The 141,425-nt window shown below is 52.6% G+C and overlaps 2 protein-coding genes and 1 long non-coding RNA gene across 7 annotated transcripts; 1 reads left to right on the forward strand and 2 right to left on the reverse strand.

Annotated features, from left to right (window-relative positions):
• Positions 1 to 21,703: 21,703 nt before the first annotated feature.
• Positions 21,704 to 26,205, reverse strand: LOC308566460. Its single transcript, XR_014000165.1, has 3 exons — positions 26,011 to 26,205; positions 24,257 to 24,910; positions 21,704 to 22,880 (listed from the first exon to the last, which is right to left on the reverse strand). It is a non-coding gene; the product is annotated as an uncharacterized lncRNA (long non-coding RNA).
• An 8,427-nt stretch (positions 26,206 to 34,632) lies between these two features.
• PAX8 (paired box 8) lies at positions 34,633 to 87,390 on the forward strand. Of its 5 annotated transcripts, none has more exons than XM_081156305.1 (12): positions 34,633 to 34,720; positions 35,054 to 35,157; positions 62,438 to 62,603; positions 64,359 to 64,556; positions 65,836 to 65,924; positions 66,221 to 66,346; positions 66,571 to 66,746; positions 71,029 to 71,149; positions 71,618 to 71,745; positions 78,649 to 78,750; positions 84,299 to 84,385; positions 86,030 to 87,390. In XM_081156305.1, the coding sequence occupies exons 2-11, from the start codon at positions 35,133 to 35,135 to the stop codon at positions 84,383 to 84,385; spliced, it is 1,218 nt and encodes a 405-aa protein (XP_081012431.1). In that variant the 5' UTR covers positions 34,633 to 34,720; positions 35,054 to 35,132; the 3' UTR covers positions 86,030 to 87,390. The 5 variants fall into 5 exon arrangements, with proteins under 5 accessions (XP_081012431.1, XP_081012429.1, XP_081012430.1 ...); XM_081156303.1 differs by having other exon boundaries at positions 64,356 to 64,556; positions 71,539 to 71,745; positions 86,030 to 87,388; XM_081156304.1 differs by having other exon boundaries at positions 71,539 to 71,745; positions 86,030 to 87,388.
• Positions 87,391 to 98,134: 10,744 nt separating this feature from the next.
• Positions 98,135 to 112,598, reverse strand: PSD4 (pleckstrin and Sec7 domain containing 4). The gene is made up of 16 exons (XM_081156476.1): positions 111,612 to 112,598; positions 110,413 to 110,529; positions 110,043 to 110,121; positions 109,200 to 109,581; positions 106,609 to 106,785; positions 106,063 to 106,143; positions 105,835 to 105,947; positions 105,589 to 105,647; positions 105,297 to 105,386; positions 104,178 to 104,221; positions 103,689 to 103,849; positions 102,570 to 102,640; positions 102,288 to 102,451; positions 101,654 to 101,798; positions 101,199 to 101,342; positions 98,135 to 99,752 (listed from the first exon to the last, which is right to left on the reverse strand). The coding sequence occupies exons 1-16, from the start codon at positions 112,518 to 112,520 to the stop codon at positions 99,495 to 99,497; spliced, it is 2,994 nt and encodes a 997-aa protein (XP_081012602.1). The 5' UTR covers positions 112,521 to 112,598; the 3' UTR covers positions 98,135 to 99,494.
• Positions 112,599 to 141,425: the final 28,827 nt, after the last annotated feature.

The raw sequence follows: 141,425 nt of genomic DNA on the forward strand, positions 1-141,425 counted from the left end.
TCTGCCGGCCTTTCTAACCCAGAGTTTAATCTCTTCAGGCCTCAGTTCCTTCCTCTGTTAAATGAGAGGGTTGGACTACAAGACTCTGAGACCCTTCCAGCTCTAACATTTTATGATCTGTGATTAAGACTGAGATGACATTGCTCAACCCGCTGTCCAGAGGGTGACCCGCCAACTTTCATAAAAATAATCATCATTAACCTATGATAATTGGTCAATAAAGCCATCACGATTTTATAGCATGAAACTTGGAACCTGCTGAGACCAACACTATTGATGAGCCAAGTGGAAGTTCAGCCATAGAAACAAAATGAGTTCAGTTCACCGCCAGAGTTGTATTAGTTCAAGTGACATAGTCTCAAACTTACTTTGTTGAGGTAAGAACAGCTAATGGAGAAAGAGTGACATAAAAAACTGTCCTGGCTTGGAAGACACGGCCAACTCAAGATTGGGGAAGTGGGGGCTTCCTGGGGTGCGAATTGGTACCAGAGGTGGATTCAGGAACATGCTTGTGCAACCTGAGAAGCATGTTCCTGTCTCCCTTCCCCGGGGTCCTTAAAAGGCCACCGCCCTCACTGTGGGGCCAGGCAGCCTGTGGTTAGTGAGTGGGGGCTGGGTCCACCTTTCAGCCTCATCTGATAGCTGTCTCCCACCCTTCCTCTCAAGTGGCTAAATCTGTTCAGTTTCTGCCCTACTTCTTACATTGGGGACCAGCTCTCATTCCTGACTCTGCACTTGCTCCTTGAACTTGACAGAATTCTGCCGATCTCTTAGGTGCACCTTCAAGATTTTCTTGTTGTGTGCCACCCCCTTCATAATAAAATGAGAGTTATCAAGTGTTACCACCTACTACGTGCCAGGCGATTTTGCATAGTTTATCTCACTAAATCCTCACTATCACCCTATGACATTGGAATTCCCCTCACCATTTTATAGTTAAGAAAACTGAGGCTCAGAGAGTTTAAATAACTTGCCAAGTTATATATAACTTCACCAATTGGTGAAGCCAGGACTCAAACCCAGGTCTGCTTGCTTCCAAAACTCTTTCTCCGTCATCTAGACCTCCACCTCATTGAGCAACCTGGCCAGGTCTACCCTGACTCCCCCTTCAAGAAAGAACGAGATTGTTGGTTACCTTGTAAATTATGAAAGACTCCCCTTTGTCTAAGGGGAGCGATGAAATGTCGAGAAGAGGAAAGTAGAGGTTGAACGCCATGAGATGTGTTTGAGTAGAGAAACCATAAGGACACAGATGCTGAGTTGGAGGCCATGAGGTAAGAAGCCAGGGCAGTGCAGGGAGACAGGCAGCCCAGGAGGCCAGTGCAGGACACTGCAGCCTGCATGAGAGGTGGCTTTAGCACAAGGCACATCCTGCCAGGGAGAGGGCAGTTCATTACGGATGCTGCACATGGCTGGACAGGAGATCTTGAAGGTCAGCCATCCAGCTTCCATCATCTTGTGTCATCTCTCCCAAGAAGCCTTCCTGCCTAGTACAGAGAGCCAGTCAATCTAGTTATATGTGGTATCAGGTAGAGACCATATATAGTAACTACCAGGTTTAAAAACACAAGTGGACTCATGTAGACTTACAATCTATACACCTACCATCTTCTCACCTGAAGACAGCAAAAGTGTTACAATGTTCAAAGTCAGCCCTCAAAAATGACTTAATAAATGACTTGAGGCATTTTACAGGTAGGCCCTGCTTTAAGAAAACTTACTATAGCCCAAGCCAGTTTGGTTCAGTGGACTGAAGCTTTGGCCCATGGACTGAAGGGTCCTGGGTTCAATTCCCACCAAGGGCACCTACCTCAGCTGCAGGCTTGATCCCCGGCCCCCATTGGGGCACATGGGGGGGCATGTGTGAGAGGCAACCAATCAATGTTGATGTTTCTCTCTCTCTCTCTGCCCCCCTCCCACTCTCTGAAAAGCAATGGAAAAAACATTCTCAGGTGAAGATTAATAACAAACAAACAAAAAAACTTGCTGGACAAATGTGTGAATATATTAAACTTGGTTCTGGAAGATTCTTCAGGTTACTGTTTGAGTCATCCAACATTTAGAGATATGTTTATAGAACATGCCTGTTGTGCGGAGAGATGATGCCTGCAAGAATGCTGCTCTGCCCAGCCTTGCAGACAGCCTGGCAGTGACAACCTGCCCATGCTCTGGGGAGTGGGGGTGCGCCTTTCGACTTCACAGAGCGCTACTCTTTCTTGCTAGTGTGGTGTCACTAACCAGAGAGATCCCAGAAACATGTGCTTCGTAGTTAAACAAGGAATGACTGGTTATTATGTACATATTTAATTAATGCTCATATTAGTACGTATAAGGCAAATCGCGGTGTTATGTGTGCCTTCTAGATGCTTCATTGGCAATGCATAATATTGTTAATGTTTTAATGAGCTATAATAAGATGGTCTTCGCCAAGCACTCACACTGAACAAAGTCCCTAATATACAAAAAACACCAACGGCACAGGCTTTTCCAGCAACGAGGACTGACTGCTGGGCCCGTTCTCTTCAGTTGTCTGATATTGCTCAAACCACTTCCCTCTCTAAACCTAAATTTCCTCATCTGTAACTCTCGAATGGGCCACCCTCCTCAGTCTCCCCCTCCCCATGCTTCTCTCTTGTCTCACTCCAGCAGCTCTGATCTTCTTTGGGGGCCCCATTCCTACCAGGCTCTCTCCCACCACGCAGCCTCTGTGCCCCCTGCCCACCTGCCCCACTCGCTTCCTCTCAACTCTCAGCCCACATGGCTCTTGTAATTCAGATCTTGGTTGAAGCCTCTTTTCCTCAGATAAGGGTCCCTGCAGAATCCACTGGGTCAAACCATTAAGACCACGCTGCACCACACCTGTCTCTGCTGCAGGTTTACATGCATTTGAGTGATTGTGTGACTGGTGCAAAGAGAGACTATACTCATCCCTGTCACCCAAGAACAAGAGCACAGTGGGAGCTCAACTAATATGTGCTGGGTGAAGGTATAAAATTAATCAATCAATTGACATACAATGGGTGACACCCACCTAATAATAATAATAATGTTACGAGAACAGCTTACTCCCACCACCACTATGTCCTCCCCCAACATGTGATCCTTACCCTCACATAATCTCAAATTATAAACACCAGACTGTGCAAACATTGCATTTCTCCTGCCAGCTGCCCAGCCGGGGTGTTCTGTGTGGACATCACCTCAGTGTCCACCTCCCGCCTTTCTCCACTGTTCCCTGTCTATCCCTGAGTGTCATGTCGTCTTCTGCTCTTTGCCTCTCTCCTTCAGGATCTAGTGCAGAGATCCTAAACCATTTGTTTATTGAGTCAGCTATTGCTTGGTGTCTTTAAAGAAATCTGCATGCTTCCTTTCCCCTCACCATCCCTCCCTCCCTTACCCTCTTCTCCCAAAGTTAACCTTAATCACGACTGATAAATGTAAGAGCAGTGCTCAAGGGGTCCATCTGAATCATGAGAAGGAGAGTGGGATTCGATGTCACCAAGTCCTTGAACATCAGGGCCCCCACAATAGTCTACCATTTAGCTCCCCCCAGGCGATTCCATTTCTTCAAGGGGTTAGCTTTCAGAGTAAAGGCTAACAGTCCCTTCAACGTCGAGATGTGTTGTGTAATTACTAACATAGCTGCAATGTGATACGAGGGGTCACTTCACTGTCGTTGTGCAGGATCTCAGCTGCACTCTGCCAGGCTGATGTGGGAAATCTAAGGATTTATAACATTGATTCTTTGCAATAGGTCCAGATTCCTGAGATCCTTTGTAACCTTCATCCTTTCTCTGAGAAGTTGGAAGCAATCTTGTGATCATGGAGAAGATCTGTTGGAGGTAAGACCACCCAGATTTTGAAGAGTATCGGTAATGCCAGGCCTCGTTCTGGGATCCACACCGAGCTCTCAAACACTAGACCTGGAGTAAGCTCCCAGCAGCGCAGATCCTGGGGTCCATGACAAATGAGGTCCGTGCAAGCCTGGCAGTGGCAACAGGGATACTTCCCAGAACTCTCCACCCCCTGGGGGTGTCCTTTGGGCTTGGGTCCTCTGTGTGCCTGTCTTTCTGGTAGAGCTGGCATCCCCTCTCTCACTCTCTCTCCTTATCATCCAGCCCTCAAGGGAGCCTATAGTCTTAGTCTCAGAACAGTCACAGTGCTCTGTCCTTTGCAAACACTGCCCAACAACTTAGAAGAAAGAAATGAATGTCCCACTTTACAGATGAGCAGACTCAAGTAAGTGACAGAGGCTGGGCAGGGCAACTGATGATGGATGTTGCTGGCAGTCTTCTTCCTTCTAAGCCCCTACACCTTCTGTCCCTCCCAGTCTGGGGGGCTGACATGTACAGGTCTGGGTCCCTTATCTGAGTACTTTACAAGAAGTCCAGGGTAGGCGGAGCCCAAATGGTGAGTATGGCTCGCATATAGAGGGAACCCAAGGCGAGCCCTAGGAAAGACCATCAAGAGGCCGGTTGAAGGCGCTATAGGCTACAATAGGAAGCAGAGTACTGGACCTGGAGCCAGACATTAGCAAAAGGTGAGCAGTGAAGGGTAGGCATCGCCAGGTAAAAGAATCAGGATGGGGGCTGAGAAGAAGGACGGTACTCTGGAGAGCATACGTGTCAGTCGTGTCGCAGGTTTCAGGCGACTGGGACACACAGGGAGACGGCGGCACAGCCCCTGCTGGACGGTGTACAGGCACCCGGGGGGTGGGGGCTCTGGGATGTTATAAAGTGATGGATGAAGAAGATGTGGGACATATACACAATGGAATATTACTCAGCCTTAAAAAAGAAGTCCTGCCATACGTGACAACATGGATGGACCCTGAGGTATTGCACTGAGTGAAGTAAGTCAGGCAGAGAAAGGCAAGTAGTGTATGATCTCACCCATATGTGGAACCGTAGGAGGCAAAGGAGCTCATAGAAACAGAGAAGAGATTGGTGCTTGCCAGAGGCAGGGGTAGGGGTAGGGGTGGGGGGGTGAAAGGTACAAACTTCCAGTTATAAAATAATAAGTCATGGGGATGTAATGTACAGCACGGAGATTATAGCTAGTAATACTATATTGCTAAGAGAGTAGATCTTAAAATTTCTCATCACAAGAAAGACATTTATGTAACTATGTGTGGGGCCAGATGTTAATTAGACATAATATGGCAATCAATTTACAATATATACGAATATCAAACCTTTCTGCTGTACACCTGAAACTCTTATAATGTTGTGCGTAAATTATACCTTAAAAAGTAAATAAATGGTGTTATGTAAGAGGAATAAAGGAATATAAGAGGCCTAATAACCAGCCAGCCCTCCAGCCTGGGCTGCAAGCTGGCGTTGGCAGAGCAGGCCTTCCTCCCAGAAGTGGGACAGCTGGGCTGCCTGGCTGGTGCTTTACCAACCCGCCCCGGTTACGGTGAGTAACGAGCCACTGATCACCGCTGCTGATGGCTGCTGCGGCCTGTTTGTAGTGGTCTCTGGGGGGAAGAGCCGCAGCCGTCTTCACAAACTCATTTCAGCTCCTAAACTTCCCGTGTGAGGCTTTTCCTGTGCCCCCATCTCACACCCCCACTATAGGAGGGGGCACCATCCCTACAGTCCGTGTGTAGGCTGGCAGGCCATTTTACCTTTCCACAGTCCTGCTTTTTCTTTTCTCACAGGATGCCCACATTCTCCTTTTTTCCCTGAAAAGAGGGAACTGCTGGCAAAACAGCACCGTGACGGCCTGAGACAGACTCCCCGGTGGTGGGCCCTGTTCCACGCTTGTGAGCTGCGTCAGCTGGGTCTTGTGGCTTGACGGCTCTGTGCAGGACGTTCCTGATCTGTGTGAGGTTGGTAGGGACAGTGCTCACCATGTAGGGTTCTCAGGATTAGGGAAAATCCAGAGCATCGTGCCTGGCACGAGGTGGCTGTGACTACTACTGCATCAGCCCTGTGCCCCTCCACACTCGACGATAATGTCATCCACATGGTTCATGCTTCACAGGTGTGCGAGGACTTTCAGGAGCCCCTCTGTGGGGACTTCATTCCGCTGCCCAGCTCACATGGTGCTTACATACATGTGGTAGCACTGAGGTCTTAGAATAACTGTGTGTGGCTGGTTAGTATAGTCCTCGTTGTAGCATTTTTAATCTCTTTATCTTAAATGAAGAAGGACCTGGCATTGACTGGGCACCTTCAGTGTCCTAGTCCCGGTGAGATGCATGCATTCCGATTGTTTCATTTAGTCCCAGGACAACGCTGCAGAGCACTGTGCCAGACACTGTCCTCGTCACCGGATCCCCCTTACAGACTGGAGGACTCGACTCCCAGGTCTCGGACCTCCCTGGAGAGAGCCAACCCCCCAGAGGTCAAACCCCACATCCAACAAGTGGTCAACATAAGGCTTTAAAGCCCTGGACCCCTCACCCCAACTCGGGACAACTCCAGAGCTCTGCGGGCAACTCCGAGCATTCTGCCCAACCCCACTTTCTCTGCTTCCTCCACAGGCGTGGATCCCAGACACTCTCCACTACGCACTTCCCACGTGCTAATTGTTGCATGAGAAAACAGAGGCTCAGGGAGGTGAAGTAACTTTCCCCAGATCACACAGCTTTTAAGGGACAGGGCTGGCCTCAAACCCAGGTTACTGTGGTAATAAGGCTGCTATTGATTTTCAGTGCTTAACATGAATCAGCCCCCCTTCCCCCGCCCCATCAGTCCTTGACCCTAAAACTCCCTGAAGGATGCAGGTGTCTGCTTCAGGCCCTGGATGCAAATGAGGGCAGGGCTTAAGGTTTGCCATAGACTTTAGCCCGCATTCCTCCCCCCTGGGCGAAGCTGCTCCTGACCACCATGTGGGAGAGCTCACGCAACGAGGGCGGGGAGGACCCCGGGCAGCCCAAGGAGACTCGCAGGGACACGCGGGTGCCGCACAGCCACTTACTGTTTGTGTGACTTGGCTTTGGTTTTCCCATCTATAAAGTGGAGATAATAGCTCTGATCCAAAATTGTTTCTAAGATAAATGACATGATAAATATCTCAACACTATTTTGAAAAGCACAAAATGTTCCAGTTCAGTAGAAAGGCAGAGACTAGAAAAGGCGATGATAGAAGGCGCCTACCCCCCAACCCAAGGCCAACTCAATCAGCTTTGCAGTTTGCCTGGCTGGCCTTGAGGGCCCAGGGCTTCACAAGAGACTGTTAGTGGTCTTAGGGAACCTCACACTAGCGTTCACTGTCCATCCTGGAGCAGCGTGGGACACGGGGACGAGCAGGGGATTCGGTGTGAGGGGACCTGGGTTGCAGTCTTGGTTTTCTCAGCAATGAGCTCTGTGAATGTCACATGGCTTCTCCCCTCTCTGGGCTGGTTTGCCCTTTTCTGAAATAAGGACATGGGACTAGATGCTCCTTGGTGCCCCTTCCAGCACTGGCAAGTGGAATTCTTTGATACCCGGTGCCTTCTGAGGCAAGTGTTCTCCCCCCACTTCATGCCCCTCTACCTGGCCTCCCACCCTTCAGCCTGGGTGGATGATGTCCTTGTGGCCCAGGTCAGGGGCAAGGATGGCAGGAAAGAGAGGGAGAAGACTGTCACTCAAGTTTCTGGAACCCATGGGCAACAGTGAGCCAATGCTGGTGACTCTCACCTCAACGCCCACCCCTGGCCAGGTGGGTCCGCCTGTGCCCCATGCAGGTGGCCCCTGTGCTGGCCGCTGCTTCATTTATATTGATCCTCAGAACACACTCCTGTTTCACCCTGCAGAGCATCTCAGGAGCTGCCCCTGATATTACAATAAGTCAAAGCAAACATAATTAGGAAAGAGAAAGTACCGGAAAAGAGTTGAGCGAATGCAAGCCCAAGCTACTCAGACCACAGTTGTTCAGAAAGCCAGTTTACAAAGTTAATGACCAACATGCTCGGCCCTCAGCAGGCTTGTCCATCTCGTTCCTGAGAACCTCAGCACGTGGGAGCAGCTATGGCTCTCCCCTTGTGGAGGTTTGGTGCACCCTTCTTGCAAATCCCCACTCAGAGAGGCGTACTTCCCAGGAAGAGAGGGTGGGTGACTTGGTGCAGGGATGGAAATGTTTCCATGGTAAAATCTCATCATCAACATGTTGCAATCAATAGAGGGATGACTGTCACTTCACAAAGTTTTTCAAAGTAATGCTAAGGCATCAAGAAGAAACAGTGTTGGTGTTGTTGAGAAACACAGGAAGACCTTCAATGTTTTTCATGCATTCATTCAACTCGAAAGTACTGCTGCATGCAATTTTCTTAACTGTCAACCAAAATTCTATGAATCCCCACGTGATTTCATATTGCTCTTTTGGGAAATTAAGTAGAAAAGTTGATCATGAGTAACTTTTTTAACCCGTTTCTTAAGAACCACTTGTGAATTTAGTTTGGTGTGGGTGTTGGTACAGTGTTGGTGCGGCGGGCGTTGTAACAATGGATACCACAGGATATTCTGTATTATCCATACTGTTCCTGTCCTTTCCACCAGCAGAGATGATAGTTACAGGTGATTCTGTGCAGTTGCCAGAGGAAACACATCCCGTAAGTAAACCCACAGTCATTTGCTAGTGTTGGGACTAACCCTCTAGCGCAGAGAAGACCAAGGGTTCAGTGAATGTGGGAACTCCAATGACTAGGGTGCTGGTTAAGGCATATCCTGGGGCCAGTGTGAGTCAGTGGAAAAGTGCCTGGGGACCTGGGGGAGAGGGTGTTTGACATCCTGGATTTCCCATCTTGAAGCTGCATGCACCCAGCATTCTCCAGGTCTCCTGGTCAGCGGTCCTCTAGCTGTTCATTGTCTCCTAAGAAGGCCTCTCCAGGCTCCTTTGGGAGTGAGGACCTGAGCTGCAGGGATGAGCCACGCAGCTAGAGCAATGTACCAAATTCCTGGAGCTAGATTATGAACTGCTGCTTCCCTCCCTGTCCACGGAGCCAGCCGTGGGGACACACTCTGAGCCCCCAACAGAGAACAGGGTGAGATGCAGTGTGGGATGGACAAGCCCTGTGGGCCATTCTGCTGGGACTTGACACCTGTCCCTCATTTGGCCAGGAGCTGATTGCAGATGTGCAGCTCGTTATGAGTTTGCTCCAAAGACAGCTGTGCATCTCACCTCACGTCTGCATGGTGACCCAGCAGTTGTTCCCTTTTCGTGGAACACAGGCCTGGCCGCCCCTGCAAGGTCCCCTGGGACGTTCCTGGTCTGACTGGCAGACAGCTGGCAAGCAGGCAAACTTCCTCAATGCTTGACTGAAGGAACTGAAGATAGTCCAATTTTTTCTTCCCCACCTCAGGTAGTCCTTGCCATCCACCTCTCCGCCTTTGCTCAGGCCTTTGCAGGATGACCATGGCCAGCCCTGCTGGACAATGACCCCACCGCCCCCAAGGTGGTCCAGCTCAGCTGATTCCACTGCTGGACGGGAATTGGGATGGAATCCCCAAAAGCACTAAATTCTAGTGTATCTAAGCAGGAAGGAGCCTTAAATATCTTGGGGACAATCTCACCATTATACGAAAGAGGAAACTTACCCTTAGTGCACCCAAGGACACACAGCTGGCCGGGGCCGGGCTGAGCTGACCTCCAGGGCAGGTCATGGCCAAACTCCACTCACATCTGATCCTCCCCTAAACCCTACGAGACATTCAGTGGGAGCCTGTGACCTTCTTAGACAGGCCTTGCTCCGCTATTTTAATTCTCATTTCTGTATCCTTAGCACCAGCCTCTTACTTAAAGTCCAGACCTATTTTTTCAGATATGTCAAGATTCCTCAGAGGCAGCCTGATAGAACCCGCTGCTGTCCTCTTTCTCCTAAACCTACACTGTCATCTATGTCCCTGCCCTGGCCCTTAAGTTCTTGGTGGGGACCCATAACACGGCCCAGACTTGTAGCCACAGGGGAAATTGCTCTGGGGCTGCACCCCAGACACGAAGACAGACACAAGGCCACCGGGGTGACTGGCTTCCCCTGGTGGACTCTCATGGAGTGGGCAGGAGGCTCGGACGTCTGACATCTCTGTCCTCACCCGGTCTCAGCTGTCCACATCTGGGGACTTAGCCTTCCTCCTCAGGTGCCTCAGCCTCAGGGGGACTGTTCGAACCCAGTTCTTCCCAAGGGTGAAGTGAAAGCTGCTTTTCCTTAAATTCCATAGAACTAACCAACTCTGAACATGGCTGCCAGGCCCCAGACCAAACACCGTCTTCTCTAATTCAGGCATCTCCAGGGCCCAGGACCCTTGAAGCCTGATCCTCACACCACCCAGACACACACCCTGGGGCTCCTAGAGGTACAGCCCCACACACGGTGCTCAGAGGGACCTAGATGGAGGAGAACCACAGTGTTGTCCCGGCGGTGAGCTTGCCCCGGCTGTGAGGTTGTCCAGGCAGTGAGCTTGTCCCGGCGGTGAGCTTGCCCCGGCTGTGAGGTTGTCCCAGCAGTGAGGTTGCCCCGGCGGTGAGCTTGCCCCGGCTGTGAGGTTGTCCCGGCAGTGAGCTTGTCCCAGCAGTGAGGTTGTCCCGGCAGTGAGGTTGTCCGGGCAGTGAGCTTGTCCCGGCAGTGAGGTTGTCCGGGCAGTGAGCTTGTCCCGGCGGTGAGCTTGCCCCGGCTGTGAGGTTGTCCCAGCAGTGAGGTTGCCCCGGCGGTGAGCTTGCCCCGGCTGTGAGGTTGTCCCGGCAGTGAGCTTGTCCCGGCAGTGAGGTTGTCCCGGCAGTGAGCTTGTCCCGGCAGTGAGGTTGTCCCGGCAGTGAGCTTGTCCCGGCAGTGAGGTTGTCCCGGCAGTGAGCTAGTCCCGGCAGTGAGGTTGTGCCGGTTGTCTGTCGTGCCCCAGGACCTCCTCTCCAATTCCTCTATGAAAAGGCGCTCAGTTTCTACCAGCAGCGCCTCCTCTCCACCCTCGGCCATGACGCTGCCTTGTTTTCTGCCTCTCCTACAATTTTCTCAGAATCCCTCCCAAACCCCTGCTCTTCCTCTAGGTCTGCTCTACCTGCTCCTCCCTGGAACTGCTGGAACAGGAGTGGGGCGGGTGGGGGGAGGCTGCCCCTAAACATTGTCTGTAAAACAAGGGGACTGAGCTGGGCGTCTAAGGTCTCTCCGGCCCGCAATTGCCATCCGATTAGCCTCATCGCAGCTTCTGGTTTACCTTCCTCCCAGCACTCGTTTAACAAACACTCGGTCATTTGGTCATTTGGTTGAATTGACGCACAGCGAGAACTAGAGGGGACAAGGGAAGGCAGGTGTTGCTAGGAAGGGGCAGTTCATTCAGAAAGAGGCAGAGGAAGGGGCGCTCTCCCAGGTGAGTGACTCGGGTGGGTGCCGGGCAGGTGGGAGTGGGTGGGAAGGGACAGACTACACTCAGAAGGAAAAAGGCGGAGAGGTTAATATGCTCCTACCTCTTGTGGGACTTAGAGTTTGGGCAGAGATAAAAAAGAGAAGGACTGGAAGGCAATGGGGCACAATTGTGGTTGGGCCAGGACCTCAGGACCAGGGTTTGCAAGCTGCCCACATTCAAGCTCTGAGCCTCAGTTCCTTCACCTGCAGATGAAACACTCGGAGCCTCAAAGTATGGCTGAGCTGATTAGGAATGCAGAGTCCCAGGCTCGCCCCTGGGGCTGAACCAGCCTTTCAGCAGGCCCCCGGATGACACAGCACATGCGGAGGAGTGAGGAGCTCGCCCTGGACAGCGTGTCTGTGATTGCAGAGCTGAGGCTGTGCGCCAGGGTGTCAGACTCTGCTGCACCCCAAAGCACGTGGGGGCTTGGAAACCTCGTGATCACAGGGCCCTTCTGGGATGACAGCTTCCTCTGCTCCTTGACTGGGGCAGTAGTTATAGAAATGTAGGTATTTGTCAAGACTCATGCGTTTTGGTATATTTCTATTATAGCACAATAAAGTTGATTTAAAAAGAAAACTATCCCTAACCCTAACTCATTTCCTTACAGTAAAGCCGTAGTAAAGAACACTATTCAAGGGCATCGAGAATGTCTTACACCATAGTCTGTCTCTCCCCCTGGAGAAGGGCTGTGCTCAGGCATAAATGAGAGACGGCATGTGTTCAAAGGGTACAAATCAGCGTTTCTTTACTGCATGTTAAAGTATTCCCACCTGTAACACACACACAGTCCCAGTGCCACAGATCATACTAATTAGGTCAACATTTCTGGGCATTTTTCAGCCTCTCCAGGGATTTCTAGTGGACAGCAGGGCTGGGGATATTCTAGAGCCTCAGCAGCCACTTCCTGTGGCTTTGTCAGGATTCTGAGTGCCCAGCACTGTGCAGAGGGCAGAGGGGAGAGGTGGGGGAACAGCATGTGACACAGTATGTCCCTAAGTAACTTACAGTCTGGTTTGGGACACAATGCAGGGGCTTGCATAAAAAGAAGTTAAATTATAACTGAGGCAGGGCCACTCCCACAGCTAGAGGAGTCCTCGTTACCCAGAGTGGCCAGGGCATGGCCGCCCCCTAGGTTGCAGACACTCACCAACAAGGTAACTTCTGAGAGCCTTCCTCTTGGTTCCCACCCACCCTGCTTAAGTGGAGACTCAGAGAGGTTACCCAGCTTCCCCAGGTCACACAGCTAGGAAGGGAGGAGGGAGGCCCGACTCCAGAAAGTGCCACATGCCTGCCATCAGGCGGCAGGCTGAGATCTCCCCAACCTTATTGATTTGCCAGAACCAATCAGCTGCTCAGCTGTGAGGTGCTCCCACCCGGAGCTGGAGAGTGGTGTGTGCCTTGGGAGGGGTCTCCGGGTGACTTCCACCTGCAGGAAAATAGGAAAATGTGGCTGATTGGAGGGTGCAGGAGCCTGGTGCCTCCTCAGGAGGACCCACCATGGGCCAGGGGAATAATTCATCTCCAGGAGGCGAGGGCAGGGCAGCCCCGTGCCCCTCCTCCTTCGCCAGGGCAACGTAGGACGTCAGACAACACCGTGGAGGCCTCATTATTGGGCTGCTTGGCCATTGTCCTCTGGACAATGGTTTCCGGCCCTGGCTTTGTGCGGGGCTGCCAGCCAAAGTTATTAACCCCAGGAGCTGCCTTTGAAGGACATCCAAGGGAGAGGTGAAAGGTCACGGGGAGCAGTGCAGGGAGCGGAAGTGGGAGGGAGAGGCAGCACAAAAGAGAGGGATGACCCCCTGTGCTCCTCCCCCTCCTCCAGGGGGAACCCCAAACAGAGCTGGGCCCAGGGGAAGGGGGCTGTCGAGAGGAAGTCCCTGCTGCTGCTGCAGAGCAGAGAGGAGCAGGGGATGGCTGACCATCCTGATGGGCCTCAGAGGTGTGCACGTGGTCGGGGACATAAGCTGCATGTGGAGAGGACTGAATTTTGGGGAAGAAAGCAAGAGAAGGTAGCAGAGGCTGGGCCTGAGGCTTTTCTACTCCTCAAATTCCTCAAATAGACACCTGCTACCCAAGATCCCCGATATCCATGCCACCTGCCTGTCACCTGTCCCTCAGGGAAGCAAGTGAGATGGACCAGAATGTGCTGGCCCTGGTGGGGAAGGCTGCCCCCTCCCCTCACTGCCCAGATTAACCCTCAGGTCTGGGTGGTGCAAGTAAGGACACCATGGCTTAGGGCTGCCTAGGCCATAGACAAGGCTGGAGAGGTTTTATGGGTCATCTAATGACAACCTGCCTTTAATTGGACAGGGAAACTGGTGCAGAGGGCAGTCCAGTGATGGGCAGAGCTGGAAACTGTGTGTTGTCCACACCCTGCCTTAGGGAGACACTGGACCTCTGACACTCAGCTGGAGTCTCTGTCCTTCTCCTAGGCTTCCCCCGTCTCCCAGATTCTTGCTGGGGCCCCGGATTGCTGGATAATCACAAAAGGCATGGCCCCCTGAGATGCCAGGCCTCAGGAAAACAGCCTTGTCCTGCCTCTCAAAGGAGAGAAAAGCAGAGAGTACCGTTCCCAGAACAGCCACTGCACACCTCCTGCTCTGTCTGCCCAGCAGAAGACACCCGGACTAGACCTTGCACACAGAGCAGAACTGGATGGTTCGGAACTCTGGGTCACGAGGCCCAAAGAGGCCGTGTCCCACCCAAGGTCAAAAGGGTCAGGGCCGGAACACTGGTATCCTTCTCAAGGCTTCTCCTCTGGCCAACAAGGGACTGGCAGGGCAGCCAGCGGAGTGATAAGAAAATGTTTACAGCTCTATAAGTTTGCATATGTAGGGGGTTTTGACAGGGAAGTATAAATTATTCCACTCAACTTTACATTTAAGGTTATATGTGTGTGTTTTTAATTAAAAAAAAGTTTCAGTTCTATCATGTATTGGTTGGAGGAGAGAAGAAATAGAACTCACCTAAGTGAGAGGGCTCCGACAGAGCTGGAAGAGAACAGAGCAGCCCCCTGGGGCTGGGGGCGGAGGGCCTGGAGGCCTGCACCCACTCACCTCCTTTCCCCAGTCCTCAGCCCAGACCCTGTTTCCCTTCCCCCTGTCCTCCCGACTCTGTGGCCCACCACAGCCCCCTCCTGGTCCTGCCCACTAGACGGTGTCTCTCCAGCCTTCCTCCTGCTCGGCTCCTGATTCCAGGCTTCTGCACAATGGCCTGGCAGCTTGCCACCAGCTGCCCTCCCCCCCACCCCCTAAGGAAGCCAGGCCCGGACCACCCCAGCTCTCCCAATCCTCACTCCTCGGTGCCTTTCTAGCCGCCCTCCTGAGCACCGCTCATTTCTGCCATCTCTCCCTGCCCTGGTCCTGGGGCTCCTCCTGGCCAGCGAAGGCTGCCAGGTGAGCTAGCGGCCCGCACAGAGGACCCTAGTGGGATAAACAGCCAGGGGAAGACTTTTTTCTCTCTTACTGGTTTTTTTTTTCTTTTTTAAAAAATTGTTGACAGCATTATAGATGTCCCCCATCCCCCCTCTTTGCCCCCCTCCACCCAACCCCTGCCCCATCCCAGGCCTTCATCACTATTGTCTGTGTCCACCGGCTATGCATATATGCATATAGGTTCTTTGGTTAATCTATTCCCCTCCCACCCACCTCCTCTCTGAGATCTGTCAGTCTGTGCCATGCAAGACCTTTATCTAAACAAACTCAAAGCGAGCTGATCAAACTAAGGTAAAAATGGAGTCTCCTCTCTTACTCTCCCTCCTCTTTCCATCTCTTTATCTCTATCTCTGTCTCTTTCTCTGTCTCTGTTTCTCTCTCTCTCTATCTTTATCTCTTACACAGACCAACACACACACACACACACACACACACACACACACACACACACGCTGCACAAAACCCCCACAAATGCTACCTACTCCCATTGTCACTCTGGCCATCCTCCTTGTCTCTCCAAAGCCAAGGGCACTAGCTCCCTGTCCTCTGCCCTAGATTCTCTGTCCCTAAGCCCCCAAAATACTGCAACTCTGACCCAAACTATGCAGCTTCTGCAGACTGCAGCAGAAAATAGAAGAGACGTTTGTTCTCATGTCAGCGTGCTCCATCCCTTCAGCACTCTGACCCATGGGCACTTCATGGGGTGAAGTGCTCATGGAGACAGGGTTCAGTCCTGTGAGTGGTCCGGGCCCTCTTTGGCCCTCTCTTTACTAATGTCCCAAAGGCCAAACTCTTCAGAATTTGGTAACAGATTAAAATCCAAGCCAACAACAACAGGAGGAGATGGAGGGAGAGGAAAGCAAGTGAAATGTTAAAAAAAAATTAAGCAATACTTGCATTCTCATTAGTAGGAACATGTGAGATGAAGCACGTTATGTTATTAGGCGTTCTCGCGATTCAGTAAACACAGCTGAATAAATTTATAAATATCAGCATTAAGCGAGATTTAACGGGAAGCTGTTTATCTTCTGCCTGTCAGGCAGGAGGCGAGGCTCTCCATGCGTCACTCTCCAGCCGTGCAGTTGTGCAGGCTCCAGTCTGGGCTCAGGTAAGCTCCGGGTGGGAGGGGCTGTCCAGGAGGCCTGGGTGGCGAGAGCCAGTCTCAGCTCCCCCAGCAGTGCAGCCAGGGTCTGGGTCACTCTCTGAGTGACAACTCCTTCACTGCACACTAAGAAATCATCGCCTAACTAGTAAGGCTGCTGAGAGGATCACAGGAGTTACTACAAATGCCTGGCTCCTAGAAGGTGCACAACCAAAAGGCTTCACTGTGTCCTTTATTTCCAGAGCTGGGCACTGCAGCTTTGGCAGAAAGGAGACAGGTAGCAGGCAAAGAGCAATGACAAGGGGGCCACAGGGGGACACGGACACGGGGAGCCTGGCGTGCATCCTGCTGCACTTTGAACATAGACAGGTGGGACTTCGTTTCCAGGAGTCCATCTAGCCAAACCTGTTTCCTCCTGTTGTATCCTTATGTCCCTCTGACGCCAGAGCCTATGTGACAATGGCCCAATGGGACCATGTGCAGTAAGTATCAAGTGTCAGAGAACAAGGACACTGGGACTGAGAGACCTTATGTAACAGGGGAGGCCTGAACGTTGGAGAGATGGGGACCCCGTCCCTTTGTGATGCCTGCAGCCTGCCTCTCACTTGCCTGGATCCCATCTGTGGCCTGGACCCCTGTTTGTGTGCTCCGTGAGCAAAGAGCACAGATTCCAGAGTCATTCCCTGACCGTTTGGCATCTTCTGGAGCCGTCAGGTCCCTGTGCCACACTGGCACCCATCTCACACACACACAAGAATAAAATAAATGAAATTAAATGTAAGATAAAATAAAACTTGTAATGCTGATCTTGCTGCGTATAAACTGCTATATCAAGACAAGGCAGAATATAAGCCCCAGTAAAGAGTTGCAGAAATATATGGGTGGCAAAAGTAGGTTTACAATTGTGAGTATGCAAAACAATTTATTTTTGTATTATTATTTATTAATTATTGCATTGCTGATTTGTATTACAACTGTAAACCTACCTTTGCCCACCCCTGTAAGTGACTGACACTGATTTCCTGCCCAACATGGCTTCCTGTATTGAAAGGGGCCATAAGATCCCAACAGAGTCCTTAACAGAACATGTGCTTGGCAACCCTAAACGCTCCTTGTCTTCCCCCTTCCCTTTGCTGAGCCCTCCAGACCCCAAGGATCCACCCAGAACAATAGCCCTAAAGGTTTCCCGAGATGCTTTGCTGCCGGGCAACACTTCCACAGTGCTGTGGGTGGACGTTGCAGGATGAAATGTGCACCGAGCTTGCAGCCCTGACATGCTGCAGGCTGGTGAGCTCATAGAGGCCCCCTGCCTGCCCCAGGAATGGGCATCTGAGCCCGATGCTATGCTTTCTAAAGAGAAGGTAAATAAAGGCAGATGGCATGTAAGGGGACCATACAGGGGGCCCTGGGGAAGTCTCCCAATGTCCCAGTGGCTGCCTCCTTGTCTATGAAATGAAGGGGTGGAAGCAGGTCATCTACAGCCCACTCCAGCCTAAATCGTAACATCACCATTACTGTGCTCTCTGGCTGTGCAGGGAATGGAGGTTCCGCGGAGCCGAGCTGCAGAGAAGTGGCAGCAACTGCTTATTTACAGATTCTTGAGTACAAGTGTATTGGGTTTTATGGCTGAGATAAGCACCCAGGCAAATTGCATCATACCCCACATTTGTAGGCATGCTACCAGAGCTCTGGCTGGGAAAGAAATGCAGAATTAAAGCGGAAATCATATTTCAAACCAAACGGCACACGAGAGAGGAACCCCGGGCCTCGCTGGATCTGAAACGAACTTGTCTTTGCTGTTGGATCTGAAACAAACTTGTCTTTGCTACTTATGCCTTTGCTGTTGTGGCTTTGAGAGTCTCAGCCAACAGAGGTGGGTGCAGCCCAGACTTCCGCTTGCCTCAGCAGCCTGCATCTAAAGGTGGGGGTCACAGTAATGGCAGTAAGGCACGTCTCACTGGATCGGTTCCACCCACTCTTGCGGGTGCCTATCCACGTTCAAAAGGCCACAGGATTTCTGGACGTCTCGGAGCAAGTTTGCAAAGACTGACATAGATGCTTGAAAAATAAAGAATGGGAGGATGGCGGTGTTTGTACTAGTAATAGGGAAGCCAGGAGGAGAAGTGAGTTGTTTCTTTGATCAGAGGATGTGTGTGTGTGTGTGTGTGTGTGTGTGTGTGTGTGTGTGTGTGTGTGTGTAGAGGATATGTTACGCTTGGGATATGTTACCTTTGAGCTCTCCAGTGATTTCCAAGCGGCAGTGCTTGCTTTGAGCTTGGGAGACACTCAGGCCAGAAAGAGATATTTGTTATCTATTTAGAAGAGAGCGCTGAAGCATGGAGGTTGGGAGTTGGCCAGAGGAGAGAGTGTTGAAAGAAGAGAACATGAGCAAGTCCCCAGGATTCAAACACACCTTAAATTGGAGATCGAGAGAGACGGAAAAATCAGAGAAGGCACATCTGGAACGATCTGGAAGATGGAAGAGCCACAGGTGTGACCTAGATGTTAGGTTAGCAGATGGATCAGGAAGGAGGGGAAAAGTGACCATGACAAATACTGCAGGGCAGTCACAAGGGTAGGGACTGAGAAAAGCCATTGAATTTGGTATTGGTGACCTTCAGGGAACCATGTGAGCAGCACAGTGTGGAAAGAAACTTGATTACAAGAAGCCGAGGAATGAACTGGCAGTAAGAATATGTAGGCAGGGTCATGGGCTAAACTGTGTCCCCTCAAAAGATGTGTTGAAGTCCTAATCTCGGCTACCAGCAAATGTGACCTTATTTGGAAATAGGGTACTTACAGATGTAATCAGGATGCAGTCATTAGGATGGGCCTTTAATCCAATAATTTCACAGCTGGATACTGTAAGTCACTTTCTCGACCCCTTCACTATAAAGATGAAGCGACAAAGGCTGCAGAGGAATTAGGGATGAGCGACTTCCATAAATTTACAGCGCTGGTTAGCAGAGGAGTCTTTTCTCAGTAATTAGTATTTTGCGATTTGTGTCTGTGTGTTTTTAGGAACAGTGTAAACAGGAGGGTGAAACCCTATCTTCTCAGTTACCCACACCCATGGGGAAAGCATGTCAGGAGTGCAAGGCAGACACTTCTCCCCTGGTGGTGCCTACCTGAATTACAGGCAGAGTGCAGGCAATGGAAAGAACCCAGGGGACACAGTCTGGGGATCCCAGGAAAGTGCCCACATATCCTTCATAGGCCCACACCAGCTTCTCAGGGACTTCTTTTTTTCTTTGCCTTAGTACTCAGGGACTTGGGATGTTTGTTGCCCATATCCCACTCTGTGTTCCCTTTCCTGTAAAAAGTATAGGAACTAGAAAGTAGCAAGCAAAACTTGTGAAGCTTGACCAGGGCTGTGAATGGAAGGACTTCCTCGAGGACTGTGAATGGAAGGACCACGCTCTACACACGCAGGTATGAAAAGCAGGGACTGTCTTTCTTTGACTTTGAAAGGTGAGTCTCACCAACCTCAATTGCTGCCGCCCTTACCCCCGCCATTCTTCCTGACTTGTCTCCAAGAAAGGCCCTGTGACTTCTCCCCCAGGATGACCCCTTGTCTTAGCCAGAATGTCAGCCAAAGCAGACTAAAGCATCAACAGGACTCTGAGGGAATCCTTGTTGTGCCCAGACCAGCTGCTGGGAGGATTTCCTGTGGGAATTGATCACAGTGTCATCTAAAACGCCAAGAATGAACTGATGATTGCACTCACCACACCTCAGCGTCAGTGCTAGAGGTAGGTCGAAAGCTTGAAGAAGTCAGTTCAGGACAAAAAAGAAAGAAGATGAAATTCTACTTTCTGTTCTAGTGGGGAAAACATTCTTTGAATAGTCTGCTGACAAAACACTCTTATGGCCAAGAGTTGAATTTCTCAGGGCAGCTAGGAGAATGGGTCTATTACCAGGTATGTATTACCATGTGACAAATTACCACAAACCTAGCCCTTAGAACAACAGACGTACTATCTGATGTAGGGGCTGAAGGCCAGGAATCCAGGAGCTCCACAGCTGGTGGTTCTGGCTCAGGGTTTCTCCTGAGGTTTCAGGCAAGCTTTCAGCCAGGCCTGTGGTCATCTGAAGGCTTGACTGAGACTGGACCATCCACATCCAAAACATCTCCCTCACACATTAGTTGACTGGAGGCCTCAGGTCCTTGTCACATGGGTTTCTCCATGGAGATGCCTGAGTGTCCTCATGACATGGCAGCTGGCTTCCCCAGGACAAGAAACCCAAGAGACAGCAGGACAGAAGCCTTGTCTTATAACCTAGCTTTGGAAGTGACATATCACTTGTGCTGTTCTCCAGTGGCTATATAAACCAACTTTGATGTAATGTGGGAGGTGCTACACAGGGGCATGAATACTGGGATGCGGGGGTCATTTGGGGACCATCTTGGAGGTTGACCACATTTTAGGTGGTAAACTGAATGGAACTTGTCACTCCAGTATGTGGACTAGATCTAAAACTAGAATTACTAACCAATACTGTTTTTGTTTGTTTGTTTTTTAAATATATCTTTATTGATTTCAGAGAGAGGAAGGGAGAGGAAGAGAGAGATAGAAACATCAATGATGAGAGAGTCATTGATTGGCTGCAGCCCGCAACCCAGGCATGTGCCCTGACCGGGAATTGAACCCCGATCTCCTGGATCCTAGGTCGACACTCAACTGCTGAACTACGCCTGGCTGAGCACCAATACTGTTGATCGGTGGTTCATCAAAGCTCTCCTCCAATAAGGCACTGTGACTCTGAGATGTAGTAAAACAAATGTTTTTCTTGGAAAGAGTATGCTGATATCAATCCAAAGGCCCATCACTTATGAGCAAATGCTGGGCAATCTGATGGAGGGCAATCTCCAGGAGGGCAGAGCCTGGTGATGGAGGAGGCAGAGTGGGTGGGGTACTGAGGAGGCTGGGGGAGGTCATGGAGAAGATTCCAGGTCTGCTGAGAAATCAGACCCATGAGATTGAGGTGACTGTGAGGTCAGAAGCAAACACCCTGATCTAGAGTGTCCCAGGCCTGTCTTATCCTCTCTCTAGAGTGTGAGCACCTAGAAGGAAAGGAGTCTGGTCTCCCCAAGGTGGGAGACCAGATGGGCCTAAGAGACCAGCTGGCCCATGTTTAGACCATCATATGACCTTTGTGAATCTGCCTGATTTTTCTAAGCATCAGAACCTTCTTTTTAATATTAATAAGGGAGAGGGGTCTGGTGTAATTGGCAGTTAGCATCCTGCCTTCCTATGAACCCCAGAACTCCTTCAGGTGAATTCTTACTGACAGCACAGTTCTCCGTGTGTCTCTAATACAGTTTCTCTGTTGGGCTTTAGTTCCTTCCAGGCAGGGCTGTGACTCGTTCCTGAAACACCACAGGAACTAAGTCCAGTGTCCAGCAAACATCAGTCATTGGAAAACACCTGCCTTCCTCGTGGATTCAGAGGCGCAAGGAGGGCCTGCCCTGGCTTTGCAGGACGAAGGGAGATGCGAATGTAACACGCTTCCTGGAGGGGGGTCTGGGGGCTGAACCAGGGGGAGGGGTGGAGTGAGGGTGAGGGTGGGCTGGAGACCTGGCAGCTCGGCCCCTCCCAGGGACCCAGGTGCCCAGGGATCAGGGCCCTGGATTAGGAGCAGGCACCATGGAGACACGCAAGGCAGGGAGCCATAGGCTCAGCAGGGCTGTCCTGGGACATGGTGGGACCACACTCAGTGAACCTCCCCGGCTAGTTCTGAACTGAGGCTGCATAAAGAAAAAGATCCCATGCAAATGAAAACGGAATGCTTTTAATTAAAGGAAGGAGCCTGGAGAGGATCCAGGAGAGGAGGGAACTGGAGCAGGTCACAAGCACTGATGGGAGGGATGGAGGGGAAGCTGGGCTGGACTGCAGGGCTCACCCTTTCCTCAGGGTCCTGCTTCCACTGGGCTCCTCCCACCCATGTCAAGGACCCGGCGGCCCACCCATTGTGTTGGGGGGTGAAGACTGGGGCCAGGAGAAGGGGGGCCCTTTTGTGCTTTGGAATAGCTCAGACATGGCAGACTAGCCCAGCCCCCCGGGACCCAACTCTCAGACCCCGGATTCAAGGTCTGAAGCCATTGACCCCAAGTGACCAGCAAGTGGGAAACAGTCAGGCTCTGAGTCCCAAGCAGCAGCGAGGTCCAGGTTAACATCTAGGGGAGGCTTTTAGAGCCAAACTACTTCATCTTATCAGCATCATCCCTAAAATTTGCAGAGCCCTTAGCAAGCCCTGTGCCCTACTTCATCTCATTTAATCCCCAGGCAGCCCTTGAAATAATCCCCATCTCACAGGTGAGGCAACTGAGGCTCCAAGGCTAAGTCTTTGTGCAGGACCCACAGTATGGGCAGAGCAGAGCATCCGGGACCATCCAACTGCAAAGCTCCAGGTCTTGGGGCCTTTTCTTCAGGGATAAGGGCACCTGGGATGGTGCTTGGTGGAGATGCCATGCACACAGCCCTGGACAGCACATGTAATTGGTGCTCAACAGTTGGAATGCCCCCTTCTCCCAGACTTCCCTTCACGTGGTGGTGGTGCCAGGGATGGTGGTAATTTCCCTGGAAGGTGACTCTGGAAAGATAAAACATGGGGCGCAAAAGTCCCCTGTTGGGCCCCAAGGGCCAGGCTTACAGGCAAGAGCATCTCGTTGTCTGGGTCCTGGCTTCTGGACCAACTTCTTTCCCGCAGGCAGGGTGGGTAAAGGTGAGTGCTGCTCACAGTGTCCTTCTTCCTGGTGGAAAGGCGTACTGAGGATGGTGGCAAAGCAGGACCAGGGTCTCTGCACTCGTGAGTCCCCAGGGCCCAGGTGGTCCCACTCGGCCTCAGCTTCTTGGTTCAGACGCATTGCCTTTTTGCATTCACTACACAGCAGGCACTCAAGAACTGTGCAGTGCACCAAGTAAAGGAATATTCCTTCCTCAGCGGCCTGCTGAAATCAAGATCGCTATGGCCAGCAAGCTGAGTGCCACCTCATTGTGCCATCTCCATTAGAGTCACCTATAATGACAAAAATAAGCAACCCAAGCAGGGTGGTCCCTTATAGTCACCGAGTGGCCTGTGGATTGAACCCCTCCCATGAGCTTTGCCTGAGGGTCTTCAGGCTGCAAAGCCCTGTGTGACTCTCCACTCCTAGAAGGACAGTGACAAGTGCACTCAGGTTGTACAGGACCCTATTTCATGTGAAATCATCTACCATCGGGTGATAGACACTGTCATCCCCATTTTATAGATGAAGACACAATGACTCAGAGGTGTCAGGTGGCCTGGGCCACTCAGCTTAAGGTGGAAAAGCTGGGAGTACTCCCTGACAGCTCAGTCTGACACCCCCCCCCCCCATTTCCATGCTCTCTGAGATTGGAAGGGTCACCCGGAGTCCAAATCCTTGCCTAGTGGCCTGTGGTGGATCGGCTCTATAAATGAAGATCTCCCTCCCGGAGTGGACTTAGTGTGACTTTCTGGACCCAGTCATGTCAGGAGGAAAACCTTTGGATTTCTAAAAAAAATCAGTGATCCACAGTCTTCACCACCCAAGGCAAACTTTGGAGGGCAATGCTTAATTCTGAGTGTCACCAGAGACAAACAGTAGTGGTCTCATCAGTATCTGCCACTCTTCATGGGGCCTGAAGCCAAGATGGGCTCATTGCCTCCTTCTTTCATCTACCTCTCCATGGGTCTCAGGGCAGCCCCTCCTCCCCCAGGGCCAGTGGGACAACACCCTTCCCAGTTTGGGGCCCCTGTAAATCAGGGTTCCAGAAAGGTCTGGCAGTGATGGAATGGGGCTTGGCTTGGCAAGGAGACCTGCATGTGCAGCACAATGACCTGATTGTGCGGCTTGTTCCAACTCAGCAGTGCTCATATGGTCACATGTTCCCCTGGCAGCAGGTGCTGTGACCTTTGCCCAGAGTTCTGGAGCCTTCCGTGGCAGGACTGAGTGCCAAACAGGAGGGGGAAGATCTGGGGAGCCACTCCTTCTACACCTCTTCCTGACCCTGGTCACGGTCTGAGCCCACCTGCCACCCAGAATCTACTCAGAGGACCCTCAGCTGTCCAGAGCAAAGAAGAGACAGGCAGACACCATCCTTGGGTAAATGTTAAGCTACTGAGTTTCTGCTTCAACCACCAGCTGCCAAAAACCAATGAGCAGACGAGTAGCTGAGACTTTGGCCCAGTGCTTGTCTTGCTAACCTCTGTGTGCCCAGTGCCTAGATGGGCACTGTCACAGTGAGGTCATGGAGTTGTCCCAGAGCTCCTGTTCCTTCCATCGGACCTCAATCATTCCAGCACAAAGGTTTACTAAGCACCTCAGGCCTGCCAGACTGTGCTCTAGGCACAGAGGACACAGAAGTGAGCAAAACTGCCCACATGTCCCTTACCTGCCTGGGGGGACACAGGTGATACACAGGAAGTGACGTATATAACATGTCAGGTGATGGAGAGAAATAAGCCGAGTAACGGGGCCGAGGGTTGCAACAGTGGGGCTGGAGGTTCACTGAAAAGGTGAGTTGAGCCATCACCTGGAGGCGAGGGGGGAGCACCAAGCCGGCAGGGAAGGAGCAGCGGCATAAAGGCCCCGAGTGGGAGCAACCCGGCTGACATGAAGACAGCAGAGGCCAGTGTGTCTGGAGCAGAAGGAAGAATGGAGAGGAGAGGAGACTAAGAGGGGAGGGAGCGGTGTGTGGCTGGAGCAGGGCTTGGGAGGCAGTGTAAGGACCGGAGTGCGCCGGGAAGCCCCAGTGTGAAGTGGAACGTATTAGAATTTCATCCTGCTCTAACATACAGAACGTGTATTACATTACAGACAGTATTGTACAGTTATATGGAAGACAGCAGCAGTGGCAGGGATACACACGAGCACTGACAAGTGCGTTCAGTGAGATAACGGCTGTGACAGCATTTATTCACCGGGAAGAGGTGCGGAGCACCTGTCTGCAGCATTGGTACAGCCTGTGGGCTTTCAAGGTGCTTTCACACGCGGCAGTTCACAAGAGCCCATCCAAGGAGATTAAGAGGGAAGCTGTCCTTTAGCACTTTGGAAAATGAGAAAACACAGTGTGAAGATCATGCTTTTTTGTTCAGAGCACAGCTCTAGAAAGTGTTCCTCTGTACTGTGACCTGAGAGCCAGGACACTGTCCACCTCCCAGGAACACCAAGGCCCAGTGGTTGACCTCCTCAAGGTCCTGGGCCTGGGACCCTGACCTCCTGACTTTTTAAAGGCAGTGTACAGAGGCAGGTATGTCCTGTGTAACTTTCTACCCCTCTTCCTCCTGGTCAGCCTTTCTCTGTTGCTCAGCCTCAGGGCTACTGTCAGTGTTGAGAGAGGGGTGGGATTTGAAATCCAAACCCTGAGAAGTTTAGGCCCAACCCCCTCCCCATCCTGTCAGCCGCCTGTGCAGTCCCGGTCCTGGCCCACACTTGCCTCCTCTTTTGCCTGATCTGACCGCAGTCAGACAGAAACTAATCCTGGGCTACTGGGAGAAGAGCCAGATTGGCCTGCAGTGGCTACCATTTTTGGGGGACCAAGCCGTAAGCCCTCCAGGGGACACAGGAAGATAGGGCAGGGCCAGTGCCTGGACTCCACCTGGTCTTCACAGTGCTGCATCTTTTCAATACCAGACCCGGGGGACATTGGAGGTCCTCCGCAGACTCTGACAACCTTTCCACCACCCCATTGCCATCACCACTTCCTCCACCCCCAACGCTCCCATCAGGCCTCAGGGAACTATGGGAACACAGCCTCCCAGCCACAACCCATTCTCCACCCTGCAGCCAGGAAAACTTTCTAAAACGTAAGCCTGGCTGTTCCTTTCCCCCGATTAAACCCCTTTACACACTCCCCTTTGCTTTTTAAGGTAAAGTCCAAATTGCTTAACTCATCTACAGGGACACTTGGGACCTGCACACTTTCCCAGTCCCATCTCTGGCCCCACCATATCTGTACCCACATGCGTGGGCGCGGGCACACACACACACACACACACACACACACACACCCTGTAACTACACTACCATGAATTCAGTTGCCTAAATGTGCCTGGTGGCCCTGGGCCCCTGGACCTTCACATGTGGCCTTTTTTTCTTCCCATACCAGAATATTCTCTCTTCACTTCCTCCCATCCCTCTACTTGCTGGATTGGTTCCACCTCTTCCTCTGGTCTCCACTTTGAGGTCCCATCTGTTCAGCCAAGACTGTGAGGCACACTGCTCTGTGATGTGGGGGGACATGCCCACTGTCCACTTCAACCCCATTGCCTCATGTAGCACCCCTGCAAGTACTTGTCTGCTTGTTCCATGACGACATGACTCTTGTTTTGGTCACCACTGTGTTCCCAGGTCTTAGCAGGGCCCAGCGCTTAGTAAATGTTCAATAAATATTTGTACAATGACATACATGGAAAGGAAGGGAGGGAAGAGGGGGGAAGTGAGGAGGAGGGAGAAAGGAGAGAACGGGCTGTCCTGGGGAGGAGACCCTGGCATTACATTCATAGTCATGACTGCTCCAAATTCATTATCTTTCACATTTCCCCATTCCCTAACAGTTTACAAATCACCTTCACACCACCCCGCTTATAGGATGTGACTAACATATGTCTTTTTTTTTTTAACTGAGAAACCTGAGACTCAGAGTGGATAAGTGACTTTCCCAAGGTCACACAGCTCAAGGCAGGGCTGTGTCACAACCCAGGTCTCGCTGACTTTGAGTTCACGGCTTCCTGGGTTCTGGAATAGAGACACCTAGTCCCAAGCATGGGGGTCCATCTTTCTCTCTTGAATCTTGAAAGAGAGACTATACCACTGAACTTAGTCACCCATTTTGACCTGTGAAGATGGCTTTGGGATCTGAGACATCTTCAGATCCCAAGAGAGGGGCTGCAGTCACCTCTCTTTATTCCCTGGTTAGCTCTGCGCAGTCAAGGGTGACCTGGGGGTGAAGGGCATTCCCCATCAAGTGGCCGGCCCTGAGCTCCTGTGCGCCATGGTCACTGCCTGGGGGATTGGGGAACTTCACCAGCTACCACTTCTTACCTGCCCAACATGCTTACCTTCAATCTTCAAAGGTATATTCAAGAGCAATGAAGAAGGAAGGCAGACTAAGCTTGTGGGAAGCCCATTGGTGCTATTTTAAAGGTGCCCACCCTATGCTCCCACAATTCCATTTCTCATTTCCAACGTCTCCAGAAAAAATATTCACACATGTGTGCAAAGAGTTCATTGCAGGAAAATTTTAAAGAAAAAGATGAAAAAGAAATCTCTATGGAAAGGGGGACAGTTACTTCGAACATATTACATGCACATTTTGGACTCTGATGGAGTAGTTGAAAAGAACAAGGCAGCCATATGTGGCAATGTGGGCAGATGCTCAGGGCATTGCCAAGGGAGTAAAAGCGACCGGCGGAGCCAGACTCCCGTGCAGTGTGCTACTGTGTATGCCGAGCGCACACCCTGGAAACAGAGTCCTCATTTCCACGGGCACAGACATAAGATATGACTAGGAAAGGTCTGCAAGGACAAATACCAAATAATAACAGGGCTACCTCAGGCGAAGGGCTGAAGAAGGGAGACATTTATCACCACCATGTGAATTATTTATGATATATTATGTGTATAAGCTAAAAATAAAGAAATAGAAACAGAAAGAAAGCTGAAGACTCTGGTTCCTCCATGAATCAGAAGGTGGCAGTTAGGTCAGACATGGCCCACCAGGGAGCTGACCCACCCCCACCCTCCCAGGAAGGATGTCATATTCTGGACCCACCCTCTGGAGCCTGGGGAACACTGTCTGGGAGGAGAGATCTCAGGCTGGAGAACTTGGTAGCCCCTCGGGGCAGAGAGCAGGTGTACTCTTGGACACAAGTGTCGTCTTGGGCACTCTAAGGACCACTGGGTGAGTACACACCCAGAGCGGGGGGCCAAGGGAGTGCACCCAGAGCTAGGGCCAGGGGAGTGCACACCCAGAGCTGGGGGTGAAGATGCAGCCCTCAGGCCTGGGGCCTGCGCTCTAGTTGTCCTAGGAACCCGCTCCTTCAGCCCTCCTTCTTGCCCCCTCACCTTTTCGCCACCTTTGGAACCGGTCACTGTCTCCTGATATCCTGAGTATGGTGACAGCGACACCACCCCTAGGTCTACGAGCAACACTCTTTCCTCTTTATCTGAACTAGTTTAACCTACAGTCACTAAGGTTTATTGAGCACCCACGTGCTCCAAGCACTTTGTCTGACTAATCATCCCAGTTGAATACAAGTGCCATGATTTGTCTCACTGCTTGGTTTCCGAGAAGGCAGGGGATTGCACAAGGTCACACAGCAGGGCAGGAATGTGCCAGGATTCCAGCTCTGGTGCCCGATTCCCAGCCCCAGTCAACAGTCAGTGTTCGGTGGTGACTCCTGCACTTCCTCTGCACTAGGGAGGGAAGGAAGGGGCCCCAGGATTCAGGTGGGGAAAGGTCCCTCTCCTGGACCCACGCCCTCTCCTCCCTCCACCGTGTGAGCCTGAGGGAAGTGACTCTGCTTGCAGACAAGTCACGGATCATATGGGACGAAAGTCTGCAAAGTAACAGGGAATGTGCATGAAGCAGACAGAAGCCACCAGGGCACAGCACACCCAGGAGGCTCAGGGAGAGGCGGGTAGGACAGAAATGATGATGCGACTGAAAATGAAGTTTAGAAGATGTGTAGGTTTAAGGTCTGAGGATCTGATGGAAAACATGGTGCCCACCATTGATAACACTGTCTTGTATCATTGAAACTTGCTAGGGAAATTGAAACTTAAATATTCTCACCATTAAAAAATGATAAATATGTGAAGTGATGGAGGTGTCGCTTAACTAGGCGGGAATCCTTCCACAGTGGGTGCGTAGCTCAAGTCACCACGTTGTACACTTTAAATATCTTACGGTTTTTAATATCTTACAATTTTATTTGTCAGTTTTACCCCAATAAAGCTGAAAAGCAAAATAAGGAAGAAGGAAACGCACAGGTGTATGATCCACTCACTCTGCCGTCAAGGTGTTTGGTGTCCAAGCCTTGCCAAGGGCGTGGGAATTCAGCTGGGGGCAGTGGCTTCGATTTTCTCTCGACCTTCCATGCACCTGTCCTTTCTGACTTCCTAGGAAACCTAAGGCTCCCAACCAAGGATCGGGCTTCCTCCAACAGGCCACTGTCGACCCCTGAAACTAACAAAAAAGACTGTTTTTCTAGTTCGTTCCAACAGCCTTCTTGGAGCGTTTACTGTGTTTATGCCCTGGAAGCCCGCTGTGGGTGGTGGAGACAATGCTGGTTCAGGGTTTGGACAAGCCTGAGTTCAGACAAGCCTGAGTTCAGACCCAGAGCAACCTCTATATCCCAACTGCCTCAGAACTCAGCTTTGCTGGGTGTCGTGGGAAATGAATGGTGTTATATGTAAGGCACTGTACAGTACCTGGCATTTAGCAATACTTAGTACACAATAGAGACAGCTGTTGTTATTAGAAGGAAGGGAGCACCATGCTCAGTGTTCCCTCAAGGCGAGGGTGTGTCCATCCTCATGTGTGGGCCGTATATACCACTATCACTGGGTCCTGGGGCCTGGAGACAAAAAAGGGTGCAAAACCCTAATTCTTCAGAGGCTCCTCCAGAGGCAGGGGAGGTAAGGTCGTTGGTCCACAGCAGAAAGCAAGACGCCTGACTGGGAGGAGAGCTTAGGCCCAGGGTGGCTGTGCTTGATATGGAGCCTTCCTCTGGGGCAGGCAGCCAGTCCCACTTCCCAGCCACCAGGGTCCTGGTCCTTTCCTCAGGCCCCTGGGCACTGCTGAGGGTCAGGGGAGGACAGGCTCTATTCTGTGGTTTGTGCCAAGAGCAGGAACCCCTGGCATTCCAAGGCCACAGAGAACAAAGCCAGCCGCGAGTCCGATGAAGAGCCCCGCACCTGGGTTTTTTCCTTGGCGTCTCCCCAAGAACAGCTGTCAGAGAGGCAGCCCCTTTGGGCTGGGAGGATTCCTGACTCCTGACTCCTGAAGCTCTGGCTGGAGGCAGGGGCCTGGCCGAGGGGAGGGCATTCCTGCAGAGTGAGCTGCACCCTCTCCTGGAGAAGGAAAGTTTTCTAGCCACGGGGTCTGATCTCATCCTGGCCACTTCTTGGGTTCCAGAACCTTCTTCCTGAAGGGAGGGTGTGGGTGTTGCAGAGGGAGTAATTAGGCTGGGGTGAGTAGAATTCCCAACCCTTAAGGTAAGGCCTGGCTCACCAGGGCTCTGAGTCATCCACCCACCAGCTAAGAACCTGGACATGGTACTTACTTTCCTGGGGCTCTGTTTTCTCATTTGCAAAATCGGTTGCAAAAGGACCTAGCTCATTATTTGTACCTTTTTTTTTTTTAAATATGTCTTTATTGATTTCAGAGAAAGGAAAGAAGAGGGAGAGAGAGAGATAGAAACATCAATGATGAGAGTCATTGATCAGCTGCAGCCCGCAACCCGGACATGTGCCCTGACCGGGAATTGAACCCCGATCGCCTGGATCCTAGGTTGATGCTCAACCGCTGAGCCATGCCCGGCCGGGCTATTTGTACCTTTTTTTAAATCCTCACCCGAGGATATGTTTATTGAATTTTAGAGAGAGAGGAAGGGAGTGGGGAGAGAAAAACATCCATTTGCCGATTGAGGATCGAGCCCACAACCTAGGTGTGTGCCCTGACTGGGAATCGAACCTGCAAACTTTTTGGTGCATGGGTCAAAGCTCTAACCAACTGAGCCAAGCAGGCCAGGTATTTGTAACTTTTAAAAAACGATTATTACTAGAAAAAAAAAAGTGACCTGTGTTGCCCCTTCCCTCTCCTTGTCACCTTCCTCTCTGCTCCCCAGTGAGGCTCACTCCTAAGCAAGCAAGCCTGGAAACGGCGGTCTCCCCCAGCAGCCCAGGTGGCAGCCACCAAGAGGCTGCAGGTGGACAAGGAGCTTAAGAGAGACGTGCCCAGGACACCTCTCCAACCCCAAACCAACTGGACAAATGCCACCAGTGGCTTTTTCCAAAGTGCTTTCCACAACTGGTGGCCCTTTCCTTTCACCTGCCAGGACCTGCATTTCTATTTCAGGGTTTTGAAAGCCTGAGGGGAGGAGGGGAGGCACACAAGACAATTAATGATTGATTGTCTGGCACAACCACCAGGAGGCCTCAGGGCAGGCTGTGGCCATTTCCTGAGGTGCAGGGACAGGGTAGAAGTCCCGTGTGGCTGTGGCACCACTGGGCAAGTCGGAGGCGAGAGGGTGCCCTGAGCACTCCTGCCCTCTGTGAAGTGGTGGAGTCATGGGGGCTGGAAGCTCTGCCCTGTGGGGCCCCCTTCTGCCTTTGGCTGTGCTCCCTCTTTCTGGGTCCCCTCACTGACACCCCTGCCCCCATGCAACCCCACAGCCACCCTCCACCCAGGGCTCACTCACTGGCTCTTTCCTGCCAACAGGAAATCACCTGTCCATCACCTAGGGGCTCAGGTGGCTGTTTGAAAAACTCACAGTGCTTTGGGGAAAGGATTAAAGGAACCGACCTCTACAGCAAAATTTCAGAGCAGTTTTAACTCTGCCCTCTTGGAAGTACTGCCCTGCCTTTGTTGTCTAATAATAATTAACTCTGTGCAGAGCTGCAGCTTTCAAAGGGCGTTCACATCCATAACTATTCACCTCACAACAAAGCTAAGACAGGGCCTTCCGCCTCGCTCTCCACCTGCACCCACAACCCAAAGAGGAGGAAACTGAGGCCCAGAGAAAGGAAAGGGCCCATCCCATGGAACCAGGGCAGAACCCTCACCTCCTAACTCGAAGCAGGAGTGACTGTTTCCTTCCCAAAGAGTGCACTTTAGTCCCAGGAGGTGTTTACCACAAGGTGGGGGGCAGGGCAGGTAACCAAGGAGGTTCTTGGGGACAGAAACCTTCCCCTAACGCTGGTGTCTCCTGGGGTACATGGGGCAAGGGGGAGAGGCCCATGGACCACACTGGAGTTCAAGGAGCCAGGAGGCAGGATTCCAGCTGCACAATTAAACACCACCCAATAGTCAGTATAAACTCTGAGCTGCTGGTAAAAGACCCCAAACCAACTGCTTCCTGGCTCCATCAGCTAGATGGCCAACTCATCCTGGTTTGCCTGGGACAGTTGGTTTTCGCACCCCAAACCCCACATCCAGGAAACAAAGGCCCTCAGTCTTGCCCCTGACAAGCCCTACCACCAGCTCAGTGGATTTCAGCTGAGTCCTGGGAAAAAAGACCATCTTTGGAAGGTTTGGCAGATCAACCTAAAATTTAAAAACCACAGAATAGTCACTGGACTCAGGCAGTTGCCTGGGACGGATATTAAACTCTTCTAATGTTAAACTTGAAAGAATCTTCATTTCCACAATGGAACACACAGATTCTTGGCCAGATTTGCCAAAATGTTAAAGGCAAGCCAGAGTTACTTTCTCTTCTCTATTTATTTTCTTACTGGCAACTAAATAAACTTTCTTGGAAAACTTTCTTGGAAAAACACTGGGTTAAAAAAAATTGTAACTAAGCTTAAACCACAGGTTGCAGGCTGACAATCTCAGAGTGAAGGGCTTAGGGGCACTGAATCTGAGAAGGGCTGGAGTGGAAGATGTTGGTTCCGAAAAACGTGTTCTAAATTTCCCATTGACCCAAGAGTCTCTTAGTCACAATGTGAAATTTATTTTGAAATTTTAAATAACATTGAAAGAAGGCTTGCGATGTTCATTCTTAACTAAGAGAATCATGGATTTTTTAAAGTTTTAGAAAAATACATGATAAAAAGTATTTTTAAAATATATATGTACTTCAACCTCTTGATTTTGCAGAGGCGGCCAGCCCCAAGGAGTTGGGGTGCTGTTGATAACCATTTTCCTGGCCTTGGTTGAAGAGAATTTAAGAAATGGCAAGGACCCCAGGACTGCTTCCCTCTGGTATCAACCAGGAAGCAGGGCCAGAGTAGGACTCAGTGGCCGAGGTCCTCCTGCCTGTGGCCTATAGGCTCCAGAAGAACTCTGCAGAGCTCCCTCCTGTCACCTGCAGCCTGGGGAAGGGTGGAGTTTGTGGAGGTAGGTTTTGTGAACCAAGTTTTCATTTTAAAATGACTTTTTAAAGATGAACTCACAAATGGGACAGGAATGTTTTGATGACTTACTGGTTTTTGTCTTTTGAGAACTTTTGCCAAAAAATGGGGCAGGGGTCTTGTTTTGTTGAGTGGGAGAACAGTATAGGCAAGATGGGTAGATGGGTGCTGAGTTCCATGGTTGCTGGTACCTCTCAGCCCCGGGGTTGGTGGCCCCATCTGAGGTTTGCACAATTGTTGGGATGAGGGCTTGTCAGGCTCACCCTGGAGCACAGCCTCCTGGGTTGGAGGGGAGCCTCTTCTTGGCTCCACACTCCACAGCCTCCTAGAGGAACAGGGGGGCAGTTGCCAGGTGTGGTAGTGGGACCTCTGCTGGGTCCACTCTCACCTCAACACCTTTCCAGCTTCTCTCCAGGGTCTAACCAGAGAAGTGGCATGTTTGAACATCTGGAAACCACAGAACAGCTAAATAATAATTTTAAATAATGTCTCTAAATAACAATTTTAGAGAAACTTTTAAAACAATAAAGCGCTTACTGTTTTTGTTTGGAGACATTCAAAACTGCAGAGGGTCCATTTGGGGTCATACATATTCTTTTTCTGTTCACAAAATGATTAATTTCTGCTAAATTGAGAAAGGAAAAAGTCTGGGTGGGAGGAAGAAGAGGGTTAACCTGAAAGACAGAGCTTTTTTTTTAATTAAGAAAAATATTGTGAATCCCCCCCCCCCCCCAGTAACCCAGTCTCCTCTGCCCCTTCCCTTCTCTCTCACTCCAGCAGCCTCTCCAGGTGGCACAGCCCCTCCGCACCAGGGAGCACTGCTGTCCTCTCAGCTGTAACCCTGAGTCCCCAGCCTGACCTGAGATTTAGGGAGCATCTAAGCCTTGCCCCCCCCCCCCCGCTCCCCCCCCCAGTGTTGCCTGTACTCCACTTCCTTCCTGTGAGGAAGGAGGGACAGCTTTTGCCACATGAAGGGCTCCTCACTCCCGCAGGAGAGACCCTTCTTACCCACACTGGGCCCTCACCTCTCCAAGGCCGCTGACTCCTGCAGACAAGGCCAGAGGGCAGCTCAGTCCTGTCCCTTCCTAACACCCTTCCAGGTTGAGGGGAGAGCTGGGCTCTCACTGCCAGGCCTGTGAACTCTTCTCCCGAGTTCAAAATCCTCAAGGAGCCAGAGAGAGGGCTGGCACAGCACATGTGTTGGGGGAGAGAGGGGTCCGGCGAAATGGGTTCTGTGACCATTGTCATTAACTTAGTAGTGTGAGGGTGTGGACCCTGCCTAGTGGGAAGGAGCTCAGGGCTATTCTGGGTTCTGCCTTAGAAGAGGTCCACACCAGTGGGGAAAAGGTGAGCAGCTTCTGCAGCGTGCCTCTCACTTCTGGTGGTCGGTGACCCCAGCAGGACCCAGAGACCCTCCTCTTCAGGCCCTGAGATGTCCATCTCCCACTCCTTGAATAGTTCCAGGCCTGCTGAGTTAGGGCTCAGCTGTCTCCCTCTCCTCTCCTCTGGAAACAGAAGCTCCAGAGAATGTTTCTAACTCCTGAGTCCACTCAGCCATGTCCCCCTTGCAAAATCCTCCCCTTCCCGCACCCCCCTGCACCCAGCCAGCCAATCCGCGGGCTGCGAGCCTCTCCAGACCCTTGTCTCAGGGCCCTGGCGGGATAAAACTGGTGGCGATGCCTGGTGGATGGGAACAAACTTGGGACCGAGGAGAGACGCGGGCCCAGGGCACCCTCGCTGCGGACCCAGGCACTGAGGGCCTGAGGCCTCGGGCCAGGTACGCTGCGCAGGGCTGGCTGAAAGCTGACCGCGGGAGAGGGGTGATCAGAGAAGGGAGAGGGTCCCGAGAAGATTTTCCTCCCAAGTTAAACTGGATGAGATTGGGGAGGCGGAGGAAGAGGGCACCGGGGCTGGAGTTGGGACTTTGTTGGCAGACCCCTAATCCCGGACCCTCCGGACTCACATGTGTCTGTTAGGCCAGGCTGAGGTTGGCCACGTTTGGCCTAAAACCCTCCGACTCCTGCCACTGGACGAAAGCCAGGGCGACAGGGCCCGGGTGGAGGTCTAGGGCAGCAGACACGCTCTCATGCCCTTTCCCCTGGGTCTGCAGGGCAGCAGCGCGGCGGATGCGGCAGGGACCTGCCTGAGGACTCCCCGAGCCCCCCGCGGGCCGCCAGCGATCCACGGCGATGCCTCACAACTCCATCAGATCCGGTAAGGACGCGCGTGGCTAGACCCGGAGCCCGGCGTCGCCGTGCGTCCGTGCGTGCGCTCGGGTCAGCGGGGCTGGGGGCGTGCGCGTCGGACTCGCGGGACCCCCCTTCGTGGGGACGCAGCTGGGGCGCCTCCGGCCTGGCTCTCCGCTGCAACCACCTCGCTGCTCTCGGGCCCAGAGGTTGCCTCGGCCCCGCGGAGCTGCCTCCGAAGGCCTTGGTTTCTGCGGACCACACCGAGCGGTGAGGAGCTTTCCGTGGGGTCAGAGGGCTGTCCCTCGCGCCCATCCCCAGCTGGCCTAACCCTTGAGAGCGGGCCGCGCCCTGCTGCACTTACAGCTCCCCTGCCCGGGCCACCAAGCCCTTGTCCGGGTGCGCGCAGCTCTCCTAAATCCCCAGGCAGGACCGTGAGCGCCGCGCACCTCTCAAGCCAGCGGGAAAGGAGCCCGGGTTCTGGGGCCTGGGAGCCGTGAGTGAGCTCGGGGGTTCGGCCTGGGAGCCGTAAGTGAGCTCGAGGGTCCGGACTCCTCCTGGCCGAGCACCCGGCAGGCGGGGAGCCGCGCGTGGGGCATCCGGCCTTCGAGGACTGAGCTCCCCGCGGTGCCGAACCTCTTCCTCACCGGCGCCCCGGCCTAGGGCCTTCAAACGCGCTCAGGGTCCCGGGATGCGGCACCTGCTCTCTCCATCTCTGGGCCAGGCCCGGGTGGAGTAGGGGGGTGGGGGTCTGTGTCGGGAAGGAGTCCTAGGATCAGGCTGGTGGGCTCGCTGGGCACCGCCGCCCGCGCGCAGCAAGTGTGGACAGTGGGCAGAGGCCCGGGCCGGCCGCGGTGATGGATGGAGCCGGGTCGGCTGCGGGGAAGGCGATTTATGGGGCCAGGGCGCAGCGCTATCGATTTGGGCCGGCGAAGTGAGAGGAAATCAATATTTCAGATGAATTCTCGGCGAATATGAAGTCCGCTCGGCAAACGGGACATTTGTTATAATAAAGAGGGTCGGATCCGCGCGGCGTGCGGCTGAGATCTCTATTTAGCCCGAGTGCGGCGGTCCAGCTTCGAGCGCTGCCTCGGATCTGGGGGCCCAGGCTCCAATGTGTGGGGTTCCGGGAGACCCGGGACGGGGGCGGGAGGTTTCTTATTCCGGTGTGTTGCTTGGCTGAGACCTAGTCAGCAGTACCCCACCCCCCACACTGCCGTCCGTCCGAGGGCGCGGGTCGGAGACCTCGCCACCCTTCCCGGAGCCCTGGGACCTGGTGGGGCTACTCGTGTATCCCTTGCCCAGCTGCGCTCGGGTGCCACGCGAGCTCCCGGACCATTTTCTGAGGCCAGGACCAGGTTTTCTCCCTTTAGTCGTTAGCCAAATTCGGTACAATACCGGGCGTCGCCCCGCCTCGGGAGCAGGACCGTCTCCCAGGCCGAGCGCGCCGGGTGCGGGATCTAACGCCAGGCTGGCCCAGCCGCTTCCACTCCGCTCGCCGTGGATCCCCAACCCCCGCCCCACTTTCCCCTGACCTTTCTGGCCGTGGTAGGACTGGGTGCTCTTGGACCCCGAATTCACCGCCCTGGACCAGACACTTTGAAGAATAAGAGGAAGTCTCAGGCCCTTGGGCTGGCTTGATTTTGTTTTCTCTACTTATTTTCATTCTAGAAGCACTCATTAGGATACATGGGAATTAAGGAAAGAGAAAAGAACACGATTCATTTTCATTGTAAATCATCAAGGAGCCCAGGTGACGCTCGGATTCCCTTGAGCTCAGAAGCAAATCCCCCTTGGTTTGGGGAGGGAGCAGTGCACCCTGCGCGCCGAGGGCCGAGACGTTTTCAGTCTAGAGGAGCCCGGAGGGCTTCGCCCCCTCCCCAAACAAAGCAAGCCAGCCAGCTGGGCGGAAGGGAGAATGGGGCTTCCTCTTTTAGTTTAATTCAATGCTAATAAAAGGAGAACTGCCTAAATGCAGCTCAGAGCGTTCAAGGTTGCCCCTGCTGCTTGTCTAAACCCTCTGTCCATTAAGGAGCGAGGACCCCTGTCTTTCTGATCAGTTTGCTTGAGCTGTCGCCCTGAATGTAGAGCTCAGTTCATAAACTGACCCCTTCTGGTTTTGTAAGCCCATGTCTCGCTAAGGTGTTAGCAGCTTCTCTCCCCCCGCACTTCCGTTTCTGAGGGGCTTCACCTAAGTTTCCTCTGGGACAGGTGGGGCTCAGGTTCCCAGGCCCGCTTTCGGGAGCTGGGCGGGCGCACCGTTTGCAGCGACCGCAGGCGCTAGTTCCCCAGCGTCCGGGCGCCTCTGCGCTCAGCCGCCGTCGGCCCACCCTGGGCTCCCTCTCCGCCGATCTTGCTTCGTAGAGAGGTCTCAATGCATGTATATGTTTTCTACAGCTTTATTCTGAAGGGATGGGGAGAGTCAATAGCAAATTATTCTGGTGTGCACTGGTTAGCAATGGGCTGAACGTTCGGTAAAACCTAGCAGGAATTTTGTAGCATCGGGGGACCAAAGAGCCTGTAGCGCAAAAACATTTTTAAATATTGAAAGGTGCATGGGAAATGATAAACACCACATAAATATTAAGGCGTAAGCAATACCGGATCAGTGAGGAAGAGAGTTGGGTAAAGCAAGCAGGTCGTCACTTAAAAGTTCCGTGGGACAACTCCCTGCAACCAGGTTGCCCAGCTCCTGAAAATCGGTTACTCAAGTGATAAAATGAGACTTCAGATGGCTGAGGAACGTGCCTCTAGCTCCCCAGGTCTGAGATGTGAAGCCTTGTGCCCTTCTCTGGGTTTTTAGAAAGAAGCAACGGGGCCAAATGCATTTGGGGAGGGTGTATTTCCTTCCCAGGTTTCTAGCCTGGGTTGAAAATAAGGTCTTCCTGGAATGGAACCGGCCTGAAGAGAATAAAGAGGTATTGGGGTTCCTCAATTCATCTTTGTTTCAAGATGGCCCATCCTCCCACTCTCCGCAATGCAAGTTAATTAGGAGATAATTTAGCTACCTTGTGAATTAGTTTTAAGATAAGTATCTTTTCAAGCTTTGTCACTTTAATTGCCCCACTGATTGATAAGAAGTAATTATTTCTAATTGACACTTTTTGATGTCTATTGGAAGCATTTATTTGGGACTTTTTTTGGAGTGGAAGGAAAGTTAATTAATTTTATCAGTCTATACCCAAAAGGACTCTGCCTAATTTTGCCCAAGAGGACAAAGGAAGTGAAGGAAGACAGCACAAAAGTCAATCGCATGGGATTTTAATTATTAGGAGATATTTTTGTTCAAAGGAGAGCATCTACTAATATAATAGTAGGTCAAAACTTTGTTTTTAGGGTCTCAGATCTCCAATTTTAACGGGTAGATGTTTTACGGGTTTATGTTTCCCTTAGAAACACAAAAACATACGCAGTATTTACAATCCCTTTATGTGCTGACTTCATTTTGGAGGTTACTCTGCTGTGTAATTAATTTTCGTAAAAAGTAAAATCAACAGAACTCAGGATGCTTTGAATAAATGGCATTATTTTGGTAAGAGCTAATTGTAAAAAGATTTACGAATAGCCATCCTTGTCCTGTAATTATTGATAGAGTTGAGTATAAAGGTGAAACTTTACTTACGGTGACATGCCTTTTCATACCTAAACCTCGGAGTAAACAGCTTAATCATTCACATCCTCCAGCATATGTTACTGTGGAAGGGAAAGAAGGGAAAGAATTAATAAAAAAAACAACAAAAAACAAAGATGCTGAAAGGAGGCAGTGGGAGGAGGGGACAAGGGAAGGAGGTGGCTGGAAAATAAAAATGAAAGAACTTATTTCAGAAACGAAGGCAGCCAGGTGCATGGAACCTTGGCCATTCAATATGAGGAAATCAAAATTCTACTTCAGAACGCATCCTCTTGCACGGGATTCCTACTGCCGCCCCTAAGCAAACCCTAGCCACCACCAGAACCCCTCACTTTTCTAGGCATAAAAAGAGGCAGGATCTTTGGGAGCCAGCTGGTCTGGATCTCTGGTGTCTAGATGTCAAAGTCCTGATTTGTGTCCATGAAAAGGGAGCAGGAACTGTGCACTGAGCTCTAGGGGCTTGTAAAGAGATTTGCGTGTTTATTTTATTATTAAAGCCCCTGTGGTCATCATTCCTAGCTGTGTACCCACACACTTCGTAGCCAGACTTGTGACACGCTGACATAGGAAGATATTTCCACATTAGCCCGGAAAGCACGCCTGAACCGAGAGCGGCACAATCAGACAAGGTGCCCTCCCGTCAGGCTAATTGCAGCCAGTGCCTTTTTCAATCATTTATGTGCAAGATCTCGTCTGCTTTTAATGCTGTTTCTCCTCGATTACATGGAGCTGCAAGAATGAGGAAACATTTTAGATGAAAAAGAAATTTAAGACATACAAACAGCAGATAATATCACATACCAACCTCACTATTAGTGAAACTGAAAAATATATAAATAATGCAAAAAAAAAATCAGCAAGGGAGAGTTTAGTAATGGAAAATTCCCCTGCAATTAAATGAAACAGTAATTCAGTGGAGATATGCCCGAATGAATTAGCATTTATTAATTGGTTCTTATAAAAACAATGCATGTGCGTGCGGTTGCAGGTGTGTTTAAAATATCGATTTTTCATTGGAAAAGTTTCTCAACTATTCATATCAAATTATGTAGTGATTACATTCTATTTTGCAAAAAGTCCCAGTTCTCTCACTGGTGGATTTCACTTGTACGCAGAGTAGGGTCAGGGAGAGGAGCCCCCTTTAGAAGAGAAGAATAAACCTATCCCTCTGATCTTGGGACGTTTCCAAGTGAGAAACCAGTGGGGGACATGTGGGCAGAGTTTGCTATGCTTAGAGACATCCAAACCTGTCCTAGGTGACTCATCTGCTCTGGGGCACAACTACCTGAGGCAGAGGGCTGCCCCATAGTTGTGCACCATCCCTCTCCCCCCAACCCCCCAGCCTGCTACACCGGTTGTGGGTTGTGCACCTCCCACTCCCCACCCCACCCCACCCCACCCCCAGCCTGCACCAGCCTCCTCCCAGCTCAGGCAGCAACTGCAGTTTGTAATCTCCGGAGGAGCTTGACTGTGCAGGGACGTGTTTACTCTCTCGCCACAGTTGGTCTGTCTTCAGTCCTAAGCATTTTAAAGCTGCTGTATTTATCAGTCCAAGAGGTGCAGTTGCCCAGAGAAAGCTTTGAGCTCTGTGCTTCTGGGTGCACAAGGGGCCAAAGGGTAAAAGAAACAATTTCATTTATGAAGAAAAAGGTGGTTTTTAAAAGGAGGAGGCAGGGGAATGCGCTCCCATTCAAGACTACACATTGTTTCAGTTGAGACTTTAGTTGAGACTTTAGTTGAGAAAGGCTGAGTCACCCAGCCCCCACACCCTTCAGAAATAGAACTTGAGGATGTAAAACACCCTCTGAAGAGAGGAGAGTGCACCCCGCAAGCAGTCGGAGTTCCCAGTGAAGTGCCTTAGCCCAGGTTCTTCCGACTGGGAGCTAAAGACATTCTGCCTGGGTGTGCACGGTGACAGTTTCCAGCAGAGGCGCTGAGGTTCTCTTTGGAGGAAGGGGGACAGAGAATCTCATTCTAAGGGTCTCCATTCCTGAACACTCTCCCAGGTCAATCCCAGCTCATCCAGCCCACGGTCAGTGACCTTGGGTAGAGTCTCTGGATCAGGATCAGGCAGAGGCAGCCACCCTTCCTAACGTGTCTACAGCCACGGCACTTTTAAGTAGATCATTGAGGGTTTGTAATTATTTCCTCAGGTGCAGACTTGGGGCCTCCAGATCCCTTCCCCAGCCAGGTGGGGACATGATGAGCCAATGTGTCTCTTACATGGACCATGCATCAGAGCACTCTTCATATTTTATATGCACAACTCATGTCACTGAATCTGGCTTTGCAGTGACTGAGGCCCCCTCTCCAGGCATCTCCTTCCTGAGGCATGTCCTGCAGAGGATATTTGGGTCCTGTTTCTGTGTCAATTCCTGAGCATCCTCCCATAGTCATGAAAGCCAATAAGATGCCAAGCATGGCAAAGGCTTAGCACAGCCAGCCCCCAGTTGCTCGAGGTCTGTCAATGCCACTTTTATATCTAAAGGAAGAGCTGAGTGTGCCCTGGCACCAGTGATCCCTCAACAAATGGAAGTGGGCATGGGGTTCTGCCGGAGAGGCACACCCAGGGCTCCCTTAATTCTCAGGACTCTCCCAGGCAGGAATTGTTAGTGACACTTTTACAGAAGAGAAGGACACTGCTGCTCAGACAGGTTGATCTGACTCCAACTTCCCTTTCCATTGCCCCCCTTCCCAAAGTCTAGCTTGTCACAATTTCCTGTAGCACCAGACGATTTGCACCTGCAACTCTACTGGGAACTCGGGCCAGAGCCCTTGGTAGGAAGACACAAGGGCCTATAGGACAGTGGTGGTGACAGGCAGGGCCTTTGGTCTCTTAGCTTATTTTTCTCTTCAGTGTACCCTACTCTCCAGCTCAATTAAAATAGCCCCCTTCTCAATGTAGTTCTCAGTCTTCCTGTCTGCAAAATGGGAGAAGTGATCTCTATCTGGACCTTACTTCTGCAGGTCCCTTTGAGAAGGAAGAAGATGATAAACAGGCAAGAAAGGCAGAGAGAAGGACTTTCTTTGAATACACCCCCCCAGGGCTGCTATGTTCCCACCTGCACCAAAAAAAAAGGGGGGGGCATCTCTCCTCGGGCACCTTAATAAATCACAGCCAGAAAGGAACTTACTCCCAGGCATCTCCAAGCCACACTTAGCCTCCCTGTTGGGTCCATTTCACAAACTAATGGTCCGGTAGGTGTGATGAAATCAGCCTCACAGTTACTGGGAAGACCCATCCATGAAGTCTGGGCTGTCACTGGGCCCCTGCCCCCAGCAGGGCAGCCAGTGGTGGGCACTGGAGGTGCTGGATCTCCGTTGTCCAAGTTTAGGCTCAGTCCCTCTGCTGCTTCCTTGGGGTCCTTCACCTGAGAGCCTCCTAGAACACTGGCAGGAAAGAGGTTTAATTTTAATGTTTCACTTTTTTGCTGTGGAGAGTGGGCTGGTGGCATTTCCAGATGAAAATCCTCCTGTCGTTCAAGAGTCAGCTGAGAAAAAACAATTTCTTTCCTCCCTTCTTTAACTCTTTTATTTCTCCTGTCCTTAGCCACAGGCTCATCAGCTTTGTCTTCTGCATTGCTCTCCTAAGTGGCCTTGGAGTGACCTGAGTACTTACTGCTGATTAGTCCTCTGGGACATATTGTCGCTGTCGTATCAGCACAGCAGAGAGGTCAGGGAGCTGGCTGGGTGACGCGTTGCAGAGAGAAACAGCTTAATCTGATGTCATCATGGGAGCTGTGTATTTGCACATACCTGGGGCCCTCTGTGTGTTTTGATTTCTCGACTTCTCTGGGAGGACAGCACAACCATTATTCCAGGGTAAACTCGGGGTGTGAGGTGTCAAGAGGAGCACTTTTGAAGTCACTGTGAAGCACTGTGGCAGCCTCCCTATCTCTGTAGGAGCAGGAGGGGCTGGCTTGGGAGGCTTTGACCTTGACCTGACCTTGCTGCTTTCTCCCTGTGTGACCTGAGGCAAGTCACCTGTCTCTCTGGTCTTGAGTTTCCTCATCTTTATAAAATACAAGGACTGCTCAGGGCTTCCAGGAAGTACTGAAAGGTAGACCAGGATCCTCACCAGGTACATAGTAGGTACTCAAGAAATATTCCCCACTGCCCACAGTAGTCACCAGGGAGGACAGGCTCCAACACCCTGCAGGGCAGATGCCCACACCTTACGCTTTCTCAATGTTCTCTGTGAAACTCCATGAATAACTTGAAACCCAGTGTCGAAACTTTGTTTCAGTTCAATTTTAAGACAGACCTTTTAATATTCCACATAGACAAAATAAAAGGCCCCCTGCCCAGGAGGTTTGGACTAAATGAAAGGCTGTGTGGTTCGGAGCCTGTGGCCGTGATCGGCAGCTCCCGCAGCCTAGTCTGGAAAAGCTCTCCTGGTTTCCTTTTACTCAGCCGCAGGGGAAGCACTGGCCTGGTGCTAGAACAGAACAGGCTGTTTGTGGCCTTTACTTTGGAATCCAGAACATTCTAGGGTTTTCGTAGAATTGTGTTGGAGGAACATTAGCTGAAGGGGGTGTGCAGCCCTCTGTGTGTAGCTGACAGGACCACAGAAAGACTTGTTCTTAACCGACACAGGACCATGCGTTTATTTATTTTTCAAATGAAAATGTACTAATCTTCTGTCTTCTTCTCTTCCCTTCTCCACCGCACCCTCTTATATTTTCACATTTTGTGTAATAATAATCCAGCTTTGGCATGACAGCAAACCGTGGGTGACATTTAAAAGCCGTGATTGGCTGAGCACCAGATCACTGGCCCCGGCTCTGTTTTGTTCTTCAACACAGAGATGGCTCTGAGTGCTGTCAAAATGGAGGTGGCAGGAATGGGGTGACCCCCTGACTCGTCCCTGGTGTCTGGCAGTGACTGTGAGGTGAGAACCAGGAGAAGGAATGTGGCTGCGAGAGAGGGTGTCGGAGCAGAAGAGGGACTGGACTCAAGCTAGGAGGCCACCGGGATCTGAGGGCCAGGGGTTTCATTCAGCAGAACAGGCCTCCCGCTGTGCGCAGGGTGCCACCCAAAGATAGTGGCATTCGCTGCCAGATAGTCAAGGTAGATCACAGGGTGAGAGGCTCCTTCAGGGCCAAGAGCTGGAATCTTGTGATTCCCCTTCAAGTGGACAGTCCACTAGGAGGGAAAGGAATCAGACCATACAAGGCAGTGGGGAACAAGGACTGGAAACGACCACCCTGGCCGGGGGGCAACCAAAGCTATTTATCTGGTCAGCTGGTACAACTGCGCCGTCGCCAATACCAGGCGAACCTCATCCGGCCTCGAGCTTGCTGGCTCCTGGCGCTCACTGTTCTGGGCGGGCAGCCGTGAGCCTGTAGGATCAGACGGCTCCGCCACGGTCTCCGCTGGCTCTAGATTGGGGGTGGCTGGCCAGCTTCTGGCAAAACATCGCCGAGCTGTGACTGCAAATGCCGGGGAGATGGGCCCGCTTCTGCCAAATCAAAAGCTTGCTGGACACTCCGATGCTTAAGCCCTGTGCCTTCAGAGGTTTGCAGATTGTAGGACACCCCTCTGGGCTCCCCTTCTCCTTGACAGTGTGACAAGGCTTGGGCCCTTCTAGTCCTTGTATTCTGTGATGACCTGTCATTGTCTGTACCAGGGAGAGCCCATGCCCCATCCCCCCACCCCCTGAGAGATCCGGGCAGGTGTCCTTAACTGGGCCTCGGGCACACCCTTTAGCAGGTGGGACTGGCTCTCTAGAGTCCTTCAACTCGTTTGCTGTCCTCAGGGCCTGGCCGATCCTGTTGTCTGGAAGGTGTCCATCTCTCTGAGAGATCTGAGGCCAGGAGCATGTCGTGCCCTTGCCCACATTGCTCTCCATCTCCACCTCCCCAGAAGTCACTGTCTGTACCGCAGAGCAAACACAACTGTGTACAGCCTCCTATTGTTAGCAGGTGTCCATCATTTCCACATGTCGATGGTGCCTGTCCTGAGGCCAGGGAGCCTATCTGTCCCCCTTGTTGGCCTGGCCTTCGGAGTTGGACACACCTGGTTTTGCAGCCCCTTCAACCACTTATACCTGCGTCACCTCACCGGTAAAGTGGACTCATGGCCCCTGCCTCTGAGGACTGTCGAAGACTAACTGAGCTCATGTTTGTAAAACGCTGAGTCACGGGCTCCCCACTTCACAGCATCCTCGAAGCTAAGGCCTTCTGCAATCCCCTTCCTCCTTCCCACTCTCCAAGGCCCCAGAACTTCATTGTTATGGCCTGTTTTGCCCTCTACTGGTGTAGGAACCTTTACCTCTGCGGCTCTCGAGCACCTTGTGCACTTGAACTACCTGACTGCCAGGGAGGGTGTACCTCACACCTCACAGGAGCTTCATGGATTATTATTACACCCATGGTCCACCTGGACCCAGAGTTGGTCCAGGCTACAAAGGGCACCCAGACAAGGAAACAGAGACCCAGAGAGGCATGCCTTGCCCAGACCTCACAAGTTTGAGGCAGAGCAGGGTCCCCATGCTGACAGCCAGGGCTTCTGCTGACCGGTGCTGCTTTTTGGAACCTGCACAGGGTGGAGTGAGGGCTGACCTGAGCCGAGGGAGCACTGATTGCAGCCTGTTCTGATTGAGCACCAACCAGGGGAATGAAAAGGCGCCTCTGTTGATGTGGACTTGTGAAACTGTACACACACACAGATGCACAAGTATACACACACATACATATGCATACACATGCACACACCACACACAAAGACACACATGTACAACAGAGATGCAGATACACTTGTATATGCACACATATGCACGTAATACAGACACACACATACTCATGTATGCGCACATAGACACAACACAGTCTCATACGCACAACTGTGCGGAGACGCACATATACACTCACAGCTACGGCTGGGACTAGAGTGAGGCACAAAGGAATCCAGGCTGCAGAATTTAGGAGGCTCTCACTCATGAGCTCATGCAAGGGCAGGGCCGGCCTGAGAGCGAGGCCTCCTTACATTTTGTACCCTCGATGTCTGCCGTCCATGCACACACTCACACACACATGAGCAACCTGTGCTCACACACACATACACACAATACTTACTCATCACACACGAACACACTATGAAGAAGCTTTTACAAAGGACGTGTGCACAGAATCCTGTCCTAGGGCTGTTGGTGAAAAAAATGAAGGCAGAGAAGCCCCCGCTTTCAGAGACTCTGAGAGATGAGGCCGTGAAGTTACGGCAGCAATTGATGAGTCCAGGTTGAGTCCACACTGTTGAGAAGGCTCCCATAATGACAAGGTAGGGAAAGTGGGGTCCAAGATATTGGGGAACCTGCTGTGGGCTGTGGACCAACTCTGGTCAGTTTAGGCATGAGGCCACTGACCTGTGACCTCCCTGTTCTTACAACCTATGGTTGTAAGAAAAACCTCAACACGCAGCCACACCTCCCCGACCACTGCCCCCTGCTTAACTTACAGGACATGGGTGGTCCCAGGGCCCCTGCAAAAGCCTTGTTTTCAGATGAGATCCAGGGACAGTCATTTGCACAGGTCACTCTTCTGCCGAGGGTCAGATCTGCTAGCAATGCTCGGACTCAGGGATCCATGGCGGCTCCTCCCAGATGGGGACAGAGTCAGAGTCATCAGATGGGTGGGTAGCAGCAGGACTTGCCTGTTTTAGAATCTGGCCTCTTGTTCCTGTAAGAATGGCAACACTGAAGGCAGGTGGCCGAGGGCTGTCACCGGCCCGCTCCTCTGCTCAGACTACAAGAATATTTCGTCTAACACTCTGCCCTCATTCAGAAGTCCCGGGAGCTCTGCCCTGAGCCCCATTCCCCCTGGCAGCCTGTGAACAAGCCTCTGTTCACGAAATTCCCCTGGAAGTGTGAACCTGTCTCAGGGATGCATAGGCCATGCTAGTTGCAGTGCCAAAATGAACCGATTAGTACAAACTACATGGTGTTGTCATGAGTGCTTTGTACAATTGATCTACAAGCATTTATAGTTGGGTAAGTCAGTGACTATAAAACAGTGTTTCCTGCCCAGTGGACAGAGGTGCTTGTTGATGTAATGAAACCTAACAATGGCGGCAGGAAAAAGAACATTCGTGGGTAGAAAACTCTCCAGCTAAAGTTGTAATTTTGTTTATTTAATGGGCACCGCCTCATATGTTCCTCAGGACCTCAGATCTGCTGGAGCAACACGTGTCAGATTCTGCCGCATTGAGCAGTGTTCTGTGGTGCTCTTTGCAGCAGGTGCAGCACCTGCCAGGTGCCTGTCTCCTGCCCAGGGTCAGGCAGCTGGTGCTGATGTGAGGCTGGCATTGCCTGACGTCCGCATAGTAGCTGCAGTGCCCAACGCTGTGAAAAGATGAGACCCATATGGCTGCGTCAGAGGCAGCCAAGCATTTCTATCATGGAGACTTTGCAGGCCACCGTCCAAGGAAGAGCCATGTCCCTGGTGAGAGCCTCCTCTCACCTGTCCTTTTCCTGAAAAACAAAACAAAACCCCCTCATTTTCAAGGCCATGGTGCATAATGTGTGTCCGTCCCTTAAGGAACCCAGTGGCTTTGGGCATTGTAAGGATACACTCAGGGAAGGTGGGCTGCTGGACCCGGGTCTCCTGTCACCCAGCATCCCTTGCCCATCACACCTCACATGAGCCACTCCTCTGTCTCAGTTTCAGCTTCCCTGGTGCAAACCTGGAGCCGTGACACCTCTCTTCAAGATTTGATCCTGTCACCCTGAGGTCCCCTTTCTTAGTCAGCTTGGTTTGTCACTCCAGAACACCACAGACTGGATGGCTTACACACAGACATTTGTTTCTCACAGTTCTGGAGGCTGGAAGTCCAAGATCAGGGTGCCAGTATGGCTGGATCTCTTCCCGGTTCAAAGGCAGCCGTCTTCTCGCCGTGTCCTCTCGTGGTCTTTCCTCAGTGTGTGTGCCTGGAGAGAGAGAGTACTGCTCTCTCTTCCTTTTCTTACAAGGGCACTAATCCCATCACGAGGCCCCACCCTCAGGACTCCATCTAACCCTCAAGACCCCATCTAACTCTAATCCCCTCCCAAAGGCCCCACCTCCAAACACCATTATGTTTGGTGGCTAAGGGCTTCAACATGTGAGTTTGGGGGGGTGACATGAACATTCAGCTCATAACACCACCCGCAGAAATCATGATTTATTTTTCTCCTTCTTGGTCCACTATCTAGAGACATTCCTAGCCCTCTATGTTGTATGACGACCCCCTCTCCTCTCCTCCTGGCCGATTTCTTTCTCCCTGAATGGGTGCTCAGTGTGGACCTTATACCTGGGTCACCTTCGGTTTCACTGCAGCTCCTAAAGAAGCACCTGGTGTCCTCTGGTCTCTACTGCTAAGTCTCCACACATCTGCCTTTGCCCCAGGGCTCTCTCTGTGTGATCGCTCAAAGCACCAACTCTCAGTCACCCTGTTCTTAGACATGTTTTCATCCAACCACGCACCCTCTGGCCACACAGGCCTTGGGTTCTAACTCCAAATCACTTCAAAGGGCATTATTACAACAATACTTAATTCACTATGTAAATATCTACTGAGCCCTTCAGAATGGCAGGCAGGGAGTTAAGCTTCAGGTTACAGACAACGAAAGACCGTGCCTCTGCCTTTGCTGACATTCTGGAGAGAGAGGGAAGGCTTCAGTGCAGAGGGACATGAATGCTGAGTGTGGGGGAGAGGGCCAGCACCGAGCTGGATGGAGCAGGGAGGGAGCCTCCTGAGTCAGGGGCAGGACTCCACCAGGTGACCTGAGGAGGGAGCAGCAGGAGCAGAGACGTGGAGACCTGGGAGAGTGTGCAGTTCCAGGAACTAGAGTCAGCGCAGGCGCAGGAGACAGCAGGGGAAAAACAGGTGGGGTTCACACAAACCATGGGCTTTTTTTTTTTAAGCCTTACTAGAGGATAGTTTTTCCATTGCTTCTCAGAGAGAGTGGAAGAGAGAGAGAGAAACATTGATGTGACCGAGAAACATTGATTGGTTGTCTCCCGCACCATCCCGACTGGGGCCGGGGATAAACCTGCAACCCAAATAGCTGCCTGTGGCTGGAATTGAACCTGGGACCTTTCAGTCCTCCGGCCAGTGCTCTAATCACTGAGCCAAACTGGCTACGGCCAAACCGTTGGGCTTTGACAAGAGAGGGTGTTAATTCTGACCTGCCATTGAGAAGCCTGGGTCACATGCACTCGGCACAGGGACTTCCATCCTCCCCTGGGTCAACTGCACACTCGAGTTGTCAACTTCCATGCTCCTTTCAGCTCTCCTGCCAGAACCATGCACCTACCTCCTCTGTCCTTGGGTCCGTGTCCTTTTTATTAAGTGGAGCAGCCGTGGTAACAATCTGTGGGCACTAGAGGGTTTGCAGTATCAAAATGTTCTTACTTCTCTCCTTTTCCAGCCCTGTTCCAGAGAAGCTCAGCCTGGTGATTTTCCCAAATTATCTTAGAGACCTGCTTATACTTCCTGGCAGCACAATCATTAACTGGTATTTGCAGGCAAACGGCTGGTGTATAATCTGAGGAGGTTTCCTTCCTTACTTCCTGACTCTATTTCCCACTATTCCTGCGCGCAGACTTAGGTTCCAGCCAACTGGTCTTTGTTTCCAAAACACATCGTGTGTGTTCCCACCTCCAGCCTTTGCCCACTCAGTGGCAGCTGCCTGGAATACCATCCCCACTCCCACCCCCTGGCAAAGGTTGGCCAAGCACCACCTTCTTAACCAGAGCCCTCTCTGATGCCCTCGCCTGTCGTGGGCATTTTGCCAGTCAACCTGACTTTCATGTTCAAGTCTGGTTCATGAAGTTTTCCGAACATGAAGAAGCCCACGGATCCTTTCACATGATGTTGCTCTAATTACTCTCCTGTTTTCTTTATAAGTGGCCACTGTGGAATTGAGGAAACAAAGTTCCCTTTTAGGGAACTTGCTGCTGCCGTCCAGGCCCCAGCTGCCCCTCTGGGACACTTCTCTGGTCCTGGGGACGGACTTCTGGCTGGCCGGGGCTCAGATGCAGGGTGGTGAGGTTGGGCAGCAGTGGCCACTGAAGTAGGAAACACTGGCAGGCCCTACCCAACATGCCACATGGGATCTTTCTAGGGGACACTGGGTGTCAGCTTGACAGGGAGGTCCGTCGGATTTAGGGCACAGCATCTGTGAGGACCAGCAGGCTGGGAATAAAACTCCCCAAACGATATCTGGTACAGCGTAGACATAAGCAGGTGCTTACTCAATATTTGTACAAGTGTTCCTCGGCGTGGTCTCTATTATCAGAGCCTCCTGGGCTCTGTTAGCAGCCAGGGGGGCCTGGGATCAGCACCTTCGCAAGCTCCCAGCGACTCTGCTGTAGGTCAGCATTTGAGAACCACAGACCTCTGGCCCAACCAGAGATCATCCCTGTGCAGAGCTTTCATGCCCAGTGCCGGGGAGACAGCCCTTCTCCCTGCGTGACACCGCCTCTCGGAGATTTCACACTGCCTCTCGGAGATTTCCACGAGAGGATCAGACACAGATGCAGACACAGCCTCACGTCTGCTCCTACCTGGCCATTTAACCTTCAGATTGTCGTCTTCATGTATAAAAGAGGCTCAAAGCATCAGCCCCACATCGCTCACAGGGTGTGAAAACCAAGGCCCAGTTGATGTTTGTTAAATTGAATTAAATTTAAGAATTGCTTACCCGACAGCAGCACTTTGAAAGGGTTCTGCAAATATTAGGTGAGTTCAGAACCAACTTTAAACTGGATCCCCAAAAATTCCTGAAGGGAGAAGCCTAGGAGCCCTGGTGGCTGATGTGTTGGTGCTCTTGCCCATGTTCGTGACGGAGGGGTCAGGAGAGGAGACCAGAGTGTGGCTCTGCAGGTTGGGCGGTGATGTCAGAGACCCAGGCACACTACAGAAGGTCATATGTTAGGAAGCACTTGCTCTTGCCTTAGCTGCCTGAGTCTACCTTACACAGAAATGTCACTTGAGGGGCAGCCAGATACTCCAGGAGAGGAGCTCGGGAGTTCCCAAGCCTGCTGTATCTAGTTCAGAGTTAGAAGCCTGTTTATCTGCACATTAGTTTCCTAGGGTTGCCATAACAAAATGCCACAAATCAAGGGTTTAAACACCAGAAATTGACCATCTCACAGTTCTGGGGGCTGGAAGTCTGAGATCGAGGTGAGGCAGGGGTGGTTCCTTCTAAGAACATGAGGGAGAATCTGCTCCGCACTCCCTCCCGTAGCTTCTGGTTGTTTGCTGGCATCGTTGGTGATCCTTGACTTGAGTCAGCATAACTCCAATCTCTACTTAGCATTCTCTCTCTTTACCAAATTTCACCTTTTTATAAGGACAGTCATATGGGATTGGAGCCCACCCTAATACCTCATCTTAACTTGATCATCTGTAAGGACCCTATTCCCAAACAAGGTTGCATTCTGATGTACTAGGGGCTAGGGTTTCAACATATGAGATTTGGGAGACACAGTTCACCCTACAGAAGTCTGAGTATTGCATGTTCTTGGTCTGATTCAGCCCACTGCCCAGTCCTGACCCAGACTGTCAGCGAGCAGGTTTGGGTCTGAATGACACCAGCTGTAGGAGCCCCAGTTTGGAACCGACGGAGAGAGAGGGGGAAGCTGACACGCGTTCTCTAGATCCTCTCCTGCCGCTCCCACCCCAGTGCTCCCCCAGAGGAGAGGTCCTGCTTCCTGAAGGCAGGACCCACAAGAAGAGAGCCCCATGTCTGGGTTTACCACCTAAGAAAATAAAAATGACAAGAAAACAAGTTGATAAGAGGACTAGAAAATAATTCAGGGCTTGCTGTGGCCTCCAGCCCATTCTGCTAAACCCCAGCACCTTCTTCCTTCACTATCTGCCAAAGTGGCCCCAGCTCAGGTGGCGTCAGGGTCCCAAAGGGCCCCTTGGGACTTGGAGTGAACAGGGACTTAGGTCAGAAAGCCTGAGTGCTGTCCTGGCTCCGCCATGAAGTGAGCCTGTGACATTACATGGGCCGTGTCCCCTTCCTGGCCAGGGACACTCTCAGACATGCCCCATGACTCTGGTGGGTGTCTGCCTCAGCGTCGAGTTAACCAGAGCATCTCACTTGTTAATGAAGCAGCCACCCTCATCTTCTACGAGGAGTGAGCTCAGGCCGCTCCCGGCAGTTGTCTGTGTGGCGATTGCCCAAGGTCCCCCCACAGAGCTCTCTGAACCCCTTCTGTTCCCGGCCTGAGGACCATCCTGGTGTTGCAGAGGTCAGGACTGGAGGACAGTCGAGATCTGCTCCCCTTAAGCCAGATGTGGAAACTGATGCTCAGACAGGCAGGAACCCATGTCCTTGTTCTCAGCACCCGAGTTTCCTCCTCTGGAACCACAGCCCCCGGGCTGTGTCCGTTCCCCTCTGCTCCTCCGGTGTCCTGAGGTGGTGGCGAGCGGCGTGTAGAGTATAATCCATTTTGCCGCGGTTCCGGGACTCTGCCGTCAACAGGTGTGGCAAGCACAGATAGGCAGTTTTGTCACAGATTTTGCTCGGTATGTCAGGCTTGAAACAGCAGTTCTTCATTTGTCCCTCGCTGTTTCCACTCCTAAGCCAGCCAGCCCCCACCCTGCGCTAGGGCTCAGCACTGCACACCCGCACAGACACGCACTCATAGTCATTCACACGCACACAGACTCACACGCTCAGACTCACACAGACACACTGATACAAACACACACAAACACACAGAGATACACACAGACACACACAAACACACACTCACAGACACAGTCACAGACATGTATGCACTGACACATACAAACACACTCACACACTCACACACACACAGGTAAACACAGACACACATATACACAGACATGTACGGACACACACAAACATAGTCACACACACAGTCACACACACACACACACACACACTGCCCATGCTCCCCAGGGTTGTGGAGAGAACTGCAGGAGATCCTTTGAGTGGATTGAGACACTCTCAGGTTCTACAGCGTGTCGGGGTTATTAACGTGTACGTTTCTCAAGGGCAAGGACTGTGTCTTCTGCTCAGAGCCACCTCCTCCCACATGCAGCCTGGAGTATTAGTAGACACAGAGTGGGTGCTCATTGAATTGAAATCTAATGAACTGAAAATTGCTTTAATGTAGACCCATTTTCTAGGAAACAGCATTAATATCCACAGGCCTCTGACCCCAGAGGGAGGGAGTTTGCAGATTCCCGGCTCCTAGTGCGTTTGCAGTGGTGGGTGCTGGCACACCTGCCTCTCACGCACGTCTCCACTCTCCCAAATGGGGGCCCCAGCTCTCTCACTACAGCCCTGCTGCCTCGGGCCCAGAGTCTGGGGCATCTAGAAGCACAGTGGGAAGGAGCCAAGGCCAGTGACCTCTAGTGAACCTCCAGAGAGCACTGGAAGTTCATGTCTAATCAATTAATTAATGCTCTCGGTACATATTTATTGACTATCTACGGAATGGATGTAAACTCTCGGCAATCACCAGAGGAGCTTCTTAAAAATATAGATTTGAGGACACCACGCCCAGAGATTCTGGTTGGTCTGAGCAGAGGTGGGAAATGTCTGAGCACCCTGGGTGATCCTGGTGGCAGCCCTCCTCCCTTCAAGGCAAGTGCACTTGCCCCTGAGGAGCCAGGTGTCCAGATGACAGTTAGAGCACTGGCCCAGAGAAAGGCCTGAACAATGAGGCTCAGATGGGGGGCTGGACAGGGCCGTCAGCAGGGAGGCAGTGGGGATGGCGAGGTTCCTGAGAGCTGGTCCAGGAAGGCGTCTGTTCTGGGGAACATGCAGGCCAGAGTGCAGGGTGCAAAGTAGCCACCTCCAAAACCACACTCAGAGGGGCCACCTCACCTCTTCAGGAAGGGGAGGGAGTGGGTCTCCAATGTGGGAAATGGGGATAGAGGAGAAACGGTGTCTAATCTGAGTCATAGGGAGAAAGTGGCCCATCTCTGCTTAGCCTACTGATATAATTTATAGGACCTGAAAAAGTGGGCAGGGGCCTCCAGAAATCTTTGAGGCAGCCTCAAAAGGGAACCTAGCCAAGGAACCCTTGACCTCGGTGACCCTTCAGAGCTCGGAGCAGCCCATGTGTGTCCCATTGGCCTCTAGCTCTGCGGCCCTGTGTTCCTGAGGCGTCCGCACAAGGCAGGGCCTCTCCCCCGGCAGCTTTATTCTCAGGGAGCTCACAGAGCTATTGACATGTGCAGCAGCTCCATCCTCAGAAATCCACTGCGCCTGGGACATCCTGAGAGGGAGGTGACAGGGTTAATCTAAGGGCTGGGGGAGGCAGGAAAGGCCTTGAAACCATGCAGTGAAGCCAACCAGATTAATAGAGGAAGAGAGAGGGGGGTAGACCATTAGGAAGACAAAGAGAAAATCATGCTGGAGCAATAGAAAGGGAAATCTAATATCAACTAGGGAAAAATAAATGGAGATTAGGGCAAACAAATTAGCTTTAATGGGTTCAGTGCTAATACAAGAATAACAGCGAGCTGTGAATGCCTGCGAGGGGAAGATGGGATAAGAACCTGGGCAGTCATGCAGGCAGTAAAGACGATGCAGGGAGGGGACAGGCCAAAGGAGCCGGAGCTGGTGGCAGAGGGAAGGGAGATCTCAGGGTGAATGGGTGGGAGGGGCTCCCCTGTTTGACCAGCTAGGACTGGGGCAGGGAAGGAACTGGGGGGAGATGAGAAGGGGGAGTAGTGAAATCAGCGGGATGGAAATAAAAGCAAGGCAACTGGAGGAGGCTGAGGGATAAAACCCAGAGCAAAGGCTGTGGGGGCGGTGGTGGTGGCGGTGGGCGGATGGGAATAAAGAGTGGAGGGCAATAAACAGACATGGAAGAGGGGGAGAAATATGACAGCATTTGGTTTGCTCTCTGACTAAAGAAAACCATAAAGAGGGAAAATTAGGCCCCAACAAAGTGAAAACCTGGCGAGGCTTTTGAGGAGGGTTTTGGAAAGCACCCACCCGTGGTGGCGACGAGTGGGTCACGTTTGCTCTTAGATAGGGGCTCACTGTCCCGGAATAGCGTCGCTCCCAGGCGAGCTTGCAGGAGGGGCTGAGCCTGGCCTCAGCCGCAGTCTCCGTCTCTGTCCTGCCCCCTTGCATGAAGCAGCCTCGGGCAGGTTATGAACCGTGCCCGCTGCTCATCTCCTCATCTGTAAAGTGGGACAATGTGCTCCCTCCTTAAGGGCTGTTATGAGAATTCGAAGAAAAGTTGCGTTTTTCGTGCTCACCTGGCTCCAGAGTCAGCGCCTCCCACAGCCTGGCTGCAGGTGTTATTGCAAAGCACTGGCTCCCGGAGGGGGCCACGTACTGACAATAGCCTCGCTCCCTTTCTCCTTCCTCTCTTTCCTCTTCTTTTAAGTCCAACACTGGTAAAATGCCAGGCGAGTTGGAATCTTCCCCAGCTAGAGGCTAATCCAGAGGAAGCGTCTCCGTGCACCTTTGTCTGCCTGCCTCTGCCCCCCACCAGCTCGCTCCCTGTGGCAATGGGATTGCTAACCTCCCACCCTCTGGGCTGATCTAAGGAAGAGCATCCAAGGAAGCGGACTTCTTATCCTCTTATTCCCAAGGCCTTAGGGAAATCTCGGACTGGCCGGGACTTCAGAGTGTGGGTGGCTGGGAGCTGGAGCTGGTCCTCATGGCCTCACCCCCGGGGCCTCTGGGGCTGCACTGGAGTGCATAGAGGCCCTGCCTGAGCACCCAGCGAGGCAGATGTGAACTGTAAGGCTCCTCGCAACAGCCTGAGCCTAACACTGTTAATGTTGACGTCAAAGGCTTGATGGAAGAGCCAAAAGGAAGGCCTGTGCAGCTGTCCCCAGGCTCCCACAAGGGGGTAAACCTTTCTGTCCCTGATGGTGACATTTGCACTCCCCTCATTAAACAACTCATGCCTTTGGAAGACAGACAGAGTTCTGCTCAGGGCAAATAATGTGTGGGCTCCCCTAAGCTTGTTTTGGACCTGCTTTCTTCCTTCTGTTCTTCCTTCCCTCCTTCCTTCACTCCAATAATTAACTCAGCATTTACTGGGTACCTGCTGTGCGTAACACTAGACATTAGGGTTTCACAGGTAAAGCAGCCACATTGCCCCTCAAGGGGCACACAGTGTATGCACCAGGACACAGCCAGTATAACTACACACTTATTCTGCTACATGTAGTGGCAGAGATTATGCCCTGGCATGTTTAGAAGAAAGGACCAGAGCCCTGGCCAGTGTGGCTCAGTTGGTTGAGTGTAATCCTGTGCACTGAAAGGTCAGTGGTTCGATTCCCGGTCAGAACACATACCCAGGTTGCTGGTTCAACACCCGGTTCAGGTACGTACAGGGAGCAACTAATCGATGTTTCTCTCTCTCCCCCTCTCCGTTCCTCTCTCTCTAAAATCAGTAAAAATTATTTTTAAAAAAGAAAAACAAAAAAAAAAGGGCCAGAGACAAAAAGCAGGTGGTAGTTACCAATAGGCGGTAGCTTCCTGAACTAATTCAGGTGGGAATATGAATCGAGCAGAAGGTAAGGACAGGGCACCTCGGCACAGAGAACAGCATAAACAAGGACATGGGAGGAGTCAGATGCTATAGAAGAACAGCGAGCCGTCCTGTGGCCAGGGCATCAGATTTACGTTTCAGACGGGTAGGAAAAACGGTAAGCTGGCTGGGTCAGCTCATGTGGGCGGTTCCTCCCGATTTCGTAGCTTAGACCTCATGCAGGTGATGGAGCTGGGCCCCACAAGTTTTCTTAAACATGGGAGTGACATGGTCAGGCTTGGGTTTCTGACTTCCTGCTCGCCAGCTAACGGTCGCATGTGCAAGGTTGGGCTCAGAGACTAGTGAGTCAGGTGGCTGGTTAACCCCTACTTACCTCTGCCCCAGAGTGTATGTCACTTAGATTTTCTTTGGTCACCTGGAAGGACTTCCATCTCTTCCCCTCCTGCATTATTCTTTAACACTGTGCCGTGTCCTTCTTGGCACCCATCCCAGCAGTAATTATATGCTTATGTGTGTGTTTCACTCATCCTACACTGGGAGCTTCGGGAGGCAGGATCAATTCCATGCCATCGGTTCCAGTAAAGTGCTTGGCAAGTGATAGATACTTAGTAACCATATGTCAAGGGGGTAAACGAATGCATGGATGTATATGTGCTGGTGATGGCTGGACAGTACTGGTCGGGTAAATATTTAAGAAGTAAAAATGTCATGGTTTGGTGAGTACTCTTATGGGGAGAATGGAAGCAAAAGGCCCCGTTAGCTAATTCATGTGGCATACACTTACTGAACACTTAATATAATTAATGATGAACAAAACAGACATGATCCTGCCCTCATGGAGCACTCAGTGTGGCTGGAGAAGGGTTGCTACTCCTGCGTACACTCATGCAAATAAACGTAAAATTAAAATGTGAATGATGCCATGAAAGAGAGGCTGCGGGTGCTCTGAGAGCAGCTGAACAGAAGCCTCAGCCTGCTCTGCAGGGTGAAGCAGAGAGCCACCTGGACCATCCTGGGTGGGCAGTAGTTGACTAGATAAGAGGGGTGACAAGACTGCCAGGTGGAGGGAACACACAGGGCCCACTGGAGGAGGAGCCTATGGATCAGCGAAGAGATTTCCTATGGGAAGTTGAATATAGAAATGGGAGAGAGATCTGGGCTGGAGACATCTGGGCGCCCGGGTAGTGGGTAAAGTAAGGAGAGTGGGTGTGATCCCTGAGAAGGACTGTGCAGAGCGAGTGCAGCCCCGGGATTCAAGAGAAGCCTGGAAAAAAAAAAAGATATAATGGGACAAACGAGGACAGAGAACCTCATTAAAAAGAAACCACAAGCATATCTGAAGGTAGAAGGAACCAGAAGACAGCATTGCCTGGGACCTCTTCAAGAGGGAGAACTCAGCACCTCCACCACAGCAACCTCTTGTTACCTGTTTGAGCAGGTGCTCAGCCTGAGGCACAGGGTGAGGTGACCCCTGGACAGCAAGGGAGGCAATAAAGGAACTGGGAACAGCAGATATGAAGACTTTTTGAGAAATTTGGTTGAAAACAATAGGAAGCAAATGTTTTGTAGTCGAAGGGAGGGTCTTCTTTTTGTGTGTTTTTTGTGGGCTGGGCCTGAGAGGCAGCAGAGATGGGTTTAAGTGTGTTTGTAAGTCCAGGGGAAGCACCCAGTTGCAAGGCAGAGGTAAATGGTATAAAAGGAACGGGAAGGTTGTTTATGGAGTGTGGTTCTAGAACACACAGATGGTGAAGGATTCATGAGAAATGGCTGCTGTCTCCTCTCGGTTGCCTTGGAGGGGAAGGACAAGCACAGAGACGTCGAGGGCTACAAGGCCAGTTGGGGATAAAGCCAGGTGCAAGCGTTGCTCCCAGCATCCCAGCCCCTTTGTCCTGGTCCGAGGCCTGTGTGCCCTGGTGCCTTGGTAGCCCCCACCTCATAGGTGCGGGAGTGATTCAGGGTGTGGACTTGGGGGGGAAGGTGGAACAAGAGGTTGAAACATTGGTTTGCTCCAAGGGGAGCAGCTGGCAGGTCCCAGTGGGAGACTGCAGCCTGCAAGCGAGCGTGCTGGGGTGATAGCAGCACTCAGCTGGCACCCCAGAGCCGGGTTAGCACTGCGCAGCTGTGCCTTTGTGGAGGGGTGTGGGCACAGAGTGATTTAAAGAACACCCCACCTCCCCTTATATTCCTGCCAGGGCTCAGACTCGTACCATAACACTCTTTGGGGCTAAAGCAAAAATCCCAAGGTAATTAAATGGAAATTGTCACAGAGCAAGACGTCGTACCATTGCCACTTTAAGACTAGGCGGACGCATGAAACCTGACAGCAGGTACAAGGGGAAAGTAACCGAGTTTGGGACTCCGGGGTCTAGGGTGGGGAATCGACTTGACAACTGTCACAGCGCCCCTCACGTTTGTGAAGCATTTGTCTATCGTGTGCTTTATTGAAGTATTAGCTAAACTTTTGTGACAGGTGTTAGGTACACAAGAGGAGACACAGAAAGCAATGTAAACAGATAAGGTCACTGCTCGCAGTCAGTGCTACGACAGAGTTGCGTGCAAAGGACTGTGGGGCGCAAGAAGACCACCCCCACATCTTAAGGGCTTGGGTGTTGGTGACTTAACAAGAATTTGAGGCAATGAGCCTCTCTTTCCCTTCTACCATCCCTACTCTTCAGAGCCTGGAAGGGGTGAAGAAATTACCAAAGAAAGTCCTGATTTTTACATCTTAACCCCCAAATGGGTAATTACAGAACAGTCACAGGGACATAAATTACAGCATAAAGAACATAGTCAATAATATTGTAATAACTATGTAGGGGGCCAAGTGGGTACTTGAAATGTTGGGGGCCCGCTCTGTAAAGTACGTGATTGTCTAGCTATGTTATACGTCTGAAACTAATACAGAGTAATATTATATGTAAACTTCAATTGAAAAGTAAAAAAAGAAGAAAGTCCTGAGACCTCCCCTGATGGTCACTTTTCAAAATTATATGTTTCGAGACAACAGGTTTCCCCTAGAGCTTTGCAGACTTACAAATGCCCTCGCTGTAGGATAAATCCTCTCCGGCCGGGAAAATCAGCATTCCCTTGTCTGAGGACCTTCACACCCTGAACCCACTGTGTCCAGCCAGGCATCTTGTCTTCCTCCCCAGCACCCACCATTCTGCGCCCACGACCCTTCAGACCATGCAAAAGGCCTTTGTTTAAGAGGCTGTAAGTCTCCTCCCGGTCCACACCCTCTCCAGGCCCAGTCAGGGGCTCCCACTCATTTTTGGCTTCCAGCCTCAAAGTCGTCCCATCCATAGCCACATAGAAAGGTGGTCAGCACAGTGGGTGTCCCGGCCTTTCAGTGCAGGAAGGCTGCACCCACCTCTGCGCATTTGGTGTGACTCACCCAAAGGAGTCGACTCCCCCACACCGGACACAGGAAGGGCAAATGTCCTTCCACTACAAGGACTCAGCTCCAAACCTCAAACCAGAGGGGCCATCTCCATCCGCAGCCAGCAGGCTCTCTCCAAGTTCTCCTTCCTGGCCATCCCACAGTTGCTGTAAGTCTTTCATGTCTTAAGAGCACTAAGACCTCATGTGTGCACTTTTTCCTGGAAAAACTTCTTCACCTGGCTACCTCCTGATCATCCCTCCCTACAACTTCCTTCCAACCACTTATGGGTCCCCTAGCATCTGGACTTACTATTCTCGAAACACTTCCTCCTGAACAGTTGCATCCCCCCCGAAGATTTTAAGTTCTTCCAAGGCCTGGTCTCTCACTTGTTCAAGGTGGTCCCCTCAGGGCTTTGTGCCTGATTCATGGTGGGCACTCGGTACATATATTCCAAAAAAACCCCAAAACTATAATATACAGACAAGAGGAATCATTATTCTAGAGGTGGGGCTGGGGTAGGAGGTGTACAAGTAGTTAGTTATACTCTTACATTTCCTTTACCATTGCCCAGTGGTTTTCAATATGTAGCCCCAGACCAGCAGCACAGCCCCACCTGAGAACTTCTTAGAAACTCAGGTGCTTGCATCCATCCCAGACCTACTGATTTAGAAACTTGGGGCATTGAGCTCAGAGCCTGTGTTTTAACAGGCCCCCTAAGTGATTCCAATGCACCTCAAGTTTGAGAACCACTGCCCCAATCTTAGGGCCAAGCTTGGGCCAGAACCTGTAAGTATTAAAGACCAGAAAAACTTGACACTTATATATCAAGATTTTCAGCTAACCAAACACTTGTCCATTCTCACTCCCCATCTTCTTATAGTAGCTCTTATAGGTCAGCAGCAGATGCAGTAAGAGGTTTTATTTAGCTCCATTCAGTGGATGAAAACACTAAGGTTGGAAACAAAACCCAACTTTCTCAGATGATAAAATTAAAACAGGCAAAGTCAATGCAGGAATCCAGCCCAGTTCTCCGCACAGTAATGCAAAGTTGCCCAGAAGCCAGTAAAATAAAATGAAGCACCAGAGAATTCAGAATTCGGAGATGTGAACTTTCCCTTCACACCTATGCTGGCTGATCCAGTAACTAACCTTCAGGGGAGGGGGTCCTGGGGGCCTCTGGTCTCTAAGGATCCTGGTCAGCCCTTCAGGAAGATTGAGGGCAATTACCCACACAGCTTCAGTGGAGAAACAGGGTAGATTTTTTTTAAGAAGTCAAAATACCTAGTTCATACCATCCAAAAATGAGGTTTGTTTTTTTTAAACCTCCTGCCTGTCCAGGAATGAAGAAGCCACCTGTAGGAAGCCTCGCTTCCAGATACAGAGGGGGTGACCTGAAGCCCAAGTTCTGGGAAATGGGGACAAAGCTGGATGCTCAAGGGCTTGTCTGGGTTGAGTGGCTGTCTGGCGCCCCCTTGTGTTCAGTGTCTGGACCCCAAAGAGCTGAAAGGCACCCAGGAGGGAATGACATTGGGTTAAAAGGGTTGCAGCCATTCTGCAGGGAAAGGCTGTGGCCAGTGAGGTGCCAAAGGATTGGGCTCCGGAGTGGACGCAGGCCACTCCTCCACCTTCTGGGTGGTTCCAAGGCCCTTCCAGACTTCTTCCCAGCCTCGGTGGAAAAGCATTCGAGGGACAAGTTGCCTAGAACAGGAAGGTGGAAAGTTGTGCCCAAGCTCACCAGGAAGATGGGTCGTTGGGTCCCTTGTGTTCCTCCTGCCAGGTGTTTGGCCAGCAGGTTTTTCCCCTTGACTCAGTGCCCGGGCCCGAGGGTTTTGGCTTTTTTTTCTTTTAAGGGAAATTAATTGTTGTGCTGAAGACAGTTGGGCCCCAAGGAGACGTTGCACAGCAAGCAGTTCTGAATGTGCTAAGTCAGTGGGCGCTAATGGGCACGGTGTGCCCAGCAGAGGCACTTCCCACCTCGGCCATAAATAGTCCTTAACGGGCTCACACAAGAGGCCTGGCTCTGCTTTTCCTCCTCTCCTGCCCGATCCCCCGACAGCCACCCCCTGGGCTCCACCACCACAGCTGGTCACCACATCTCGCCTGTGAGAAAAGATGTCTTCATGCCCAGGCTTTGGCCCCTCAACACAGGACTACAGGGCCAATGCCCGGCTTCTAGGGTCAGTCCTGGCCTGGGAGCAGGGCCCGTGCCAGGAAGCAGCATGATGGGAACCTTACCCTTGGTTGAGTCTTGGCTCCTCCTCACACAGGCTGAGTCATATAAATCACATGAGTGGAGCCACTAAAACTCTAAGCCCCAGTGTTCTCATCAGAATAATGGAGCTCTCAGCCCTGAAATTAGCCCCACTGGCCCTAGGGAGCTATCAGTCTAACAGACAAGCCCCTTCTCGCCTCTCAGCCTTCCCCAGGAGTCCACTGCCCGAAATGGGTTTTCTCCTTTCTCTTTAGGCTCAGTTAACACTCTCATCTTCAGTCTCAGCTTAGACTTCTCCAGGAGCCCTTCTGTGGTCCCCTGAGCCTGAGGGTGGTCCCCTCCAGCGGTCCTATACCTTCTGCATGTCCCTGGCCCCAGCAGTGGTCATGTGGTATGTTAATGGGCTGTGGGCAGTCTAGGCCCCCACTTTAATAAACCTCTTGAGGCAAGAGCAGAGGTGACATCCTCGGGGCCTGGTACAGTGCCTGCCACGTAGTAGGCATGCAGTAAATATGTCTGAATCAGAGGGTAGGATCGGAGTGAACCGGGCTGCGCCACTTGGCCCTGACAGCTGTGCTGGGACTATTGTATTCTCAGGCCACGGAGGGCTGAACCAGCTGGGAGGGGCCTTTGTGAATGGCAGACCCCTGCCCGAAGTGGTGCGTCAGCGCATAGTGGACCTGGCCCACCAGGGTGTGAGGCCCTGCGACATCTCCCGCCAGCTTCGTGTCAGCCATGGTTGTGTCAGCAAGATTCTTGGCAGGTAAGCACGAAATTCACCACACACCACCCTCCCACAGGGCTGGCCTCTGCACCCGCCAACCTCCCAGCCACCCTCCCTCCCAGGGACCCAGGGCTCTGGGCTCCCCATCTGGTGCTCTTCTGGTGTGCGCTGCCCTCCCTCCCTCCCTCCCTCCCTCCCTCCCTCCCTCCCTCCTCCATTTCTTCTTCCTTTGGCTTCTCCCTTCTCCTTGCCTTCTCGCCTCTTGTAGGCTTCTGTGCTCCTACAGCAGGAGATACCCCAAAGGGCCTCCCCTGCTGAGACCACTGGAAATGGAGCCATTAGAGAAGGGACATGCTCTCAGAGGTGGCTTCCAGGCTCAAACCCCTGCACAAGGGACACTTGGGTTTGTGCTTCTCACACTGTAACTCCCAGAGCACCTGCAACAGAAGCACAGGGTTGCCTGGTGAAATGCAGAGCCCTGGGCCCCCACCCTCTCTGGCAGCCAGGCCCAGATGCTGTGAGCTTTATGAGATGACCAGGTGACCTGCATCTCATTTAAAGTCACCTGTTAAAGCAGAACTTTAGGGGAAGGGCCCAGGTTTGATATGATTCAGGCCTTTTGCGTGATTCTCATGTTCTCAAGCCAGAGTTGAGAACTGCCGCCCAGAGGTTCAGCAGGAACTAGGACAGCAAAGCCCTGCATCCGGGCTGATGGGCCACATAACCTGGCCTGCAGAGCCACTCCTGTCAGAAGTCCCCCAAGGCAGATGGTTGGGAGTTTCCAGTCAGCTTGGGGCAGCTGCCTCCCTTCCCCAACTCAGGTGGACTCAGGAGGAGCTCTGGTTTAAAGAGGCAAAGGGCCTGTCACTAGATGGTGGGAAGTTCTGGCCTCCTGACTGAAGTTGTCAGGGAAAAGTGTGCCCCTTCAGGGATCAGGAGAGGGGACCCCGGGGTAGGCTGAGTGTCCCAGAGAGAAGGTGGTCCCTGGATGGTGGCGACAGATGGAATTTAAAAAGCAGATGTTATTTCATGACAGAGGAGATCGGAGAGTTTCCAGACCAAGGAGGGGGTGGTATCCTGATGGAGGTCATTGATCTGACAAAACAGTGGGTTGGGGATGAAGGGAGATGAGGAGAGGAGACCCTGGGGTGCAGGCTCAGCGTAAGGAGCTGGACATGGCCAGAGATCCAGGCAGGGCTGGGATTCCAGAGCTCGTGAGGAGTGGCTTCTACCTGAACCACGTAACCTGGTAGAAAACCCGTGCCCATCGGGGGTGGGGGTGAGAGGATGGGGAGCAGAGGTGAACCAGCAGACAGGGTACGGGGCTCAGCGACCCCAAGTGGCCTTCTGGGAGGGGTAAAAACCAGGATGGCCGAAGAGAAGAGTGAGCCATGCTGTGGCCAGGAGAAGCTGGATGGAGGAAACCCCCACTGTGAGCCCGTGATTCACAGAGCACCCACGTGAACATTCCCTTTCCTAGAGGGGAATCTTGTATGCCCCCCATGGTGGCCCCTGCAGGTGCTCGTACTGGCCAGAGGGAAAGGAGAGGGAGAAGTCAGGGTCCCGGGGTGAGATCCTCAGCAGAGCGTCTAGTTGGCAGCAGCGCAAACCTGCCCACGCAGGGGGAACAGCGCTGGAAGGTCAAGTGTTAGAGGCCAGCCCTGGGGGCACGTTCTACCTGGGCCCCCGCCCCGGAAGCCTCTGAGGGGACAAGGGTCTAAGGGTCTCTGGTTAAGTCCATGCCCAGAGACCCACCTGCCTACTGGGTAATTTTTGGGTTGTCTATTGGAGTAGGTACTACGAGACTGGCAGCATCCGGCCTGGGGTGATAGGTGGCTCCAAGCCCAAGGTGGCTACCCCCAAGGTGGTGGAGAAGATCGGGGACTACAAGCGACAGAACCCCACCATGTTTGCCTGGGAGATCCGAGATCGGCTCCTGGCTGAGGGCGTCTGTGACAATGACACTGTGCCCAGTGTCAGCTCCATCAACAGGTGAGAGACAGACTGCAGCCAGGGGCTTGGGGGATTATGAGAGTGAGGAAGGCCCTGGTTTATGGAGCAGAGCTGGGAAGGGACCTCAGTCAGGCAGGAAGCTCCCAGGCACAGGGCAAGTATCACACCTCCTTGCCTCCCAGGGCCACAGGCATCCCCACTCCCTACCTGGCTGAACCATCTGCAGTTTCCTCCCTTACACACCACATCATTTTTCATTCAGTAAAAGAATCTTCTTGAATTGATCCTTTCTTAAGCCACAAGACCCCCAACTTGGCCCTCAATCAGCTCCTCACTCATTTGTTCAGCCATTCAGTTATATACTCGCTACCTTAACCACTCATTCATTTATACACACATAATTCATTGTTATATGCTAGGCCCTGGGGACACAGAATCCTTGTCCTGGCAGAGCTTTTAGTCTAGTGGAAGACACACACTATTCAAGTACCCACACAAACAATTGTAAAAGTGCAGCTCTAGCCCTGTTAAGGAGAGGAACATGAGAGCAGTGAGCTAGCAAGGGGTGACTTGGTTTAGGGAGGTTATGGAAAGATGCCCCTGAGTAAGAAGCAATGAGTAAGAGTTAACTCGCTGAAAATCGGAGTGAGAAGAGCTCTAAGACAGCATGTGCAAAAGCCCTGTGGCTAACAGGATCTTACATAAGAAGCTGAAAGAAAGCCAGTAGATAGGAGGGGAGCAGGAAGCAGGCTGAGGTGCAGCTCTCGGTGAAGGCTGACCTTTAGGGGATAGGGGGCCAGGCCACTTGTTCTTGCCTCTGACCCTTGAGCCACGAGAAGCCCTTGGCCCTTTTAAGCAGCAGGCTGACTTGCATTTCAGAAAGTCCAGTCTGCCTGCAATAGGGAGAAGAGACCAGAAGGCCAAGAGTGGATGGGGTGGCCCGTGAATGACTGGAGGGAGAGCGTGGGTGGTGGCGCACACTGAGGTACTGGCAGCGAGAGGCAGAGCGGGACCAAAGCTGGGGAGGGTAATGAGGTAAGACCACAGCACCTGAGGACGGCTTGAGAGAGGGCGGGGGGAGGCAGGGGTGAAGCCCCACGTATATTTTTGCCTCCAGGGACCGACAGTACCTCCCATGAAGTGGGAACACTGGGAAGACCCAGGTGTGAGGAGTAAGGTCGTGCGTTTGAGGTGGACAGGTTGAGCGTGAGGTGCTTTGAATACACCCAAGTGGGATTTCAAACAGGCGACTGGATCTGGGGCAGCCACTGGTCCCATTTCCTCTTCTCTCTACCGGCCTCTCTTCTCTTCCTTACAGAATCATTCGGACCAAAGTGCAGCAGCCATTCAATCTTCCCATGGACAGCTGCGTGGCCACCAAGTCCCTGAGCCCAGGACACACGCTGAGTGAGTGTCGAGGTGCCTGCAGGCGCACTTCCCTGCACACACTTGCCCATCCGTGCGCACACGGGGTCACACATGCCCATACAGCCCACTCCCTGTGCTGACCAAGCCCTCCATCCCAGGGGCACAAAGCCTTGCGGGGCTCCCAGGGGTGAGTCACTGAGATATTTAGGAAGCACATCATGAGGCCTTGACTCTAGAACCCCTGCCACCCGCATCCCTACTCCTCCATGGTGGGGGCAGGAGCTCTCAGGGGTGTCCCTCCCACATCCTGACTCTGTCCCTCTCATGCCCTGCAGTCCCCAGCTCAGCCGTGACACCCCCGGAGTCACCCCAGTCCGACTCTCTGGGCTCCACCTACTCCATCAATGGGCTGCTGGGGATCGCCCAGCCCGGGAGCGACAGCAAGAGGAAGATGGATGACAGTGAGTGTGGGGAGCACGGAGGGCAGGTTGGGGTGCAGGAGGGCCATTATCTCAGCCTCTAATGGGGCCTGACTCTGAGCCAGCTACAGCTCTGAGCTCTGAGCCCTGAGGCCTGGGACCTGGGTCCTTTCCCCTCGCTCTGCAGCTCAGTCTGCTCCTCCACTCTGGCCTGAGGGTGGGTGGATGGGTCCCCTGAAAGCTTTCTTCCTGCCCGGGGACACCAGGTGACCAAGACAGCTGCCGGCTGAGCATCGACTCCCAGAGCAGCAGCAGCGGGCCCCGCAAGCACCTCCGCACAGACGCCTTCAGCCAGCACCACCTCGAGCCCCTCGAGTGCCCCTTCGAGCGGCAGCACTACCCTGAGGCCTATGCCTCCCCCAGTCACACCAAAGGCGAGCAGGTGAGAACTGGGATGTGGAGGTGAGCTGTGGTGGGCTGCGCCGAGCAAGGTAGTCTCTGCAGACCGCTGATCTGCCGGCAGTCCTGCCACCAAAGCAGCCAGAAGTTGCTTTGATTGCTCAGGACACAAGCTTCATGCAGCTCCAAGCCTGACACATCTGCTGTTTCACCAGATGCTGGCACTTCCTCCTTCTCCTGGCCCTCTGGCCTTCCCTCATCCATACCGAGCTCAGCCCTTTGATGGGGAGCCACACAGCCAGGTCGTGCCAACCCCCTGCCCTCAGTGCCACCCCACACTGCAGGGTCAGCTTCCACAGCTGTAGAGCTGCAGCCCAAAGCCTCCACACTGTGACCTCAACCAGCACTTCCCTGCCAGTCAGGCCTGCACACCCATGACCCTGCATTACTCATGCTCCCGAGCATGCACTCCCGTTCACACCTCTGTGCGCTGGCACATTGTGTGCCTCCCTACAGATGCCTTTCCTCCCACTTCTCTGCCTGGAAAAATACCGCCAGGCCATTATGACTCAGCTCAAGCATCACTTTGCCCATGAGTCCTTCCTTTCCCCCCGGGGGTGTGTCCCCTCTTGCTCCTGTGTTTCTGCATGTCAGCCTGCCACTGCTGGTCACTTCTCACGCTGGACCAATGTCCAGTGGACAGAGATATAACGACACAGCGGGCAGCATCTTAGAGCATCGTATAAAATCTCTACCACCGAGCGTGAGCCCTGTTATATATAATAGACGCTCAGTAAAGGTGGTTGAGTGAATGAGTTGAGAAATGCAGACAATGGACTGCAAGCTCCAAGGGCTCTCGTTTCCAGCTCAGGATGGCGACAGTTTATAGTGAGCTGGCTTTTGCGAGGGTGGCAGACACGGCAGACATCTCCCTTGGGCCCAGCAAAGTTCCACCTGCCTCTGGCCCTTTCTATCTATCAATAGTCACATGTCTCCCCCCCAGCCAGTCGGCCCCCTGGAGAGTTTTGGGGTGCGGTGTCTGCTCCCCCCCTCTGCTCACACTGTCATTGTCGTAGGAGTGAAGCAAACCCTTAGACCTTTAAGATCTGAGTAGGACAATGGTGATGATGCCACCAATCAGCCGAACTATTGCCAATGGCCGTCTGGGTAGCTGGGCCCGTGCCAGCACCTGCAGCTGGGCAGGCAATCTGCGTCAGCGATTTTATCAGCCTGGGCCATGGCAGCCAGAGGGGTGCAGAGAAAGCTGGCTGTCAGCAGACCTGGGGACAGGGCTGGGTGCTCAGCGAGAGTCAGCACACGGCTCTGGAGGGAGCAGGGTGCAGCAGTGGGAGCTCGCCATGTTCAGAGCAGCCTGCACAACCGAGAGGGCAAGCACCAGCCATCCTGGCAGAGCGAACGAGCCCCATTGTTGAGGCCCTGGGCACCTGCTGGGCTTCAGAGCCATTCCCTGGCTCCATTCCTGAGTCACCTCCCCCCTCCCCCACCAGGGACCCTGCTGGGTCACAAGGAGACCTAGACTGTACCACGCTGGCAGACCTGCATTGGGAATTGTGGAGTGGGAGAGTCAGAGCTAGAGTGATCTTGGGACCACATTATTTGTGTGGAGATGAGGGAGGGACCGGGAGGTAGAGGGGGCTTGGGAGAAAGCAGCTGTGGAGCTCAGGCCTGAGGCCCTGGTGTGACTCAGACTGGCCCACTGTGTTAGAGGTGGTGCTTCAAGGTAGGTTCTTATATGGAGACTGGAAAAGAGAGTTTGAAAGCCGTGGAACTGCTCCAATCCTTCATCCCCCAGACGAGGAGACAGGGGCCCAACATGCTCATCAGTGCCCCTCCCTCCCCCAGTCAGTTGCCTCAGTTGCCAGCTGTTCATTCATTCACCTGGCTTCTGCTGGGGCAGGGAGAGCCCAGCCTGGTGCAGTGCCTTTCCCACCCTTGGTGTCCGCTGGTGCTGCCAAAGGAACACCCGTGGTCTCTCACCTGGCACAGCGAGGCTCTCTGGCCTGACACAGCGAGACCGTCAGGCTTGGGCAGCTGGTAGGAGCACAGGTCCTCACACCTGGCCTCAGGCGGGGCAAAGACATGCCGTCTTTTCTGTAAAACTGAGAAGGGGGAAAGTGTTCGACAGCAGGGTCACGTCTCAGTACCAGGCTTAGTTAGGGGTCTCTGTGGCTCTCGTTCCTCTATTTTTCAAGTGCTCTGAGAAGCTGATCGACAGAAGTGAATGGCAGGATGACAGAGACCAAGAACTTGGCAGCTCCTAACTCTTCAGATAACTGGGATAATACTGCCTGGGGTAGCTATGCACAGAGTACATGCTGTTCTCAGGCTCTCTGCTCTGAGTGCTCCGTATGTGTACGTAACACCTCGGCCCTTACATCAGCCTTAGGAAGCAGATCCCACTGCCCGTATCACACGAGTGATACAAATCAAGGCTCAGAGAGGCCAGGACACTAAAGCGGCCTGGCTGGTGGTGCAGAAGCAGGGCTCACCCAAGTTCTAAAGCATCGAGCAGCTCTGCACCCCAGTTCAAGTTCAGTCTCCGTAAGGAATCCAGCCATCACTGGTATGTGTAAGCCATTCTCTGCGGCATCACCACCATATCTGGCTATATAGGTTTGGAGGTTTTCACTAAATTTCCTGGATTTTAGAACAGCTAGAGGATTCCAGTAGGTATTTTGGTACAGAGCCAACACATTCAGAAGGCATTTTAAATTTGCCTTACCCCTTCTAGAAATTAGGTATTTTGTTCAGTTTTGTTAAGCTGTGTTGTAAGCATCTCCACCCTGCCTCAAAGCCCTTGGAGGTAGGGACCAGAGCACCACTGAGTCAATAATTGCTCTGCACAATAACAGTGCCCTCATGGCCTCCAAAAGTGCCATGGAGAGTGCTGTGGCTCCTTGGAGAACCAGCTCGATGGAAGTCATTGGAAGTGGTTGCCTTAGTGGGCTGTTACATAACTAGGAAGCAATCCTTGAGGTCAGTTATCTTGTTTTAAAGATTACCTTTTTTTTAATAAAGATTTTTTAAATTGATTTTTACCGAGAGAGGAAGGGAGAGGGAGAGAGAGAGAAACATCGATGTGAAAGTGGAACATGGACCCACTGGCTCCCACACACCCCTTATCGGGGACTGAGCCCACAACCTGGGCATGTGCCCAGACCTAGAATCGAACCAGCAACCCTTTGGCGCATGGAACGATGCCCAACCAACTGAGCCACACGGACCAGGGCTTGAATTCAGTTTTGCACAATTTCCCATAGCGCGTTTGTGATGTGTGCGACCCTCACGTGGGGAACAGGTGTGTGTGCTGCCTTGCCCTCTGGCGGGAGGGGTCATGGTGAGGGGCAGTGTGTGCACCCTTAAATTGAACAGCTTCTTTCTGGAGGGAGCACCTTAGGAGATGGCCCTGCTTGTGTCAGTGGAGGCTGGGGAGAGTCTAACATGAGATCTTCATAAAGAAATCCCCAGGTACTTGATAAAGAGTTTTTCAAACAAAATTAACCCAAGTGTCATCTCTGGGCTGAACCTGAACATTTCTATTTGTTTGGGTAATGAGAGAGAGAAAGGAAATTCACCAGTCCTGTTCTGGTGGGGAGCCCTGGCTGCTGAGTTACTGAAGGAGAGAGCACCGGGGTTGGGGGCAGGTGTCCTCAGTGCAGCCCATTTCATAAAGACCGCAGGGCTTCAGGCTCTCCACATAGAAAACAGACATAATATTGCTTACCCACGTCACAGGGCTGCCAGGGGAATGGGTCGGGGTAACAGATACAAAGCTCTTTGCAGATGTAAGAAGTGATGATGTTAACCAGTTTAGGGCAGCGCCTGGGAGCATAGCCCTGGAGCCAGACCCCTTGGGTTTAATCCTGGCTCTGCCCCATATAGTAGAGGGACAAGCTTCTTGACCTTTCGGCGCCCACATTTCCTATCTGGAGAGGAATAATAAATGAACCGAATGAAGCTCTCTACATGGTCCTGTAGGCCGAAGGCTCCACCCTGTATCTTGTCCTTGGTGGGTTCACATCCTGTGAGCAGACAGGGAAGGGAACCTACCCTCCAGCCACGGTGAAGTCCTCAGAAGGAGTCACTCCATCCTGTGCCTGCTCACAGGCCACCAGCTGGCTGCAGACGGGGAGCCGTGAGCCTGGGATTAAGAGAACAGGGAGGCTGTGATCGGAGAATGAAACACCCTAAGCGGAGTTAAGAATGAGCAGAAGAAGGGAACCATGAGCGAGTATTTTCTGAGGGATGGCTGCAGGTAAGGCTTGCCCCAGGGGCCCCTATACTGACTTTTCTTTGTTCTCCAGGGCCTCTACCCACTGCCCCTGCTCAACAGCGCCCTGGATGATGGGAAGGCCACCCTGACCCCTTCCAACACACCTTTGGGGCGCAACCTCTCGACTCACCAGACCTACCCCGTGGTGACAGGTAGGATGCCCAGAATCTCCTGGGCCATGTGGCCCGGCTGCCAGGTTGGGCTGGAGGGCAGGTGAAGGCAGGGCATGGCTGGCGTGAGGAGGAAAGTGTTAGGGCCCTGGACCTGGAGAGGAGAGGGGCTGTGCTGGTTGGGCCGCCTGGTGGGTCAGGAGGGTCTTACCCTCGGCTCAGCCCCTCCTCTGCCCGCTGCCTCACTGCTGGAGAGGTGGGCACACAGCCCTCTATGTTCACTGGCAGAGGCTCAGCAGGGTAGAGCTGCTTCCACCTCACTCAGAGGAGCACCCAGCCCAGCCGCCCCAGCCCCGCACCCCCATCTCATAGCTTGGTTGTGCATGCTCCCACTTCATCTCACCCTCTCTCCTTGTCTCCCTCCCTGGCAGATCCTCACTCACCCTTCGCCATAAAGCAGGAAAGCCCCGAGGTGTCCAGTTCTAGCTCCACCCCTTCCTCTTTATCTAGCTCCGCCTTTTTGGACCTGCAGCAAGTCGGCTCTGGGGTCCCAGCGGGAGCCTCGGTCCCGCCCTTCAATGCCTTTCCCCACGCTGCCTCCGTGTATGGGCAGCTCGCGGGCCAGGCCCTCCTCTCAGGTACGCCAGGGAGGCCCGGGCCTGCAGCCTTTGTGGGGGCGGGAGGGGTCCTCAGGGCCAGTCCCTTGGTCCCAGGGGGTCTAGTCCCCTCTCTGGCCCTCAGTCCTGTCCATCATCAGCCTCTCCCCGACTTCCTCCCGTAACTGTTGGAAGTGCCAGTATGTGTGTCTCCATGCAGCAGAGTCAGGCCATGGGGGTGAGCAGTCTGGGAGTGCCTGAAAGTGGGGTGCTTGGCAGCTTTCCATAACCTTGCCCCAAGGCCCCATGGAAGAGCAGGGACCCTGAGACCAGAAACTGTGCTGTGAAATGAACACTTGGGCTGGGTAAAAAAAAAAAAAAAAAAAATTAAGGAAAAATTTGACAAAAGTTTGGAGGAAAAAAGCCAGCTGATTTTGGAGCCAATTTCCAGATCAAATTTCTAAAGAAGACAGAGGGCCAGTCACAGTTGGGTCTCCAGGGTGTAGCTCCTGTCCCATGTGCTTAGCAGCATCACCCTTGAAGGACACTCAGCACAGTGACTCACCACCTGAGTCTCCTCTCCTCTGAGCATTCAAAGCCGAAGCACCTCAGGGGCGTCTAGAGCGAATCTTATACTGAGGGAGGCAGGACCGAGGGAAGGGCCCACCTGGGGCCCCGAATAGGAGTGTGGTGGACAAGTGAGGGCTTGGCCCAGTGTGCCCTGTGTGTCAGACCCGGCAGGGCTGGGTCTCCCTAGCAGAAGGCCATCGGCTGTCCAGCTAGGGCCTGAGCAGTGGCTGGAAGAGTGAGGTATTTGGTTTGGGCAGAGAAGGCCTGTGGCTGAGTGAAGATGGGGGCCGAGTCCCCGTACAGTCCTCAGATATCAGAAGGGCCTCCCCAGAGATGAGGCTGTTTCAGGTGTGGGCCCAGGGCTTGAACCAAGACCCAGGGCGAAGCAAAAGGGGGACAGCCCTTCTAACCAGTGTTTTTCAAACATGCTGGAGACCTAGCAACTCTCTCAAAATGAAAGCGTTTAAGGAAGTCAGGTCCCGAATCAGACAACTGAAGAGTAGCTCTGCTTGAAGGTGGGGCTCTGTCCCCCGAGAGTCCTTGGACTTGAAAATCACTGCTCAGAAGAGCAGACCTCCAGCTTCCATAGGAATCACCGTTGTCTCACCCAAGTTCAGCCACCTTTCCCTCCAAGGCCTCTCCACCCCGTCTGTTGGGCACCGGGGATTTCTCCGTGCACCCCCACCTCTGATGTGGGGGGCCATCTCAGAAGAGGTGGGCACAGAGGTGAAGGGTTAATAAAGGAAGCCCAGTGTGTGGGAAGAAAGGAAGAAAATGTTGACTCAGAGGTTCAGAATTTCAAAAGAGGGTGAAGTCAGCGGAGATGGGTCATTTGTTTTGACCAAAGTGATGAAAGGAGAAAAATCCGTGAGCTGGGTGATGTCAGCCAGAGAAAATGGGCTGGGGTGGGGCGGGAGGAGGGGAACAGAAGAGGCTTCCATCCCCTGTGGGTCGACCAGCCACCACTGGGCAGGCCTGCCTACCTCGCGTGAATGACAGGCCAGGGCCAGGGGGGCGCAGTGAAGCAGGTAAGGGGATAGGGTGTGGATAAGGCATGTGAGGACCTGCCAAGTGAGGGGGAAGGACAGATGTCTCAGAGCACAGTGAGTGTTGGTACAGAGTATAGCTAGAACAGCCCAGGGCAAACTCCATGCCTCCAAGTCCCCACACTTTCTCCCCTCACTGTCACCCTGTCCAGGCTTCAAGCACCCCCATCAACATGCAATCAAATCAGGGGACACTTTCAGCTTCTATCACCTCTTAGTTTAGTGACACGGTCACTCTCCAGACCAGAAGCAGGACACGCAGGCGGGCAGAGCAGCATGGCAGAGGCCCAGGGTCCTTTAGGCAGCAAATGCACAGCTTTGGTGTGTCCTTCAGGCTGGTGGCCCTGGGCCAGGCCCAGGAGATGCTGAGGCGCAGGGTGTGACCCCTGGGAAGGCTGAGGGCTGACTGTAGGGCACAGATAGCACAGAGTCAGGGGCTCTGAGAAGAGCAGACTGCACCCAGGCTCAAGGGGCTGGGTGCAGGCGGGTTGTCAAGAGCAGAAGCAAGTCAGGGCTGCAGCTTACAGAGCTGGGCCAGCCCTGTGGCCTGGGCACAAGGCTATGATGGCTGGTGTCCAAGCCGAGCCCAGGGTGTGGGCCTGGGGCTCCTTAAAGATTAGACCTAAATACCTACCATGTGGCTGAGCCATGGTAAGCAGACTAGGAGGCCACACTGGGAGAAGGAAAGGTAGGAGGTTGGCAGGAGAAGGATCTCAAGGGTGGGGGGACTAGAAACCCATACATTGGAGGGAGAGGTGAATTTGAAAGAAAAGAAAGGAAGCCAGGACTAAGGGGAGAAAAGGGAGGCGGGGGGTATTCATTCCAAACCAGCTCAGCCCCCACCTACATGGACCCTCCTCTGAGGCTTCCTGGGGACTCTCCTGCTGCCTTCTATAACCTTTCCCTGCTTCACAGTCTCTCCAGGTCACTCCCTTCCCAACGCAGAGGCTCTGACTGTCCTTCTGGCTCTCAGCTGCTTCCTAAACCAGCCTAGAATGGAGCAGCACCAGGGTTTGGGGAATGTAGGATTGCCCCCCATCCCCCCAGTTCCCTTCAAGTGCCCCAGCTGGGGTCCCAGCATACTCGCCAGGAACCATCTGTAAGAGCCTGGTCCTGGCTGCTCCAGGGCTCACTCCAGCTCAGCTGGTCAGAGGCTCTGAGTATGGTTTTATCATCAGAGTCCATTACCCTCCTCCATCCTTTTGTGCAAAATTGTATTTAGTCCTGCCAGAGAGATATCGGGATCGCCATAAATTCTCCTTGCTATCAGAACAAGATAAGGAACTAAAAAGGGTCAGGTAGAGGGCAGACATCAAAAGGGGCAAATAAAATTGTCTGAAACCACCCCTGCCTTCTGAATTCCTCCACACCGTGGTTCTGATCTTGCTCTTACCAATATTTACAATATTCACCAATATATCTGGTGTGCTGGTGTCTTCTTATAGAGCCCCGCTTCACAGCCAGTCAACGTGGGCCTGTGCTTATGCCAATTTCTTAAAAATAAGACCATGTTGGAAACATGTCCGAGTACAGAGGAGATAAAATTACAAACCAAAGATAAACTTGTGGTGAAGACCCTTAAAAATAAATAAGTGGGTAAAGGGCGTGGTTAGGCTGGAATGGAGGGCCTCGAGGCTTCCGTGGTTTCATCTCTAGGAAGGGTGCAAGGTTCTTGGCTTTCGGGGAAGAGACCATGTGTTTGAGGAATCGAAAAAAATAGTTTTGTGGGACTGATAGAAAAGTTTCTGGAACCACAGCCTGGGAAAGGGCTGCCCTGAAGAGAGTCTCACCGGCCTGTCCAGGAGGCCAAGGTCATGAGAGGAACACCAGGGTCTGCTCCAGCATTTGGTTCGGAAATCTCTGCCCCACTGTGAGAAATTTAGCTGACTAAGGAGAAACAAAGATTAAAATCTCAGAATACAGGGGAATGAGACTCATGAATTCCATTTCCAAGAGTAATTTGGGGGCTAGTTCTCATGGGATGGGACCCAGGGAGCCACTGTGACTGAATTGAGTTGTGACTTGAGAAGAGTATGTGCCCTGGTGCTCTGCCCACTGAGCTGCTCAAGAAGCAACAAGGTCAGGAGCTAGAAGGGACAGGATGAGGGCAGGAGGAAGGATCAGCCCTGCAAATAGGTGGCTTGGGAGCCAAGACTGACCTCACCTCCATCCCCATCGTGGGGGACACAGACGCAGCCTCAGAATCCTTCCCATCCCAGAAGTAAGGTGAATCCACTTCACCATCTCTCACCAAAAACAGCTCCTTGTGAGACAGACAGGAAGATATAGGTCCGAGAAATGAAGTGGTGTGTTCCTCAGCCACAGCCTGGCCTGGACCTGGGCCCCCACCCCCTCGACAGGAGGAAGTAAGGGGGAAAGGAAGAGCGAAGGTATCAGGGCTGACCTGCCATCTCCTCCCTCCTCTCCCACCTCTGTCCTGCCCAGGCCGCCTGCCCACCCCCTGTACTCCTCCTGCCCTTGCAGACGCCACGCCAGCCCTTCTCTCCCTGGGGCTCCGGGCCAGGCTCTTGGTCCAAGGGCTGAGGGCTGAGCCAGAGAGCTGACCATATTGCAGTCCTCTCTCAGGAAAGATAAGATTGTACCTCAGTATATCTTCAGTAGCCTTCTCCTGCTCCTTCTAAATACACTAACATTCTTTTTTTCTCATCAACACTTCCAACCCCTTGCTTGTTTGGACCCTGAGTCAAATGCACTGAACCCATCGGTAGAATTCTAGTGGGTTCCACTCTGTTTGGTCTGGCACCAATCACAGCCAGACTTCATATAAAATAAATTAATAAAGGTCACATCGCTTTATTAAATTAATAAAGGTCAAATAAATTAAGGGTTTGAGGAACTGAAGGAAAGAGTTTTGTGGGACCGATAGGAAAGTTTCTGGAACCACAGCCTAGGACAGGGCTGCCCTGAAGAGAGTCTTACTGGCCTGTCCAGGAGGCCAAGGTCATGAGAGGAGCACCGGGGTCTGCTCCAGCATTTGGTTTGGAAATCTCTGCCCCACTGTGAGAAATTTAGGTGACTAAGGAGAAACAAAGATTAAAATCTCAGAATGGGACTGAGACTCATGAATTCCATTTCCAAGAGTAATTTGGGGGCTAGTTCTCCTGGGATGGGACCCAGGGAGCCACTGTGACTGAACTGAGTTGTGACTTAAGAAGAGTTGGTCCCTGGGTCTCATCAACACATTCACACGGTTTCACAGATAACTCACTTCAAATGGGATTGATTCTATACCTGTTCCTTTGACTTGTAACAGAATGCGTTCGTTGCACTAATCAGTGTTTGCCTGTGGCATGAGACCCTGGCTCTGGATTTCATTGGTAACATCACAGCGACAGTGATAAGATAGTAAAGTGATGAGGTGCATTAAGCTTCTCTTCTTTTTCCCCATTTTGCATGTGAAGGAACTGAAGCTTGGGGCATGCGGGCGGCTGGTCTAAGGCCACTTAGAATATGAGCCACAAAAGCAGGATAAGAACCGAGGTCCTCCGATTCCTAGACCCTTCCCTCCAGAGGAAAGGCAGGAGTCCAGTAGGCCTGGTACTGTTCATCTACCCTGTAGGCTTGGCTCCCAGCGCCCATCCTAGTCTATGCCCCATCCTGGCCTTGCTAACATAGCTTTCTTGCTTCCTGCTGTATCCCCAAGTGGTCAGAAAAGTGCCTAGTACATCAGACTCATTCATAAATATTTGTTGAATGAACAACTTGCCTTCAGGTACTCTGCAGAAAGAGAGGTAAAGAGGAATTAGTCACCATGGTTCTGACAGTTTGTAGAGTTCCATGGATGTACCTTCCTTCCATCGTTACCAGACACCCCCTGAAGGGCTGAGGTATGAACGACCTACAGGGACTGTCAGGAGGAAGTTCGACTGGCAATGCCATAGAGGGGATGGACTTAGTAAGTTGTCTGACAGGGACTCACAGGGGCCCACATAAGTCCTAGAAGGACAAGCAGCCCCAGTGTGGTGTGCAAGAGGCAGAGGCATGGGGTAAAATGGCCACAGTCTAACACAGTGGATTGCAGCCAGGGGCAAGTTTTCGACCAGGGGACATGTGGCAATATTTGGAGACATCTCTGGTTGCCACACTGGGTGGGAACTGCTACTGGCATCCAGTAGGTAGAGGCCAGGGATGGTCCTGAATATTCTACAATGCAGAGGACGGCCCTACACAAAGATGAATCCAACCCCAAATGTCAGTAGTGCTGAGGTTGAGAAACCCTGAAACATCACCAAGAGCTCAGATGACCAAATAATTCATCCTTCAAGCTGAGGGATTTTGAGAGTGAAATGGGTATTATTAATAAATATGCTGGGACAGTGGTCATAACTGGGCAGACCACCATGTGTCATCCCCTTGCCAAGAATCCTTGATGAGGGAGTCTGATCTAGGGGTTAGGCTGAGGGACATGTGACTGTAGGCACAGGATGCAGATGGAAAGAAACTCGCCAGGTCAGGTGGGGTCTCCCAAATGGGAAGGTTTGACTTCCTGATGTAAAGGACACTTGGAGCCAGGGAAATCGGGACCTCACAGAGCTGTCTTGGTGTCACCAGGGCAGGGGCATTACCCACAAATATAGACTAACAAAGAGATGGTGTCTGTTTTGCTGAAAATGATTTTTTCAGGAATGGGATTGACAGATATGCGGTTCGTGGTCATATCTAAATGATAAATACCTCTCAGCCCACGTCTCCTTTCTAGGTTGGGGATAGCCAGAAGGTTTTCTGTCCCTTGTGACTCTGATAGGTTGTGTCCATCTATCAGGCAGGAGGAGGAGGACCCCATCTGGCTCAGTGGAAAAAGAGCACAGCGATTGATTAGCAATGTCTGCATGGGTCCAAAAAGGATAGTAATGGGCCAGTAGGCCACACCTATGCCTCCCTGTGTAGGGCCTTGTCCTCGGCTCTGCTCAGAGCTGGGGCTGAAAGGGTGTGAGCTTTGAGTCCAGTGGCCTCTAACATATTTACTTAGGCCAGCTGCGTCCGCTGCTGCGCTGGGTGCTGTGGGGAATGAGAACCCAGGAGACATAGCCCCCAGCCTCCCTTCGATACCATGACAGTTTGTGGATGAGTAAGATTCATGTAAACAAAATCACTGGAGAGCAGGGAGCAGTGCAGGATTGCAGCACTCCCTCCCTGGTGGAGCCTGTGGCCTCAGAGGAGACAGGAGGGAGGAAGTGGGTTTGGAGAATGGCCTGGGAGAGAGTGGGTGTGGCAGGAGGGAAAGCTTGCTGATCCTCTGGGAAGCAAGACAGTAAAGTACAGGGGCCTCCTATGGCCCAACTGATGACTCCTTGCTGTGTTTTTCCAGGGCGAGAGATGGTGGGGCCAACGCTGCCCGGATACCCACCCCACATCCCCACCAGCGGACAGGGCAGCTATGCCTCTTCTGCCATCGCAGGCATGGTGGCAGGTAAGGGGCCGGGCTGGGCAGGAGGGGGAGCATTGAAAAGAGGAAGTGTTGGACAAAGGTGGAGCCAGAGGAAGGGTGTGTCCCATGCATAGACTTCCCAGAGGGAACTGGGAGATGAACCAAAGGGTGCATCTCATTGAATGTCTGGAGGAGAGACTTCAGTGCGTCCTGGCTCCTTACCTCTCCTTAGCTCGACCTCCTTCCCAGAGGCTCCCACGTTACCCATCATGAGGAAAAAGGAGAGATTGAGGCAGACCAGTGTTCAAATCCCAGCTCTACCATTTCTTCCATCCATTCAGGGATCCCGGATGGGCTGCAGAACATTGGCAGCTAAACATAAGCCCAGTCTTTAAGTAACCCCTATTCTCCCAGTTATTTAACTGGTGAATTTCAGTTTACATTTCTATAACATCTGAATATGAATGGTGTATACGATGATGATGATGATGGTTGAAATATAGCCCCCTTTCCATCCCACACTCACTCAACCCTGCATGGGCAGGACCCGAGTTCTAGATACTCCAAAGGTCCTGCAGAGTGTGAGATGAGCTGGGAGCGTTTCTTCATCGTCATTTGGACTGTCCTGGAATCCTGCCTGCCAGTCATTTGGACTTCATTGTCTGCCAGCATGGTCATCACCCAACGGTGACCCAGGGTGTCAAGTTCTAGACAAGTGAGGAGGACAGGAGAGCCTCTTTGGACAGGCGTCTCTCTTAGGAATCATAAAGGAAGGATGGGAAGGGTAAAATTGAACCATTTCCGCTGCCCAGAGGCCTGAGGACCTGGAGCTTCTGGAAGGGGCTGAATCAGGGCCTCTGTGACCCCCATGCCAGCCCTGGGCCAGGTGCCCTGACCTGACTGCAGAGACGTGCCTTCCCCCAGGTCTGTTCTCCTCCCCCCAGGAGGGGTTGTCTTTGCCAGCCACCCACTCTGATGTCCTGTGTGAGGCAGGGGGCTGGGCTCTCCTGGGCAGAGGGAAGGGAGGGAGAGCAAGGGAGGGAAGGAGGCTCTATGCTCCCTGGGAACCTGCTGAGCTGGCACTTGTTGCTGCCTGGTTACCGTGGCGATGTGCTTAATGCAGCGTTGAAAATACAGAATACTCACTCCTCTCTCCCTCCTGGCCCCGGACTCCCTCCCTCCCTCCCTTCCTCTTCTGGAGCGTGAAATGAGATTGGTCAAGATAAAAAAGGAAAAGATTCGGTTATTTTTTTAAGAGTGTGGATAATGGGGCCTCTCAATCAAAATCCCGGGCTCCAGTCGGCTCCCCCATCCCCCTTCCAACCTCTCCACCTTCCCCTGCCGCCTGCTTAGAGGGGAGGAAGAAACATAAAGCCCGGGGCTTTTCTCTTAATTATGAATCATCCCCGGGGGCATGCCCAGGGCAAGGGGTTCCTGGGGCCCAGAGTTTGACCTGTGAGGTAGCTGGAAGGCTTGGGCCTCTCATCAAAGGCCCCCAGGTTGTTTCCAGAAAGACCTCATCCTGCGTGGGTGTTGTGGACAAAAAAATAGCACAACCACAGCATCCACTACAAGTGAATTGCAAAAGGGAGGGGTCTTGCCTTGTGCGGTGGATTGGATTGGTTCCCAGTAAATTACACGCAAAACCAGTTTTCAGAAAATGCAGTGCTATTTAATTGTTTCACCTGGTTCCTAGGATCTCCATGGGGCAAATAAATTCTTATTTGTTCATCTCTTACCAGTGGCCACAATCTCCCAGTGGCAACAAGGATTCCTTCCATTAAAATCAATAACATCTATTAAGGCACCTACTATGTGCTATGTAAATAATAAATGTTTCAAGCAAGGCATGTTAATGATGGTCTTTAATCAGTTGTGGAAGGAAGAAACTAGTTATTCTGCTCTTCTGTGCGCCCAGTCATTCATATACAGAACTTTAGTTCTCACTTAGCTTCACCATAAGCCTGGGAAGCTGCTATTATCCTCGTTTTATAGAGATAAGAAAACAGCTTAGAAAAGCAAAGGGGTGTGCTCAGGGTTATAACCATACTAAGTGGCTGAGTTGTTCAAAACAGGCATTTTGATTTCAAACCTAGGTCTCTGTCAACCACTCCACACTGCCTCCCACCATACCAGAAATAATGACACCAGATCTAGGAGAGCAACATGGAAATAGGGCAGGACAAGATTTCTCTTGTTTTGCCTCCTAATTGTCATTGTTTTCCCTGCCCCATTCACACAGTTAATGATGCTCATACCAGTTCTGGAGCTGAATGAACAGCTCCAGAGATAGTTTGATCCATCCATCCACCTATCCAGCTTTCCTTCCATTTATCTTTACACACCTTTTTCCAGTGATACATGCGTCTTCTCATTCATTTTTCCCTCCCTCCCTCCCTCCCTCCCTCCCTCCCTCCCTCCCTCCCTCCCTCCCTCCCTTTCATCTATTCATCCATCCATCCATCTATTCATCTATCCATTCTTTCATTTTTCTATCCATCCTTCCATTTGTCCATCCATCCATCCATCCATCCATCCATCCATCCATCCATCCATCCATCCATGTTTTCACCCCTCCATCCTTCCATCCATCCATTCGTTCATTCTTCCATCCACCCATCCATCCATCCACCCATCCATCCTTTCATTTATCCGTCCATTCTTTTATTCTTCTAGCCATTCTTCCATCCATTCATCCATTCTTCCATTTACCCATCCATTCTTTCATTCTTCTATGCACTTCTATCACCCATCCATCCATCCTTTCATCCTTCCATCCATCCATTCATTCTTCCATCCACCCATCCATCTATCCATCCATCCTTCCATTTATTCATCCATTCTTTCATTCTTCTAGTCATTCTTCCATCCACCCATCCATCCTTCCATTTACCCATCCATTATTTCATTCTTCTATGCACTCTATCATCCATCCATCCTTTCATCCTTCCATCCTTTCATCCATCCTTCCCTCCGTTTATCCATCCATTCTTTCATTCTTCTAGCCATTCTTCCATCCATCCATCCATCCATCCATCCATCCATCCATCCATCCTTCCACCCTTCCATCCTTCCATACATCCATTCTTCCATACATTCATCCTTCCACCTATCCACCTTTCCATTATCTATTCTTCCATCATTCACCCTTTCAACCATCCTTCCATCCACTGCTTTTTCATTTAACAGATACTGGTTGAGGCTCTATGGCATAGGATGCTAGGGGTATAGCAGTGAACAAGGCAGGTCTCTCTATCTAGTTTACAACCTAATAGTGGAGAAGAGAGTACAGTAAACAAGCCAATGAATGAATAGACAAGATAATTTTAGACAACAGTGTTATAAAGAGAGCAAAATAGGATTCTGTGATACAGAGCCACAGGGAAAGAATTATACTACTTTAGATTGGATGATCAGGGAGGCCTCCCTGAGAAGGTGTTCAAAGTGGTCAGCTAAGTGACAAACTGGGGCAGCCCATCCCCCACCCTAAAGAACAGCAAGTGCAAAGGCCCCAAGGCAGGAACTAGGTTAGGGTGGTCACACACAGAAAGAGGGTGTGAGTGAGTAGGAAGGGACTGTGCAATGAGGAGATGTTGGCAGTGGCTTGGGTCAAATTTTAAGAGTACTCAGGCTGCTGGGAAAATTGGTTGCAGGCAGTCAAAAGAGGCAGCACAGAGACCAGTTAGGGGAGAGGCAATTGTAGTAGTTCATGCAGTGGCCTTGGGCAGGGGAGGCAGCAGTGAAGGAGGAGAGACACTGAGGACAGTGCTGGTGGTAGAGCCAACAACACTCGCTGGTGAATTGGTTATAGGGGTTCAAACACCGAGGACACAAGGATGACTGACCGCTAGGTTTGGGGCTTTGGAAACTCTGTGGATGGTGGTGGCAAGTGCACATGGGGGAGATCAGGAGAGGAAGAGGTAGAGTGTGTGGCAGGTGGAAACCAAGAGTTCTGTTGGGTCAAATTAGGCTTGAGACATCTCCTAGGTACCCAGTTTAGTAAGTCAGAAGGTGCAATATGTCTGAAGTCAGCAAGTCATCCTGACGAGGGCATACATTTCCACCATTGTTCAGAGCTGTTATTTAATGCCAAGAATTAGACAAGATCAAGGGAAAGGAAATGTGGATGTAAATTCACAGGAGGCTCACACATCAAGCCCTGGGGCTCTTCAATCTTTAGAGTTCTCGTAGAGAAGGAACCAGAGGAGAGTGAAGTAGAGAGGCCAGAGGGTCAGGACCCCCCGTCCCCAAGAGAGAGGTTGGTGGGTGAGTCAAAGTCGGCTGAGAGTTTACGGAGTGGTGGACACAGAAGTAACCACTGGGACATTCAGGCAGAGGCAGCGAGGATATGAGTGCTCAGCCTGATTGGAGGGGAATGCGGAGGTGCCGGCAGAGACCATGGGGCAGAGAGAGGGGCTGTGAGCTGGAGAGGGATGTGGGGTAGGAAGGGGATTTTTAAAAGAGAAGATAACAGAGCATGTTTGCTGGATGAAGGGAGTGATGAATTAGAACCATTGAAGGGAGAACCAATGAAGGAGAAAGGAGAAAGGATCCATTGCAAGGGCCAAGTCCTTGCAAAGATGTGTGGGGTGAGATAGAGCAAAGAGATGGCTGGGCTTTTGTGGGTGCAGGGGCATTGACAGATCTGGTGGCGGGAAGACGCTGCACCACCTTCTGGGCCCTGTCCTGCAGCTTCCCTGTAACTGAAGCACATAGGTGCTTGGCAGACATGAGTCCAGTAAGTGGATATGTGTGTGAGTGAGTGAATGCACAAGTAAGTGACAAGACAAGAGGGCAAACACACTGCGTTTCCCACCCCTCTCCTTTGTCCCTTAAAGCCAGCAGTGTTGGCACTGGGTAGGGTGGGGTAGAGGCACGAGGCCCTTGTTGTATAGCCAGCATTGAATTGGCTTCCTCCCTGGGTGCAGTGAACTCAGGGGATCTGGGCTGCTGCAGCAGTAAACAGGGCAGTTCACATTGTAAGGCACAGGAAAGAGCTGGAGTAGGAGCTGGGGCTGGTTCTAGTGCAGGCTCTCATTGCACACGTGCCCCGGGCTCTCATTGCACACCTGGTCCCTCTCTGGGTAGCAGTTTCTTCATTTGGGAAATGAACGGTTGGATTAGATCATTAAGAAAGGTTTCTTTCTTTCTTTTTTTTCTTTGCCTTTTTTCTTCCTCCCTCTGCCCATCCCTCCCTCCCTCTCCCCACTGACACCTCCTGGAGAGGCTCCTCGCAGAAGGTCTGGGCAGTAGAAGTGGTTAGAAACTGGGTCCTGGAGTCACAGCTCCCATATGCCAATCCCTAGGCCTCAGATCTTCACCTGGAAAATGGGCATAATACAAACATCCACTTACTACAATTCCTGTGAGGGACAACTCTCCAATGTCTAGGGGAAAGGCCACTGCTAGAAATGATGCTGACTGAGGGGCCCCAAGGGAGGGGCCATCTGAGCTTCCACCGTCCTCTGGCTCCACCTGTCCCCTGGCTCCACCTGTCCCCAGGGCTTGCCCAGTGCCAGACCCTTCTCCTCCCCCACCCCAGCCCCACAGGGGTGCTCCACCTCACCTCTCACCTGTGTGCCTCCAACAGGAAGCGACTACTCTGGCAATGCCTACGGCCACACCCCCTACTCCTCCTACAGCGAGGCCTGGCGCTTCCCCAACTCCAGCTTGCTGAGTAAGTTCCTGTGGCCGCTCAGGCCCTCTGCTGTGTAGGGCGGGTGGGGTGCAAGGCTGGGCCAAAGTCGTCTCAAATCTGGGAGGCCCAGGTTAGACTAGGGCCTGGGGAGACAGGTGTTGCTCATAATTCGAGCAGGAAGGCAGTGTGCCAGGTTGTGGCCAGGTTGTTCAGGGAAGAAGGCAGAAGGAAGACTTCCCTGCACCATGCTCCCTCCTCTTGCCCAAGGCCAAGTCTATGAGATCTTTCTTTGAGCAGGATCCAGGGCTCAGGCCTTGGGAGGGCCAGGGTGAATTAAGAAGTCTCAGAGTGGATGCCCCGCCTTTTGGGGCTCACAGTCCAGCTGCAGCAGGCACTGATGGGTACCATGCAGAGTGCCCACTGCCCCCGCCTGGGAGCTCACTGATGGCACCGAGTGACTTCCTGTTGCCCACATTAGCCATCAAGTGGCTCATGAGTGCTCATGATGCAGCAGCAGACCCTGCAAGTCCTCTGCTTCACCCCAGTCCCGGAAGGTGACTTGAGATATGGACAGCCTGCAGAGTCCAGGTCCAGTGACCTGCGGGCTGCTCGGCACCCCTCTCGCCCTGAGGCCTCGGCTGTGAAGAGAGATTTTTAGGAATCCAAGCCCCATAAATGGTGAACTTGAGGAAACACACTCAGTCTCCCTGAGTGATGACCTCGAACCAACTTGGGCCAGAGAAAAGCAGTGGTGCAGGTGTGGCTGACCCCCCGTATCATCGCAGGCCTGGCAGGGCCGTGCGTTCCCCAAGACCCCCCTCCTCTGTTACCTCCTGGCATTCCAAAAGTGGCCGGGAGGGTTTGCCAGGTGACTTCAACTCCAAGCCTCTGTTCTGTTCAGTTTAACCAGAAAGGCTAAGAGCGCTGAGACGTGGGGGCGGTGGGGGGGATCAGTCAGCTCCCCGCAGAGCCTCCCCCATGGAGGCCCTCAAATGCACAGCCCCCATTGACCAGTCAGAATTTGTTTTTGTTAATCCTCCCCCCAGGATCTTCTCTCCATTGATTTTTAGAGAGAGTGAAGGAAGTGGGGGGAAAGGAGGGAGAGAAAGAGACATCAATGTGAGAGAGACACATCAATTGCTTGCCTCCCGCAAGCTCCCTGACTGGGGCCGGGAATCGAACCTGCAACCCAGGTGTGTGCCCTTGACAGGGAATTGAACCCACGACACTTCGGTGGTGCGTGGGCTGACGCTCTAACCACTGAGCGACACCGGCCAGGGCCAAGCAGTGAGAATTTTAAGTCTCTCTGGTTTGGAGGAGGAAGATTCTGTGACTTCGCACAGTTTGGTCAAAGCTAGGGAGCTCCCATGGTCCCCCTGTGTGTGTAGTTCTCGGGGTTCCAGATGTAACTGCTCTCTCTTGCTCTATCTCTGAAACAAGGGCGTTGAAGGTCACAGTAATCATGGGGGAGGGACAAGAAGCCACCTTCTCCTCTGGCCAGAAACTCAAAGGTGAGGTCAGAGAAGGAGGAAACAGGTGGAGAGGAGTTAATCTTTGATGATCAGATAGGCCGGGGGATAAATGATTAACCTGAGCTGTCTTAAAGGTTAGCAGATGCCAGGGCGGCTGTGGTGCAATTTCCCCCTCTGACCAGCAGTGTTGTTATTTTTCTGACGTGTCCAGGTTCTCCATATTATTACAGTTCCACATCAAGGCCGAGCGGGCCGCCCACCACTGCCACGGCCTTTGACCACCTGTAGTCACCACGGGGACAGTGGGAGCGACACAGCAGCAGGAGGACCGGGTCTGGGATAGGCCGCAGAGAGTCACAGAAAAGAATCTTTATTTATTACATGAAAATAACCACAAGTCCAGCCACGCAGGTCATACTCCTGTGTGGCTGACTTAATGAACCATGAAAGACAGGATGACTTTGCAGAAGGCCAGACTGTCCTCCAGGATTCCTCGGTGAGGCCAGAGTTCCAGGGAGAGACATCCTGTTCCGAGAAACGCAAAACTGGAGGAATGTGAAGAGCAGAGGAGCAGCGGAGAGCTTGAGGGGATGGCACACAGGCCCACAGTGGGCTTAGGGGCCCGGGACACCTCTGTGGCTCCACCATCAACACGCTCTAGTGGTCCTGGGGTGTTAGCGCTTCCCTCCAGCCCACAAGTCACAGCCAGTGCAAAGGCTGTCCCCACAGCCACCCTGAGGGTCACTCCCACCGAGCTGCCCCAGAGTTGAGGCTACCACTGTCCACCTCCTTGACCCAGCCTGCTTGGCTCCTCCTATACCTCCCTCTTGGCCACGGGCTGAAGGCTGGGCCCAGTCAACCAAAAGCTCCACCTGCCTGTCAAGGGGACTTCCTTCCGCCTGCTGCTGTGACACACCTGCGCACCCAGCTTCTACTCCTGCAGCTCATCCCAGAAACCAGCCTCTCACAGCTGGAGACTGACTTTCCAAAAGGCCCAGCGCAGAGCAGGCGGAGCTGCTGAGGACCTGGGTCCCTCCCAGCAGCCCTGCCTCGGCCCCAGCCCCTACACTGGGGAGGCCTGCTGCCACCCAGCCAGCAATGCAGACTCCCTCTGCACCTGCAGGTCCCACCCCAAGGCCTGACTGTAAATACTGTAAATGCGGCTCTGCGTGGGTCCGGTTCCCCCTGTCCACCCAGACTGTGGCCTCTCAGTGAATTGTCTCCCTGCCATGTTGGGCTTCTCTCCCCAATACTTCTTTCTTTTTTAAAGACCACCGCCATTGCCACTTGACTCAATAAACCATTACTCCGTTTCGGGCTTTGGGGTTGACTGGGGAGGAGGCAACAAGGCTGGGCTTTGTCCAGAGAACCTCAAGCCCAATTCACAGTGAACTCACTTTGGGGCCTGGGGTGCAAATGGCTGTCTAATGCCCAGGAACCCTGACTTAGCATCCTCCCTCTGCCCTGACATGTTTAACGCCAGGCACACCCCAATCCCATGCTTTGACTTCTCCAGCTTTGAGTAAATGTGAGAATAAAATAAGCACATGGCACAGTCCTGGCCAGTCGTGGACCCAATAAGTGGTTGCTGTTAACAAAAGCCCGAGTATCGGCGGGCAGGCTGGTGGCTGACCAGGGAGTGGCTGTTCACAGAAGCAGCCCTGTGACCCTGTGGTCTGAGAGGAGGAATTGAGAAGATCTTTCCTGGGCTCTTCTGGGCCAGGCACAGTGTGGAGGCCTCGCATCTATGAAGGTGGGATTAGTACCATTCTACATGTGGGCAAACTGAGGCTCAGAAAAAGTGAAATTCAAGAGGGGAGGCAGTGGGTTCAGTCAAGTTCTCTTACTGTAAGTCCAACACTTTCACCGAACATCACAGGGCCCTGTCTGGCTGCTGGAGAGGGCCATGGAGAGTCACCGGGTGTCAGTGCCAACAAGTAGGGAGGGAGTCCACAGGGACAACCCCTTTCTAAGAAATGTTGGAGAACAAGGGGACACATACCATGGTGGCTGCAAGGGCTCTGCCCCCAACAGGGTGCTTGGTCCCCCAGGGACTGTCTTCTGTCTACGCGGAACCTGGAACGAGGGACAGGGCTGTGTGGTAAATTTGATGGCTGGACAGAGAGCAGTTGAGGTTGAGTCAGATGGAAGAGGATTCCCAGGGCTCCCAAGCCTGGGAGGGCAGAGGCTGAGAAACAGGAGAGACCAGGGACACTCACTGAGGACGGCACGGAGCCACAGGTCTGGCGGACATTGCTGTGGAGGAAACTGGTTCCCATCTCTTCCCAGGGGACGTGAGATGAGGCTCATCCTCAATATCAGGGCTTCCATCTGGCTACTAGCCTGGCAGTGGGATGGAACCCTACATACCTGAGACTCCTCGTGATTCTGAAACTCTGGGTTCCTGAGGCCCTAAGACAGCCCTCAGCTGGTTCTGGGGCCACAGCGAACCCCCCTCCTCTAAGAATCCCTGTGAGATGCATGGCACCCAGGGAGCCTGCAGAGTGATCAGAACACCGTTGCCCTGGCCGGCCCTCTCCAACTCCCAAGTGACAAAGGGACTTGGGCTGTGCTTGTGCCGCGGTGACTGTGGCTGGGAACTGCCCTTCCCTTCTCTGAGGCGACCTGAGCACCCAGGACACTGTTCAGAGTGGTGCTGGTGAGTGTGGTGGGGCCCAGTCCAGCGGGTCAGATATTCTGTCCATGGCCAACCATGCAGTCATCCAATACATGGATGTATTCGAGGTGCTGCTGGGAGAAGCCGGGGTGGCAGCTGAGGGCACAGTAGAGGAGGACATGGAGGAGGCTGCCAAGGCTGAGCTGGAAGCCACCTCTCGGGCTGTGTGTGTGTGTGTGGGGGGGCAGCATCACCCCAGAGCGGTGGGAGGGCGCTGGGTGACTGTATGGCAAGGTCGGGCCCTGGTTCTCTGAAGGCGTGTGGGAGCAGTGTGCTGGGAAGAGAATTTGGGGGACGGCATGGGCCTGAGGCATCCCCACTGCATGGAGGGCCTGCCTCACCTACCCCCTGCACACTGGGACAGTCCCCTCGCTGCCTGTGTGGCCAGGCGCCTCCGCTTGCAGGCTGCTCTCCTTGGTCCATCACGCTCACCATCCCTTCTCCAGGGTCCCATCTTCCCCGCATCAGCCAGGCCAGCCTGGGCGCCCGGAGCCCGCAGAGGCCCCGTGTGGGCCGGGCAGCCCCGTACAGTGGGATACAGAGTAGCTTGAGGCTTACCTGGGCCCGCCAGGTGGGGCAGAGCCCATCTTTCTAAGGTGGGCTGGAGCTGCTGAGACCCCCTGTCCTGCAGGCTGGCGACAGGGGCAGCTGGGAGTCCTGCCTCCAAGGCCAGCCCCAGGCTGAGTCCAACCCTCCCCTCGATTCTCCAATATTCCTGCTGTAAGTTCTTACTAAAGAACACGAATTTCCTGCCTGCTTGCCAGGGCCACAATTAACCTTCGGACAACCTCAGGCAGGGGAGTGGGTGCTGCAGCCCAAAGACAGGGCCTGCTGAGGGCTCCCTCCCCTCCTGCTCCCCCACCCTAAGCCTTTCCCACATACCCACCCGAGTCTTCCTTAGGCAATTCCTGGTGTCCTGGTCCCGGGGTAGGTGCGGGAAGAGAAGGCTGAGCCCTAGGAGCTGAGGGCCTCCCTCCTGGCTCTCCACCCGCCACTTAACTGCCCCCTACCCCCAGTCCTCCCTCACCCTCCGAAGTTAGGACAACCCTTCATGGAGCCGTAGTGTCTCCTGTTTATAAAACTTGTCTGCATCCACTTCCCTCTCTGATTCAGGACACTGGCCCCAATTTGCACTTGGGGAAACTGAGAGCAAGAGATGACCTTTTCAAGGTCATTCAGAGGAGCTGGGACCACAGCTGAATCTGCACCCTCATCTGAGGTTGCCAGCGTCTGGATGTGGCCAGGCTCCTGCCAAGGCCTTGGGCACTTTGCTCTGTGGGGAGGGACAGAGTCACTGGCTCACAGCATGGCGAGTGGTCCTTGGTGGAAGGCCCAGCGGTCAGCCTCAGGTGGAGAAGTGCCAGGTTGATCCTGCTTCTTCTCCATCCTTGGCCCCAGGTCTCCCCTCTCCAGCCTCAGGGTCACAAAGCACTTCTGTCCGAAGGAGGTCTGATGCTCCTGTGCCCCAGCTTGTGTGTCACCTTCAGACAGGAGTGACCCACTGAGCTGACCGTGGCTGGGATTCTGGTGAAAGCTAGAGTCTCCCATCCCACCAAGGCGATGACTTCCCCTCTCTCAGCCCCTCTTCTTCCCTTTTTCCTCTTTAGTTTCCTGTTCTTGTCCCCCTTCTGCTGTGTCCAAAGCAATTATTGAGAGACCTTTGGGTCTCCGGGTCTCCAGGGTGTGAGAAGGGCTTGGAGGCCCCGCATGTGGTCTGGAAATGCCCTCTCCACCCCTCCTCTCTGGCTTCTGTTCTCTTCCTCTGGCTCCTTGGGGCACTGGGGACACTGCACAGGGTGGGGATCCGTTACCTCCTGGTGGTGGACACCCATCCCCTCCACCCCCTGTGACACAGACACACAGTACCCTGAACCCACCTCCAGTCTCAGCCCCTCAGAGCTGGTGCCCACTCCTTGGAAGCAACAGCTGGAGGCCGGTCCCTCCTGTCATCATGCTCTGTGGACGGCACCCTTTCTCCTACTCTTCCCAGGCCAGGTCCCAGCTGACGAGAGGCCTCCTGGAGGTTTGGGGCTGGGGCTCGGGTCCCCTGGGGTGGGAAGTGGGGCGCTGGGTGGGGGAGGGCAATGGGCCCAGCTCCTCCATCTGTGCGGGTGGCAGCCGGCCAGGCTGGGAGTGAGGCGCTGCCTGCGGCTCTCCCAGGGAAATGTGATTTCCCCGAGTGAAGCGGACTGTGCAGTGTGGAAATTGGCTCTTTTCTGAGCGAGTGGCGGCTGTTGTGGAGTCTGCGGGCTGGGCCACGGGAAGCCGCGCTGGCCCCTGGAGTGCGCTGGGAGCAGCCATGTGCTGAGAACTCATTAGGGATAAATCAAACCAGCACCAGCATGGAGCCAACACCTCCCCACCGTGCCCAAGACCCCCACTCTCCCCTCCTCCCCAGCCACGGCACGGCCTGTGTCAGAGAGCTGGCCCACGCATCAGAGTCAGACACAAGCCCCGAAATCCAGGAGCCACCTGGAGGAGAGACGTGTGCATTTACAAATAAATGTTTATTTGTTTTATGTGTGTTTGCTTTTTGGGGGGGCGGGGCATCGGTAGCAAGCTCAGCTGACAACACAGGCCTTGCTAGGGGCCTGAACTAGGAGCTCACCTTCCGGCCGCCTGATCTTTCCACCTCCCTCAAGCTGCCTTTCTATGCCTGGCCCCTGCCTCCCTGGATGCCAGAGCTGAGGCCCCAGCTGTGGGCCATATTGGTTCCCCCACATCTACCCCCTGGAGAAGTGGGAGGCCCAACCTATCCACCTGATCCCCAGGGGCCTCACTGCTGCAGAGCAGAAAGTGTCCAGGAGGGATGAGCTCAGGCTGAATGGAACCTCATCTCCCCACCTAAGGAAAAGAGAAAGGCAGAGAAGGAAGCGGGGCTCCTGCCATTCCAGGGACTGAACTGTGGGGGTCATTGGGGCTTGTTAGTTACTGTCATCATAACCAGCCCTGGCCATAACGGCATCACATTTGTTCCCCGACCCTCTGCTAAAGAGCCAGAGCCTGGACCCAGTCACCCCTCCCCACTGATGCCCTGGGGGTCTGAGTTCCTCAGCTGTGAAGTGCCAGGCTCCAGCCAGGATGTCACCTGGGTCTGTGAGAGGCGATGCAGCCTCATCTGACTGGTTCAGGTATGAAGCTCTCTTTCTCCCAAATTCCCCAGGTAACTTTCCGCTAACCAGAGGCGAAAACCATGTTCTCACATTTGGAACTGGGTGTCTGTTTGGGGTGGGGGTGAGGGCCCTTGGGTCCTGCCTCAGCTGGCTGAGCTTCCAGGCTGGGCAGACACTGGAGCTCACCGGCCACAGTTATACAAGCTGGGCATGAGAAGTCACCTTCATTCATTCAGAAGTCTTTTGTAAACCACCCACTGTGTGCCAGACCCTGCGATAGGCACCCAGGAGAAAACAAGATGAATCCAGTTGGATCACACACACACACACACACACACACACACACACACACACCCCAAAACCCTCGGAGTTTAGAAATGAAACTTTCATGAAAGTCACTTACAGAGCAAAGTGGCAAAGCAGTGAGAAGTGTAAGAGGAGTGACATAAAGTGTTGTCGGGGGTCGGGGATATTTGCAAGGACCCTCATGCCCGGGGCCTTTCTCTGCCATTCCTATCTTCTTCAAAAAGCAGCCACCAGGAACCAACCGCAGACCCTAAACCTCTCCACTAAAGTCAGACACTCTGCCTGTGTTTCTGTGTCTCAGGGAGGGTTGAGGAGGGTGGTTGGCAAAAAGATGCAAACTGTACATGCCCTTTCCCAAGCACCCTCTCACCCCTGCAGCCGTCGGGGCCTGGCCCAGCCCGGGCACCCACACAGGAGCCTGCACCCGAGGGTCCGGGCCTTTCTCAGAACTGCCTCTTTGCTCAGACAGCCCGGAGGACTGAGTGTGTGTGTGTGGGGGGGGGGGGGTTGGGGGGGGTGTCCAAGGCCTGGAAACAGACCAGAAGCTGCCCTCACCCCAAATGATCTTGGCTGGTCCCCCTTCTCTCCACTGCGATACCCTCTTTATGAGGCTGGGACCAGCCCAGCCATTCGACCACAGATCCAAGAAGCTGGAGGGAAGAGAGGAGGAGGGGGGTCCGGGTGGACAGGGTGAGAAAGAGGCCCAGGAGGGGAGGCTGGTACATGGAGATGGGGGCCCCACTGGCTGTGAGTTCTAGGTCTTGGCTCTTCCTCCCCATAAGCTCCGGCTCAACGGTAGTGACAGTGGGACAGGCCTCACCTCCATGAGCCCTTCCTCAACCTACATTTCCTCCAGTTCTACTTGGACGATGGAGGGAAGGCCTGGGGGCTGCACCACGGTGGAGGGGAGCAGGTGCCTTCCCCGGCAGCCAGCCCAGGGTGGGAGCTGGGGGTGGGCCAGACCCCAGCTAAGGCTCCGGGCCCATCTGAGCATGTCGCCCGCTAAGGAGGAGCTGGGGTGGGGGAGGGGAGGGCGGGGAGGTGAATAAATAATAGGAAATAAAACTTCATGAAGCAGAAAATAAAAGGCAGATTATACAGATGTGGCAATTTGAAGGATCATTGCCTCTGTCCTCTTTTTAACTGCTGCATCTGGAGTTTTGAAGCAGCTTATCCTGGCCCTCCCTCTGCCAGGTCCCCGCCTGGCTGGAGGCCCCCATGGGGCCAAGGCACGTTTGGGGACAGCACCTCCAAAGGCTCAGCTGCTGGCATCTAGCTCCACAAGATACTGCCAGGCCCTGGGCAAGCCTGCGGGGCTGGGCGGTGGGTGAAAGGTGGGCTGGGGAAGCCCTGAGGGAGCGTGGCTGTGGCTGTGGCTGTGGCTGTTTGTGCGAGGAAAGGGCACGTCTCAGAGCGCAGAGAAGGGTGAAGATGAGGTTGGTCGTGGGGAGCGTGGACAGGGCAGGGAGGGCAGAAGGAAGCCTGGATGGTCAGGAACAGGGTGAGGATCTGAGTTGGGGAGGAAGGGTACCCCTGGCTAAGGGGATTTGGACGAAGCTTAGCCGGACGGAGGTGTCTAGACCTCCGTCTTTTCGTGCAGGAAGCTTCTTTCTAGTCTTCATCAAAATTCATTTGTTAAGCCCCAATTTGACACTGTGCCAGGTGCTATATAAACAGACATGGTCCTTGCCCTTAAGGAATTTCCAGCCTAAGACACACACACACGGACATTCTGTTTATCTTATTTTAAATATTAATGCATTCCCCACCATGTGTCAGAGAGGGGTCGTGACAGCTCACCGGAAATGCACGCAGCTAGTGAGCCAAGTACGGAGGAGAAACAAAGCGTCGGGACCTGGGAAATGTGCAGAGAGGGGCCTGGTGGCCTGAGTGTCCATGGAGGAGCTGGGCGTGGACTTGAGTCTCTCGGTGGCCAGGTGAGAGGGCTGTCCAGTCACCTACCTATCTGGTTCATTTGCTAGACGAAGGTGTCGTTGCGTCTCTGTGCATGTCCCTTCCAACCCTGTCCCTGTCACACCAGACAGGGACAAAGAGATCAGAGAACAGACGCCTCTACCCGACCCCAGAGGTGAGGAGAAGGCCCATCTGGTTCCAGTCTCCTCGCCATCCCAGTGTGTTGTCTTTCAGAGCAGTGGGCTAATCGTCACAGAATCATTAATACACACCGAGTCAGGAGGAGATGACGCTAAGTTCAGATTCAGGTATATATAATAAGTAACATCTGTACAGAAATTGACCATTTCCAGGAGGATTTCTTGAGGGGCCAAGTCCTGCAAGCAGGTAGGACTCCAGGTCTGAAATTCGGAGCAGAGATGGGGCAGAGGCTTAGATTAGGAGGGTTCCCGAAGTTCCCAAGGCCCCGCAGGCAGCCAGACCCAGTGGAACAGCTGAGTTCAGGGGCGGGAGGGAAAGGGGGGAAAGACAGAAAACAAACATGCAGGTAGAAGAACCAGGAGGGCCGGAGCGCTAGAACCTAGGAAGGGTAAAGCTTGAGGCTCACTTCTTCTGCCCTCAGTGTCGGGCCCGGGGGAGGCAGTGGATGCCAGACTGCCTTTCCCCACCTTCAGGAGCCTATGTTCTCTTGGGAGCAGAGAGGGGAAAGGAGAGGAGGCAGGGGAGGGATGCAGAGTTGTAGACTCGGTGTGACAGAGAACAACTGGGAGGAGGGCTCAGGAAGACTTCCTGCAGGAGCTGGCATCTGGATGACAGTGGGCTTCTCCTCTTCCCACCACTAGTAGACTTAGTTTCTCCATAGCTGGTGCCAGTGGCCATCTTTTGGGGGGTTTGTCTCTACCCCACCCCACTCGCATCTCGGAAGGTGGCTTCTGATTACCAGAAGCCCTTGACCTACTGATTGGCTCAGGGATGGGCCGTGGCCCAGGGTAGGCTGCTCTAAGAAACTTTCCAGGAAGCAGATATTTTCTGTGGGCTGTATTTGCATCCAGAAGAGGAGTCTTGGGGAGCTGCTGGGCCATCTTGGTACGAGGAGGCTACTCCTGCCTCCTAAGTCTGGGAGATGGAGCTCAGGGAGCCCTGGAGTAGCCTCGCCTGACCTGGACACAGATCATCTGGTTATTGGAGCCAATGTCCTTTCCTGCTAAAGCCCATCTGAGTTGAGATTTGTGACTTGCAGCATCCAGGCAGGAAGAGCCGTGTGCAAAGGCCCAGCCTCGAGGAAGACTCACCTGTCTGAGGGCAGAGCCTGAGCCAGAGCCCAGAGGCGGGGCAGGTGCGCGAGGCGAGGCCAGCGAGGCTGTATGCTAATGGCGAACCAGCCTGATTTCCTTCTGCACCAGGCATCGATCTCAGATGTTTATGTGCATAACTTCATGTAATCCTCCAAGGATCCCATGGGGTAAGCAGTGCTATTATCCCATTTTATAGAGAAGCAAATGCGAGCACAGGAGGCTAAGGAACTGGCCCCTGGTCAGATATAAGGGGCAGCGGGGACTGGCGCCCAGGCAGTTGACTCCAGGGCCTGCTGCCAAGGTGATGACCTTGAGCAGATCAGAAAGATCATGTGGCCAGTGGACCAAAGGTCACTGAGAGCCTTAGCTGGTTTGGCTCAGTGGTTAGAGCATCAGCTTGTGGACTGAAGGGTCCCAGGTTCGATTCCTGCCAAGAGCACGTACCTCGGTTGCAGGCTTGATCCCCGGTCCCGGTTGGGGCAAGTGCAGGAGGCAATCAATTGGTGTCTCTTTCATATTGATATCTGCCTGTCTCTCTCCCTTCCACTCTCTCTGAAAAGCAATGGGAAAAATATCCTCAGGTGAGAATTTTAAAAAAAAGGTCACTAAGAGGGGTAAAGAATGAAGGTTGAGAACACGCTGGATTTGATGGTTGAGGGTCATCAGTGGCCCCTCTGAGGTGGTGGCATTTGAGGAAGGGTGGGGTGGAAGGCAATTTTCAAGGCGTGAATGGGGGCCAGGAGTCAGGTGAGGGAGGGAAACGGCTGGAAAGACCATCTGTTTCTTCATGGTGGTGATACTCGAAGGTGTTTGCAAGGCGAGATGATGAGGGGGGTAGAGATTAGGCCTCAGGACCCAGCCAGGACCCCTGAGGGAGACAGGGGTGGGCTGTGTATGGGCTCAGGGGAGGGGTCAGCCCCAAGAAGGCACATCTCTCTCCAGAAAAGGGAAGAGGGAGGGGCAGGTAAAGGTGTGAGCCACAGTTAATGGTGAGGGACACAAGCATCCAGAAGAGCTAGAGGCAAAGGTGTGGGCAGAGGGGCAGGGGGAGGAACCATCAGAGAGAGCATGGCATTCAGGAAGCCCGTAGGTAGGTTCGAGCACATGGGGGTTGAGGGAACAAAGGAGGAGGGCCAGGTGTGCGGCCAGTGCCTTCCTTTTTTATTTTGGACTTACAGAGGAGTTGCACTAATAGCATGGAGCATCTCCAGGCCATGTTCCCACCCTGCCAGTTGGTCCTACTCACTCAAGTCATTTTTGTCTTCTTAAAGCAAAGCTCCCAGGCTGTCTCCAAGCCGTGCGCGTGTCCCTCTTCCACAGGAAAATCACACTCCTGGGCTTCACGTGAGGTCCTTTAAGATCTGGCCTCAGCCCCCATCCTACATCGTGCTTTCCTCAACCCACTTCCCCCCACCCTCCTACCCAGCTCCCTCCAACCCTGACACACCCCACTTGTCTCCCTCTGACTCTAAGCCCCCAGAGGAAAGAACCCAGGCCGAGGCCTTAGTGACCTTTTATTCTTCCCTGGTGCCTGGCAAACAACAGATGGGTGATGTCATCAGCAGAAAGCCAGACATAGCCAAGACGCTGAGAGACGGAAGAGTTTATATCTGGGTTCCCACCCGAGTCATGACAGGTCAGGGCCCTGGAGCCCGAGCTCCCCTGATAGGAAGGAGGAACCCAAGATACGCTTCTACCAGCCTACGGAACCCAAGCTCCTCTCTGAGAATCTGTGCCCTCCCCTCCTGCAGAGGTGGACTAATCCACAGCCCCTGGGAAAGGAGGGTGGGGAGGAAAGAAGGCCAGATGTAGGCCTGTGGGTCTGACCTGCCCCAAACCCAGGATTGGGGTTGTTTTCACTTTCGTGGGTCACCTGGGACAATTCTGTGGGGAGCTCTAAGCTGTCCCCATAAGGCTCCAGAAAAATTTTTCCTTTCATATACAGGACGATGCCAAAGTCCCTAACCTGTGCGTGGTGGAGACGTGTCTGGATGTGGGAGGCCTCCCTGGGCCACTCTGGTTCTGGGGGTGGGCAGGATTGACTGACTTCCTACCGCCAGTGAGCCCAGTGCTGCCACTGACACCTGGGCCCAGGAGCCAGGAAGATGCAAGCCCGCCCCCTGGTGGCCACCTGCCGTAACTGCAGCCCAGTAGCCCGGTCTCCACCCCCCAGGCCTCTCGGGCACAGTGTGGCCTAGCAGCTCTGGCCAGGGCCTGGGCACCATCCCCTGGCTCCACAGGCCTCACGTGCCCAAGTGACAGGGAGGTTCCAGTTGTCCATGAGTAAAGAAGCATCAAGTGTTACACACATGCGCACCTGCAGACAAACCTCTGCCTTTCATTCTTGGTTTAGAAATAAGGATACTTGTTCAGTGAGGTCAAATAACTCATCCAAGGCCATGTAGCTTAAGTGTCAGTCCTGGGCCAAGTCATGTCCACCTGAAACCAGGCTTCCACCTCCGTAACACGAGACAATCGGACTCTGCTGTGCTGTGACCTGCACTGTACATCAGAGCCACCCAGGGGGCTTAGGACTGCATGTCCTCAGCCAGGAACCAAACCTACTGAATCCAAACCCCTGGGCGCAGGTGGGAAGGTGTCTTCAGCTCACCTCCACAGCAAGATGAGTGCCTCTATGCCGACAGCTGGGAACCAGAGAGCAGAACTGTCACCTCTGGGGAGGTCAGGAACATATTCATTTTTTAGTTCCTTAGCACTGGCCCATGAAAAGTGGTCAATAGTATTTGTGAAATGAGTAAATGAATGAGTGGGTGAATAAATGATTCTGAGGTTCCCTCCAGTAAATGTGTGCCTCTTGCACACAAACACCCAGTGCTCTACACACGTGCACAGACACGCATGCACACGTATACACATGCAGACACACATACACACACAGACACACTCACAGACATGCATATACTCTCAGGGCAGAGGGGATACAGTTTGACAAGCTCCAGGTGGCCCCAGCTGCCCAACCCTCCCCCCACACACTCGTGCATACCTTTCTTCACTGGCCTGTATTTATTAAACACCCATTGGGTGCATGGCTCAGCCCCAGGTCCTGATCAGAAACCTCTCGTGGCCCTCAAAGGCCAGCCCCACTTGGGGGAGTTCCAGGCCACAGGGGTGGTTACAAGCATAGACAGGAGGAAGGAGGCTCGGCAGGAAGGCTGGAGAGGCAGTGCGTCAGCCAGCAGGCGGCAGGCGGGCCGCAGAGAGGCCCCTGTTGGCGAGCAGCCTGTGGGCACACTTGGCTGAACAGAGACAATGGTGGCTACTCCTCCAGCCTAGCCTCCTTCGCACAGGCACAACCTCAGATCTGTGAGTGTCCGGAACCCCCCACCCAACCACCCTGAGAAGAGATCCAGCTGAAAGCAGCCAGAGGGCAGCTCAAGGGGACTTCCCAGGGAGGGCAGGGGTCCAGCGGGGGCCTGGTGGCCCTGGGGAATGGAGATTTAAGGGATGGAGTGTGTGGGAGGGGGTCCAGGCCTCCACCACGACCCTCAAACTCCTTAGCTGCAGCTCGTGCCAAGAGAGCCCCAAGGGGATGTGTCCCCACATCTTACCCTCTGCCTCCCCAAGGATCTGAACCTTTTTCCTGGCTCTGGGGACACAAAGGCTCCTTGTTCAGGGCTCCCCAGAGCTCTGGAGCCTCCACCGCTTTGGGGCCATTGGCTCTGCTCTGTTGATTAGCAATTGGCATGGGAGGTGGGGCACTCTCATTGGCCCTGGTGCAGGGCCCACTGTAGAGAAGAGGAGACAAAGGCCCAGGCCCAGAGTCAGCTTCACTGAGCCCTGCGGACTGCCTGCTTGCCGAGGTCCTGGCCCTGAGAACTTGCCCCTCACCCCTGGCCCCTGAGCAGGGCCTGGGCAACCCTGCTTCCTCAGTCACAGAAGGCTGGCCGGGGTCTTCCAGGGCCTCTGCCAGCAGGTCACCTGATTCCCAGAGCAAGACCATCCCCAGGGCATGACTGCCCAGAGGCCTCTGCAGCCCAAGGCTCTCTCCAGGAAGCTCAGGGACCATCATGCTCTGATTCCCCAACAAGTGCTGAGCTGCGCCAGGCCCAGGAAAAGTGGCCACTCTGGATTTTGGAGGAGTGAAGAGTGACATGGGACAAACTCAGAGTGGAGCCAAATCTTTGGCCTCCCTCAGGAGTGGCCAGGGACTGGGGCAGCTGACCTGCCATGGGGGACAGGGCAGAGCAGTATCTGGAAAGCTCAGAGAGGGAGACAGAGGAGACAGGCTGTCCTCCAGCAGGGAAGGGAGGGGCCTCACCCCCCTCATGGTGCCACTGAAATGGGTTCCCGCAGGGTTTTAATCCCAGGTCCACCCCAGAGCAAGGGCCAAGTTCTGTGAGGTGACACGCTTCACAGCTGATGGCGGTTCCGCTTGGGGATAATCTTCCGGTAGGTTCTGCGCTCTGAGATGTTGCGCTTCACCTTGGCCGTGGTGGGGGCCTCGTCCTGGTGCAGAGATGGGCTCGAGTGGGACTTCTTCAGGCTGGGCTTGGGCTCCTGGGTGCCTCCAGCTTCCTTCCCCAGCTGCTCCTCCCACAGGTCTAGGTCATTTGAAGGGCAGTGCAGACGGGTCACCAGCAGCTGCACGTATGTCTCATAGCGGTTTTTCTGCAACACACAGACACCCCCACTTTGAGCACCACCTGGATCCAGGAAGCTGGAATCGTGAGGGACAGACAGTTCATGCATGTATGAAGCTATGGGGATAAAAACTTCTGCAGAGAGAGGGCTGGGCGGACAGCTAACGTCTGCACTGTACTTGCAAACAGCCTTTGCAGAACACAGCAGTAGCGAGTTAGACCTTGCCGTTATCTGGACAGTATTATAGTAACACCGATCAGCCCAGCCCTGATCTGACAGCCAACACCGTGTAGCGCTGTAACTAACATCTCCCAGACACTGAAAGGTCCGCGGCCCACCACGCCTGAGATCTGCGCAGCACTGCACGCAAACGGCTCACGTCTGCACTGAAACCTGGCTGGGTCTGAACAGCATTTTAACAATTGGCATCTGGAGAGCGTGATGCTAATGCCCTCATCTGCTCAACACTCCTAAGGACTCTGTAACTAGCACCTCCAGACATGGTTCCCAGTTTGCTTAGTGCTTTCCCACCCTCCATCCCATGAGGTCATCATCCAAGCCTGGGAAGCCGGGTGAGGCACACATCACTGTCCCTGCTCATAAAGAAGGAAAGAAGGGCTCAGGAGGGCCAGTGGCTGCTGGAGATGTTGCTGGTCAGTGGCGGGGAGGCGCTGGAATTCTGCAGGCAGACCTGGGGCCTGTCGGCCCCACCCAGGGCCTCTGGGAAGTGGTGTGTTCACAGCCTTGAATGCAACAAAAAGCCAGAGGGACGACCAGGGAGGGAAAGGGTAGCACAGGGGCCCAGTGGTAGAGCCAGCAGGCGATGCTGATGATCGCTCTCTGGCCTCTGCCTGTGGATCACCTCTGACCACGGATGTCACACTGCCCCTCACCTACACTTGCTGCTTAGGTCCTAAAATGTGCACCAACATCAGACCAAAGCAGAATTTGCGTGGGGGTTGGGGGCTAAAACATTCTGGATAGATCATAGAGCTAATAAAGGTCATTCCTTAGTTAAGACCATAAATGACTGGAGTAGCATGTACATGGATCAGATTTTGACAAGTTATTTGCTCTCTCCATGCCTCATTTTCCTCATCTATAAAGTGAGGATCATAGTCCCTACCCCAGAGTTGTTAGATAATTTAATAAGATAATCCATGCAATTAATACAAGCTCCATAAATACAGCCTATTATTACTAGCTAGGTATTAGAGGAAACAATTCATCTAAAATACACTTTTTCCTTCAACTTAGGAAAAGCCAAACATACCCTTAGGAGAAAAAATTATAAAAAGCATGTCCCCTAACAGTGTTTCAGATCAGCGGCTGGTCTGTGATCCCGTAACAACCAGACACACCCCCCGCGTAAGCACAGCAGCGCGCGAGCACCTCGCCGGCCCTGAGCGCGGGGAACGGGGGCTGCAGGGCCGGGCGCGGCCACGAGGGGGCGGGCGCGAGCCGGCGCCTCACCTCGTGCTCCAGGTACTCCTTCCGCAGGCGGTATTCCTCCAGCTCGCGGCTGCGGCCCCGCCGCTCCGGTAAATTCCTCTGCAGATCCAGCAGGTCGTCGGAGGCAGCGTCCAGGCAGTTCTCGTGGGATCGGTGCTGGTCCTCCTAGATGCAGGAGGCAGTGGGGGAAGCAATCCCGAGCTGCCCCCCTTTGGGGCCCAGGTGCACAACCCACGGGTCCCGGGGTGCAGGTGTGCAGCAGCCCCGCCTCCTTCTTAGGCCAGATGCACAGCCCCCACCCCCGCCCTGCTGCACCCTCCCCTCCCCTCCCCTCCCCTCCCCTCCCCTCCCCTCCCCTCCCCTCCCCTCCCCTCCCCTCCCCTCCCCTCCCCTCCCCTCCCCTCCCCTCCCCTCCCCTCCCCTCCCCTCCCCTCCCCTCCCCTCCCCTCCCCTCCCCTCCCCTCCCCTCCCCGTACCAGGGAGCTCTGGGCAGGGCCCACGGGCAGAATGGGCCGCACGAATCTGCGCTGCGAGCCCACCGCTGCGGGGAAGGGCGGCGCTGAGTGCGTGGCGGCGGCCAGGTTGATGCGCGCGATCCAGGAGCTCATCTCCTTGGCGGTGCTGAGGGCAGAGAGGCCGTGGGTCCCCAGGGCCACAGAGCGGGTCCCTCGCCTATCCCCGCCCCCCAGCTCCTGTGCTCTCCTAGCAGTGCAGCATCTCGGGCCTCAAGAAGCCAGAAGCCAGCAGGATGGTTGACCTCTGCTGGTGGGTTTTCTCATTTTCAAGAGGAAAATCCGGGAAGGCAACAGGTTTTATATCAAATGCGAAAAAAGAAAAATCATGTTAGTGACTTCCTGCAATCCTTAGTTCAGAACTGGGAGGCTGATCTGGACTGACAGGGAAGAGCCGCACACTGGCAACGGGGGCCACGGGTAGGGCAGGGAGGCAGGAGGCCCCTGCTTCAGCTTGCAGCCCTAGGCCCCTGCCAGCTGGGCATCTATGGTTTGCTGGCAGCTCCCATCAGGGCAGGACCAGCAGCCACCAGAGGTGAGCAGGGCTCAGGGAACAGGAAGCGGGGGCCCTTCTGCTTGTCTTCCACCCCAGACTCACGGTGCCTGGAAGAGGTAGAGGCGCCAGTCGGCAGTCCGCAGCTGGAAGACGTGTGGCTTCTTGGTGTAATGGGTGGCTGGCGTGGCCAGCGAGTGGTGCACCCCCACAGGTTCGTCCACCATCTGCCCCACCAAACTCTCTCCCTCAGGGCCGTGGTCCTCTCCCTGCCACAGGGCACAGCGGCTCAGAAAAGAGGTTTTCATGGGTTGCCCACCATCCCAACCATTCTGGGTCTTTCCCTGTTTCCCACCTTGCCCATCAGGGCGTGGACACCCTTCCTACCTTCAGGAAGTACAGGACCATCCCTCGAAGCAAAGTGTGGAACATCTTCCAGCCACGCTTGCCCCATGGCGCTGCTCCAGGAGCAGGACACACAGGTGAGTGGAAGCACCCCACCCAGACACACTCAGACCCACCCAGACCCCCTCTCCTCACCCCTCACCCCAGCTCCGGTCTCCCCCACCTCCCACAGCCCCCAGGTGCACAAACACACAGAAGCATACAGACACACGAAACACACACAGTCACAAACAAGCATGTCATGTCTCATGCACAGGTAGTCAAGAGTGGAAACCAAAATAGATTAGAACTATTGACAAACAACAAACTTAACATTCAGATGGATCACCCCCTCTCTAGACACACCCACCCACAAGCACAGCCCCAGCTCAGACATCCTTCTGGTCCCTGCAAGATGGCCTCGACTTTATGAACCTTTCCTGAGAGGCACGGGGCTCGAGGCCTTGAGCAGGAGAAGGCCTGCTCCCCTGTGGTCTCCCGGCCTTGCACAGGGCCTGTGGAATGCCAGTTCCCTGGCTGGTCCCCATTCGATCTGGCATCCTTGCTCTCTCTGGTCAGGTTGTGGCCCTGCTCTGAAGCTCCAGCCATCAGCAAGTGAGGCCCAAATGCAGAACCAGGCAATTTTGCCCCAAATATATCTCCCAGCATTCATTTTCATACACCTCATATTTGGAACAAGCTCTGTCTGCGCTTTCTCTGTGAAGGACACCCTCTGCTCAACTTCCAATACCCAGACCTTCCAAGGTTCAGCTCAGATATCACTTCCCAGGAGCCTTAACCCTCCTGTCTCCCACATCCCACCCCACAAACAAAACCCCAAACCTTGCCCTGTCCACACCCCATACTTGATCTAGCCCTCCCGACTCATGCAGACCCTGCGGTGCTTGTCTGATTTCTGCCTCAGCACAGGGGCTCTGGGGCAGGAACATTAGGTCCCTCTTGGGTCTGGTGGGTGCCTTACACAGCACCCGGCACACAGTCAAGGTCGAGGCAGTTACGTGGGCTGCCTGTCAACCTTGCACACATCAGCGCGTGTCCCTGAGCAGAGCCACTCCGCACCCCCCACAAAGACAGAGCCCCCACAAGGCAGCAGACACCCACTCTTCTTGCCGTCCACGTCATGGTGCATCTTCCGAGCCAGGATGCCCTGCTTGTAGGTGGGCACTGTGGGGTCCTGGGCCAGCTGGAGGAAGGGGTTATTCATCTTGCCAGGTAGGGGTGACGGCCGACCCTTCTCAGGTCTGGCTATGTCTTCTTCGTCCCTGAACAGAGAGAATCAGTCAGGCTGAGGTGCTGACTGGGCAGAGGCCACCAGGAGGCACCCACTGCCTCAGTACCCCCACCCTTTCTCTTCCACTAGGGAGCCACACTGCAGGATACCCCAAAAGAAATCCTTCAAAGCCAACCCATCAGTTCCTGTCTTCCCCAAATCCCCTGGCTCTCGCTCTTCCAGGTGTTACCTGGGCCCATCCACCCTCTCACTGGCTCAGGGCCTGAACTTGTCCCTCTCTCAGGTGGGGTGGGGGGTAGAGGAAGGACAGGTCTAGAGGTAAGGGACGGGTTTGGGGAGGGGAAGGTGCTTTCACTTACACGGCCCATTCAAGCTTCTCACTTCGGATAGACCAGTACAGGGCCTGGAACAGAGGCACACAGGTGGTCAGGGAGCCTCGGGCTGCGAGGCCCAAACTCCATCTGGCAGAAGCAGGGTGGGGCCAGTGCAGCCACCTCTTCCACCCCCAACACAGCCGCCCTCGTCCCGTGAACGGGAAGGAGCTCATCCACGCACCCGTGCACACACACACACACACACACACACACACGCAACCATTTATGGGGCGTTTGCTATGTGCCAGACATTGTGCTACAAACTGGAGACAAGGTGATCACAGCTGTCCTAGTCCCTGCCTGAGCTCATGAGGCCTGAACTTGCTCTCCAAGGGAAATGAACCATCCACGTACCATCCTGCCCGGAGGGAACTGACAGGGCAGGACCGGCTGACTGATAAGGCCAATAACTGTACAGTGAATGAATGAATGGATGAATGAATGAATGAATGAGTAACTGTGGTGCCAAGCTTTCAAATGATGTAACAAAGAGTATTCATGTAGATGCATCCTGCCAGCTTTGTGTAGCCCTGGGTACACCTAGAGGTGCCTGGCACATAGTAAGTGTTCAATAAATGTTCACTGACTAGGCAAAGGAACAAATGCTGAGATTGCTAACGAAGAGCACTCTGTGTGCCAGGCACTGTGCTGAGCACCTGACAAACTCGATGTCACCGTGGTGACATCACTGTAAGTGGATCAAGCCCAGGAGGAACCTGAGTCGGATACGGGTTAAGTTTTCCAAGGTAAGAATTCAAACCACCTGGCTCCTGACTCTAGACTTTCTCTTCTTGAAATTTTGCCTTTGCTCACTCGGAAAACCAAAAACCAGTGCTTCTCAGATTTCACAGGCCTCGGAATCAAGTTTAGTGACCATATTGGGGGCCCCAGCCCCAGAAGCCTGGTTCAGTAGGTCCAAGGCAGGGGCTTGGAATTTGCACAAGCTAACCAATCCCACAGTGACACTGCAGTCAGGAAAGGGGCCCTGTCCTCTGGAGGATATCTGGGCAGAGCCAGGCCTGAGCTCAGCGTCCCCTTGGGACGAGAAGCCAGGGTCCAGGCCCTGAGCAGGGAGCCTTCCCGTGAGTAGCCCCAATACCGCACCTTCAGCAGTTCCTTGGGGAAGTTCCCTCCATCCTGCAGGCCATTCAGGTTGCTGATGAATTCCTGGCAGCTCATGCTCTTTCCAATGTTCTGTGGCCATGGGGAGAAGTGAGAAGTGGAACAACTGGCATCCCCACCCAATAGGATAACACCCCGCCAGCACTCTGGAACCTTCTCCAGTTCCCCACAGCCCCCCCTGGCCCCATCCTAAGCCTCTGGTCTCAGCTCCCCTGGTCCAGCCCAGCCCTGGCCCGTCCCTCGGGCCCCACGGGTGTTCTCCCCCCTCGCTCACCTGCCCATGCAGGTCCGTGTTAAGAAGCATGGTGGCGCAGGTCAGGGTGTGCACAGAATCTGCCCAGAGAGAGGTGTGGAGAGAAAGCACTGGAACTGGGATCCGCTTTTCCTCTGCCCACACGGCAGGTGGCAGGTGACCCCAAAATGCTCCACAGCCACTCAAATACATTCCCACCAGCTGCCGCTCAGGGAACTCCAGAGCAGGCCACCCTCCCTGGCACCCCAGAGTCCCCTGCCCTCCTACCTACTGAGGGGAAGAGCCCAGGGTTGCAGTGATGGAAGCGCCTGGAGAACTGGTACAGGACGCGCTCCCGCTCCTGGGTCTCCCCGCTGAGCACCAGGGCCTGGAGGAAGCCCCTGGGAGGAGGCCAGAATCAGCACAGCACCCAGGATGGAGGGCCGACAGGCCCCAGAGCTCGGGCCAGGTTCTAGCCCCGGCCACCCCTCCTACCCAGAGGGCCCAAGACATTACCGGAGGGCACGGTCCAGGCTCTGGCCGCCAAACTGGAAGAAGGACAGGTACTCCTGAGCCACAGCCTTGCTGAAGTCATTGCTGTGGAGGGAAGTGGGGTCAGGCCTGGGCTGAGGGGCTGGGCGAGGGGGCCACAGGCTCAGAGGGAACCCAAGGCCTGCATCCCAGGGCCTGAGAAGGGTTGGGGGCCCTGAGCAAGACAAAAGCCCAGCCAGCTGGACCCTGGGTCTAGAGAGGGTAAAGGGCGGGTAGCCAGGGTCTCTGGCCTGAATCGGTGCCCCCACCTCATGCTGGGTGGGACACATGTAGCCAGGGCAGGGAGGCAAAGTGGCCAGTCCAGTGGCTCTTAGCTGGGCCAAGGATGTGAAGAAGGGGTGACACCAGTGTGACAGAGAGGAAGAAGTCATGGAGAGGTTACAGGGGAGGGGCTGCAGCCAGGACAAAAAAGATGGAGTGAGAGGTGGGCAGTGGGCTAGAGGGACAAAGGGATGGGTGGGGCGCCCTGCCTCACCCCAGAGCCTCGGCGCTCAGGCCCAGAGCCCTTACTTCTTCCGAAGGTGCGCAGCCACCTCGGATTTTCGGAAACCCTCCAGGCGATAGAGGCGGGAGGCCAGGTCCCAGGCCAGCTTGTCGGTCCTGACGCCGTTAGCCAACTTGTCTGCAGCCTGCGGCCTCTGGCCCTCCTCTGGGGACTTCGCTTGGGGCGTGGGGCTCTCAGGAGGCCTGGAAAAGTCCATCAGTGTCCTCAGACTCTCACGTGGAGGGACACAGATGGGTTCTGGGTCAAGTCGTGGAGGGGCCCCTCAGAATGCCTGCCCTCACCCCACCCTCCAGCTCCAACTCCAGCGTCCACTGCTGGACCTGGAACCGAGAAAGGTGCTGGGATGAGGCAAGAACAGGAAGCTAGACTGCCTTTGGGATTGGAGAAGGCTGGGGAGTCCAGGGGTTTGTGTCTCCCTCGTGCTGTGGTAAAGACAGGCCTTGCCGTGGGAGATGGGATGGTGGCCTGTCATGAGTGAGTGCAGGCAGGCAACCCCCCTACTGACTCAGAGTCTGACACCCCTAACCTCAGACCTCACCAAGTCCCACCTCCACCTGCCATTTCTGTTTCCTGGGCAACATCACAACCGGGTACAGGTATCCTCATTATCTGAACGCTCCCCATCCAAGCTGCCATAGTCAGGGATTGTGCAGGGAAGCAGAACTCATCATAACATGAGAATTTCCCTGAGAAACAACCCTCCATCCCTGCCACAGGCCCATCTCTGGCCCGACTGGCTCAGTGTCTCTGCTGGTAACTTCTCACAGCATCCTGGGGCTCAGACACACCACACCCAACAGGACAGGGCAATCATACTGGAAACCAACCGAAAAGTAAAATTACAAATCTTGCAAAAGCCCCTAGGATTTCATGAAGCTGGGGAAAGTGAAGTGGCTAGAAGCCAGGAATCAAACAGAAAGCCAGTGACAGAGAGGGTCCGGAAGTCAGTCCAGTGAACAAGTGAAGAGCAGGAAATAAAACTGGCACACTTGTCCCATCTAAAAAGAACTATCTGAATAATCAGCTGACAAAACCCTAAAACACTTTTACCAAAATGACCTCGTCAATTAGTGTCATTCCTAAAACAATATCTAAACAGAGAGACACTTTGGGGGGAAAAACCCCATTATGCAATTATAAATTGTAATGGGATTGTATACTTTACATGCATGTATTATATCCTTATTTTATTTTATTGTATTTTTTTTTATTCTCATCGAAGGATATTTTTTCCATTGCTTTTCAGAGAGTGGGAGAGAGAGAGTGAGAGATAAAGAAACATCGGTGTGAGAGAGACACATCCATCGGTTGCCTCCCCTGCACGTGCCCCGACCCGGGTCAGGAATCAAGCCTGAAGCCAAGCTACGTGCCCTTGGCAGGAATCCAACCTGGGACCCTTCAGTTCACGGGCTGACGCTCTACCCACTGAGCCAAACAGGCTAGGGCTACATCTTACCAGAGCTGTTAATAAACTAAATAAACCTCTATGATCTCACTGTGAAGTCAAGTATGAATGAAAGATAGCTATTGGGCCAGCAAGCTTGTGCCAAATCAAATCTCTTATATTGTGTTAAATATAAGATGACATAAACTTATTTATGGAATCTTTAGTATCACTTATCAAGAAAAGTCCCAATTAAGCCTTTCATTATTTACCACAGAAGTATGGTTCTCATTTTAGATGGATTTCCTTCTTTTATTTGGGGCTGAAGGAACTGTAATTTTGGTAAAGTGATCCCTCTCTGTCTAGATTCTGAGAGACCCTCTGATGGCCCAGCCTCTGAACATCTCCAGGGACAGCAGAGTCCCAGGTGCATGAGGAGAATGGCTCTTTGATCCTGACATGATGGGTTCTGTAGCCACCACTCAGGGACGCTGAGATGGGAGAGGGATTGACCCTGCCGTCCGTGCAACGTCAGGTCCATGACCTGAGCCGTTGCTGCCTCCTCCTGGTCTCTTCATCATGAACCCTCGTTAGCTAACCAGAGAATAAAGCCCTTTCCCGAGTGGAGACGCCAGGGACCGACGTCTTCCTGCAGCATCCAGAGGGGCGGAACTAGGCTGGTTTCCCACTTGGCCTGCTGCCACCTCTGGCCACAGTTCTGGGGTTACTCGATCCTGCACCGGGCCCCAGACCCATTCCCTTGGTCCCAGCCAAACCCCGCCTTGGTGCTCCAGCTTCCCCTGAGATCTGAGCCAGCTCCCTGGGCCTGGGCTCTCAAAGTCAAAGCATGTGTAATCTCACACCACATGCTCTGACCTCCCATGCCCCACACCTACGTAGCACAACTCCCATCTCTTTGGGCACATGGCTCTGGTCAGGTTCCCTGGACACTGCCCCGCCTCTCTGCTGTCCAGCCTTGGACGGCCCTTGACACACACACTCAAGTCCCACCCCACGTGTATGACTGTCTGCTCTTTGGTTTCCGGTGCTTTCAAACCTCTCATTCCTTAAAACCCTGCTGGTGCCAGGGCCTATAATCCTGGCTTAACTGGCATCAGTGTGTTAAATCCCTGTGCACTGCTCCTGCTCCCAGACCAGGGTACTCCTAGTCACACCGTGAGGAGGAGCCAGAGCCGTCAGTCCCGCACTTACCCTTCCGTGGAAGTCAGGTGAGCATCAGATGGGACAGCTCCGGCGTCTGCAGTGCCAGCAGGGCCCTCGATCTTCACTTCCTCCCCTGGGTCTGGGGCTTCTCGGGCCTCCTCTCTCTCTAGGGAATGTAACTGTGCCCCATCTGTCTCCAGGAGTGACGGGTGGGAAGCATCTATTGTCCACGTGGGGAAAACACTGCTGGTGTGGCAGCTCTGGGGCTGCGGGCTGCCTTCCCAGGAGGACACTGGGCTGGGCTTGGGGCCGAGGCTTCTGCTCTCAGACTCCGGGCTGCTGGACTCCGGCGAAGAGGCTGGGCCCCACCAGGGGCCAGGGGCTGGGGTGCAGGGAGCAGACTCCTGGGGACTCTCAGCATCTCTATCACCTAAGGAAGAGCAGAGTGAGCTGGCAGGGGGGGAGCAGCAGGCCGAGGGCCAAGGGGCCTGGCAGAGCCAGGACGGCCCTCGGCCTCCTCCCCAGGCTCCCTCCCTGGGGCTCCCTCCCTGGGGCTCCTCCCTGCGGCTGGGCAGCACGTCCTGTCCCTCCTTCAGGCAGTGACCTCCCACATGCAGAAGCACAAGGCTCTCAGGACTTCAGCCCCAAGGCAACCAGGGCTCAGGACTGGTAAACCACTAAGATCCAGGCATCAAAAATGCTGGGTCTCCAGTACATTTCTTCATTTACTCTGTGAGATGAGTAAACCCATAGTCCTGATGATGTCACAGAGGCAGACACAGGATATAACCCCAAGTCTGTCTGGCTCCAACACAGTACAGTGGGGCCCTCCCACTCCAGATGCCAAAGCCTCCCACCACCCAATGTCCCAGGCCCCACACTGGGTCTCACCTCTGTCCTGGGAGATAAGAGGCACCTGGGGCCAGGAAGGACCCTGTTCTGTTTGCCAGCCTTCAGCACTGGGCAGGGCCTGTTGAGAGGCACAGGGTATTCATGAGCCCAGGAGGCCCTGAAAGGTGAATGGCAGTCTAGGCAAGGAGAGGGGGAGGGAGAAGGAGGGGAGAATGACTGGGTTACAGAGCCCCTCCCTCCCTGCTGTCCTTCCCCCCAGCCCTGGGCTCTGCGTCATTCAGAGGGGGAACCCTGGATAGGAGAAGACCCACGTGCTAGGAGTGCTGGTTCTGAGCCCTGGAAACCACTGGGCTCACATTCCTCCTTTACACATGGAGGAGGTAAGGCACAGAGAGGGTAAGTTACTTGCCAAAGGATGCACAGGATGAGTGGCAGGGCTGGGGTCAGATCTGATTTGTCCTATTTCCCAGGCCGATGCTTTGTCCACACAAGATGCTGCAGGATCAAGACTGTCTGCCAGAGAAATCTTGGAGAAGAAAAGGAGGGGAGAGCGGTTTGACCTGGGGAAACTGTCCCCAGGGCCTTTCCACACCCCAGGAAGCCTCCCGGGCCCCAGGTCCATGTCCATTGACTTGTAGTCTTCTCGGCCTGTCCTCCTCCTTCCATGGTTCCCCGGGTGGCCCAGCCTCCTGCAATACGAGCCCAAGGTGGGGCCGTGTTATGGGGAGGGTGGCAGCCACCAGGCACTGGGTGGGGTCTGCCATCCCAAGTGGGAGCACACAGCAAGCTACCAGGACCAGGACAGGGTTCCTGGGCTTCCTTTGGATGACCCCAAAGGCCCTACAGACAGAAGACAGAAGGCCTGCCTAAACCGGACCCCAGCCTGTGGGTGGCGGGCTCAGGCAGCACCCAGCAGCAGCCCCTCTGCTCTTGGGGTAACAGGTCTCCACTGCTTCCTGGGGCCCGAGATTATCGAGTCCCAGCCCTGCTCTGCCATCTGAAGCTTCATTATCTCTTCAGCAGAGGCTTCCCTGGGAAAACTGTGCTCCCTATTGTCTCACACACTTGTCCCCATAACTGCCCTAGTTGATATCAAAGACCTCCGCCACTGTCATTTGGGCCTGACCTACTGACACTGGGTGGGGAGGAGGAACGAGAGATGGTGAGCTAAAAGTAACAAAATGCTGAAATCTCTAAGAAAAGAGAGGACAGGACTTTAAGAAATCTCCCATCGGGGCAGAGGTCACCCTCAACAGCTGACCTTTGCAGCTACAATTGGGAATGTGATGGAGGTGGGAGGGGTAGAGTCTGGGGACGACTAGGAACAGACGGCAACTGGAGGAGCCGCTGGCCCCCCAGTGTGTCCAGACACCACCCTGAGCTGGTGAGATGGAGATGCGGTGGGTGTAATGGCAATCACAGTGGCATCTATAAAATTTCCCGTGATTCTAAAGGCCACACTGGTCCCGCCTTCCTGTTATATTACTCCAGGGTCCCCAAAGGCCCTGGCATTTGAAGAGTGTTCTGGGCCCAGTGACCACAGAGCAAGGCCTGTCCTTCTGTGTCCCCATGCACAACCTCTGGGTCAGTCCCCAGGGCCCAGCTTACCTCACTCTCCCCCCAGCTGGGAGGTGCTGTGGAAGCCTGGTGGGTGGTGTCTGGTGCGGCCCAGGAGGAGGAGTGTGATTTGTAGGTGGGCACAGGGAACGGAGGAGTGGTGTGCCCGCTGGAATCAGCCATGCTCTCCCCTGAGTCTGGCTCATCTCCCAGCCCCCATGGCACCCTGCCTGTCAGGAAGGGAGGCTCCAGGATCTGCGGGCTCTCAGGCCTCATGTCAGCACAGGAATCCGGGTACCCCCAGGAGAAGCGTGCTTGGGGAGCACTGGTATCCGAGCAAGGGCTCTCCAGGAAGAGGGGGTTGTCAAAGAACACGCTCTCCTCCTCAGCACCCCACTCTGGGGAGGAGCTTGGTGTCCCCTCCCTTGTTGACACCCGGGCCTGGTTCTCTTCCTCAGGTCTGTTGCTGTCTTCCCCCAAGGCTTCCTCCATGGGTGGCCCAGGGTGAAGGCCCGAGTCCAGGGGGCTTGCCAGGCTGGAGGAAAAAGGGGGTAGGTCCGCAGGGGCCTTGGGGATGCACGACCTCAGCTCAGCCCTGAGCCCCTCGGTCTTCTCCAGCTCCTCCTCCAGGTCCAGGACGCACATCTGGGCCTGCAGGATACCGGCCCAGAACATCACCTGGGTCGAGGAGCTGTGGCTCTGCCTTGGGTCTCCCTGGGAAGACCCACTCCCCAGGCCCTCAGGCTCTGTGCTGGAGCCCCTGGGAGAAGCATCTCGCCTCTGTGTGGAATCAGAAGAGTCAGGCGCCCAGGTCTGTTCCCGGAAAGGTTCAGGTGGGTCCAGATGGCTGTATGTATCCATGGGCTGCACTCCTGGGTGGGGCTGCAGGTTGTCTCCCAAATAGATGTTGAGAAATTCCATGGGTTCAGGGTGTTCAGAGAGTCTGTCGTCACCCATCATCCACAGATTGCAAGTGTTCAGGAGTCCCCAGCAATGTCCACCTTCACAATCCCATTGTGTGGGTTAGGGGGAGTGCTGGCCAGGGGGGCAACGGGAATCCACTCTGCCCTGGAAGTGCCCAAAGCAAATGCAGGTCAGTGAAGGCTTCCAGCTCATGTCCATGGCCCCGGCTGGGGTACACTGCCCTCCACAGCCCTCCACAGCCCTCCACAGCCCTCCACAGCCCTGACCCTACCATCTCAGCAACCTGCTTCAAAGACACCCATCTGTGGGTTGAAGGTGGCCTGAGTGGCTTAGCTGAAAAAGATGGGTGGCCGAATCAGGGATCTAGACTGGAAAATGGCGAGGCAGTTGGCAGCAGCAGATGGAAATGCCTCAGAACAGCATGAAATCAGTGGCAAGCTGAAAACAAAACGTAAGCCAAAGCAGGTGGCAGCCAAAGAGACACAGGCTAGAGTGGAGGAAAATGGGACAATCTCTCACAGGAAAAGCGGGCACCTAGGAAAGAAGGCCACAGCCTGCCTTATGTCCACACCCCGAGGCTCCTGTCTTTGGGGCCTTGTCCTTTGCGAGACTGGTCGCTGGTCCTGTTTACAGCTGTGCAGCTTGGCCAGGTGGAAGCAGGTCCAGGAGCCCACTAAGCTCTAAGCTGGGCCTGGGCTCCTGGAGAGCGGATGCTTCGCCCACTGGGCAGATCAGGCTGCCTGCAGAGGAAGGGGAGGCCAGGGACAAGTGGCCATGGCTGTGGCTGCCTTGTGGTGCACCGCACCTACTCAGGGCTGCCCTGTGCGTCGGCACACCAGCCACGCCAGTGCTAGCTCAGGGTAGGGCCTCAAAAGTTGCAGCCTGTCTGGCAGGACAGAGAGGGGAGGGGACGCTTCTTCAGAACTGGCTTGCTTTTATCCCCTGGCCACTGTGAAACTCAACTGGGGTGTCTCTGCCTTGCACTGGCTCTCAGGAAGTGCCAGGTTAAGCACACATGACCTCAGGACACTCAGTTCCTGTATGAAATGCACCCCTGGCCTCATAGCATCTTCTCTTACTTTCCTCTGCCTCAGACCCCTCAGTCATATTTCTGCCTTGAAGGCTGTGTGTGCCTGGAATCTGTATTGAACTATTGGGTGGAACAAATGTATAAATACACACACACACACACACACACACACACACGCTCACAACCTGCAACCGTGGCCCACCTTACACACCCCAGAGCTGGAAAACCAGGGTCAGATGGACCCTGCTGTTCAGGGACCCCGAGAAAGCGCAGCTGGGCCGTGCCTCTTTCAGGAGGATGCCTGAGAGAGATGAGACAGGACCACCACAGATTTCAGTTTCTTGTTCCTCTTAAGACCATTTTCTCTCAAAAGCCACCCACCCTCACAAACAGACTTCCTTTCTGGGTTCTTAGCTCTCCCTCTGTCCCATCCCCACACTCCTCACTTTTAGCAGGAATATGCAATTGCAGGATAGTGGCCTCAGGATTCTGATGCTTTAGCCCCAAGAAAGGCCCCCATCCAGGCTTCAGGGCCCACTTATTGCTGGGCTCTCAGTCACCATAACAAGCCGTGACCTCCATTTCTCATTCTCAATCGTGTATTCGTTGCTCTGAATTAAACTGATTGGAACTGGCTTTGCCTTTCCTCCGTCTCCCAGAGGTCTCCCAGGCTTTTAGCTCAGCCTTTAGTGGTCATTCAGGCCTTTCTCTCCCCCCTCCCCCCACATCCCTCCCCCTTCCCCAGGCTAGGGGTGAGGAGTCTACGCCCTAGCTCCCCTACTCCCCAAGCAGCTGTCTTATCTGTTTTCTACCCTCTGTCGTCTCCAGTGAGAGACCTGCTGTGGTCCTGTTTCCAAAGGGGCAGGAGGAGTGAGCCTCAGGACCCACAGATTGTACTCGGGCAGCCCCTCTGGACACCCTCCCCAGGCCCACCCGGTGGGGAGTGACAGAGGGAGCAGGAGGTGGAATAGGTCCCCTGGCCCACCCGGTGGGGAGTGACAGAGGGAGCAGGAGGTGGAACAGGTCCCCTGGCCCACCCGGTGGGGAGTGACAGAGGGAGCAGGAGGTGGAACAGGCCCACTGCAGCCTCCTGAGCAACAGGCCCCTAGGGCAGCGGAAACACTAAGACAACTCCAATTTAGAGGAGGGGCAGGCAGAGGGGACAGGAAGGGAGAAAAGCACAGGGTTTACAGGGACCTAAAGGCGTGGGCATCCCCAGCACCCTTCCCGACCCCCAGCCCCACCCTCCCCACTGCGCTGTCCCCTCCTGGGACCCTTCCTGGCTGGGACCTCGTTCCTCCGAACCCCACACCTGCATCTGCATGTGGACAAGTTCAGGGGGCCTTTCTGTGAGCACCAGAGCATTTTGCCCCAATGACATCACACCTCTGTTCGCTCGCTGTCAAGAGTGAACTCGCTCGACAGAAAAAGTTCAAATGCCAGCACGGAATGGAAACGACAGGCAGGAAAAGGGGGTCCTGCGACTTTCTACGAGAAAGAGTTCCACACGTCCGTCCATCTTTGCAAATGTACTTATAAATAAATCTGCACGTGTACACAAGGCAGCCACATAGGTCAACGTTAATTCAATGCTAGACTTGGACTTGCCGCCCCAGAAGAAACCAGGTGTCCCACAGAGTCAAAGGGAAAAGGTCTGAGAAGCTGCTGCAGCTTTCCTGAGACCAAGACCAAAGAGGCGTCCGAAGGGCCTGGGTGGGGGAGGTGGAGTGAGGCTGGGGATGGGGGAGCCCAAGGCCACAGTAGGAGAACATAGAGATTAGACCTACCTACTGATATACTGACAGCAGCTTTTGGGGACAAATGTGCGGTTTGATGGGGCCATGACTCTGCACCAATAAAACTCACCCTGCTACTCTCCACCTCTCACAGAGCACTTACCCTGACATGCAATTTCTAGTTTCTTCCCTTTCCCAGAGTGTAAGCGCCACAAAGGCAGGTCATTGTTCAGGGTTGTCTCACTAGGGACAAGATGAGTGACCGAATCACTTCAGTGATTGCTGATGTTATGCTCACTCCCACCTACAAAGTTTGGGGTGGGGGGATGTGGCTGTGCTTCAGTTCAAGCTGATTAGAAATGTATAGTGTTGACTAAGGAGTTCAGGATCACCTGTGAGACACGGGGTTACAGAGCCTGGTGGGAGGGGCCCAAGCTCCAGACGGCAGTTCTACTTGGGGGCCACAACTGTGTGGCAGGGCTGCCATATTTAGCAAATAAATATGACATCCACCCTCCCCATTCTCAATATTTGGAACATACTTGTACTAAAAAATTATTCATTGTTTATCTGAAACGCAAACAGAACTGGGCATCCTGTGTCATCTGGGAACCCTGCCCCACAGGGATGTGCAAGGAGTGCGTGGAGCCCCACAACACACCAGCTATCTATCGCACCTGCTACACCATGAGCTCCTGTCACCTCCAGGCATGGGACAAGCAGCAACATCTGTCTCCTTCTGCTAATGGGGAAGCTTCAGAAATGTGCAGGGAGCTCAGCAGGGAGGTGGGGTTGGGCTCTGAACCCAGGTCTGCGGCTCTCTTAACATTGCTCTCTTTCCACCAGTCAATCAGCTCCACCCTGGATTCACAAAATCCTGTGAGCAGTCACTCATTCATCTGTTTCCACTGCCCGGAGCAAGGCCTGCTGGACTCAGAGGTGGCACTCAGGTGTTTGTGAGGATGAGGAAGGAGGGGTAGCTGGTGGGAGGCAGGGACAGGTCCTCAACAAATTCACTGGGGGCCTGGGGAGCCTGAGCTAGGAGAAGATTCAGCATCATGATCTTTCTACCTGAGGGCCAGGCTGCCCATGAGCCAACTACATCTTCCTCCCAGGAAGCCCAGTGCAGAGGGCAGAGCTGATGCTGGGCGCTCCTGCGGGGCAGGCAGCCAAAAACGCTCAAGTATGTCCCCCAGTTCCCAGGGGCAGCTGGATGGAGAGGAAACTGGAAGACTCACTCAGTCTCTGTGTCTGTGACCCCCACCTGCGGAAGGGACCCTGCAATTGTGGGTTAAGAAATATCTATCAATTATCTATGTCTGTCTATCCATCATCTATTATCTATCATCTATCTATCTATCTATCTATCTATCTATCTATCTATCTATCTATCTATCATCTGTCTATCTATCTATCATCTATCATCATCTATCATCCATTACCTATTATCTATCATTTACCATCTATTACCTATTACCTATCATTTACTATCTATCTATCCATCATCTATTACCTATTATCTATCTATCATTTTCTATCATCTATCATCTATCCATCTATCATCTATCTATCATCATCTATCATCTACCATCTATCATCTGTCATCTGTCTGTCTCAGTCTCTTTCATGTCCCTCGCCAACCCCACTTTCTCTTTTTCCTTTTTCAAGTTCTCCTCCCTGAGTGAAGGAGTGAAATGACCTGAGCAGTGAGGTGACTTATGCCATCAAGGCAGTCCCACCAAGTCACCTGGGTGAGGGCAGCCTGACCCAACAAGGGTCAAGGGTCAAGGGGGCCAACCAGCCTGTTTCTGGGAGGCAGGATAGCACCTCTCAGTCAGAGGTGGGCCTGGTCTCCTGCATCTAGAATCTTCTTGGTTTACTTTTTTCACCCCTGGCATTCAGTGAAATCTCTTGCAATGGCTCGTCTCAAGCATCTTCAGAACAAACGAGGGAGAAAGTCTGCCACAGGCCTCAAAAGGTGGGTTTTGCTACCCCTAAAATAAATTGGGCCTTCATTTTTCTAAGCACCATGAGGGCTCAGGAAGTTTGAGGAGAAGTTCTGGGAGAAGTGGAATGGCTGTTTGGAATCCAAGAAAATGTGGAAGCTCCAGAAGACAGGAGAGGGGGGCACGGGGTCCACTAAGGTCCGGGGCTTCCCGCTCTAAGCACCAGCAACTGAATTCATGGCAGGGAATTCTCATTTCGGGGGGTCTCCTGAGGAGAACAATTCTGCATGGGCTACGCCTACACCCAGCTGATGGGGGTGATGACACAGAGACTGAGCTGCCGGCTCCACTCCACCCTGGGCTTCAAAGCAGCTTCTTTTTATGTTGAGACAGGAGGGAACCCAGTCGGCAGCTGGACTGTGCTTTTGAGAGTGGGTTTGCTTTCCTTCCCCTGCTTGGCCACACAGCCTGCACTCTGCCTGCAGGAGGCTGGGGACAGCCTGCCCTGAGGGACAGGTGACAGCCTGCCCCACACCTGAGGCTCACAGACTAGACCCAAATCCTAATTACAGCTGGTCAGCCATTGACTCTGGTCAGAAGCTCCACCTCATTCCTTGTCTGTAAAGGAAGGAGATAAGCTGGAGAAAGCTGCTCCACAGGCCTGTTGGGAAACGGGAATGGGTCTCAGTGCTAGTGCTGGGCCTGGCCTTGGTCGGTGCTCAGCCGTACCGTGTCCTGCCCGGTTAACTCTGCTGCTTTGAAGGTCCACTCAGAGAAGCGAAATAAACTGCCCCCCCGACAGCACAGGCGGCCCCGCGGGCACCCTGATCCCAGCCTCCTCCAGAGCCAGCCCTGAATCTCCTTCCAGACTGTGTGCCCTTCTCCCTTTAAGCTTCCACTCAGCAAACATTCTTTTTTGCCCTGGAAATTTTTTCCTTCCTATGGAACAAGTAAAGGCTCCTGGCCTGTCAGGGATTGGGGAAGTGACCAGTGCTATCCTTGTGTAGCCCCATAGGAGCTGGGTCAGAAATGTCCCTCAGGGAAGGAGTCAAGGGTGGGGCTCTCTGTCTGGAGCTGCAGGACTGACGCCCCTGCCTGAACGTGGGGACTGAGCACCGTGAGACAGGTTCAGGGCAGGCCCCACTTCCTGCCCACACCAGGAGCCATCATGCAAATGTGCAGAGAGGGAGGGTGGGAGGGGGAGAGAGAGGCTCCAGGGGTGCTAAAGACCCAGTGGTGGGCCTCAAGCAGAGAGGAAGAATGAAGGCAGAGGATGGGGCAGAGCACCAACAGGTCTCAGAGCAGCTGCTGCCTGGGAAGGGCAAGGAGCACTAGGAGGGCTCAGGCCAGGCTGGTCTCCTCACCTCTTCTTGGGTACCCCCCCCCCCACACACACACACACTCCACAAACTGCTCAGCAGCTGGGCTCTGATCCCTGAGCTGGGTGGTTCCTGATTTGTAGATGCCCCAGGATTTGGGGGGACAGGTCCATTTACAGCCCATCTTTCAAACCTGGCGAAAGCCACACAGTTCTGTGGGGACTAACACTGGCTGATGGCAAGTGGCCCTGCCCAGCCTTTCAGCAGAGGAGACTCCAACTGTAGCATCTCAGGCTCTAGAACTGGTGGTAGTGTGAGGGGCGTTCCTCCCGAAGGCCACCATGAGGACATAGACACACCTAGCAGGCCTCAGAGAGCCCCGCATAGGGACACTTAGTGACATGGCTTCTGCTTCCCATCAGGTCAACAAGCGAAAACAGAGCTGACCTGGCAAACTGGCAAGTCAGGTCCCTGCCTGTAACCAGCCTCTCTGGGTGGGGCTTGGAGCCCCCTGTGAGCTGAGTCTGAGCTACTGCGGTGACCACACCCAAAACTGCTCTCAAACCCCAGCCTGTCTGGCCTCTTTCCCTCAAAGGGGTTTTCTTGGTCCCCCACATTCACTACTGCAGACCCCAAAGGGCTCTAGTGGGGCTGGGGCAGAAAGCAGAGACAGGGTCAGATGGGGTGGGGAAGGATGAGAGAGGAGGGGGTCCAAGAGGAAGGGGAATGGTAGGGGTACAGCGCAGGCCAGGCTCACAGCAGGTGCACAGGAGAGCCCACAGCACCCTCCTTTCTGGCCACTTGCCCCAGCCACTGCCACCAGGGCACACATGGCTCTCCAATGCCCTGCTCTCCCGCTCGGCCCAGGCCCACCCCAAGCAGGCCCACCTCGCTCACCTCCAAAGGACCCAGGAAAGGACCAGCAGGCCTGGCTACGCAGAAGCAGTTCCCACTGCGAGTGGCGAATGTGGTGGCTGGAGCTTCCGACTTCCGCTCCCCTCACCCCCAGACACTCTCACCCCTCCCGCTCTGCTCCCCTGGCCTCCCCAGGGCTCCCCGGCTGCTCTGCATCTCACATTTCCTGCCCACAAGAAAGGAGCCTCCACTCGCAGGCCCAGTGCCTCATGGCCCCTTCCCCCCCACCTCCACCCCACCCCACCACTTGGTCCAGAGAGAATCACGCCCTTCTTCCCCCCAGGGCCGGGGAGAGAAAGGGGAAGGTGCAAGCCCTGGACTGTGAACAGGCCCCACCCCTTCCTGCCTGTGGTTCTCCACCAGGTTCTCTGCCCAGCTCTCAGTTCCCTGCAGGGCACCCAGTGGAACACAGGAGGCCCTGGGTCCGGCAACTATTCTTTTCTGTTTTTAACAGTCCACATTTCGATTTTTGTCACCTGATACAATTGTCTCATAGTCACAGTGTTCCCCAGTTGTGCCTCAGCCACTCCTCTCACCTACTTAAGCATCACTGTACCCATTATACAGATTGGGAGGCAGACTCAGAGAGGGAAAGCCACAGCCCATGGCTGCACAGCTGGAAAGCCACACAGCTGGGAAGTCACACAGCTGGAGTTAGAACTTCGCTTCTGACCACATAAACCAACTACTGTCCGTTCCCCACACTGAATTCCTGATGTACTTCCGTGGAACACAGGCCACAGGTGTCCACGAGTGAGACCGGTGGGGGCGGGGAAGGCACATTGCTGTACCACAGTTCTTGTCTCTCTCTGCACAGTCTACCTCTGCAGCCTCAACTATCACCGACTTGCCAGCTGAGGGTCCTGAGATCCCTGTGCCACCTCAGTTCCTATCCTCATAACTGCCCAGGGGGCTCCTCTATTTGTATATCGCCTTCAGACTGGGCCGTGTAGCCCACAGTCCAGAGAGCAAGGCAGCAGCTCCAGCTTTCCTAGAGCTGCACCCCCAGGGTGACGGTCCACAGGGATGTGCCTACCAGACCTTTTTCCACCACATTCTGGGCACCCAGAAGCCTGGAATTCTCCACCTCCCGGCCTCTTCTGCCCATGGGGCATTGCCTCCTGCTCCAGGCAGCCCTAGACCTGGGGTGGGGGTAGATAAGACTCAGACCTGCGGACCAGGAGGGAAACAGGAAGGGTAAGGGGCTGTGGCAGGGCTGAAGGCTGGGCGGACACATTCCCAGGAGGTTGAGGATCCTAATTCACGGTTAAGTTGGGAGGTAGGAGAACAGGACACACTGTACGTGACAGTTTGTCAGCTGCAGTTATAACCTGGACATATCCTCTGTGTCAGATGGGGCCTCCCGTTCTTTCTGGGGTGGAAATGTTAGGAGCACCTCAAACTCAGGCATGAACCTGGTTCATTACTGACCCCACCCCCAGCTGCTCCTCTTTATCTGGGCTCTTACAACACTGCCCAGCAAGTAAACCAGAAACCTAGTCCCCAGGCTGAAATGCAAGCCCTCCCTAGTCTTGCAGGGTCTCTTGAATGTGGCCACTACTCAGCCAGCACCTCCTCCACGGGATCACATGACACTGCTGATCCATTAAGAAGAAAACACAATCTCTGCTCTCAGGGAGCTTCCAGTCCAGTGGCAGAGACAAAATAAATAAGCAGAGGAATAAATTGATGCCTGATTATAAACTGTTCTGCAGGCTGGGGAAGGAAAGGCGGAGGAGAAAAGAGCAGGGGTGAGGTCACTGGGATGGGAGATAGCATGTGAAAAGCCTGGGGCAAGTGTTTTAGGCCCAAGGAGCTGCACATTTACTTTGTCACCTGACCCCAGAAAGGTCTCCCTGAGTTAAGGGAACAGAAAGAGGCCAATTTAGCCAGAGCAGCTAACCTGGGGGCCTGGGAGTGGAGGAAGGTGGGGCTAGAGTGGCAGGGCCAGGTCCTGAGGCTCCCCAGTGGTAAGCAGAACACAAGGTCAGCAGGGAAATGACAGGGCAGGGAACATTTCTGTGCAGTGTTTAAGATCATGGGCAGGCTTAATGGAGAAGACAGAGGCTCAGTGAGAGCAGGGGGGCCAGTAGGGGACTCTGTGGCCATCCACAGGAAGTGGGGCTGTGGCTTAGGGGGCAAGGCTATGGCAGAGGAGGGGACAAAGAGGACTTGGGATATATATTGGATGATTGGCAGGACCTGCCACTTAAGCAGATGAGAGATATAGAGGACAAGGGATTTCTGGAGGGAGCAGCTTGATAGCTTGATGAGTGGTGACGGCATCTGCTAAAATGGGACAGAATCAAAGACTTAGGGGAGAAAATCAAGAGTTTGATTTTTTAAATATTAGATTTGTGATACATGTGAGATACTCAAGCAGCAATTGAAAAAAAACAACAACACCTAGAGTGGATGGGAGGGGCTGGGCTGGAGAAACCAGCCTGTGTGTGACCAGCAGAAGGGGGTCCATGCCGGGGGCTGAGGAGCCCATCCCGGAGAAGGCTTCACTGTCAAGGAGGTAAGAAAAACATGAATAGTCTTGTCACAGAGGAAGACAGAGATCACTTTAGAAAGGAAGTGGTCGGCTCTATCGAATGCTACTGTGAAGTCTAGGGAGATATTCAGTAAAATGACCACTGAACGTGGCCACAGGGAGGTTACAGACAAGTGGGGGTGGAGGGTAGAAGCAATGGGAGCAGGAGCCAGGTGGCCTCCCAGTCCCTCTGCTCCAGGCTCTCCCCGGCCCAGTGGTCCTCAGCTTCCTGCGGTTGGGATGTGGTTGGCCCAGGGATCTGTCTCCTCCCGTTCACTGTGAGCATCTCAAGCACTGGGACAGACGGGCTCACTGAGCCCTGCCGGGCTCACAGCACTCCACAGCATGCGGCGAGTGAGCACAGGCTCTCGCCCCTTCCCCCCGCCCACCTCCAGACAAGCCACAGAAGGAGACCCTGCCTCTCCCTCTCCTCCAAGCGACAGGTCTTGCATGTGAGGTGTGTGTGTTTGGGGCTAAGGGGCATGGTTAGGAGGTGGTTCCTGTGTGTAGCAAATTTCAAGAAGAGACTCCCAGACTCCTGCTGCCACCGGCTAAGCTCCTTTTCCTAGAACTTCCATCTTCCCAAGACTTAAGGAGCAACTCTGGCTGGGGGACCCCTGGGCACCAGCAAGGACGGAGAGTATGTGGCCCCAATGAGGGCACAAAGGGGAACCAGAGCCCCTGCCAGCATTGAGCTTTGATCCCCTGCATCTCTCCCCCCCCCCCCCATTCCTAAGGTTCCCTACCCTGCCACAGTTCCCATCCCCAGGGCCTGGACGACCCAGAGTCTCCGGATATGACCACAGCTGTGGGCAGGCAGCCCTGCCAGTCAGCCCTTCTTCCTGCCTCCCTCGAGGTAAGCAACTTCCTGTTTGCCCACAGAGGAAGCCACTCAGCACAGGTGGGGAGGTGGCATTTCAGAACTGAGAGCACAGGGGAGCAGAACCTACCCCCTAAGAGAGGAGCTCCGGGGATTTCAGCACAAAATCTGCCTTCCAAGAGCAGCAAAGGAACAGAACGGGCACCTGGCTTCTAACTGCCCTCGAGAGCTGTGTGTTGAACGGCCTGCACCAAGCCCTTTGCAAGCGGCATCTCTGATCCGAGCCTGGGTGGGTGTGGGTGCCACTATCCCCATGCTACAGAACAGATGAGGAGACTGAGGATCGGGCCAGTTTCTCAGGCTGGACTGGAACCCAGGATTGCCGAACCCCAGCAAATACAGGTTCCGTTACACCCGTTACCCCCTGCAGCCTACAGGTATGAAGGAGCAGGCCTTCTTTCCAAGCCAACAGCGCTGCTGAACTCATTTCTTCCAACTCAAAGATTAAAATTCAAAGCTGATAGAGTTTACTGGGATCCTTCCAAGGGTACCAGCTCCCCGGTAGGGTGACATCCAGGTCAGAAGCACCTCCTTGGACTCCTGTGTCCCTGAATGTGGGGGAGGCCTTGGAGTAAGGCAGCCACATGCTGCTTCCCCAAAAAAAGGCCTGTCCCTTCCAGCTCTCAGGCCTCAGGGGGGACAGACAGGAGGATACCTGCCTCTCAACATTCCTCTGCCAGAGGTTACTGTCCTCTGTCTAGCTTGACTGTGGGCTCCATGGGGATGGAGCAAAGCAGGGAGGTAGAGCCAAGTGAAGGTGTCCAGCGACTGAGCCCATGGCCTGGGTGAAATGTGCCCCTAATGCCTGTGGTCTTAGAGTGGGAGGGGGACATGCCTCAAGGGCAGGGCAAGGAGGAGAGGGCGCTAGCCCAGCGGGAACACCATCACCAGCTTCCCAGTACATGCTGGACACTGGTGTTGCCCTGGGTTTCCTGGAGCAGGTAGAAGGTGATTGCAGAAGTGAATGACACACTTCTGTTTCTTGAACCTGGTTGCCCAATCCCCAGTAGGCACAGTAACCTTCCAAGGCAATCCCTTTTCTGCCAGGGACAGGCAGACACCCAAGCCACAGCTCCCTGGCACAGCCTCTCTCCCAATCTCCCTTCTCGGCTCCCTCCCAATAGGTGTGTCTTAGATCAGCACCTTACCTGCAGCCACTTGTCATGGGTCTGTCCTCATGTAGCAGTGACTAGGACTCTACAGTTATTCACCTCTGTCCCTAAGCCCCCTTGGCACCCAGAAAACACTTGCAAAACATCTGCTGAAACACATGTGCCTGCAGTTAGTTACTTATACGGCAAGAATGCTCCCCCGTCAACATCCACAACGGGGCCTGGATAAGTAGATGGTGGCAAAGCCATCAGGCCATATGGTGAACCTCAGCAGCCTGTGACTATCTCGTTTCTGCAGAGTATTTAATAAAGTGGAAAGATGCTCACAGTATATCATTAAGAAAACTGTTTAGATATTCAGTATAATCTCAATTTTTAAAAACTTGTTTGTGTACTTAGACAATAAAATACCAACACATTGGTCGATGGTGGCCATCTGTCTGCATGTGGTATAGTACACATGGTTAAGTTCCTTATGCTTTTTGGTATGTATCTAATTTTTAAAAATAAATATGCATCATGTTGATGATCAGCAGAAAGAATAAAAGTATTCAAAAATTAAATTTGTTGAGTTAAATGATGATTGACAATTTCTGTTCACTTTAAAGGCTAGAAGGTTCTTTGCCAACCTCTGTCCTTACGTGGGCGATGGCTGAGCTCCCGTGGGTCTGGAAAGAGGGGAGAGGGTCTGATAGGCCCTCACAGTGACTACCTCTCAAGTGGCTGCCCGTGGGACCTCTCAGGTTGGTGTGGGGGTCCATGTGGAACTCCACAGTTGGTATGAAGATTATTTTCAGGCAAGGACATTTGAGATTTGACAGATGCAGAAAGCAGCCCTCTCAGAGCTTCCCTTATCTGATAAAAAAAGAGACTTTTGGGAAACAGGCTGTCATAAATTCCTTCTTCAGGCAGCTCCACTCCCAGAGGACAACTCAGTGAACCCACCCAAATCCCTTCTCTGGGGGGAATTTATGGCCCTGAAGGACCACTCAGACCTGCAAACTCAAACATTCCCACAGACTTTCTCACCTCTCGTTTGTTCTAAAACCCAGCTGTGTGTCCTACAGAGACCTATTTGTCTTCCCATAGAAGCCTTTTCTCTGCCCCCCTCCATTCCCCCACTAGGTATACAGTAAAACCTCAATAGAATGGACTAATTTGGCCGAAGGGTTGTCCGCCAAAGCCCAAAGTCCATTATATAAAAAAGTAGGTTTTCTGAATGCATATGTTAAAAAACTGACAAATTAGTTTACTTGTTTTTACTTATGTAGACACATTTGAGTACATATGAAAGGTTTAATTTCACAGAAACGTTTTCTATATGTATTACTATAATTTTAAATTTATACTGGATAAGCCTAGTGAATGTGTGCCTTCACCAGTCACCAAGAGTGAACAAGTGCACACGGCTGGAGCGTGGGTTAGCGCGCCCCAGAACAGAAGCAGGCACATGTTAAAACTGCTGCAGAAAGTCACATCAGGCGACAGCAGAACCAGTTACCACTCACGATGCAGTGTGATCACATGCTAATCATTCGCTGGACATTGTTTAAGAGCGGTGACTACAGTTGTAGATATGTAATATTTATTTATATCAGCGAAATTACTAGTGTTTTTTCCAACATATGGCCTATTCACTAAAATTTGTTAAAGATAACTGAATTAATAACAAACAAAAAAATAACCTGTTAATTTAATTATAAGCCAAATCTTGGTTAAAAGAGTGTCAGTTTTCACATATGACATATGGATCAGAAATTTTGTCCATTAAATCGGAAGTCCATTAAAACGAGGTCTGAATAATTGAGGGTTTACTGTATAAGCCTTTAACCTTAATAAGGCAGCTATGTCTTTGATTGGTCCCGTGCGCATGCCAATAAATTCGAGTACTGTTCATCTGCCTTTTGTCAGGCCCAGTCACTAAATCTAAGAGGGCAGAGGAAGTTTTACCCTGTCCTACACAATAAAGAAGGCCTCCTCCCCGCCTCCACGGATCCAAGGCGGGCTTTGCCTAAGTGGATAAGTGAGACACAGAATGAACGTTTTAAATAGTTCAGCATTTATCTGAATTGCATTAAAAAGTAATTCATACAGCAAACCTATGATTTCAAAGATGTTATTGCTTAGGACCACGCTAAAGTAGGTAATGCCTACTTTAAGTTGTTTTTTCCCCAAGTTATGTGTATTCAAGGAAAAATATTAAATAAAACAGTACAGGTAGAAAATTATGCCCAAAACTGTGACAAGCATTTGCTCCTTTGGAGGAAGAACTGAGTCTTCCCAGTAATATTCATCAGCTGTGATCTGCCATTAGGGGCTGAACAGGACCTCAGGCTCACACTACACAGGAAAGCGGGGCTCGGGTGCTACGTAAAACAGAACAGGTGTGCTGGCTGACAGTGGCACAGTGAAGGAGGAAGACAGGGCTCAGAGCAGGGCATTTCCTGTGTCACCTGAAGGGTTGTGTATTTCCCTGAGGGCAGCCCATGCTTACTCTGCCTGTGGCAACAAAGTCCTGGGCCCTGTGCCACAGGAGCCGATCCATACTCTATAGATAAACAGTCACTGGCAGGCCAGGGGCGGGGAGGCCTACCTCAGGAGAAAGAAAGCCCCTCACACTTCCCTGTGCTTTGGGAGCCCATTTCCCTCCTGTCTGCCTCAGCACTCCTATACACCCTCCAAGGCCCCATTGAGAGAAGCCAGGAGAGCACAGTCCCCTTCTTGGATGTCCTTGTTTATAACCGTCCCCCACCTGCCCAGGATCCCTACCGAGAGGATGCTTCCCCGAGTTTGGCCAGCAAAGGGCAGAGTTCGAAAGTGCAGCCAGCCTCCCTGGCTGGCTGGGCCTGTCAGTCCACTTCTCTCTGCGTACCTGCCCGGGCTCTAGCCTGCTGTGCCCTTCCGGCCCTCTTCACTCTCTCCCTTGGCCACCTCACCCACTCCCACACCTTTACCTCCCACTTACTCACTGAACTGTCACAAACCCCTCCCCAACCTCGAGGATCTCTAACTGCCAACGGGGAGCCACGGGCAGGGTGCACAGGCCTTCAGATCTGGCAGCGAGCCTGACAGCATGGCCATATGCCCATGAGTGCACCCTGGGCCCAGTCTACCCCTCCTGGGTCCTGCCCGTGACACCTTATCCGCCCAGTTTCCCAAGTTAGCAACCTTGACATTGGCCTAGACCCTTCATGTCTCCTCCAGTGCCCGGGCCTCTGGTTCTCCCTCCCCAGCTGCTCCACCCTCACAGCCCCATCCTCTCCTGTCTACAGAACTGCAGGGGCCTCCTGCCTCTCATGTCCCTGTCCACAGCCCATGCCAATTCTCCTTCTAGACATCACTTCTGCCTTGAAAACCTTTACCAACTCATCCCCACCCCACTGCCTCACCCTGTTGCCTCTAGGGAAAGCCCGGCCCTGGCATTTGAAACCCCCGGCCTCTCCTGGGACCACACACCCACACCCAGTGGCATTTAGGGCTTCCCTGAATGCTCCTGGTACTTTGGCATGTCCGTGCTCCCTTATGCTGTCCCTTGCTCAGCTCTGTTCCCTTCCCCACAGCCCTTCTCATCTGTCAACTCCTCTTTATCCACTGAGGTGCACGCCCAAAAGGCCATTTCTCCAAACAACCTCTCTAGAGCAAGCCAATCAAAATCAATGGTTACAATGATTCCACAATAATTCCAACCGTGGAACTCTGTGCAGCCCCCACGTTCACCCAGCAGTCAGAGATCTTTCTAAAAAACAGCATCAGGTTTAAAAAATAAAAAGATCATGATTTGTGGCACAATGCAATGTATGTACTTTAAAATGCATGTATATATGTAAATCAACACCCAGATCTGAAGATAAACATATCATAAATATCTCACAGTGGCTGCTGCTCTCGAGGGTAAGGGAAGGTGGTGAGGGGCAGTCAGTGGGACTAGAGATGAGGGATGATTATAATCCAATAACAACAAACAAAGCAACAATCCAACTTCAACCATACACCAAGGACGTGAACAATCCACAGAAAGAGACAGACAAATAGCTTAAAACATGTGAGACTCACAACACAACTCACAAGGAAACACCTATTAAACCACACTATGATGCCATTGTTTTCTGTCAAATTGGCAACACCAGAAAGTTAACAACACGCCGGCTGATGGAGCCACAAGAAACAGTCTCAGAACGAAGTTTCGCAGGCTGGCAGCAGAGACCGAAATCTAACATACACATGGCTTTTCAACCAGTGAGTCCAAATTTATGAATTTCTTCTACTGAAGAGATGCAGAAGTGAGCTAATATGTAGGTACAAGTATGCTTCACACATTGCTGTCTGTCCCTGCAAACAAACAAAACCAGGGAAAACAACCCAGAAAGCCAGAGAGGACCACGAGGTCTTCTATGAGATATTACACACCTATTCAACAAGGATGGAGGACACCTGTGTGTCCTGACTCAGAACGGTAAATATATTAAAGCATAAGTTTAAAAAGGCACAGACCTGCCTGGCCGGGCGTGGCTCAGCGGTTGAGCATTGACCTAGGATCCAGGGAATCGGGGTTCGATTCCCGGTCAGAGCACATGCCCAGGTTGTGGGCTAGGCAGTCGATCAATGACTCTCATCATTGATGTTTCTATCTCTCTCTCTCCCTCTCCTTTCCGCTCTCTGAAATCAATAAAGATATATTTAAAAAATAAATAAATAAAAGTGCACAGACCTGAGTATTATTACAATTTGTGTAAACAGAGACAAAGGGGAGATATACATATACTACATATGCTTGTTTATGAATAGAACATATCTCTCTAGACGTCTTCTCAAGAAACTGAAGAGAACGGGGGATCAGAGGACAGGAGAGGGAGGGAGATGTTTCACTGCGTACCTGAAGGACTGTTTGAATTAATATTTGTAAAAATACTTTTAACACATGCAAGTATTAGCTTTAAAAATATTTTTTAAAGAAAACTTAAACCATGCAAATATTACCTTAAAAAGAAGGAAAAAGGTGGAATGGGCTCATAGCCCCTACTATCTCTCTCTAACCACCTTTGCTGGTAAGACAAACATCTCCACTGCAACAAACATCTGGTGAGCCAAACCTCTCTCTCAAAACATGTGGCTCTAAAATTGCATCACTTGACTGTAAACCTGATTTCCGCACTCACCAGCTGTGTAAAGATGGGCAGTGGCCTACTCTCTGGGCCTCAGTTTTCCCATCTGTGAAACAGGGACAGTGAAAGTACACCCTGTGCAGACTCACTGTGAGGGTGATGTCTGTTTGCACACAAGGCACTCAAAGGAAAGCCTGGCACACAGTGCATGCTCAATAAATGTCCATTATTGTATACTCTCCTGCTTTCCTCTTAAGCCAACTAATGAGATCACCAAATTAGCTTAACAATGAAAGGTTATTGGAATTTTCCTAGAAGGCAACAGTTCTTCCCCTCATTTCCAGAGTCTTTACTGATTTGAAAGGCTTAGTCTGGCCCCAGTTTAGCTGTCTCTGTCTGGCCCATGATGCTTTGGGTGGAAGCTGGGTATAGGAAAAGCAAGTGATTTGTCTCCTGCCCAGATATGCACTCTCTATCTCTGGTGATCTCTAATCTCCTGCTTGGGGTAAACAGCCAAGCCTGATCCTGAGTTTGCTCGGGAACAACATCAGCTTTCTTGGGTGCCTCTGATCATCAGGCTGACCCACCCCACCCTCTCCTCTAAGGAAAGGCTCTGAGAGACATACTGGCCTCTGTCCTATTCCTCTAGCACAGTCAGCACGCCCAGCAGGCTCACATTTCCTTCACACTTTAGGGGCCTTTGCATGTGCTGTTCCCTCTGCCTAAAATGTTCTTCCCCCAGATAGTCACATGACTGTGTCTTGTCTGCGTTCAGGTCTCCATTCAAATTTCATCCCCTCTCTACTGCCTGTCCTGATGTCTCTACTAAGCACAGAGGCCCCTGTCACCCTTAAGCTGCTCTGCTTCCCTTCACAGCATTCATCTGACTTGACATTAAAATTGCTGTTCTCATTTATTGTAATTTCTTCCCACCAGAAAATAAGCTTTTGAGGGAAAGGACTGTCCGGTTCACTGCTGTATCCTTAACACCTGCAATAGTGCCCAGAACATATGGGCCTTCAGTCGTACTTGTTGACTGAATGAACAAATGAGCGAGGAGACACAGAGCATGCTTTCTGGGGGAAGCTTAAATCTCTGCCTTAGACTAAGCCTCCCAACAAGAAATGCACTCTCAGCACTCAGAGAGGGACAACTCACCATTCATCCACCCTCCACTGCTCACTGATTCTTTACAGGAAGTCCCTAAGTCCTGCTCACAGTAACAAGGACACCCTACCTTGTGCCCAGAGCTTAGGCCTGAAACAGTGCCGTCTTCCCACCCCCCTCAGCAGGTCTGCCTGCTGCCTTTTCCAGCTGAGGGCCAAGCTCTCCTACCTGCCTCACCCTGTTTTGTTTTGTTTTTACAGCACTTATCACTCTGAAATAAAGGGTCATCTGCATGTTTGCAGTCAATATTTGTTGAATGAATAAAAGAATGAATGAATGAATGAATGAATGAATGAATGAATGAATGAATGAATGTCTCTTCTTCATAACCTACACACAGAAGAAATGCCATGTCTGGAAGAAAAGAATGAATCAACACTATCCACTGTCTGCATTTGGTCTTGGTGTTTCTTATGCAGAGGGGCTAACAGACACCCAATTAGTTGCTAATTACATTCAATCAGCTCTGGGCCTGGGGAAGGGCCAGGCTAATGAGGTTCAAGGGCAGCTCAGGCCTTCACTTTGATGTCAGCCTCTTGACCTAGACATGCCGGTCATGGGCACAGGAGTCTGGGTGAGTTCGCCAGAGCGGCAAAATCCATCTTGCAGCCCGAGAGACAGCAGGGAATTCAAATCGCTGCCCCATGGTCCTCCTGAAAGGACAGCTAGACTCAGTTCCAGAGTCAGAAAGGGACCCTGGAGGGACCGTGAGTTTATCAGCTGAGCAGATACTGTTTACCTTCCCAGGGATCTCTCTGATGCCTCTGGCCAGACACACCCAGAAGGGGAAGGGGAGCTGGCTTATGCTCCATCCAGGGTTCTCCTGGGGGGCTGCCCGCAGGGACAGGCAGTGCCGGGGAGGGGCTCTCAGAGGGGAGGGCTGTCCGGTGGTGGCTGCCAGGGGCCACAGAGGGACGGCGCAATCTGGGCAGTGGGAGACGGTGGAAAGCCCTCAGGGTGATCCAGTTCTATCTAACACTGGGTGGCCTTAAGGGCTGCTCCTGCTCAGCCCCATCCACCAGCCTGCTGGAGGAGCCGGTGGAGCCAGCACGCCCAGGCCCCGTCCTGACTTTCCAGTGAGGCACAGCTGAGCGTCCCCTTGCCGTCCCTGCCCCCGCCACCTGGCCAGGTTAGATTCTGAAAGATCCAGCTTGCTCGCTACACTCCTGCAGCCTCTTCCGGCTCTTCCTAGCTTCGGCCACCACGCCCTCCCTCAGTTTCCCCACCCAGCCCCTAGCAGATGCTCCCCGCCTGGCGCAAGGCGCAACGCACACGGTCCCCAATGGGGGCGGCGGGACCTCCAGCCAGGCCACCCTGCGGCCCTTACCCATCTCCCGCCGGGCTCCTGCTCTGGCTGCCCGCCGGCCCGGACGCCCCATGGCCAGGTGCCCAGGTGCCCGGGTGCCAAGGTACGGGGGCCGCGAGGGCCGCGGGCAGCAGCTTCGTGGGCTGGGCGGTCCAGCTCCGCGGCGCGCTCTTTGGAGGGCCTGGTTCCCCGGCGCAGCGGCGGGGGGCAGGCGGGGAGGGCCGGGGAGGGGGGGCTGGACCAGAGACGGGGCGGGGCGGGCAGCAGGGGGCGTAGCCGTCGGACTGGTCTGACTGCGGCGACTTGGGACTGGCTTGGGCAGGGCTGGTCCCGGCGGGCGCTGCCCCCGCCCCGTGCGCTTCTGGGCGCCTCCCACGCCTCGCAGCCTGACAGTCGGAACCGGGCGGCCAGACTCTGCCGCGTGAAGTTCAGCTGCTCTGTCTTTTTAAATGGGGCCCCGATGCCGTCCTATAACTTATCAATCATTCATTTGTTCACTCTAAAGGCATTCGCTGTGCTCTTACTCTATGCCTATGAAGCACTGACTGGGCGCCGTGTGGTTGGATGAGCCACATATTCCAAAAGATTGCGTCCTGCCCGGGAGGTGAACAGTAGTGTGGTAGATGGGGGGAGGGGGCCCCCTGAGGGAAAACCCTGGGAAGGAGGGAGCCACCAAGGGAAGAAGCCCTCCATCTGCACCCGCACCGACCTCAGATCCACAGCTACCCCCTGAGCGAACACACATGGGGTGAGAATCTACACACCCCAAAGGAAAACAGCAGCTGAGTGGACATCTGAGCAGTGAATTGCCTGCTGCTGGGGAATTTGGGGTTCAAGTCCTGCCATTTTAGAGGAGCTTGGTAAACACTTTGGATTGTCCACTGAAACTCCAGAACGGCCACACTTAAAGAGTAAAGACTATATCTCAGGATTAAGGGCTGTCCTTAGAATGAGGGACAAAACCAAAAGAAATCCATCCAAAATCTGAAGCTATGCCTCTACAAAGCCACGGTGGAGTTCCAGTAATTTAACTTCCTGCTATAACACATTTCACACTCTTCAAAGGAAAATAACAGAACAAAGAGCCTCTACAGTGTATTGTATTTATTCACTATGTCCACTATATGGCACAACCAAATAAAACAAAAGATGCTCCTATCACCCTATGACACAGGTTTTTAGGAGCTCTGTGTCAGGAATGGGGGCAAATACCAAATATATATTTCTTATATCATGATATAACACCTGTAGACAAAATGTTGGAATCAAAGGATAAAGAATTAAAAATGAAAAATATGACAAAGATGTTAAAAAACCTACAGCAAAAGATGAATATAATGGGTGAAGAGATAGAAAATGTCAGCAGAAATCTGATCACCAATATTTTAAAAATAAACAACCAAGTGGAATATAGATAAATTTGCTCCAGGGAGTGAAATATCTGTCTTTATTACCCTGAAATGAAGAGACACCTCTCAATCTTTTCCTGCCAGACTGGAGATGGATGAGTTTCTCAGCTTTTCCTAGGTAAGGTCAGGGCCTCCCAATATTGGGGTTCCTCTGCTAAAACATGGCCTACTGTTTGTGCAGGTGACATCTGGCCCTAGTAATATTACCCTGTGGGGACTGGAGTTGGGAACATATGCAATGAGGTTGTTCTGCTATTGCTATGAGTCATAAGCTGTCTCATCTTCTGCCAGTAACTATGAAAACTGTGACATGCCAACTTGCTGGCTTACTAGCAAAGAAAAATAAAATCTCAGGTCCTTTCATAGTTTCTGACTTAACAGAGATAAAGAGAAAAATCTTAGGGGGAAAACAGAGGAGAAAATGCACCCTGCACACAGGGACCCAGTGATGGCTAATTTCTTATCAGAAACAACATAGGCCAGAAGGCAATGGAACTTCTATTTAAAGGGCTGACAGGAAAAAAACCTATCAATTTATAGTTCTGTATTCAGTTATAAACATATTTTAAATATAAACCAAATAAGGATATTTTCAAATTAAAAAAAAAAAGCCTAAGAATTTTTGCCACCAGCAGACCCAGACTACAAGAAAAGTAAAGAAATGCCTTGGGGGTGAAGGGAATGAAACAAGATAAAAATTAGAATCAACAGAAAGGAACAATGAGAACTGGAAATAATAAATATAGAGGTAAATATAAAAGACTATCTTCTTTCTTGTGTTAAATGATTTAAAAGTCAACTGACAAATTAAAAAAAAAAAAAAAAACACAATAACATACTTAGTTTATAATACACGTGAAGTAAGGTCTATGATAAGAAAAGCGCACACAGAGGAGGGGACAGGAAATGCAAGCATGTTGTTGTGAGGTTCAGAGTAATGCCCAGCATGAGACATAAAAATAATTACTGGAAGAAAAAAAAAAGGTCAGGAAAGTAATGAAAATGAACAAAAAGCAGAGAGGACATTTAAAACAAATGGCAAAATTGAAAGATCACCAGTAATTATATTAAACACAATAATTAAAAGGCAGAGCTTGTCAAAACGGCTAAGAAAAAAAAAGACCCAACCATATGTTTAGAAGAGACACACTGTAAATATAAAAACACAAACAGGTTGAAAAGGATGGGAAAAATATACTATGTAAACAGTGAGCCTGAGAAAGCTTGGGGCTGTTATATTAATTTTGGACAAAGTAGGCTTCAATACGAGGGATATTCCCAGAAATAAAAAACTTCATTTTATAAATATGAAAGGATCTCCTTGCGGGGTGTGGCTCAGCGGTTGAGTGTCGATCTAGAATCCAGGCGATCGGGGTTCAATTCCTGGTCAGGGCACATGCCCAGGTTGCGGGCTCGATCCCCAGTCAGGGGCCTGCAGGAGGCAGCCAATCAATGACTCTCTCATCATTGATGTTTCCTTCTCTCTCTCTCTCCCTCTCCTTTCCTCTCTCTGAAATCAAAGATATATTAAAAAAAAAAAAAAAAAAAAAGAATGATCCCTTACTTCTTAAAAAAAAGAAAGGATGGATTCATCAAGAAGGTACAACAATCCAAAATATGTATGAATCTAACAACAGAACTTCCAAATACATCAAGCAGAAATTGACAGAACCAAAGAGAGAAATATAAAATTCACAATCTTTGTTGAATATCCACCTCTCTCTCGGTAATTAATGACAGGTACACACAAAATCAGTAAGGGTGTAGAAGATTTAAACATTGTCATTCATCTTTACCAAAGAGACTTTATAGAATGCTACATCACCAGTAGCAGAATATATATTCTTTTCAAGGACGCAAGGAACATTAACCAAGGCCAACTATACAGACTGACTGAACACAATCTGTAAATGTTAGTGTGTTGAAATGATATAGATCATATCTTCTTGACACAATGAAATTAAATTAGAAGTCAACAACAGCATTTTATCTAGAAATGCCCAAATATTTGGAAATTAAGCAATACACCTCTAAATAACCCATGGGTCACAGAGGAAATCACAGGGAAAATTAGGAAATACTTCAATCTGAAAGATAGATAAACAGATCGATGTAACAGAATGAGTGTCCAAATGTAGATCCACACAACTATGCTCAATTGGTCTCTTTTGATAAAGGTGTCAAGGTAGTTCAATGAATAAGGAAAGTGTTTACATGAATGATTCTGGAACATCTAGAAATCTGTATGGTAAAAGATGAACCTAGAATTTGTATCTAGATATATAAAGAAATGTTTCAATGCAATAACAAAAGACAAATAACCCATCTCAAAAGAGCTCAAAGGATCTGAATAGGCAGTTCTCCAAATAAGAGACCCAAATGACCAATAAACACATGAAAAGATGCTCAATATCATTAGTCTTCAGAGAAATGCCTTAGACTGGTCATAATAAAAAAGATAATAGCAAGTGTTGGGGAGGGTATGGAGAAATTGAAACCCTCAGACACCACTGGTGGGATTATAAAATTATCTAGCAGCTTTGGAAAACCATTTGGTAGTTCTGCAAGGGTTAAACATAAAAGTATCCTATGACTCAGCAGTTGCACTTTTTGGTGTGTACCCAAGAGAAATGAAAATGCATGTCCACATAAAAATTTGTACATGAATTTTCATAGCATCATTACTCATAATAGCCCAAAGTGGATACAACCCAAATGTTCATCAACTGGTGGGTGAGTAAACAACATGTGGCACATCCATACAATGGAATGTTATTAGGCCATACTGAGGTGACACTACGATATTGATTATTTTCAAAAGCATTATGCTAAGCGAAAGAACTCAGTCACAAAAAGACCACATGTTGCGTGACTTCATTTATATAAAATGTCTGGAATAGGCAAATCTATAGAGGCAGAAAGTAGATTATAATGGTTGTCTAGGACTGGGGTAAAGGAAATGGGGAGATGGCTAAACGATATGGGGTTTCTTTTTTTGGGTGACAAAAATGGTGAAACTGATTGTGGTAAGTTTGCACAACTCTGTGAATATGCTTGAATTAGTCAGCGTTCTCCAGAGAGATAGAACCAAGAGGATATATATAGAGAGAGATAAAAGCAGATTCATTATAAGCACTGGGTCACAATGTACCATCTGCAAGCCAGAGAGCCAGGAGGGCTGGTGGTGTTAGTCTCAGTCTGAGTCCGAGTGCCTGAGAACCAGGGGAGCCGAAGTTCAAGAAGGTGGGCATCCCAGCTCCTGCGAAGAGAGCAAATTTGCTTCTATTTCAGCCCTCAGTGGATTGGATGCTGCCGACCTGCATTGGGGGAGGGGGTCTGCTTTACTCAGTCACTCATTCAGTGCTGATCTCTTTCAGAAACACCCTCCACAGACACACCCAGAATAACGTTTGTCAGCTCTCTGGGTGTCCCTGAGCCCAGCTGAGTGATTCTTGAAATTAACCATCACAATACTAAAAACCATGGGATCATACACTTTAAATGGGTGATTTATGTGGCATGAAAATGATATCTCAATAAGGCTGTTACAAAAGAAAAAAAACCTTGTGTCACACTTAAAAATGGACCTAAATGTAAAATCTAAAACTGTAAAATATTTAGAAGAAAACAGGAGGAAATCTTTGCTACTTTGAAGGAGGCAAAGATTTCTTACAACTTAATAAAAACAATCAATAAATTGGATTTTATTTTAAAAATTTTGATAATATCCATCAAAATATCCCATTAGGAAATGGATAGGCAAGCCCAGATTGGAAGAAAACAGTCACAAAACATATATCTGACAGAAGAATTATATCTAGACTATATTCAACAGCTAGAAACCAAAATAAAAGAATGAATAACTCAGTTAAAATAATGGGTCAAAGATCTGAACAGACGCTATAAAAACGAACGTATGAACAAATGGCCAGTAAGCATGTGACAGATGCTCGGTGTCATCATTGCAAAATAAAACAGCAGTGCGATACCACGGGAAGGCTAAAATTTAAATACTGATAAGACCTAATATTGACAAGGAACTGGAGCAACTGTAACTCTCAGATTTTGCTGATGTAAAACGGTGCAGGCCCTTTGGAAAGCAATTTGGCAATTCCTTGTAATGTTAAACACACATCTACCATTTAACTCAGACTTTCCACTCCTCGCTATTTACTCAAGAGAATTGGAAATAAATGTCCACGAGAAGACTTGCCCTAGGGGATAGTCACAGCCGCTTTATTTGTCATGTACAAAAACTGGAAAGAACCCACAAGTCCACGGACACGGTTATGATGTATTCAGAAACTGGAACACTGCTCAGCAAGAGAAAGCAGCAATCTGACTTCCCACGACCATGCGGGTGAATCTGCAGGCATTATATTGAGAGGCAAAGCCAAAGAGGAGTGTGTGCGGAATGAGTCCTCTCACAGGAAGTCTTAAAGCGGGGACAGCCACGCTGCGGGGATAAAAACCAGAGCAGTGCTTACCTCTGGGGAGGGAGAGTGACTGGAAAGGGGCATAAAAAATGTCCGGGAGTTATGGATGCCTTTTCGGGGAGACAGTACTTACACAAATGTCTGCATGTGCCCGAACTCACAGGCTGAATGTTTAAGTCAGGCATGGTATTGTTTGCAAATTATACCTCAATCAAAAATGCTAATCGAATTCTTTCATCTTTTAGCTTAAAATCCTTTTATGGCATTTGATGGCTCAGAATCTAACTCTCTCCCATATTTACGAGTCCATGAGTGATTTGCACTCTTTTTTTTTTTTTTTTAAATATAGCTTTATTGATTTCAGAGAGAGGAAGGGAGGAGAGAGAGAGAGAGAAACAACAATGATGAGAGTCCTTGATCGGCTGCCTCCTGCACGCCCGCTACTGGGGATAGAGCCCCAAATTCGGGCATGTGCCCTGACCGGGAATCGAACCGCGATCTTCTGGATCATAGGTCGTTCAACCGCTGAGCCATGTCAGCCGGACCTGATTTGCACTCTTATGTGGACTTAATGGTAATAACTAAATGAATTTATGCTAAAAGAAATAAAAAAGAAGTGTCACCTGATTTTAATGCCACATGTTTCATCTGAAACCATCCACTGGGAAGGTCATAAATATAATTTTATTCTCTTGCTCCTGAGTTAACTGGGGAAAGAGCATTGGTTGAGAAGTGCAATGGGGACGGAGGAGGGAAACAGTTCCTCAGTTTGCATTGCTAGGGCCTGGGGAAACTTCCCTCTCACAGAAATAGCTGGGAAGAGAAACACCCAGCTCCAAGGCTACAAGTCAGAGCCTCGACTAACCCTTGTTCCTAATCTCATTGTAAACTTGGTGTGGATGGTTGAATGGAAAATTCAAAGCAGCAAGCAATATTGTTTGGAAGGGCATTTGGAGTAGGTGGGTCCCTTGTCCTGGGCACAGAATGGGGACATTTGATTATACATTTGCAAAGCAAAAACCATCCTTCCAAAAGGAGGCTTTGGAGAGTTGTTCTGCGGACAGCTTGGACATTGTGGACAGGAGGCAAGGGACTGAATCTCCACACACAACTTTCTTGTGTTTCTTCTCTAAATCAGGCCCAGATTTTACTGTGCCTGACAATGCTGCTTCTGCTCAGGAATGTGTGTCTTACTGAAACAAATGATCCCAGGGCAAGTTTTTCACTGGGGTCTGAGGGCAGCATCGAGTGCTATTTGGGGATACAAGTGCCACCTAGTGGTAGAACTGGGAAAATATTCTTTCCCTTTCTTGGAACCCACTTGGGCACCTTGAGAACTGAAGGCTCTGGGATTATCTGGAGAGATCACCCTTGGTGCAGACACTGATCAATTAGGAGAAAAGGGAAGAGGTAGAAAGTTTGGGGTGAAGGTTCTGACAGACATGAGTGAGGCCTCTCCCTGGGTCACCCCAGAAATACTGGGGAGGGAGGGTGTCACTCCAGGATCAGGACACTGATGGTGTGATTGCTTTGCTTCCACAGATGGAGGCATCTGGAGACAGTGGGTAATAGTGTTATTAAAACAGTTTATTAGAGTGCTTTTGTACAGAGTACTTTCACATGTTAGTTGTCAAAACAACCCATGATCTTGGTTTTCTAAATGAGCTTCAGGAAGTTTGAGCAGTTTGTTCAAAATTGTTCAACTATTAATGGTGGACATTCTGACTTCAAATCAGAGACTTGATTTTGTTTGTTTGTTTTTTGTCAATCCTCACCCAAGGATATTTTTTCCATTGATTTTACAGAGAGTGGAAGGGAGGAAGGGAGGGGAGAGAGAGAGACATTGATGTGATAGAGACACATAAATTGGTTGCCTCCCACACGTGCCCCAATGGGGGCTGGGAATCGAACCTGCAACCCAGGTATGTGCCTTTGACCAGGAATCGAACCCAAGACCCTTCAGTGAGCAGGCCAACGCTCTAACCACTGAGACACACTGGCCAGGGCCAGAGACTTGTTTTTTTTATACTATCTCCTCCACTTGAAAGTGGCCTGTGTGGACACCAGCTGTCTCTGCTTCTGGTTCCAGTCATTGTCATCCCTGCTCAGGTCAGCACACACCTGCCGACTGAGTGCTTCAGACCGGGGTAAAAATGTCCTTTCTCCAAGGGGTTTGCTCTGGTTTGTAAGGAATGGAAGTTCTGCCCAAGAGGGTGATGTTAAAGAGGACCATGAAGTTTAGAGCTCCACCTTCTGGGAGCACACAGGCCCTTTGTCCCTTTGGATATGCAGAGGGGAGCCTGGGCCTGCCTGGGTGCGGGAAGCTGGAGAGGGAAGCTCCTTCGCCGGAGACACAACAGAAATGTAGGCTTCGGAGGCTGGCAGCTGGAGAGCAGCGGGGAAGGTTTTAGGGAAACAGAGGTGCCGAGAACGAGATTCTAGGTCAGGCCTGGGGATCCTGCCCTGGGACGGCAAGGCCACCAATGTTCAGGACAGTGGCGTCTCATACTCAGTTCTAATTGTAACTTGTGGTATTTTTGTTATGACCAACCTTTCCTTTCCTTTTTATTTATTTCTCCACACCCCCTCTACTGAGATTTTTGTGGCTTTCTCAACAAGGACACAGAGACACTCAGTGAGTGCCCTTGGGCCCCCACTTCACCCCAGGTGAAGAAATCATTGTTTTCCCAATTGAACCCACAACACACAAGAAAGAAGACAAAACCAGAAACAAAAACTAACTATGTAAAAACACTACAAAGTACTCTGTGTATTTGAACCGGTTCCACTCCTGGCTAAGCTGGTTAGGGGCCCTCTGTGTATCGTCTCCACAGCTGGACCTGACACAGAGCAGGTGGCCCATGAAGAAGGCTGTTGAGTTAGCGATGGGACACTGAGGTGGGGGAACGTTCCTGCTGTAATGCAGCCGGGAAATAGATGTCAACAAGCAAACATGTAACGTATCAGAGATAGTATTGCTAGGAATAAAAAAGCAAGATGCAGAGACAGCAAGGAGAGGCAAGACAGGTGGCTTTGGGGGGCAGATGCTATCTTACATGGGGTGGTCAAAAAATACCTCTCTGATGAGGCATCATTTGTGGAAATGAATTCGAGTTCGGTGGGTCTCCGGAGGTGAAGACTTGTAAGCGGAGGGAAGAGAATGGGAAATGTACACCCAGCTAACATACTTCAGAATGTGCACGAATGAGTTTTAATCAGTCTCAGAAAAGTGGCCAGGTGCTCTGGAGGTTGCAAAATGCAAAATGCTTAGTCCCTACCTTAAGGTTCAAACACTGCACCCCTGGAAAGTCCTCATCTGGATAATGCAAATCAGGGTCTGGGCCACAGTACTGGTGGAGATTTCAAGACCAGGTTACTAAGGACTGGCATGGAACATGCTCAGCATCTTCAGAGGGAAAGTTTCCCAAGATCCTGAGTTTGAAGGTTGAGTGAGAAAACGGTGGTGCGCTGCTTAGTGGGGCAGGGGCTGCTGATGGTTTAGGCTTCAGAACGTCCAAGGCCTGTCCATGCTCCACACACAGGTTATAACCCTGACCTTCACCACCAGGCCCAGCAGGATTTAACCCTGCTGACTTCGCCCTGTTCCTGTGCTCCAGCCCTAGGCCAGCAAGGAAAGAAAACTTTCGTGACTAACCAGGAACACTGCCAAGGAGAAAGAAGAAGGTGCCAGCGTGACCCCATCATGGCCCAGGGAAGGGCACCTTGATATTGGACATGGATAGTCCCAGGCCCTGGCAGGGAAACTCACAGAGGGGAGGTGAAGTAGCAAGGGGTGTGGTTCGAGGTCACTGCCACCCGGGCAACCCTCTGCTCTGACTCCAGTCATTTTCTGATCATCTGACTCCACCAGCGAGGACGGGCATGGCTGTTTCCTGTAGATCCAGTATTGAGTGTCTTGGCCTTTTTGTTTGTCTTTTGTGAACTCCATCTACCACCCATCAGCAGGACAAGGGGCACATTTCCCCTGCAGGTGTGGTCCTCGGTTCCTGTGCTGAGTTCAGGAAAGGTGGGCATGCGTTCGCCCCA

Source organism: Miniopterus schreibersii (assembly GCF_964146895.1).
Source record: "Miniopterus schreibersii genome assembly, chromosome: 13".
NCBI lineage: Eukaryota > Metazoa > Chordata > Mammalia > Chiroptera > Miniopteridae > Miniopterus > Miniopterus schreibersii.

What these genes read in the sequence shown, in the direction of transcription:
- PAX8 (XM_081156303.1), top strand. Translation starts at nt 35,133, where the DNA reads ATGCCTCACAACTCCATCAGATCCG. An exon ending in GACCTACCCCGTGGTGACAG is followed by an intron (nt 71,150 to 71,538) that starts GTAGGATGCCCA and finishes CCTCCCTGGCAG; the next exon opens with ATCCTCACTCACCCTTCGCC. An exon ending in CCCCAACTCCAGCTTGCTGA is followed by an intron (nt 84,386 to 86,029) that starts GTAAGTTCCTGT and finishes TGACGTGTCCAG; the next exon opens with GTTCTCCATATTATTACAGT.
- PSD4 (XM_081156476.1), bottom strand. Translation starts at nt 112,520, where the DNA reads ATGATGGGTGACGACAGACTCTCTGAACACCCTGAACCCATGGAATTT. An exon ending in CTCATCCTGTGCATCCTTTG is followed by an intron (nt 110,122 to 110,412) that starts GCAAGTAACTTA and finishes GCCTCTCAACAG; the next exon opens with GCCCTGCCCAGTGCTGAAGG. An exon ending in TCCCCAAGGAACTGCTGAAG is followed by an intron (nt 104,222 to 105,296) that starts GTGCGGTATTGG and finishes CCTCTGTTCCAG; the next exon opens with GCCCTGTACTGGTCTATCCG.